At 41.8% G+C, this 143,737-nt stretch overlaps 6 protein-coding genes across 14 annotated transcripts in view; 3 read left to right on the plus strand and 3 right to left on the minus strand.

Annotated features, from left to right (window-relative positions):
• Positions 1-15,737: 15,737 nt before the first annotated feature.
• On the minus strand, positions 15,738-23,541 carry sirt5 (sirtuin 5). Of its 4 annotated transcripts, XM_006797850.3 has the most exons (10): positions 23,131-23,541; positions 22,531-22,621; positions 21,899-22,002; positions 21,665-21,798; positions 21,314-21,539; positions 21,125-21,212; positions 17,923-17,976; positions 17,673-17,796; positions 17,194-17,309; positions 15,738-17,112 (listed from the first exon to the last, which is right to left on the minus strand). In XM_006797850.3, the coding sequence occupies exons 3-10, from the start codon at positions 21,987-21,989 to the stop codon at positions 17,040-17,042; spliced, it is 906 nt and encodes a 301-aa protein (XP_006797913.2). In that variant the 5' UTR covers positions 21,990-22,002; positions 22,531-22,621; positions 23,131-23,541; the 3' UTR covers positions 15,738-17,039. The 4 variants fall into 4 exon arrangements, with proteins under 4 accessions (XP_006797913.2, XP_006797912.2, XP_006797914.2 ...); XM_006797849.3 differs by lacking the exon at positions 22,531-22,621; XM_006797851.2 differs by lacking the exon at positions 22,531-22,621 and having other exon boundaries at positions 23,176-23,183.
• A 1,971-nt stretch (positions 23,542-25,512) lies between these two features.
• LOC148097958 (general transcription factor II-I repeat domain-containing protein 2A-like) lies at positions 25,513-26,994 on the plus strand. Its single transcript, XM_087831087.1, has one exon. The coding sequence runs from the start codon at positions 25,513-25,515 to the stop codon at positions 26,992-26,994; it is 1,482 nt and encodes a 493-aa protein (XP_087687213.1).
• A 2,066-nt stretch (positions 26,995-29,060) lies between these two features.
• phactr1 (phosphatase and actin regulator 1) lies at positions 29,061-74,606 on the plus strand. 4 transcript variants are annotated; one of them, XM_006797847.3, is made up of 13 exons: positions 29,061-29,250; positions 58,133-58,297; positions 61,897-61,977; positions 62,539-62,664; positions 62,750-62,947; positions 63,027-63,288; positions 66,154-66,353; positions 66,586-66,742; positions 68,675-68,730; positions 68,830-68,891; positions 71,246-71,386; positions 71,463-71,539; positions 73,225-74,606. In XM_006797847.3, the coding sequence occupies exons 1-13, from the start codon at positions 29,139-29,141 to the stop codon at positions 73,238-73,240; spliced, it is 1,653 nt and encodes a 550-aa protein (XP_006797910.1). In that variant the 5' UTR covers positions 29,061-29,138; the 3' UTR covers positions 73,241-74,606. The 4 variants fall into 4 exon arrangements, with proteins under 4 accessions (XP_006797910.1, XP_006797908.1, XP_006797909.1 ...); XM_006797845.3 differs by lacking the exon at positions 29,061-29,250 and adding an exon at positions 54,195-54,519; XM_006797846.3 differs by lacking the exon at positions 29,061-29,250 and adding an exon at positions 54,195-54,519 and having other exon boundaries at positions 63,114-63,288.
• tbc1d7 (TBC1 domain family, member 7) lies at positions 74,547-82,647 on the minus strand. 2 transcript variants are annotated; one of them, XM_006797844.2, is made up of 8 exons: positions 82,532-82,647; positions 81,969-82,088; positions 80,712-80,792; positions 80,129-80,319; positions 78,871-79,008; positions 76,868-77,013; positions 75,899-76,028; positions 74,547-75,001 (listed from the first exon to the last, which is right to left on the minus strand). In XM_006797844.2, exons 1-8 carry the CDS (start codon positions 82,545-82,547, stop codon positions 74,915-74,917), a joined length of 909 nt encoding a protein of 302 aa, XP_006797907.1. In that variant the 5' UTR covers positions 82,548-82,647; the 3' UTR covers positions 74,547-74,914. The 2 variants fall into 2 exon arrangements, with proteins under 2 accessions (XP_006797907.1, XP_006797906.2); XM_006797843.3 differs by having other exon boundaries at positions 81,969-82,647.
• Positions 82,648-83,284: 637 nt separating this feature from the next.
• On the minus strand, positions 83,285-107,313 carry dspb (desmoplakin b). Of its 2 annotated transcripts, none has more exons than XM_087830988.1 (24): positions 106,877-107,313; positions 104,617-104,710; positions 103,807-103,928; positions 103,275-103,425; positions 102,005-102,130; positions 101,642-101,701; positions 101,384-101,551; positions 100,957-101,061; positions 100,750-100,845; positions 100,310-100,435; positions 99,209-99,361; positions 98,923-99,077; positions 98,677-98,803; positions 97,793-97,979; positions 96,854-97,287; positions 96,579-96,757; positions 96,229-96,367; positions 95,846-96,039; positions 95,346-95,508; positions 95,165-95,248; positions 94,967-95,074; positions 94,738-94,836; positions 93,305-93,802; positions 83,285-90,944 (listed from the first exon to the last, which is right to left on the minus strand). In XM_087830988.1, exons 1-24 carry the CDS (start codon positions 107,188-107,190, stop codon positions 83,865-83,867), a joined length of 10,962 nt encoding a protein of 3,653 aa, XP_087687114.1. In that variant the 5' UTR covers positions 107,191-107,313; the 3' UTR covers positions 83,285-83,864. The 2 variants fall into 2 exon arrangements, with proteins under 2 accessions (XP_087687114.1, XP_087687113.1); XM_087830987.1 differs by having other exon boundaries at positions 91,976-93,802.
• A 12,046-nt stretch (positions 107,314-119,359) lies between these two features.
• slc22a23b (solute carrier family 22 member 23b) overlaps positions 119,360-143,737 on the plus strand; it is a 28,469-nt gene continuing 4,091 nt past the window's right edge. The window contains exons 1-9 of the mRNA XM_006797840.3: positions 119,360-120,511; positions 122,059-122,162; positions 123,879-124,033; positions 136,356-136,542; positions 136,758-136,885; positions 138,193-138,295; positions 138,505-138,731; positions 139,643-139,675; positions 139,847-139,970. Of these exons, the coding sequence (XP_006797903.1) occupies positions 120,083-120,511; positions 122,059-122,162; positions 123,879-124,033; positions 136,356-136,542; positions 136,758-136,885; positions 138,193-138,295; positions 138,505-138,731; positions 139,643-139,675; positions 139,847-139,970 (1,490 nt within the window). The 5' untranslated portion in view covers positions 119,360-120,082. The remainder of the gene's footprint in view (positions 120,512-122,058; positions 122,163-123,878; positions 124,034-136,355; positions 136,543-136,757; positions 136,886-138,192; positions 138,296-138,504; positions 138,732-139,642; positions 139,676-139,846; positions 139,971-143,737) is intronic.

Genomic DNA, 143,737 nt, shown 5'->3' on the forward strand with positions numbered 1-143,737 from the left:
ACAAATCTAACAGTATTTACTTCATTTATGTGATAGTCTGATTTATTGAGTCTGGCCTCTGACATCTGACTGTGGATCTTTTCAAACATGTCAGATCACAACCATGTTCTGAGACTTGGTCAATAAACAACACCCTACAAGTGTTTTGGGGTTTTTTGCTTTGTTTTGTTGTTTAAGGCACAGAGACCTCACCCAAGGAACTGGTACGAGTGCGGAGGTTGACTGTGTCTTCGCTGGCCTCACCCTGGTAACTGGAATGGGTACTGGAGCAGACCGGGTACCAGTCACTCCTACCCGAGGAATAGGTACAGGTGCAGAAGTTGGCTGAATCACGGTCGGAACAGGTACGTGTGCAGGAACCAACGGAGCTTTAGCTGCCCTGGCAACAGGGACAGGGATGGGCTGACCCCTAGCCACCCTGGAAGCAGGAACAGGCATAGGAGAAGGCTCAGGGGGTAACTTGAGAATAAACTTAAGTGGAGCAGGTGGTGATAAGTGGACAGTCTTGGAGAGGACAGAATGGTGCAAAAACAGTTTCGGAAATCAAATTCCTTGATGCAGTTGATCAAAAGTATACACTTAAAACTGTCTGTCTCAGAAACAAATCACAGCACTTACTCTCTTGAAGAAAAATGGACAGGCTTCCAATAATCATGTCTGGAAACAGAGGACTTTAACTCGTTGCTAGTTAACTTGACAGCAGAATAGAAAACTTGGACCCCTCCTCTAGGGAACAGAAATGTCCAAATCATTACCAGAATTTGCAGATTTACAGATTTCAGAAACAAGCAGAATACTGCCGGACTTGTGAGTGGAGTCTTTAAAGAGGCCACCTGAGAGTAGGTTATGGTTTTGTGGGAAGCACTTGGTGACAGAGGTAGAGAGCTTGTGTAACTGTACATGGAAACCCAATGAACAGGGCGAAGGACTGAAGCAGAGTGAGGTCTCACATGTCCTGTGCATCAGTATCTTCAGACACTTCACCTTTGTTGACATGTCTGGATCTAGATCTTTTTTCCTCTTTCCTTTCACGATGTCACAATCTTCTGTCATGATATGATGCTGTGTGGAGCAGGCAGACTGGGCCCAAATGAAGGACTCAGGCTGGACTGAATTTAACAATAGCTTTATTACATGTATTCAAACACAGAAGGCTTTGAACAAACAGGACACAAGACGGAGATCGCGACACTGGGCGGAGGGAGACACAAACAATATGGAATCAGAGCAGAGAGGAAACACCCAGGGAACACGGCTGTACATAATCTAACTGACAAGACAGGGAAAGCAAAGCTGAACATGATGCACACAGGGCAAGAGATTGTCAGAATAAAACAGGAAACATGAGAAACACACACTGAGATATAGACTGACTAAATACAGGGTACAGAGAGAAGAGACAGAGACTAGGACTAAGACTAGAAAGACACAGAACGAGGGCGCAAAAGCGAGGGACAGAGAGGGCGAGAGAAACCAGACAGACAGACCACTGGGAAGAGCTGAAGGACAAAGACATCAAGCTAGAGCGAGGGACGGAGAGAGAGAGGGTGAAACTGACTTCACAAAGACACACCAATAACTAACACAGGAAACTAGACACAAGAGTATGGGGAACACTGAGGGAGGAATTACTCAATACAAGGAATAACAAGAAGACTAAATCTACCAAAGGAATGACTCAAACTATATAAACATTAACCAACCGCAGAATTAATAATAAACAAAACTAGGACATCTACTGACTCAAAACACTGGGTCACAGCCCCAGGTACCATGACAGATGCGCAGACCAGATAGACTGTGGCTGACACTGTGGCAACTTCAAGCTACAACAGGAAAAATAACCACTGGTCATGGGAAGTGGGTGGGAACCGAGATAGATTTCTCTCAACTTAGAGAGGAGCAACTGAAGCAGCTACCAATAGATTCTCTCCTGTGGGAATATGTTTTATATGTGCAAGTTGTTAACATATACCTTAGTAGAACTACACTGTTTTTGGAATTTTAACTCGGTAAACCACAAACCACAATCAAGACGTGATTTGAGCACCAATTTCGAGTTTTAACTCAAGGGGTTTAAGAAAAATTAGTAGCTTAGGCATTACAGCCATTTTTATAAATAGTTCCCATTTTCAGACATCAGTTACGTCAACTAGTCCTCTATTACTCCATGACATATTAAGGAGAAAAATATCCATGTTGAACATGTATTTGGTAACCTTTTTCTAGAACTCTCAGTATGAGATTCAGAGAGGTCTGGATGAAAGTTAAGAATGCCCTCCTTAGGCTGAAACACCAAAACAAGCCTATTACAGTGACTCCATAGTGTAAAGATATCTGCTTTGCTAGTTGTCACCTCTTCTTTTCACAGCAACAAATTTCACAGCAACAAAGTAGCCTGGTATAGGGAAATTATAAGGCTCCTTTTGTTACATAGCATGGACACCCATTTATATTCACAGCAAGCTCAAATTCACCAAGAGAGGATGATAAGTTGCTTGACGTAATTGGCAGCATTTAAGGAACAGTTTGGTGTCTTTCAACAGGCTCAATATTAATAGCATATTAATAGTGTCCAGCAGCCAGACACGTTCCAGTCATTATTTGTCATCGTATCTGGAGATAATATCAGTAAATCCATGTAAAATGGACTTTGTTCATTCTGTGCAAACATCAAACACAGATGAAGGAGGTGCATTTTTAAATTACATAAAGTCCCCTGGTAATACTAACCCCAAGCAAATAAGGTTTTAAATGTCTCCATGGATAGATGTGCTGAAGGATTTTATAAGAAAATACAGGTCACGACAGCTTGAAAAACCTCTCAGATTCAACCTGATCTCATTGAAATACATGAAATGTACTGTATGGTGATCTTGAGAGGTCAAGATCAACCTCACAAAACACAACAGAAGTGTTTCTGGGGACACAATAACATGATACACCAGTAGTGGAAATGACAGAAACCAAATAATGCTAAGGATGATTGGTATAGCACTATAGCTACATGTTTGCTATTAACCAAACCATTTACTGTTAGCTTGTCACTTCTGCAGCTTTTCCATTTAGTTCAGTTCAGTTCAGTTAAATTTATTTATATTAGTAACAAATTTGCCTCGAGGTACTTTATATTGTAAGGTAAAGACCCTACAATAATACAGAGAAAACCCCAACAATCAGATGAGCCACTATGAGCAAGCTCTTTGGTGACAATAGGAGGGAAAAACTCCCTTTTAACAGGAATAAACCTCCGGCAGAACCAGGCTCAGGGAGGGGCAGCCATCTGCTGCGACTGGTTGGGGGTTGAGTAAAGGAAGACAAGACAAAGACATGGTGTGGAAGAGAGGAAGAGATTAATAATAACTAATGATTAAATGCACAGTGGTGTATAAACACAGAGTGGGTGAACAAAGGTGAGTCAATGCATTATGGGCAGCCCCCCAGCAGTCTAGGCCTCTTGCACCATAACTAAGGTAGGATTCAAGGCCACTGTACCACCTCTAAGTTTCATCAAAAAGGAACATTTGAAGCCTCATCCAGAAAGCAGAGAGTGTAACTGTCTCCTGAATTATTGTGTGTTATCTGGCTTCAAGGATAGATAAAGTTGTGTATCGTCTGCATAGTAGTGAAAATGTATGCCTTCTAATGCTGCTGCCCAAAGGAAGCATCTTGGAGAACAATCACAGAGATGATTCCACTGTCAGAGGCCACCACAAGAAGATCATTTGTAACTTTCACTAACAGTGTTACTGTACTGTGATGAGCTCTGAAACCTGACTAAAATTCTTCAGATAAACCGTTCCTCTGCAGTCAATCACTTAGCTGTTTTATAACGACTCTTTTGAGAATTTTTGAGATAAATGGAAGGTTGGAGTTTGACCTATAATTAGCAAAGACAGCTGGTTTTCAAAGTAATGGTTTAACTACTGCCAGTTTGAAGGCCTGTGGTACATTGCCAATTTACAGAAATAGGAGGATCATATTTAAGACTGAAGCATTACTTTATGGTAGAACCATCTGACAGTTCCTCACTATCAGATGGTTCTTGCTGTTAGTGTCTCCCCAAAAACGTGTTTTCTTTTGTCAGGATTTTCTTTTCTTTTTTTCCTTTTTTAACATAGGTGAAGCCAGTACAGGATGTGGCTTTAAGTGATCATGACTAAAATCTAAAAACTGCATCACAGTAGTGTGTGTGTTGTGAGCTCCGATGGGTAAATTCAGCTTCTGTCTGGGATCAGGTTTCAAACAGATGAAAGCAAGCATAACACATACATACACTGCATTGCTTAAGTGCTGACCAGGTAGTGTGGGTGGGTTTACAACGGCTTGTTTGTTGAAAACAGACGATGGAGAACTGGAGGCTAAACCATGTAGTCAATGTCCTGTAAATCCAAATCAGCTCAGACATTAAAAGGGTAAAACCCTCCAGAAATATTTCTGAATCATGCCCAAAACCTTGAAAGCAGTTAATGTTAGTACTTTGCTGCTCAACATTGCTTCAGGCTTCCTTCTGCTAAGGTACTCCACATATAGCTCATATAGTTCTCACAGCAACACATTAGCAGCAACTCTACCACGGTCCAAATAGTAAACAAAATATCTGTGTGCATGTGTTTTTTTATTTCTATCTCTAAAAGGGACCATTTTAGTCATGTGAATCGGAAACTGTCGGGAATGTGGTTGGAGTGAGTAAATATCTGGAAATATCAACACTAAAAAGTGAAAAGGGTGACATTTCAGCTGAACGATAGACATGTTTGTAAAGTGAAGACATTGTTGTGAAGCAAGGGTGTGTTCGTAAAGTTACAGCTTTAACTTGATGGGAATGTTCCATCTTGAATGACTGTACACTGGCTGTACTGTGTTTCTTTACTGTGATACAGTTGAATAGAAGTTCTTGAAATAGAAAATAGAAATAGAAGACAGAATCTGGTCTGTTTTAATGCAGGGCTGCCCGAGAGCCCGAAAAGACATCTAATATTGATCCTTAGCCTTGTCGCTTGTACACACAGATTTTTCCTCAGATTCTCTGAATTTGTTGATGTTATGTTCTGTTGATCAGGAAATGCTCAAAGTTTTCACAATCTTACATTGAGGAACATTAATATGAAATGGCTGTTTTCTAATAAATGCATTACATGTACAGACATGTTTGCCTATCAACATATCAATGCAGCCATACGCAAGCCGACGCACTCATTTTTAGCTTTGAGGATACATTTTGCATAACACAGCAGCTCTAAAGTTTTTTAAAATGTTAAACAACCACATATCTCTCACACGTTCCTTCCTTTCTGCGCACATCCACCTGAGGTCTTCATGAGGAGAAAACTCTAAGAATAAATCCACGTTCCATACACACTCTGTATATATCCTACTGCAGATCCTCTGGCTGTTTTTTTTCCTCAGAATGAATAAAGTATAAGTTTTTCTGAGTGTGAATTAAAAATCGATGGCTCAGAGAGTTTGCAGGTATGTCAGTGGATAGAGGGCTGGGCATCTGCGGAATCGTGGCTCAAAGTTAATTCACTTTCACAGTTCGCCAAACCAATGAATAAAATATGATGCTCCAGTTTGCGAAGAAGGGGGAAAAAAAGGAAAGATTCTCTAATTGGAATTTCTGTCCGCTGAAAGAGAAGTTGTGGGGAGACAAATTATTCAAACACACACACACTGTACATTTAATCAAGTTGGTCTATTAGGTAAGCCAAGGGGTTGGCATTAAGCTACATCCTTGGGGATGTGGGAATATGAACATCTCCATCAATCAAAACAGGACAAAATTGCCTTGTGCAATCATTTGCTTTTTAAATATTATTTTATATATACAGATTTCCACAGCCTAATCCGTCCTCCACTGTTACTTGGCATCTACTGTTCTCTACTTTTAATGACCCTAGCGGCTACAGAAATACAGAAAGGCAAACACACGGCTGGAGGCGATAATTCTGAACAAATAATCGTTAAATATTTTCAAATGTTTGGACAAAATAAAGTTGAGTTGCTGCACTGTTTCCATCCTTCAGCCACACAGACTAACACAAGCCCCTGTGATTAGAGGTCACATGTGGGCACATAGCTCATAAAACCTGCGTCGAGAGGGGCTGCAGCGGGAAGGAACGAAACCATACTGACGTGGTTGCTGGCGACACGCTGACATTGACGGATATTTACCGTAACCTCGCTCTGACTTTGGCTCAAGAGGAGAGGACAGTGTGATTCGTCTCTTTGTTGTAAAGCTCGCTCTAGTTGAGCAACCTGTGTTATTTGTTGAAGGAAGTCGCTCTGGTGTGTGTGTGTGTGTGTGTGTGTAGGGGGGAGTGTTCAGAGGGTTTAAAGTCCGTAACTCTAGTCTTTTTATAGGATTATAGCATCTTTCAAATTATTCCAGGGGTATAAGTCTTTGTTTGTGGAAAAAAGAGATAATCCTGGTGCAATCTGTGTTTTTATTTCAACTCTTCCATCTCAGGAGCTAGGAGCTCTAGCACTGTGGTAGGAATGCTGTGTTTACTTGTTATATCTGAGAGTCAATAAGCTCAGTCCATTTTCCTACAGATAAGGGTTTTGAGATTAGTACGCACACCGTGGTTTTGAAAAACAACAGAAACAGCAAACATCACAGAATTTAGATTTTGCTTGTAGTACTCTTGGTGATTGAGATCAATGTCCGACCAATAAAGACTATCATACATTTTTAACACTTTATTTTCTTCTGCCTACCTGATATCCTTCCACTGGTTTTTGCTGAAAAGACCACACCAGTGGTACATTCCCGCAGATGCTTTCTTATTAATCAACCCTCAGAACTGCAGCCATGTCCCAGAGTGCCCTGCTGACATCTCCCAGAAGGTGCCGTAACCCTTCGCAGGGCAAAGGTTTATAACATGGAGAAAAGCAAAGAAGATACAAAACAGATGAAAAAATTTGGAACTTAAACTGGATGTTGTACCAGCAGCTACACCTTGGTTCCAGTTACAATCAGAAATGTGTACACAAGAAAGAAAAGTCAGGTCACAAACACTAAATGAAAACGAATGGTTGAGATATTCTACGCAAAGCCATCTGATGCCGAGCCAAACCCATCATGATGAGATTGCTGCTTTGGTGCACTGCTCTGCTCTCTGCTTTTGAGAAGACACGCACATGATAGCAGTGAACCATTGAAGCTGAAAAGAAGCCAAAAGACTCAAAAACTGCCAGTGGCTACTCAAAGTTGGCTCCAACGCGAGCCTCTTCTCATACACTCTCATGTTAAAATGCCAACTTTGTAGCAGAAAGGATCATGTGTATCAAATGGTACAAAAGGGGTCCTTTCCTCTTAAATGCAACTACGGGGGACAATTTTGGGTTTTTTTGTTTCTTTATATAAAAGTGTAAAGTTGGAAAAATTTTGAACATTTCAATGTGATTTTAAATACATGCTCATTTTAAAAAGGTCTGAGTAGGATTGTAAGTTTTCTCTTTCAGGGGCTGAAGGCCTGCTTGGGATGGTTGTGATTCTGGAACTAGGGTGGGTGGTTTCCCAGTCAGGAGGTTGGTGGATTGATTCCCCAGCTACTGCAGTCTGCAAGTATAACATGTATAAATGTTAGACAAAGCACTTGAGTTTAAAAAAACCAACAACTTTGTTTTATTCAGCACAGTCTCCAGACAGTCTGGTCCTGTAGGACAAATTCAAGTTGCACAATGTCAAAAATAAATACCTCAAAAGTTACGCTCATCAGCTGATAAACACTTCCAGTGAGAACAGCTGTTTTTCATCGCCATCGCTGAGCTCCTGGATTGCAAGTTTGAGGGCTACGGTGAAGTTGCAGATGTAGACATGAAACTTGTCAGATCTGAATCTTTTTGATCTCAGGAAACCAGTGTATGATGTAATGGTGCTTTTCTGTTCATCTATTATATACAGTCTTGAAACTGAGTGCAAAGGAAGCTGTAAATCAACAGTAGAGGCTAGGGCTGTCACAATACTAGAATTTCGTAATACTTATAGCATTTTTGATACCATGGGGGCTTCGTGTTACTGTACGGTCTATCTGCCAAAGTTGTGTTAGCTCTATAATGCAGTTGTTTTTGCCCTGGAAGCAGGGCATCACTCTTTCAGATATTTCACTAGCTTTGCTCTGCTACTGTTTAAATTTACTGTTGAGGAACTAGTAAGAGGAGGGGATTTGTGCTTGCCTGTATGCAGCACTGTAGTATGAAGTTGTGTGTAAGCTAGAAGAGGTAAAGACAGCGCTGTAAGTACTTCTGAAAATGAGTGTCTAATCCGATGATTACTTTTAATAGTTAGATTTTTTAACAAACCTGCTCAGTACATATGCTGCTTTCTGTGTCTTTGATACTGAAAAATAACATTCAGAGTTGTTTGTGTTGAAGTGTACCGTAGAGATCTCCACACTGAGCAGCAACAAAATATAAATCCAATCTCGCTTCAAGAGGAAATGCACAGCTATTCATACACAGCTATTATTGTAATTGCTTTTTCATGGGGGCAAAGTAACTCTGTGTACTTCTAGAGCTGTTTTTTATAGAAGTGTAAAGTTGGAAAATGAAGCAACTTCACAGTACAGATGGACATAATAAGTAATTAGGACAATTAGAGTAGAATTATGTTTCTCTGAGGGCTTGAAATTTTATATGTGTGAGTTTGAAAAATTCTGAGTGGGATTTTGAAGTTTTCAGGGGCTCAATGACGCTTGTACAGTATATAAAGGTAGTCATGCTTTTCATGGTACTCTGTCAAGCAGGAGCTCATTCGTAATTATTCATTCGACTCTGGGAATCCATTGAACTAAATGATATTTGATAAAAATGTTTCGAAAGGAAAATATTAATCTACTTAATACACTGATCAAAAAATTTAAAGCAACACTTTGAAAACACATCAGATCAGGAGGAATGTCTCATAATGTCTCCAAATGAGATGACAGATGATGTCCTGGAGGATCTTCTCCCAGATCTAAACCAGGGCATCACTGAGCTCCGGGACAGTTTGAGGAGCATTGGATGGATCAAAACATAAGGCAAGTGTGTGAGCCAGTTAATGGTATCAGTTCCTTCATCCTTCAGGAAATACCTGCACATTACCACATGAGGCCAAGTATTGTCACCCAAGAAGAACCCAGGATCCACTGCAGCAGCGTGGTGCCTGACAACGTGTTTCATCCCAATACCCAATGAAAGTCAGGATGCTGACGCCAAGCCTGACATCTGTGCATCCGTCCACGGATATTCCTCCCCACCATCACTGACCCACCACTGAACCGGACATGCTGAATGATGTTGTCCACGGCTTCTCCAGACCCTTTCACACGTGTCAGTCAGGCTCCACGGTGCCGGGCAGTGAGCACAGGGCCTATTAGAGGACGGATGGCCACTCTTGTGAAGTCTGTTTCTCATTGTTGGTCAGAGACATTCACATCAGTGGCTTTCACACCAGAGGTTACTTTGTCAGGCTGTGGCAGTCCTCATCATGTTCCTTCTTGCACAAAGGGGCAGATTCCAGTAATGCTGATGGCATAAAAGCCTTCAAGGGCCATGTCCAGCTCTCCTAGAGTACCTGCTTTTCTCTTGGACTCTCCTCCATAGTCTTGAGACTGTGCTGGGAGACACAGCAGAACTTCTGTCAAATGGCACATATTGATGTGCCATCCTGGAGGAGTTGGACTACTTGCGATTCTATGGGTATCACTTTGCGCTACCAGCAGTGACACTGACCCCAGCCAAATGCAAAACCAGTGAAAACCTAATCAGAAAAGGCTGGGGGGGTTAAATGTCAGCAGCCTCTACCTATAACATCACTCCTTGGCGACTGATCACTAGGGCGATCGTGGCTCAAGAGTTGGGAGTTCGCCTTGTAATCGGAAGGTTGCTGGTTCGAGCCCTGGCTCGGACAGTCTCGGTCGTTGTGTCCTTGGGCAAGACACTTCACTTACCGCCTACTGGTGTTGGCCAGAAGGGCCGATGGCGCGATATGGCAGCCTCGCTTCTGTCAGTCTGCCCCAGGGCAGCTGTGGCTACAACTGTAGCTTGCCTCCACCAGTGTGTGAATGTGAGAGTGAATGGGTGGATGACTGGACGTGTAAAGTGCTTTGGGGTCCCTAGGCGGGACTAGTAAAAGCGCTATACAAATAAAGGCCATTTACCATTTACCATTTACTATTATACCTCTAGTGCACCTGTTGTTCATTCCATTAACATCAAAGCAGCTGAAACTGATTAACAACCCCTGTGCTACTTAACTGACCAGATCAATATGAATGCTATACTCTGATTAAAAAGTGTTCCTTTGATGTTTTTTTTAATTCAATTCAATTCAATTCAATTCAATTTTATTTATATAGTGCCAAATCACAACAAACGTTGCCTCAAGGCGCTTCATAGATACAGAGAAAAACCCAACAATCATATGACCCCCTATGAGCAAGCACTTTGGCAACAGTGGGAAGGAAAAACTCCCTGTTAACAGGAAGAAACCTCCGGCAGAACCAGGCTCAGGGAGGGGCGGCCATCTGCTGTGACCGGTTGGGGTGAGAGAAGGAAGACAGGATAAAAGACATGCTGTGGAAGAGACACAGAGGTTAATAACATATATGATTCAATGCAGAGAGGTCTATTAATACATAGTGAGTAAGAAAGGTGACTGGAAAGGAAAAACTCAATGCATCATGGGAATCCCCGGCAGCCTACGTCTATTGCAGCATAACTAAGGGAGGATTCAGGGTCACCTGGTCCAGCCCTAACTATATGCTTTAGCAAAAAGGAAAGTTTTAAGCCTAATCTTAAAAGTAGAGATAGTGTCTGTCTCCCGAATCCAAACTGGAAGCTGGTTCCACAGAAGAGGGGCCTGAAAACTGAAGGCTCTCCCTCCCATTCTACTTTTAAATACTCTAGGAACAACAAGTAGGCCTGCAGAGCGAGAGCGAAGTGCTCTAATAGGGTGATATGGTACTACAAGGTCATTAAGATAAGATGGGGCCTGATTATTTAAGACCTTGTATGTGAGGAGCAGGATTTTGAATTCAATTCTGGATTTAACAGGCAGCCAATGAAGGGAAGCCAAAACAGGAGAAATATGCTCTCTCTTTCTAGTCCCTGTCAGTACTCTTGCTGCAGCATTTTGGATTAGCTGAAGGCTTTTCAGTGAGTTTTTTGGACATCCTGATAATAATGAATTGCAAGTAGTCCAGCCTGGAAGTAATAAATGCATGAACTAGTTTTTCAGCGTCACTCTGAGACAGGATATTTCTAATTTTAGAGATGTTGCACAAATGGAAGAAAGCAATGTTACATATTTGTTTAATATGTGCATTGAAGGACATATCCTGGTCAAAAATCACTCCAAGGTTCCTCACAGTGTTACTGGAGGCCAAGGTAATGCCATCCAGAGTAAGAATCTGGTTAGATACCATATTTCTAAGATTTTCAGGGCCGAGTACAATGACCTCAGTTTTATCTGAATTAAGAAGCAGAAAGTTAGCGGCCATCCAGGTCTTAATGTCTTTAAAACATTCCTGCAGTTTAACTAATTGGTGTGTGTTATCTGGCTTCATAGATGGATAGAGCTGGGTGTCATCTGCATAGCAGTGAAAATGTATGCTATGTCTTCTAATGATACTGCCTAAGGGAAGCATGTATAATGTAAACAGAATTGGTCCTAGCACTGAACCCTGTGGAACTCCATAATTAACCTGTGTGAAGAGGACTCTCCATTTACATGTACAAATTGGAGTCTATCAGATAGATATGATAGAAACCACTGCAGCACAGTACCTGTAATACCTACAGCATGTTCTAATCGCTCTAATAGGATATTATGGTCAACAGTATCGAATGCTGCACTAAGGTCTAGCAGGACAAGCACAGAGATGAGTCCACTGTCAGAGGCCATAAGAAGATCATTTGTAACCTTCACTAAAGCTGTTTCTGTGCTGTGATGAGCTCTGAAATCTGACTGAAACTCTTCAAATAAGCCATTCCTCTGCAGATGATCTGTTAGCTGTTTGACAACTACTCTTTCAAGGATATTTGATATGAAAGGTAGGTTGGAGATTGGCCTGTAATTAGCTAAGACTGCTGGGTCTAGAGATGCTTTTCGAGTAAAGGTTTAGCTACAGCCAGCTTGAACGCCTGTGGTACATAGCTGATTATTAGAGATAGGTTGATCATATTTAAGATCGAAGAATTAATTAATGGCAGGACTTCTTTGAGCAGTTTTGTAGGAATGGGGTTGATGGTTTGGAGGAAGTAATTTCTGAAGTTAACTCAGAAAGATCAATTGGAGAAAAAGAGTCTAAATGGCTAAGTGGTACTAAAAGTAGCTGTCGATAATATTACATCTGTGGGATGATTATTGGTAATTTTTTCTCTAATGATAAAAATTTTATTTGCGAAGAAGTTCTTGAAGTCATTACTAGTTAACGTTAAAGGGATGGTTGGCTCAAAAGAGCTCTGACTTTTTGTCAGCCTGGCTACAGTGCTGAAGAGAAACCTGGGGTTGTTCTTATTTTCTTCAATCAGTGACGAATAGTAAGATGTTCTGGCTTTGCGGAGGGCTTTCTTATAAAGCAGCAAACTATTTCTCCTAAATGATGATCCTCTAAATTTGTGACATAAATGTAGCAATGTATATTAGAATTACAACCACGATTATACTGTAAACTGTGCTAAATTAATACTGAAGGACTTTTGTGACACAGGGACTTGAGGAAGGAGAGAGCTGTTCGCTTGGCTCAGTCAAAAGTGAAAAATAAAATGAACACATATTGTACAAAATGTATAAAAACTACATTTTGTTCCAAAAGATGTATCTAAGTTTGTGAAAAAATCTTTTGACTGATGAGGGCAGTATGTTTATACAATATAGAGCTTGTATTTTCAGATACTGTAGGTCTGACCTATATTTTTTCCCATCCTCTTCTATTCCACCTTTTTTCGTCAGCTTTCATTGCCTCTCTTTCTCCTTGACAGGCCTCGCTGGGCAGTACAACTGAGATTGGTGTGAAATCGCCACCTAACAGCCGGGAAATTGGCTCTGTTATTTTTGGAGCAGAGTCATGAGGGACCGTCGGACCATCATCCTCTCTCTAATGAGCAGGTGATGGAGGCGTAGCTGTAGAGGGAGGGAGGGAGGCATGGCGTCTCAAACACCACACACATGGCAGATGTACAATGAGAGGGGAGAGAGAAAACAGCACCGCGAAAGGTACCCGAGTAAAAGCAGAGGAAGATGGAATGAATTGGTGAGATGAGATTTCTTGGAGCTAATATGAAAATCAGATTAGCCAAATATTAATAACGCCTGCTGACAGAGCAGGGATTGGATCGTGCACAGTTTGTGTTTATGCTGAGATAATAGCAGTCTAGGATGTTGGATTCTTTGTGGGCAGGAAAGGGAAATGTCAGGCACATAAACAGCAGGAGGTTCCAGACTTTTCTGGCACCTGAAATCCTGAGATTGTTGAACGAGAAAATGTTTATATTTTTATAGCCTGTCCTAAAATAATAACAGTAGTGCCAATACAGATTGTTCAGTTTCAGAAGTGTTACTGTTTATAGGACTTCATACTCATGTTAATACAGCCTTGACTACTCTTCCTAATAGGAATCCAATGTAAATGATAGGTAGCAAAACCAGTCAAATCTGAGAGAAGTTTCCACTTGATGCTCCCAGAATCACCTGGGTTTGGGAAAAATAACTTTAATATTCATAATTAAGCCATGTAAATTTTTACCTCCCTACTATGAACTGTCTGAGTTACAGTTCTTCTAATATATGGGGTGAGTTGATATTTGGCACTTTTTTAAACTGCAAATTACAAAACTGCAATGTGTATTAATAGTATATGACGGTGTTGAAAGATATCAAATTGAATTTATGTACTTAGATCGCCAACTGTCATATTTTCAAGGGCTGAACTTGGACATTGAAATAGCTGTATGAAATTATTTCACTGGCACCATGTTCCAAGTTTGGGAACTTTGATTTTTGGGGAATTTTGTAACATTATTTGTTGTACATACCTGGTCAGTCTTGAAGTGGCAGAAGTGGTGTTTAATTCATTAGCAGTTTTAGCAGCAAATTGTAGGTGTCACTCTGAATTCTGAAACTGGTTTTGCATAGTCTTCCATCAAGACACTCAAGGATTTTACAATTCTGTGCATGTTCAACTTGCAACAGGGAAAACAAGTATGGCTGGATATTGTATATGGTTGCTCATGCAGATGCTCATGAATTTATTGTCAAAATCCACCATTGTAATGGTAATTAAGAACCACAACTGATAATCTCTGGTTATTACTGGTTATGTGTCGATTGCACAAAAGCTACCTCTGAAATCTGAAAAGACATGCTTGAATTTTAGTTAGTAAGTTAGTAAGTTACAGGAGACGTGAAAACGTGAGAAACTAACTTGAAGCTTCAGCAGAGTTAGAAAAAAACTAGTGAGAGACCAGTGTATTTTTTTTTTTTTGTTATTTCTACTCATGAGGCATTCAGTACATGGAAGCACTCTAAAGGTACTATAACAGTATAAGTATCTTGACCAATAGTACTCCAGGATTTCTGAGAATGTTGTTGTTGAGAATATGCTGAGCTTTACTGTTGATAAGCACTGCTGCTTTTGCTACTGTTAGCGGGCATTAGGGAAACGTTCTTTGAATGGGATCTAACATTGTTGGAGTCACGCATTTAGTGAATAAAATCTCATATGGTGTGACAAAGAAACTAAACTGTTTATCAGAGAGAAAGTGGGATTTTTAAGACACATAAGCCGGAGCTTAGCTTAGCTTATAACCAGTTGTTTATCTGGCTCATTGTCAGAGAGAGATGGTATGGTCGCATGTCTAATATAATGACAGTAAGTACCTGCAAAAACATCAGCAATAAATCATCTTGTTTATGCACAGTTTTGTGTGAAAGCCTTGACTTCAGTTCAGGAGATGAGGCTTGAGGTGAGGAGAAAGACATTTTATCCACATGTCAATCACACTGTCCCTTCCCTCCACATTTTCGCATTTTATTTACACGAGAAACAAATGCTTGTGTGAAGAAGGCTTTTCTATTCTGCTCAACCAGAGTAGAAAGCACCATATAGTTCCATTTATCATTACCTTGTCTAAGAGAGCTCACACTGTGTTTAACCTTCAAAGGTTGTTGGAAATGTACAAGCATATACACTTTATTTTTGTGCACATTTCAATAATTTGCTGCACCCATTTTTCATTTTCCTAGCAAAATATAAAGACATGGCAGATAGCGCAGGACTTTTACACAGAACTGTACATTTTCATACAAACTGGATGTTGATGTTCATTTCCAGTTTGACTGTTTTTGTGTGTGTGTGGTCTACATTTTTCATAATCCACATTAGAGTGGGGTGTATTCTATGGAGTCAGTGTAGCAATTTTGGGAACTTGTGACAAATTTATAATTCAGTTATATATATATATATATATATATATATATATATATATATATATGTATATATGTATATGTATATGTATATGTATATGTATATATATATATATATATATATATATATGTATATGTATATATATATATATATATATATATATATATATATATATATATATATATATATATATATATATATATATATACATATACATATACATATATATATATATATATATATATATACATATACATATACATATACATATATACATATATATATGTATATATGTATATATATATATATATATATATATATATATATATACATATACACACATATATATATATATTCCAATTCGCTGTAATGAGTACATATTATATTATTTTTGTTGATATTTTTGATAATAGAACATAAATATGTACATCAATAATTTCTTGATGTTTATAATTTCACTCCTTTCAAATAATTGCTGATGATCTTCAGATCTTGCAAAGATCAGGTGCGATAAGTAATAATACACAGAAATTCAAACTGGTCTCCACTAGTGTACATTGTGTATTTATGCTTCAGTGATGATAATGGAGAGAGGTTGTGCTAGCTGTGGCCAAGCAGCCAAGTGTCAGGCACAATCTCATCTTTGAGATGTTTTCAGAAAGCAGAACATCACCCATTACACTGCGGTAGTATAAACTCTCTGATCTTTCGCCATTCACACTGCTGCATTACTTGAAACTCGTGCAGTATGTTAGAGCCACACAGGAAGCTTTGGTGAGACACTTCAATATTTGAATCATTCAAATTTCCACAAGCTGTTCTGATAGTGTGAAAATATTAACATACATGCGACAAATCATTCATGAGCACTCGCGTGTGCATTGTGTGTCCCCACGACTGCTTGAGGTAACACACAGTCTCCGTTGTCCCGGCTTTAACAGGAGCACACTCGTAGCCGCTGGAAGGTATTATGCACACCATTCCTCACAGTCTCTAAATTCACACAGCATCAACATACGCAAGCCCCACACATCCCAGGCAAAGCTGAAAAATCCTTTAGGAGTCGTTTTTTTTTGGAGACCAACCACCAGGCTTTAGCTGAGGTAGCTAAACACTGCCCCCTATTGTCAGGCAATCAAAAGCCTTTCATTGCCCAATGAGTGATGACGTTGGTTATGGTATTTAATCATTTATCATTGCTTTCCACTGTCTTCCTTTTCTTTTTCAGCAACTCATTTTTACCCCAAAAAAAAAAAAAACCCCAACAACAAACAAACTCACAAATCATTGCTGACATCAAATAGGGGTGATTTGGCATTACTGCAATATCTGCTACAACCTGATGACAATTAAATCAGTTACTCTCATCACAGCCTAATAATTAGAAACCAGAAGCCACTCAATCACCAAACTCTTACAGCTGTGTGCACATATTGATAATATAGTCAAATTCTTAAACGTGTTATCTGTGTGACAGATAATTTGTTGGCCTCGTCTTCACATCCTTCACGCCTGTTGCTCGTCACACAGAAACCAATTTTCTTGGCACTACCAGTAAACGTTTCTGGTTTAAGACAACCCGGTCTCTGTAAAGCCAACATTCCAGGAGTCGTGTTTTTTTTTTCATTCTTGTTCAGTCTCATGGCGCGCCAGTGCAGGGGGTAAGGTGGTCCCACAGGGGCCGTGGAAGTGGAACCTGGTGAGAAAAAAAAGAATTATCTACAGAGTGCAATGAAATTAAAGAGTGTGTCATTGTGCAAAAGTAAATGACACGTGCTTGAAGCGCATGGTGGCGGGAGTGTTTTCCATGTTGAACTCAGCCACAGGGACGCCTCTGACTGCCACCTGAGGAGCAAACATGGCTGCAGGATACACGACGGATGAAGTACCGACCTGCAAAGCGAGATACCCAGGAAACAGAGAGAAAGGTTCTGCTGATTACTACAAACTGGAGTGCTGTCAATTAAGCAGGCCGCAATTACACGCTGTAATAAAATGTAACTTTTAAAATTTGAATATCCTGCCAACATCGCCAAAAACAAAGCGGCTTTTTGTGTTGCTGAGGTAGGTTGTGAAGCTCTGCTGTACCTGGAAAGATGCAGTGTAGAATCTCTGGTCCTATAGCACCTCTATAAATTCTCTACCTGTCCTGTGACCCCCCCCCCCCCCCCCCCCCCCCCCCCCCCCCCCCCCCACACACACACACACACACACACACACACACACACACACACACAAACAAACAAACACACGTACCACGAGGCAGAGGTCACAGCTGTCCAACACTTTCTCTGCACGGGTGAGGATGTCAGCATCCAGAGTCTCTCCAAACCAAACCACAGCTGGTCTAAGGAGACCGTGACAGCCTGTCTGCTCACACCTGAAATACACACACACACACACACACACACACACACACACACACACACACACACACTTTGTCAAAACAAATAAATTCATTTGAAAAGAATTGTGTGTTAAAAGAGAGAGTGTAAGTGTGTTTTACCTGGGCAAATTCTGGACTTGGATCTCAGCATCTCGCGTGTCTGGGTCCAGAGCTCTGAGGAGACAGTTAGGTTGCCTTTGAGATGTTAGTTTCCACTACCAAGTAAACCACTTCTAAATGCACCTAATATTTCGCAGACATGGTCAGACACAGGGCTACAGGTGTAACTGTTACCCATTCACTTGAAAAAACTCATTCCAGCAAGTTAAAAAAAACAAAACTCTCAACAGACTTTGGAGAAAAAATTGGGGCTATAACCTTTATTTCAAAGAAATAATTTTTTTAGGCACAGATAAAGAAATGAAGAGTCTATGCTCAGTTTTCACTTCATATTCTTACTGAATATTGCTAAAGTAGCTTTGTGTGACCCATAATTTGTCTTTGGTGACCTGTCTTTATCCTGTCTTCTTCCCATCACCCCAACTAGTCAGGGCAGATTCCTGCTCCTCACTGAGTCTGGTTCTGCCAGAAGCTTCTTCCTGTTAAAAGGGAGTTATTTCCTTCCCACTGTTGCCAAGTGAGACAATGGTTATTGTACGTTTGGTGACTGTTGTTGTAATTTAAATGGTAAATGGACTGATTCTTATATACCGATTCTACTCTTCTAGACATCCCACAATTATCCATTTACACCCATTCACATAAGCACTTTCTCCTATGCTTTTAGCGCTTACTAGATAACGTTCACACACATTCACACTCTGATGGATGCATCGGAGAGCAATTTGGGGTTAGTATCTTGCCCAAGGATATTTGACATCATTGAACGACCAACCTTTCAATCAGTAGATGGTCTACTCTACCTCCTGAGCTACAGCCACACCCCCATTTGGCATTATATAAATAAAACTGAACTGAACCTGAGCCTCAGGTACACTGACTTTCAGGTATAGCACTGCCCTCACAGATGTACTGCATTAAAGACTCAAAGACCTACAGTGATTGCACCACTGAGACTGTGGCAATGGAAGTGCTTAAAAAATAATAAATTAAGAAAGAAATAGCTTCATAATCAATAATTGTCTAATAGCTTGTAATTTCTTTGCAAGTTCACATCTGGGCCACAAAACCAACACCAACAGCAGCAAACTCAGAGGCAACTCCTCCACACAAGGAGTCAGCTGGGAAGGACACGGGCAAGACACCTGCACACTATCAAAGAGGAGGTGGCATGTTACAAAAGCAGCGCTGGCACGGTGGAGAAGCAGTACGTGTTAATATCGTCACACTGCCATGATGGCAAGATGCTATCCCACTGTGCCTAGCACCTCACTTCGTAGTAAGAGGGTGTTCTCCACAGCAGGGGACAGTGACATTATGAGCTGTTTACTTTGTTGTGAGTGGTCTTTTTTTACTTGTTTAGAATGCAGACAAAGGTATCATAACTTACTTTGGTTATACTGCATTTCACAAAATCATTTTTTGTTTATGTTATTTCAGTGAAGACCAGGAGCAAAAGCTCTTTAGGGTTTCTGTAAAATCCACGTGCCAACGTGGGACAGTTTCCAATTTCGTTGTACTATTGTACTAGGTATGACTGTGCAATGGTAATAAAGAGTTATATTATCTTATCTTAAATTCATTTGTTTTTATCAAAAGCAAAGTTATATTTCGATGATAAGAAAAAGTGACCTGCTCCATGATTAAAATCCATGATCGGATTAGAAGCAGGAGTTCTGTGATCTGTTACACCCCTGCTTCTAATCCGATCATGGATTTTAATCATGGAATAGGTCACTTTTCCTTTCTGGAGGAGTTGCCTCTGAGTTGGCTGCTTACAACGACTAAGAATCAGGATCTTGGAGAGCTGCATGCGAACCTTTTTGAGGCAAGCGTAAACTGCTCTTCCCCCTTGTCCGAATAGAAACGTATAAGCAGAGAGACAGACAATCGCAGGACCATAAAGTACGCTTTTACTGATATATAATTGACATCCTGGTAAAACTCAACAACCTCCTACACTTGTGCCTTCTTCCATGTGAATCTGTTTGACCATTCTTTGTCTATTTTTTAGGATGCATGCGACCCAAGTGATTGCAGGGCTGTGTCGTTGATGTTGTTGGATGAGTGGTTCTAATATGTTGGCTTAAAGCTGGTTGCTTGTTATGAGCGTTTCCGTGAGCACGAAAGCATTCCACAGCCTCTTAATCTTAGTGGGATTTGTTGTTTATTTGATTTAGATTCAAGTTTTCAGAGATTAGCTTTTTGGGATTTTTATTTTTTTTGCTGTAAAAATACAACTTTTATCCTTGTCAAACTGTGCTCGCATTTCCTTTAGAATCGACTACAGAAATGTGGACAAATGATGTGTTTTTGCAGCAGGCTGCTAGCAACAAAGTGCCCAAAGATACAAATTAAACTTGTTTATGTGTAGACACAACACATGTTCATCCCTTGAGAGAGCCATTTTTTTATGCTCGAATGATTAAAAGGTCAGTGTTAAGTGGCTGAACAAAGAAAACATTCCTCTGAAACTGGTCAAGTACATGAAGTGGACTGACAATGACAGAAAGACCTCCAGAAAGCCCAGAGAAGTATTTCTCAAGAGCAGTTTTTAAAGTTACAAGAAAGTCTGGCTCCTTGGAAACAAAATGTGAAGAAATAAGGGTGGTTCAAGAATTTCTGACAATATTTTTTAAAACAATTTTCATACTTTTAACTAGAAAGACATCTAAACTCAAAATGATATTTTCAGTTCTTTAGTTTTTTGTTTTTTTTCATTACCCATTTGCAGTGCTGTAATAAGGCACACCAGTATGTCTCCACACCTTGAGCAGTAGCAATAGGAAAGAAAATTTAATTAATCTGAATCGCTAACAGCACAGTCAGTACAGATACGTTTCAACATGACATGATCGGTTCTGCTATTCATTCTGAATTTCAGCGCGTGACTTCATCCACTCTGCAGCTGAGACTGAATTCACCACAGGAATATTTGTCAGCTATCAACATCGTCCATTTTAAATGTCAGGTAAGTGGCACGGCGGCTTCTAAAGTGACATTTGATTTGTGTCACATATTTTCCTTTTTCACCGTGTCATCAGGTGTTATTTAGCTCACTGACATTTGACTGACTGAAACAGCCCGCTTTCTCTGGCATTTGGGGCGCAAATGACTGCGATCGATATCTCTTATAACACATTTTCACACTGTTGGGAAAACACAGTCCAATATACCAAACCGCACCGGATGACGCTCTTACCCTTTGCCCTCGAGGGCAGCGCAAATAGGGCTCTTGTAGTTGGCTGCTTCATGGCCACAGGTCATGCAACGTGTTTTAAACAGACTTCCTGTATTTCCACAAAAACAAAGAAAAAAACACATACAAAATATGAACCAACAATTATCATACAGAAAAGTTTGTTTGCCCGCATCAGACATCTTTGCTCACCGTGGATCTCCAGGATGTTTTTGGATCCAGCTCGGTGGTGGAGCTCGTCGATGTTCTGCGTGATGACGGTGACCTTGCGCCCTTGTTTGCTCAGACGCTCCTCACACTCAGCGATGGCCAGGTGAGCGGGATTGGGATCTTTTGTGAGCATGACCTCACGCCGGTAGTGGTAGAACTCCCAAACACGTGAGGGATTTCTGGCAAAGGCTTCAGGCGTGGCCAGTTCCTAACAGTTTTGAATTGTGCAATTAGATTTTTATCATGACCTATGATTCTCTCTGAAATATTTTTAAAAACTCATAACAAAGCACGAGAGTTGGTTGTACTGGACCAACAGCTGTAGGTGCATACCTGTGCTTCCCATTTTCTCCAGTAGCCTCCCGCTCCTCTGAAAGTAGGAACTCCGCTCTCCGCACTCACCCCTGCTCCAGTGATGATGGCGATATTCTTGGCTTTGGAGAAAATCTCCCTGAATGCTGCCAGATCTGCACATAAACACAGTGAGGCAGTGAAATGCTACGACAGTTGTTAGCAACAACTGTCGTAGCAGAGTAGTTGGCAGAGACTGTAAATAATCAATTTTACCTGAGCTTGGTCTAGCCATGGCTTGTCTGCCCCCAGGTTTTCTCAAGTGGGCAAATAAAACAGCTCTGCAGGTAAACTGGCGAACAATCATCAGGTTATTGCAACTGGGGAAGAAAGACAAGACCCTGTCACTATTTATAGCTGACTCTATGGCTTTATATCTGATAGTCCTTCAACTAGCAAACCAAAGTTTAACAAATTGAGTTTGTTAAAACAAACATATGAAAGTTTTGTCTCGCGCAGCAGACGTTATTTTGTGCTCCAGTCTAATGGATTTATTGATGAATCCTGAAATGCCTTTGAAACAAAGGTACTGTTAAAGTGACACTTTGTCTGGGTCAGTCCATAGAAACTATTGACCCTCTTGATTAAAATTGTACTATTTCTCATCAAAGACAAACACGGAAATTTGTATTTCATAGTGTACATGTGTCAAGTCTTACAAAGCTCATTTACCCATACTCATAGCTATCAACATATTTGTTCTGTTCACTGTAATCACTCGATCTACCACACAACCACAGTAACCGTATAATTAAAAAACATGTGTTATTTGACCATCACCCTAAACAGATTATAGAAGGAATATTTAGCAAAAAAGAAAAATGCTGTAAGGCAAAGTGTAAACTCACCACCATCTGTGTACTTCTTCCTCATACCACACTATTTACTCTTAGTGATGTCACTTCAAGAAACATGCGCAGTATTTTTGGTGCAGACGTGCTGTTACCATGGAAGTAATTATGGCCAAATATAAATGATGTTACGTTAACAGAAACATTTTCCTTTATGGACACTATCACTGCATCTTAAGGTAGAATTACCTGTGCTACTAAAAAAAGTGTGACATTGACATAGGATATGAGCGCTAAGAAATGATATCCAAAAATCCACATATTTAGAAGAAACCATGTATTTAATGTTATTTTACTTATAATAATAAACTAAGAAATTTACTTGGTTTTAGTCACTGGAAACTGTATAAAATACACACGCATTATGAATATGTTTATACTGCCCATGCAAACTAAAAAGTTTGTCGTCTGTGGTGTTATACTGTCTCGTTTTTATTGGTTGAGCATTAGTTGTATCTGAACAATTTTTCACTGCTGTCACTTTTGTTAGCTGAAAGGTCATTGTAGCTTTGCTTAAGTCAAAGGTCATGTTTATCACAACACAAACATGCACCTCCTGCTTCCTTAACACTGCTCATTATTCACAATACTACTTACTTAGGTTGCGAAACAAATGATACGGTATTGTTTATCCTAACTAACCGATCAAGGTGTGTACTCGAGCACAGACTGATAGCTGACCATGTATGCTAGGTGGCTAAGCTAACGACATAGAAGCTAGCGCTGGTAACCACGGAAACAACAGCTAGCATAACATTAGCTTGTGAGGCCAGCATAGCATGTCTTTGTCTGTGTTCATCGATGAACTGGGTTTGTCTGTCAGACACACGGTTTCGCAACACTAACTACCTGGCAGACCGGAGCTTGGACAATTAGCTGGGGCTTTAAGGAAGTGGGAAGGCGTCTTTTCCTCTACTTCGGCTCAGCAACTGCACTGGATTGGCTTCGCTGTGGGGACATGAACCTGTCAGGGAACTCAGCGAGGTTAACAGCAACCCATTTAATCCACTTGTCCAGCAGAGGGAGCATTTGTACTACACTTGTTTTTTGCACCGAACGGGTGTTCACACACTGGACAAAGGTATTCAGCTACACTGCCTAATCATTTAATAAAGTTATATGATTATTTCTAGAGTAGTCTCCGGCACCTTATTTGCAGTGAGGGAAATCTCTTGTCTAACCAATACATTTTGTATAATTCCATGCTTCCTATTTTGCAGGGATAAAGGTGACTGTGCCCCAGTGCACAAAGCAAGGTGCATAAAGGATGGGTTTAATGTGGTGGAAGTTGACTGGCCCGCACAGAATCTCAGCTTCAACACCATCAAACACCTTTGGGATGACCTGGAACGGCTCCTGGGAGCCAGCCTCAGAGTTTCATCTCACAAATGTTTTTTCTGGATAAATGGGCAAAAATTCCCACAGACACATTCCAAAATCCTGTAGAAAGCCTTCCAAGAAAAGGGAAAGCTGTTATACATGTGACTGGCTAACTCCATATTAATGCATTCATGCACTTACAATGGGATGTGATGAAATCTAAACACAAAAGTGTAATGTGTACCAATTCGAACCAATATGTTTGCTTGTTTGTTTGTTTGTATTTGGCTTCGAGAGATGTTTTACTGTGGGTAGAACCACAACCTCTGGTGCTGTACTTCAGTTTATAATCTCCACATGATCAAACATTTGATTCTGTTCAGACCTCTGGCATCAAGAAGGAATTTTAACCTAGAGAACTGCTGCTCTCTGGATGTTTTTTCTTTTTTTAAACTGTTTTGTGTAAACACTAGAGATGTTTTTGCAGGAAAATCCCAGCAGATCTGCAGTTTCTGAAACAAACAGACCTGCCTGGTGCCAACAATCATGCTGTGTTCAAAGTCAATTCAATCACATTTCTTCCCTATTCTGAACTGTAACAAGTCATCTTGACCCTGTCTATATGTCTAAATGCATTTAGTTAGTGCCATGTGATTGGCTAAAGAGATATTTGCATTAACAAGCAACTGAACAGGTGAATCTAACAAAGTGGCTGGTGAGTGTGTCCCTCAAAAACTGTGTAGCACGTATAAGTACCACATACTGTAGGCCCTGTCAGCTGTTATCCACACATCAGTATGGCCCTGAAAAAGAGTGGACTAGGTTGCACTCAGTTTGTGCTTTAAAAGAACTACATTTAAACACCTTATTGTTGGTATAGTGCAGGGGTCGGCAACCTGCGGCTCCGGAGCCGCATGCGGCTCTTTAGCCTCCTAGTTGCGGCTCCCTCTGGACTTGACAAAAATCGTAAGAAAAAAAAAGAAAAAAAAAGAAAGGTATTTCAAAACTCATTTTTATTCATACATGATTATTAGTTTACTTTTTTGCCTAGTTATCTTGGAGTTTGAGTTGATACTATCTAATTTTAAAAAAGCAATTTTTAATTTATAATTTTTCAACAAAAATATACGTCACATCAACGTCAACAGACCCCGCCTTTACCTGCTGGTGGATTTTAGAGTATGCTAACCCTGCAAAAGGCTAACCATGAAAAAATCCCAAAAAAGAAAAGTTTTGGAAGAAAATAGAGAGTTTAATTCAGCGTGGACATATTTATTTGCATTCACCGCCAACGACGCTGGCTTACCTGTGTGCTTGATATGTGGCGAGAGAATATCGAACAACAAAAAATGTAACATTGAAAGACATTTTCAAAACAAGCACTTAGCATTCGCTGAAAAATACCCAACCGAAGATGAGCGAAAGAGAGCAATTTCGGAACTGCTGCGAAAAGCTGAAGAGAGCAAACTATCTTTCAAGAAGTGGATCAGCTCTCCACAGCCAACTAGCACTGCTAGTTGTGTGGCAGCTCTGGAGATTGTAAAGAGGGGGAAGCCGTTTACAGACGGAGAATATTTGAAAGAATCGTTCATAAAAATATCAGAGCATCTATTCTCCGACTTTAAAAACAAGGGGGAAATTGTTCAGAAAATTAGAGAAATGCCTCTCTCCGCAAAGACCGTCAGAGACAGGACCATTAAAATGGCGGAAAACATCAGCCGTAAGCAAATTGATGACATCAATTCAGCTCAAGCATTTTCAATTGCCTGCGATGAGTCAAGTGATGTAAACGATGTTGAGCAGACAGCACTGTTATGTAGGTATGTCAACTGTGATGGGCCTCAGGAAGAACTGATTGAACTCATACCGCTAAAGGGCCAAACACGAGGGCAGGACATTTGTGAGGCTGTTGTGAGTTGTCTAGAAGGGAAAGGAATAAACACCACTCACCTGGTGTCAGTGTCTACTGATGGGGCACCCAGTATGAGAGGAGCACAGAAGGGATTTGTGAATTTGCTTCAAAAGTCACTGGATCGAGAGCTGATGGCGTTTCACTGCATCCTCCACCAAGAAGCACTGTGTGCACAAACATTCCCCCCCGAATGTGTCGAAGTGATGAACCTCGTTATCAAGATAGTGAACAAAATAATTGCAAACGGGTTAAGCCACCGACAGTTTTGTTCATTGTTAGAAGAAGTCGACAACGCATATTCAGATCTCCTGCTGCACAACAAAGTCCGGTGGCTGTCCAGGGGAGAGGTGCTGAAACGCTTCGCTACCTGTCTGGAGCATGTGAAAACGTTCTTGGAAAGCAAAGGCCTCCGCTATCCTGAACTGGAAGACCCCGATTGGCTGGGTAAATTTTACTTCATGGTGGATATGACAAGTCACTTGAACACGCTGAATACAAATCTACAAGGAAAGGGAAGCACGGCCCTGCAGATGCTGGAGAATGTTTTGGCATTTGAGCGCAAAATGACAGTGTTCGCAAGAGATGCACAAAAACGTACGCTCTCTCACTTCCCCTCCCTAAGAGAGTTCAAAGAAGCGAACAATGAAATAAATTATGAATATTTCCACCGTGCCATCATTGCAATGCAAGCTGCATTTGGAGAACGATTCAGTGATTTCAGAAAGGAGAAACATACTCTCTCTTTCCCTGTCACACCGCTGGACATCGACCCATCTCTGCTGAACACAGTTGCATTCACCGGAGTATGTAAGTCTGATCTAGAAATTGAACTGGCCGACATAGCGGATAAAGATTTGTGGGTAAATAAGTTCAAAACACTGACGGCGGATCTTGAAGAAGTCGCCCGTCAGAAGGCTACGCTCGCTAAAGAGCACAAATGGAGTGATATGGAAAAACTCCCCCACCCCGACAAACTTGTTTTTGAAACATGGAGTGCCATTCCTGACACGTATATTAACATGAAAAAGTATGCATTTGGAGTATTGTCCATCTTTGGCTCAACATACTTATGTGAGCAAGTTTTCTCAAGCATGAATTTTATAAAGTCCAAACACCGCTCCCGCCTCAAAGATGAGAGCCTACAGTCCTGTATGAAGATCAAAGTCACATCTTACAGCCCCGACATAGGGAAGATCTGCAGCGAACTTCAGACACAGAAGTCACATTAAAATGGTAAGGACAATAATATTTTACAAGCTATTATTTTTCAGAAAAAAAAAATAAAATTTAGACTCCGAGTTGATGTAGATTTTTTGTATGTTCAGGTGCTTCAGTTGATTGCTGGCTGAGCAAAAAAACCCGAAGAGGACGAGAGAACACTGACATGGACTTGTCAAAGACTCTCCTAATTTTGTTTTTCTTAAAAGAAAACTTAGCTGCTAAGTTGCAGCTAAATGTTTTATTTATATTAAAGTGGGCTAGTTTTTATTTTACTTTTACAAAAATATACGGCAGACTTAAATAGGCCTACAGTTAACAGTTTAATTTATTTCAAAGCAGGCCTACAAATGCACATTGCACTTCTGTTTGTTTTATTCAGTGGTTGTAACAGGTAAAATAAAAAAAGATGAAAAGCTATTTTTTGCGGCTCCCTACGATTTTTTTTTTGGCAGAAGAGGGGCAAAATGGCTCTTTTGATGATAAAGGTTGCAGACCCCTGGTATAGTGATTGTGAACTCAGTGAATCTGTTTACAGTCATCTCCACTAGAGGTCACCAATGAATTAGTAGAATTATAAGAATATTAAGCAGAATACCAAAGCAGTGATATACAATAATAGTTAACATTATGAATCCTGTGTGATTATGGATGGATGGATGGATGGAACTGCAGTGTTATAGCAGTCAATTAATATCATTCATAACACAAATAAAAAGAGGCAAAGCAGATCAGTTAAATCCCTTCTGCTGAAGTCTCTCTCCATTGTACTACTACTGGATTTTGTAGAGTTAAAAGATTGGTTTATTGGATAATGATATATTGGTCATATACAGTCCATACATCCCATAATCAAAGCTGATGTAAAGATTTTATTTATTTTGTTTTTGCTTTTAATGCAAATGCAGCACATTTACTTTTTTTTTTTTAACAAACTTGTAGCTTTCATATGTTTAAAAAAGCCAGTCATTTTATTTACCTAATGATCCATTTGAAATTTGACTGCTTTAGCTTATAAAACATAGCAGCCATTATTTAATATTTCATTATTTAGAACTGCAAAAATATATTTATTTTATTTATCAATTGGGTAGCATTTATTTACCAGGGCAACTGATCTATGAATCAAGAATTTATCAAGTGTAGTTAAATCTGATTCCCAAACTATATATTAGCATCTTCAAATGTCTTGTTTTGCCCAAACTTGATTCATTTACAGTTTACAAAAAGCAAAAAAATATACAAACAGCATTTTTTTTTTTAAATTAAAGTGCCTTATTAATATTCTTTTTAAAATTTAGATCAATTATGTTGAATTATTCTTTATGTATTTATTTATAATTATTTATTATTTTCAATTTCTGTATTTTATTAAAAATGTACAAATGGGCTATATGTACATGTATTGCAAATTCTATTTGAAAAGCTGAAACCAGATGGTTTTGCTTTTCTACATCATTGACAATTATTTTTCTATTAAAATTGGTCATTCGAAAAAGCCTGGCTTTGTCAGCATGACAGCAGCCTGTTCAACTTGTCAAACGTGCATAAGGTCTACTGTATGCTTCTTTCCATCCACCTGCCCAGGGTACACCTTGGACAAGTCACCAGGAAGCCCATTTTCATATTATATTACTGGGCCAGCACTGCCTTGTAATAAGGCTCTACCATAAAGAGTGGTTCCATAATTGGTCACAGCAGTATCCAAACATTTCTCAGCACTTTATAATTGATGACACATCAATGAGACACACACGAGGATCGTAACAATGGATTTTTCTATTATGGGAATGTCATTTGCAATCTGTGACCAACGTTTTTGTTGTTGAATTTCTCGTCTTTTATTGTAAGAGTCGATAACTCCAGACAACATGTGACCGTTAAAATTATGTTTGAGGACAGTGAAGTATTGCTTTTCATTGGCCAAGGTGGAGTCGGAACTTGAGCAGGTGGCGCTCACTTACTGGAACAGTAGCTCATCAAGGATCCAATCTTTCTCTCCCTCTCTGTCTCTCCCCCCACCCCCCCTCCAGCACCGTTACAATAGCCCCCCCTCCTACACCGCCTGCCCGCGCGGGTGCACGAGTGGCTGCTGCGGCGCCGAATCTCTCGCAGTCGCGCCGGTCGCCAGTGGACGCTGCCCGGCTGGCGGAACATGGCGGCGGCCCCGGAAGAGGAGGTAGACCGCAGACCGATCCGGAGGGTCCGCTCCAAGAGCGACACGCCTTACATCAACGAGGCGAGGATCTCTCTGCACCTGGAGACAGGTAGGGCTGCTCGCCAGAGCCGCGGATCCTCTACGCTTCGTGTCCGGGTGTATTAGCTGCTCCCACGGGGGGAGGGATAGTGTAGTGTAGTGAATCTGTGAGAGAAACTGCTTCATCGCCCAGTGACAGTTCCCACGCCGCAGCAGCATGACTTTGGGCTTTCATTGTGCAGCCTTCGCGGCACCCACAGTGCTCGGCTTTCACACTGGGTGGCCGGTAACCACACTGTGACTCATGCACCGGGAAATGGGGAGAATTCCCCACCTAAGCATGGGCGATGTACTGTATAGCAGGAGAAAACAATTAGCCCTGTAGAAGGATTGATCGCCGCCTCTCCTGCCGGACTCCGCCTCGATTGTCCGCTGCGGTGAGCTGCTGTGCGAACTTGGGCTGCTCGCTTAAAATGCTATTGTTGTTCACGCTTCTGGTGAAGGGTGAAGGAATGGATAGTTCACCGTGCTGTGCTAAGCGCGGATGCTCAAGCTCAGTTTGTCTGCGAGAGAAAACGGGCGAGATAAGTTGTTTCCCTTGTTGCCATGGTCACGATGATAACGCCGCAACGAAAGCTTGATTAGCAGCATGTCGATGCGAGTATACGGGCAGATATGCGCTCCTTCTCTCGACACTTTCTGCCTTGAGCTCCCCCATGAGAGAGGCTGCTTTAATGACACATCAGTGCGGAGCTGTCCACTGCCCCTCGGTGCTGAAATGCCACCAATGCCAAATGCAAGGAATGTGTAGGTCTCCACTGATGTTAACCCACATAACATTTATAATCGGTCTTTTTTTTTTTAAGTATATCTCTCTCTATATATACAATGGGATATTGCATGCGGATTGCCTGTGGTCGACCCTCCCCCAGAATTTGCCGATGTGACAAATCCCAGTCACATGGTGTGCCTGGTATAGCCTGGTAGACTAGGCTCTAGATTCAACCCTATATTTTCCATTTTGGAGGAAAGAACTGTGGAAAATTACCCTCCTGCTCGGTTGTTGTTCTGCTTTGCCTGAATGATCTTATCAAACATGGAGCTCTTAGTAGGAAGCGCAGCTTTCATCCAAAGGTGTACAGTAACATCTGGTTTTTGCCTGCAGCACGTGTGAGAAATGTATGCGAAGAAGCCAGACTTACATAATAAATCTTAATGAGATCAGGAATTACTCAAAAACTCGCCCTGTAATGTGCCCCCTTTTAGCCTGCTTAGACCTTTATGACTCATGCTGTTCAGACCCACCTACTCATAATCTCTCACAGCTGCCCTCTCTCTGCCCTCAACCATCTTCCTCTCCATTTTGTTTCCTATTAAAAGCAGCACCTCCTCTGAGCCAGATTAACTGACTCTCCAACTTTATAAATAACACAATTTTTCTGTTTTAAATATATCCTGGAGCCTTCTATTGGGCCATGGCTTGAATGTGAAGGAGGAGGGGGGCTGCCATGTCTTGCTAACAGTGCTGCTCCTGGCTGTTAGCTGAAAACAGAGTTGGGCAGGCTGCAGCTGCATGAGACTGGCGTGGCATCATCAACAATCCAGCGGGCACTGCCAGCTACGTCGGGAGAGCACAATTTTTCTTCACCCGTTCTGCTGGAAAATTCCATATCCTCTTCCCCCTTTTCATTGTCTCTTCCCCCATTACTTTGGTTTAATCTCATTTTCTTTTCCTGTCACCACTGAAACCATCTGCCCACTTACTCATTTGATTCCCCCCCAATTTTACTTCATGTTTTTGTGTTTAGGCTGCTGTGTGTTTTGCATAAATCTAACCCACTCATTTTCTTTGATGTGTGCCACCATGCACGTGTGACAAATATTCAAGCCAACTTCAGAGTACACACACACGTCTGCGTGTGCGTGTGTGTGTGTGTGTGTGTGTGTGTGTGTGTGTGTGTTTGCTTTCACGTGCATGCCTGTCTGGTCCACATGCATGTGTGGGAGGCTGTGCTATGTGAGTACCGGGATTAGTAAACAAGAGGTTATCACAGTGGCTGCTGCCAGACAGCTTGCTGTTGTTCTCTGTAGCCTGACCCTCTTCAGCCACATCCATTAAACATCCAGGTTGAGATGCTCATCACTGCAAAACCCATCAATGAGGTCCTGTCCCTTGTAGTACCTAAGGGCATTGTTGATATGGTTTTGTTTGAATCAAAGGCAGTTTTGGGAGAGTATTTTGACCACTTTAAACCACAAACATGTATTCTGAAGTCTTCCTGAACTTTCTCAATCAGTAGCTTTAAAGTTAGAAACAAACAGTTATATGTCATATGAGTGGCATTTTCCACTGACACGGTGTGTTTAGTTTTTCTTTTGCACCACAAAAACTGCCTGACCTTTTACTGCGTGAAGCTGTTTAAATAGGCTGGTTCTCAAAAGACACCAAGACAGAAGTGGCTCGGCATCAGCACCCATGTCTATGGGAAAAGAGATGCCCTTTATCTTTACAGAACAGAGGACAATACATTATGAGGGTAAGTTAGGTATGCTATGAATAGCACAAAACGGAGAAGCTGGGTTCAAGGGGCGTTGCAAAGAAGCTTTCAGAGAACACTGATTATTGGTGTCCACTGTTTCTTGCATCTATCCATACATGCAGGCTGATGGCATTTATAGTGACTTGTTGTGAGTAATCTGATTACTCAGTTACCTCTGTTTTATACATTTAGAGAAAGCATTATCTTCCCTTATTCTGTGCATATTTTCTTAGAATATATGCATTCCATTTTGGTTCATATGTGATAAGATCATTGCACTGATGTATCACTTTAAGGGCTCGCGAGTTATAATCTTCACAGCTGTTGTTCCAAACCTTTATACAATTTTTCTGCTCAAACTAAGCTGTGTTTTGTTCCGGTGCTTCCTAACCCTGATCATATTATTTGTGCCCAAGCCTAATCAAACGTCACCACAGCAGGTCATAACACATTCATATGAATATGAATTTTCTGACGCAGGTGCTTGAAAAGGATTTTTACAATCTAATGACAAACGGTGTCATTCTGCAAATACTGAAGCTGTGCTAGACTGGAAAACACTTGGAGGTAGTGACAAATCATCTGTTTAGTTGCTTTCTCAGGTAGGGAAGTGAAAGCTGTATCAATCTTTGTGGACATAAGAAATCATGGAACTCCAAACCAATTTGGCAGGCAAACAGCTGTGATGAATTATCGCCTTTGGATGTTGTAATGGCTAATGTGTTGGCAAACATTTGTCTTCTTACACTAGCAACCTAAGCACCGAATAGAGCTGTGTTTGTGTCTGCCTGATGAATTTCAATCAAATATTCTCCTTTCTTCTTCTTACACATCTTAAACCGCTAATTGTTTCAATGTCTTTACCAGCTTTGAAGTCGTAATATTAGTCATTCGTAATAAATGAGGTAACCATGGACTGATCTGATCAATTTCAAATTTTAGTTTTTCTTGTGGTTTCCGTTGCCTCGGGCCAGTCGAGATTCTGTTCAGCATCACCTTTCTTCAGCAATTGAAATCCAGGTCAACTCAGTGAGAGCTTAGGATTTCTCACAAAGACCAAGACCAGAGCATTACCATACTGTCTTTCAAGCAGAGAGATGGAGTTCTAATACAGATCTGAATGAATGGCTGAGACAGAGAGGGCTTAAAGGGGGTGCGAGGGGGTGCAGGAGCAGGAAGGATCTGACAAGAGGACAGGCTAGGAGGATGAAGCCTTTCTATTGTGGCACCATAAAGACTGGCACGGTGAGAAAGAACCAAAGTTGGCTGTTGTCCATTGAATATAGTAAGAACAGTGCACAAATAAGCCACCTCCCCTCTATCTGAGTAATACCCTTTTGTTGCTCTTATTCTCTCTGCTTCTGTCTCACACACATACATAAACGCTGCTATCTGCATACATTAAAGAGGCCTTGAGAAGCAGACTGCTGAACCTACCTGGGTAGAATACAAAAGCACAAGGAGGAAGTGGAAGAGCTTTAAATGCAGAGGAGTGCTTCCACCGCCTTGCTGCCTTCCACCCAGTGCACAAAACCTTTCACTCTTCCTCTGCTGGCACGTGGTTCGGTCCATTCAGCTCAGACAAGCTGGTTATTGTGCCGGGAGCGAAATCTTGAGCCAAAGAAGGCGACAGACACAGATCTAAGTTGTTACTCATGATTCGAGCCCAACATATAGAACTTTTTTTTTCGAAATTGATACTCATATCTGTATTTGGTGATTTAAAAAAGTCCAGTACATGAGCCAATATTTTTTTTCTTTCAGACACACAAAACAAACAGATTTCCCTCACATTTATATGTGTAGTTATTTGATAAAAATGCAGCTGTAGCTTGGGATCCAGCAGCTTACAGGACTATAGAAAGAAAGTTAATGACTGATTGTGGAGTACACTGGCATATAAACACTTCACCTGAGCAATGCATAAAGGCAAAATAAAAGGAAAGGTTGCTGGTGCTAGCATTGATAGCATTAGCTACACTTGTTTTGCACAGTGCAAATACCTATACATTTCCTCAACAACCTTTTAGCAAATGTATGATTTGATAATGGAAGTTTGGCATAAAAAGCTTTAAATGTATCTTTAGGCCCCATTCACAAAGGCCTAGAGACCAGTCAGCAACCATCTGGCAACTACTAATCATGTGAAAAAAAAAAACGCAGTTGGCAAGTTGTTGACGGAGGTTGCTTGCTGTCACTAGGCAAAATTAGTTGCAAAGCAGTATATGGTTTTGCACCAAAAAGTGTCTTGTGATTATTAGATTGTCACAGTTTTCTGCAGCACGGAAGGCACTGACTTGACTGCAAACACTAACTATTCTCTCAGTGGTAGGGAAACTGTGAAAAGCACGAAATAACAAGAAATAGAGACCATTTGTCTTTAAAGTAAAAACTGTTTCATTTGAAACGTGTTGGTTGCAGTGCTGAGGCAAGGAGTTTTCCATTATAATTACATGCAACCACAACAATCTGCTAGTGACCAAAGTAATGACAAGCAAGTGTGATTGATTTCAAATTTCAAATTGATCCAGTTTGTATGAGAAACAACTTTCAGAGTGTAAAAAACACTGTCTGTACACCAGCTGGTTTCTGGGCCTGTGTCACTGAGACATTTAACGCACATGCAAGAGTTGTGCATACAAAGCTTAACCTTGCCCATTAGCATCTGTGGCTACAGACAGTGTTTTTTACACTCTGAAAGTTGTTTCTTATACAAATTATAGCAGTCTTATTGCTGACGGCACTCATAGCACACTCGTAAAAATAGTTGAATTTTTAGGCAGGACTCACATATGTTGCTTCAGTGAAGATGGTTATGCCTGCAGTTTGTAGGATATCTTATGCTAGCATAATCATCATTTAAACAACATTCCCAGGGCAAGCTAACATGGCTTTAGTTAGCAGTTAGCATGAACCAAGCTAGCTGCCTTTTATTAGCGTCATTAATGTACAAAAGAGTGATAACTCGCCTCAGTGCTCCACTTGCCCTTCATTTCATTGCCAGACTGGAAAGTAGAGATGGCTCAATCGATCCAACTATCAACAGTTTTGATACCAGTGCTGATATTGGTATTGGATACTAGACACTAGCATGATTGGATCAATGCTTTGATTCAGTTCAGTATGTAGCCCACTGAATTGTGTTAAATTAATTCGTTTTTTTGAAAATTAAAAAAATGTCCTAGCATGCACTATGAAAAATGTTTGAACCTTGTTGGGTTGACTGTCAGGTCTATTTTATTTATAGCCTATAGCACATTTAAACAACAGAAGATGACCCAGAGTCTTTAGAGACAGGCACATTTAGATTGTACAATCTTCCAAAAAAAAAAAAAAAACAGTTTCAAAATACATGAAAAGGTGTTTTGTTGTGTCAACTAATTATTGTGGAAAGTAAAAAAAAAACAGTGTTTTAGTGATCATTAAAATGAATTTGCAAATTGATGATGATTCATCTCATAAGTCATGACACACTGTTCTCCCCTACCTAAGCTGCCTTTATAAGTTGAACGTATCAGCATCAATATTGCTACTAGCAATACTGGCCCTGTATTTACTTAGTATTGGATCATACCAAATATTTGCGGTATTGCACAGCTCTGCTGGACAAGTAGCCACCACCCTCTAATCAGGTAATTTCTGTAATGTGATTTCATTGGCTGACGCCTGGCAGAGGTGAAAGTCATGAAGCCAGAAGTACCACTGCACACATCAGACTGAGCTCGATGTTGACCCTGAGTGTGTTCTCATTTTGCCGTGTGTGTGTGTGTGTGTGTGTGTGTGTGTGTGTGTGTGTGTGTGTGTGTATCTCCTGTTTATTGGCCTGGCATATTAGTTGGCAGGGGAGAATATTTATAGGTAAATGTTTTGTTTTTTTTTAATTTTCTGGGAGGAGGCAATGGTTTTTTGTTTTACATAATTGAAAACAGCGAGAAAAAAAACTTTAAATGGGTAAAAAGCATTCACAGAGATTGTTTATCAGGTGCAACTCGCTGTGTTTCATAAAAAAGTATAGTACAAAAAAAAACAAATTTCCAAGAGCAGTTTAGGTTGCCATGATTTTTTTTAGTTTAAAAAAAGCTTCCTTTCTGCCCAGCTTTAGTTTATGGTATGAATTCCAGATGTAGCTTACTTTTTGATGATTGTTGTTGTGGATGATGCTTTCTGACAACCCATACATGCCTTTTCTGAACTTGTTTCATTCATCACCCACATGTCAGTGATGGTGCCAGTGATACCCGTTGCATTGTACCAAAAGAGGAGCCGACATGAAGCAGAAGTAACTCAAAATATCGTGTAATGTGGCTGCGTTGTGAGCTCATAAAGTAAAGCGTGTACAAAAATGTTTCTCACACTGTTTATATTCTGCAGATGAACCAGGGATCACGACAGTTTGTGGGTTACTGCAACCAGTGACATTCAGTGTGGCCTACAGATTATAATGTGGTGGATGTGGCTTTAATTATAGCCGAGTGCCTTTAGCCTGAGACAGAAATCAGTGCAGCATTTTCAGGCTTTATTTTATTTTCATTATGAAGATATTGTTTGGAAATTGAGTCATAGGGATAAACCCTTAAAGCGGCATCATTTTACAGGATTTTAAACAACAAAATGACTGGTAGTTCGTGTGTTTCGTTGGAATAAACTGCCTTAAACCTACATTCTTCCCAACAGCCAAAGAGGGGGTTGAAGAATACACAGGACTGTTAAGAAGTCTGTGGAAAACAGACGGTAGTTATATCAAAATGTCATTTTCGGGAATAAGTTAACATTTTGTCTTCAAAAGTGGTCCAAGGAAGCAACAGTAATGAACCAAAAACAGGGTGATGGGCGACCGAGGCTTACTGATGCAGGCGGGGAGTGAAGGCTGGCCTGTGTGGTCTGATTCAACAGTCGAGCTGCTGTAGCTCAGTTTAAAAAAAAAAAAACCCAATGTAATGGTTCTGACAGAAAGCAAACAGTGCATCACAGTGCATTTATTTTCTTTACTTAAATTTTGTAATATCCTGTTCCATTTCTTGTAAATGACTGTGACATGTTGTGAATTCATTACTGTGAATTCAGTAATGCCTCAGTGGTTGTCTACCCCGCCTTGTTGTACAGACTGCCTGTAGCTTTCTCTTTGATATTTTTGCCCCCCTGTGGTAGTTTTAAGTGCGGCTCTTTGTGGTTCATCCCTGGGCACTTTAAGGAAAATACACAACCAAATCGCAAAAGGAAACCAGAGCCTCAAGTAGGTGTTTTTTTACCCCTGCAAGTATGTTGTCTGTATGGGTGAAGGCCACCTATTAAAACAGATGAGCAATATACAGGAAGAGAGAGGGGTGACTCATATCCCTGTGATATGCCAAGCCACACATTTACACATTTACAGTGATGTACACACACACACACACACACACACACACACACACACACACACACACACACACACACACACACACAAACAACAGCACACACACTCCTCTTTGGGCTCTGCTGTTCTGTCACTTTGTATTAATACACACACAGTGAGTCCAGTCAAAGGGAAGAGGAAGAGAAGGGGTGTGTGTGGAGGCTTTTGAAGTCAATGGCAGCGAGAAAGAAAATGATTTTTTAAAAAAAGTGTAAGAAGATGGAAAATCCATTGAACTTTGTGTTGACTTTGTACAGGCAGACTTCCTTTGTCCTTCCTCATCATATCTCATGTTATTTAGCACCGTTCCCATCGTTTGGTGCTGTGCTAATGCCAGCACATTTCTAGACAGATGGAGAAAGAAAAACCAGCAGAGACCAAATCAGTAGCTTGTGTTGTCACAAGAAAGCCTTTAACTTTTGGAGTTTCCAAATTTAAACCTTGAGTGAAGGGACAAGGTTATAAGAGGTCTGATTCTACCTTGTGAGCCAAAATGACAAATTTTTCTTTGTTAAAAAAAAAAAAAATTAAATTAACAGTCACACAAATCTTCTCCCTTCTACCCCATTCTCTTGCCTTCATCAACGTTATATGAAAGGTTGTTTGCAGTTTCTTTACATGTATATTCCATCTATTAACCAAGTGTTTTTACACTGATAATAATAATGGATTGGATTTATATAGCGCTTTTCGAGGCACCCAAAGCGCTTTACAATGCCACTATTCATTCACTCTCACATTCACACACTGGTGGAGGCAAGCTACGGTTGTAGCCACAGCTGCCCTGGGGCAGACTGACAGAAGCGAGGCTGCCATATCGCGCGCATCTGTAACCGGCGACCTTCCGGTTACAGATGCGCTTCCCAACCCCCTGAGCCACGGTCGCCCCATAATGATGTACATAAAAAGGGGTGCAAGCAAAAAATCTCGTAGCTTTTAGAAGGCTGAGTCCGATGGTTACATGTGGCAGTTTCCTGCAGCCTGGAAAAAATGTTTTAAACTGTAGACTGTATATAAAGGATGGTTGTAGCCAGTTTGTGTTTGTGACGGTGTGTGTTTTTCTCTTCGATTGCATTGATGTTGGTTTTAGATCACTGCCAGATCTTTAGAGCCAGAAGTTTCCATATTTGGGAGCAGTGCTAAGTTATCAGTTAATGTTAGAAAACTTGGTAAATGATATCACACAAGGCACACATAAATATTAATTAGTGCTAAGTGACAGATGATAGATAGAAGAAGGGGCAGCCTGTATCACAAAGCAAGCCATAAAATTAGTTATCATTTAAATTAGTTTAAATGCTTCAAATGGCTCAAACGGTACCAACAAGGTTGAGTGGTCCAGTTCAGAGAACTGAATTAGTGCAGGTGATGACAGCTAAACATAGTTCCCTTTGTTGAACTGAAGATTTTCACTCCTAACTTGAAGCCTTGGCAAACTGAACTACTTATTTAGTGCTATGAAGTGAAAATCAGTTCTATAGACCAAAACAGAAGTAATAAAATAACACAAAAATAATGTACAAATACAACAAAAAATATCAATCAAATCGAGTTATTTAAAAAAAGAAAGAAAGAAAGGTGTTCCCTGTAATTACTCCTCAGTCACACTAGAGTAAAAAATGACCAGCAGCCACCTTGCATTTATGACAATCTGGCAGTTGCCCATTCGTACCAGTGAATCTTTTCAAATTCTGCAGCTATTTGCAAGCAATCGCAGCGACCACCTGGATGAATTCAGATTGCAAGGTGTTTGCACAGGTCACCTGGTGGGGAGACAACCTGCCTCTAACTCACACTTAGAGTTACTTTCAGACAGATTGGTAAAGGTTTGCAAATAATTGTCGTCTCATTTATAAATGCAGCCAGATTGCTAACATGTCGCAATCAATCTGAGACTGATCTGCACTGATGAGAACGACTCATCTGTAGGGAACTGGTTCTCTACCAGAACCGGTTCCCAGTAGTTCAATTCCTTGGAATTGTTAGTCTGACTGCTTATCCATTCCGCTTATCAGTTCCCTTTGCACTTGCACCACAATCTGCTGATTTCAGTTTGTGTGCCGGAAGAGGAAAATAGTGGTGCAGTCTACAGTGTGGATATGGATATTACTTTTATTTCTATTACACAAAAGGACAAAAGCACTGTGGTGAAGTGTATACTGCATCCCGAACAGAAACAACTGCAATGTGCTGCTAAGAGTACATTGGCTCTTTGCAAGCATAAGCACAAAGAGCATGCTAACGTAAAGCTAGCCAAGGACCCACAGTAATGTTAGAACAGAGTGCATGCTGACCCCGGCCCAGCAGCCAGACCCTGAACTTCAATAGGTAACAAACTGATAAGCATTCAGGCTGCAGCCTCTGTTTATACCTATTAGTGTTTCTAAAGTAGAATCACTGTGGCGATCACTTTAAAGTCTCCGTGGGCTTGTTTTCATTTTTGCTTTGTGTATATGTGTGTCCTCGTCATCATAACAACAGAAGTTTGTGTTGGTGTGTGGGGCTGTGGCCTCATGTTTATATTGTTAACTGATAATTATGAGACAATGTGTTTCAGGTCATTTTACAGAGAAACAAGACAGTAACATAATCAGCTGTGTGACAAATTACTTCTGCTTCATCTAAGCGAGTGAACAAGGAAGGCACTGCATTATTTTAAAGAAGAGTAGCAAGTAAAGTGTGATGCATTACTTTTTTTGAGCAAGGACCCCAACACTGATCACAACAAACACGGGAAATACCTCCAACATGCACAAACATTTGACCACACAGCATGCAATTCATTTCCACGAATGTAATGTCTTTGATATGCTGCTTAGTGATGGTGGTGACTCAAAGCAGAGCCAATGAGAATCCAATGACAATTGATAAGAAAATCAATAATGAATCAACCTGATAAGTCATAATGGAATCAGAATCACGAAATACTCTTCAAGTTCTATCCTTGCTCTTCTGGGATGTGTCTCTTTGCAATCAGGGACTTGACTCATCTGACTGACAACTGGTTACATTCATTTATAAAAGATTGCCAAGCTGTCATTTAGCAGTTAAGTTGTCATTTAGCAGCAACTACTCACTATTTCAGAAGAAGTTTCTGAAATTATCTTCATTTCTGTGTCTGTACACGGACTGGATCTATTGATCACAGACTGATAGCAACCCAATAGCAGACTGACTTCATCTTATTGCTGTTTTATGACAATATGACAATTGTTGCACAAAAGTCACTTTGAAGATGGCAGCCGGCTGTGAGTGGTCACATTGACATCTCTAACCACTGTTTTCCCCAGTGTGACAGACAGCATTATATAGTCTAAGGAGCTTGGAAAGAAAAGCGTCTGGACTTCGCTTTTCTTTCCAAGCTCCTTAGACTACGATGACCTGGATGACTGAGAACCTTTACAGACAGACAGCATTAGATACCACTTGATTTTCATAATTTTGGGCAATATATACCTTATAATCAACCTGAATATGAACTTGACATTGTCAAATCTAAATCTCAGATCATTCAATTGGAGATTTTTTTGTATTAAAGCTGATTTGGGTATCTGCAGAACCTAGAAATTCGTAGAAACACTGAATTGTTTATCATGAAAGGGCTTTAGAATATATTCTGTTTTATTCACTGACTCATCTCAATTTCATATTTATTGACACATTGCAAAAACATCTGTGACTGCAACCACTTTAGCTTAAAAGCATTTTATCTCATAAGGGCAAAGTGTCAAATTCAGCCAAAAACATAAATTAATTAAAATACACTGAATATTATTTTAATTGGTTAAACCATCCATCCATAAATTTTCTTCCACTTATCTGGGTCACTGTAAGCCATTATGTCCCTAATAGCTTTCTATCATTTTTCCATTCGTTTACCCATAAAAAATGCATTAAATTGCATTGTATTAACATTTTGTATAACATTGCCTGGCCAAATGTCGTATCACAGTGTTTTGTTCTGTTGAGTGCTTGCTAATAATTTTGTCAATGTTGTATGGTTTACCCTCTGGAAACTATCTTTGCTCCACCTGACTCACCTGAGGAGCGGCGTTGTGAACCTGTGGAAAGCAGTGAACTGACCAGTGTTCCTGCTGTGCACCTAATTATCTACAAAGCACTATGCATTAAGCCTCCCCCATTCCCTCAGCTTGGAACGCTTATAAAAAAGAGTTCTGTCACCCACAAAAAACCTTAAGCATACTAGAGTTGCAATGCAAAACTATTAAAGAATAGTTATTTTGTGATTGCAGGGTTTCAAAAAGTTTGGAGTAAGTTTTTTGTCTGTCGCCCTCACACTTGACAAGGCGATACCTCTGCTGCGCCGCATCCAGCAGATGTCTTAATCAGAGTGGGTGGACAGATGAGCTACCTGGAAAGTGGAGGTGAATAGATGGGGAGAGAGATGGAGACTAAATGACAAAGAAAGTCTATTTTTGACTATGAAATGGAGGTGTCCACCTTACTGTTTCCGTGGCAGAACAGCACATGAATTTTGCATACTAAATTTCTGTCAGGATCAAATAGCCTCAGTTCGAGGCCCAAATTAGCAGCAGAAGCACCATGGAAGGCCAGAGGATGATGAATACTTTTTTGCCTGATAGAGACAAGAAGCCCAGATGGGATAAGAAGGTGATATCTTGGCTCATCAGGACTAGACAGTGAGGTCAGTAGAGAGAAGGGAAGGTTATTAGTTTTCCAGTATGTCATAAATCATAAAGACTGTATAGAGCACGACTGACTCATTCGGGGTTGGTTCTCCTAGTACTAAAAGTGCTTGAGATGTTTCGGTTCTTAAGCGGTAGCATCAGGGAGGCATCTAATCATCCTAAATTCACAGTGTATCTTGGGAATGGGCCCAAATATTGAGCCAGTAAAGACGAGATAAAGAACTGTTTTTAGTGACCTGAAGAGCAAGAGATCCTGCAATAAATGTTATTGCCCTCCCAATGACTCTGGGAATACCTGAAGACACCGACACATCCCACATGTCATCATCTATACTGTTGTAACCCTGGTTTTTAGTAGCATTTTGAGTATTTTCCTTTTTCGTGTGCTTTCTATGAGTTTACTTCCTACTTTCTTTTTAATGTGAGCTTTTTCGCCCTTTTTACTTCCTCTCTCATTATTGTCCTGTCCATGCCTTGCGGTTGCTGTCAAAGGTGTGTGTATTTAGTCCTGACCCGTTGATTGAACAGGATTGATCCATTCTTTCATGTTGTTTTCACTCAACTCTTTGCGTGAAAACAACTTGGTGTATAGCCTCAGAGTCCACTTCTTAGCTGACAAGGGAAGACGTGGTCTTCTGCCGCTGTAGTCCATCTGTTACAAGGTTTGATGTACTGTGTATTCAGAGGTGCTCTTCTGCATACGTTGTTGTAATGAGCTTTAGGCAGTTCTCCAGACAGCTTAAGACTTTATAAACTGATCGTTTTCATAAACGTAATAACCTGATAATTAACCCAGTATGCATGGCTTTTGATGTGGGAGGACACCTGAGCAGATACACAGAGACAAAGCTCCAAACCGAAAAGGCTTGGCAAGGTTCAAACTCACGAACACTGAAATTAGGCATGCTTAGTGTCATAAGTATAAAAGCTATACGATATAAAAGATATGTTTTGTGGAATTTTGGTGAAGTGAACTCTGAATACTCGACTTGTTAGTAAACAGCAGTAGTTTAAAAGTGTGACCCATGAGCAGCAGGCCAGCAGCAAAAGTGCTGCTATTGATCTTCGCATTGCTGTTTGGCAGTTAGTACAGAGACCCAGACACATGACCTCTGGACATCTGATCAATAATCTTTTTTTTCCAGTGGATGATCTTTCTATTTAGCAAAAAGAAATGAACAGACAAGGACACTTAAACAAATGGTTTTCATGAACATTTTAATGGATTTCGCATCTCTGAGGCTTTGAACAACCAATGTTGGATCTAAAGATAAACACAAAGGTAGAAACAAACCATAGTCAAAAGTATGCCTTGCGCATGGAAAAATCCAGAGCCACAGCGGCACCAATAGTGAAGCTCAGTAAGTCTTTGATTTATTTTTACACCCTTCTAGTGTTTGACAAGCTAGTTACCAAGCTTCAGAGTCTGAGTGTGCTGGAATCTCATTAGAGTTGTCAGGCAAACTCAGCACCAAGGAGATGTGAATCACAGCTCAGGCAGGTCAAGGTGAGACTGATTCAGTAAATGCACACGTGGATCTCCATCACAGCACGAAGGCACAGAGATGAGGAAGCTTCTATGCTGGATGTGGTCTGTTTTGTGCTCCTGTAGTCCTGACTGATGGCTTTATACTGAGCTGAAGAGTGGGGATTCTGGCAGCTCATGAGTAATAATGCTTAGACTGCTATCATCATAACATAGATGCTGTTGGGCATGCTGATTTACAGTAAGACAGATGTAAAGAGCTCAGCGCCTCACTGATGGCCAATGATGTGACAGCTGTGAAGGCCACAGGCTGCCTCCTGTGATGTGACAGCTGTGGTCAAAGTATGTGCTGCCTGTACCACCTCTCATGTACAGCATGTGTGTGAATTCACACAAACACGTACAGGGTGTGGTGGTATGTTTGTGAGCGTTTCCTATAACTGAAAACTCTTGATTCTTGTGACTCGTCAGAGACATTGAGACATGAAGTCTGTTGCTGTCTACAGTGCAGTAAGCCGTAACCTGATAAAACCCTCGTGCCCTCCGCGAGCCCCTTTCTGAGACCTCAAACTAAATTACTGTCCACCCACCCCTTAATCCCTGCTGCAGTTCTGTTACTTGTGTTTCTTTTTTATGCGGTTCAGGGAATTTACATTCTGACAAACAAGGCAGAGTATGGAATGAAATGAGATAAAGGGGTAGGGTTGTGGAGGAAAAGGACATTGCAGGCATAATAATAATAATAAAAAATATTGTATCTAATTAGATGGCTCTGTAAGCATTTTTATTTGGGGATAAGCTGGATGATTAAAGTACTAATGTGCATGTTTTTCCATTTTTCAGCATGCAGATAAACAAAGTTACCCCACACTGCAGTGAGCGTAATTCCACCTCATTTGGAGAGATTAATAATTCTAATAGCCATTTTATAACAGACTATGTTATGAGATAAATAAGGACATGTCTCATGTGTCTTTAAGTCAATTTTTTTTGGTGAAAGAAAAAAAGTTATTTCCAAAAGGTGTATGTTTTCATTTTCTGGTCAACCAGGCTGTTCCAATGATTAGTTACTAACCAATGAAAACTGAAAATGGATGGATCAGTGGATGGGTGATGGATCTATGGCACTCATAGAAACGGCTACTAGGCTATATGTGTTTACTGCTGTAGCTTCAACATTGACACCAATCACACTAGGAGGAAAAAATAAAATTATTTCTAAACCAACTGGAGAAAAATTGTTAGGAGATATATTGCCTCCTACTAGGAGACCTGAGCAATTGACTTGAGACTTAAAGTGGTCGCTCAGAAGCTAAGGTTGCTGTATGGCAGGCCATCTAATCGGTCACCAACAGTAAAAACATTCAATGCAATCACCCAGAAAACACATGCTCTTAGTTCAAAGAGGCTATTCTTATTCAAATGTGACTGAGGCTTTAGCAGCAACTAAATGCAGCATTCAGACTGGACATCATTCTGTTCTAAGCAGATCTTATATTTTATTTTTGCCTTCTCAATAATCATGTAGCATCACACTGCAATCACATGAAATCAGCTGATCTTAGTTCCAGCCTATATCAGTTAATGATTCGGTTGATATTTGTCTGTGAATCCAATTGGCTTGCTAAAATAACGTGTACTGTTTAAATTGGTTGCTGCACCCTGCAGGCTGCTTTGGAACCCATTTCCATCCCAGCTCCCCACTCGTGCCTGTTGTCAATAATATGCGCTCTTTGGGGTGCCGGGGTCTTACTGCTTCTCTCCCCACCTCTGGTTTTAAATTAATTTTCATGGGATGATGGTGCCATCATCCCATGAAAATATAAAATCAGTACAGATGAGAATGATAGTTGTAGTTTCATATAAGTAGTTCTGATTAACTTACTCCAAATTTTTTGAAACCCTGCAATCACAAAATAACTATTCTTTAATAGTTTTGCATTGCAACTCTAGTATGCTTAGATTAGGGAAAAAATATCTTCACTCCATCAGCCAGCTAGCCATATTCTGCAGGGCTAACATGAAGAGACAGGCAACATTCACATATGCAGTGAATTAGAATCACCGATTAACCTAATCTACATCTTTGGACTGCAGGAGAAAGCCAGAGACACAACAAGAACATGCAAACTCCACGCAGAAAGGTCTCAGCCTGTCTGGGGTGGATTGAACAGCGGATTGAACACTACATAAAACGAACACTACTTCATATGCTGGCACTGAATGTTAGGGCTAGATATAATTTGTGGAGCGCATAATCATCTAATATGGTTGAAATTAAATTGGTAGCAATATAGGCTGTTAACTTTGGACACAGAGACAATTACTCACACTTCAGCAAGAGCCACAGCAGTCAGGCTGTTGGCAGGTGTGCATCTAGATTCAAGATTCAAAGTGTTTATTGTCATGTGTCACGACAGAAAAGGCATTTCGTTGTGCAATGAAATTCTTTCTTTGCTGCCCACCCATTAGCATACATAAAGATGCTGAAATTTTTGATGATGAATTCAGTATTAATATCACTATTCATGTCCCTGTATTATGGTAGAAGCTCCATAAATGGTTGATATAATAGTTGTTTGTCACTGATAAATTTAGACTTGAGATGTTGCCATATGCTCAGAAATTTGTGCTTACCATAAAAAAAAGTCACATTTTTTAAGAAAGTGTATGTCTTCTATAGATCAAAAAATCAAAATATAGTGAAGACAAGGATAGAAAGCATTTGAAAAATGTCAGTTTTTGTCAAAGAGCAGGCCATTTGTAGATGGCCACAGTCTTAGAAACCTTTGGCATTCTAGCTGTTATTTCACCCAATGTTTTCTGAAGTGCTTCCCAAATGTTGCATTGTTTTTAGTGGCATTTCCTTTGTATCCACAGACCATAGTGCCCATCCTGTTTAAAACAGAATACTGGATTTTTTTCTGGTGGGACAGCAAGGTAGCATGTACGATCTCCTATACACCAACAAGAAATTCTGGTGAAACTCGAGAACTGATTATAAAATTACTCAAAATCGTGAAATCTGGAGGAGACGCAATGAAGAAAAAGAAAAGAACCTCAAACTCCCAGAGTAAAGTAACAGATAACACAAAGGAACAGAGCAGACCAATGCTAGAAGCTAACATGGCTAACATTGACAGTAGCCTACAGACAAATACACACTACAAAGGGAGATGAAAACAGTCTTAAAAACATTCAAAGATGGCCAAACCACCCAAATAAGCGACAGCCTGCCTGAACTGCCCTGACACGCACCAAGGAAAAAGAGTCATGGAGTTTTGAATTGCAAGAATTAATAAAGGATCAGGAATCAATACTGGACAAACTAGATGATTGGAGTTGAGATGTAGGCAGAGCAACCTACAGATTTACTGAATCCAAGAGGAAACAGAATCAAAGAGTGACTTGGTCACAGTGTTTGTGGATAAATGACTCAAAGAGGAAATTTCAATCGATTCAGATCTCCAGATTCAACGTGCACACTGGACATGTGGAACACAAGAAGCTTAAGAAATTTGGAGAAACACAAACACAAGAAACACTTTTAATAGCTCACATGAGGAGGAAATGAGGAGTGGCAATATTAATAGCCAGTGCAGACAATTTTGAACTGTTAAAAGAAATCCAAGATAAAGAGGGTAGAACTGATGAAAATGTATTGAAACCATAGCAACAGTATATGAAGGAATATTATATGTGGAAGAGATTGTAATATAATAATAGACTACAATTTAGATACGACTAGTCATAAAAAGCATAAGAGATCTATGACTAAACTCTTCAAAAATACATGGAAGGAAATGGGTTTTTTTTATGTGTGGAGTGATCTACACCCTCTGCAGAGAGACTATAGCCACTATTTGGTAACTCATTCAGTTTTCTCTCAAATTGACTTTTTTTTTTTTTACCCAGAAGGAGAAAAGGGATAGAATAAAAGAATGCAATATAGGAGTTGCAGAGGTGTCAGACCAGTGCTGTACACCTTAAGATTAAGCTGAACTCTGTAAGGAGGTTTAGCTCTCTGGGATGAGCAGGCAACCTGCAGCCCTTTGCTGCATGTCTTCCTGCATCAAGGCGATTACTCAGGTCTCCCAGTAGGAGGCAATAAATACTCAAAATAAAATAAAATAAAATAAAAAACAGAATACCAGCTCAGTAGAAAATGAGCAAATCAGCCATGTCACAGAATCCACAGAGTATATGAATGCACTGCAATTCATATACTCTGTGGATGCTGAGCCTTTCTTCAAGATCACTTTTGTTGTGTACAAACCTCCCACTTTACCCCTTTATCAACATTTGGTTCTGACTTAGATGCCTCAGACTTCTTCCTCTGTTCTGTGTCTGTGCTCTTTTGTCCACAGACACTGATTGGTCTTTGCAAGTCTGCCTAGAACACCAACATTATGTAGTCACCTCTTCGCTGTTGACATTGATACTGATGTTTAGGGCTGGACATGTCAAGATTGTAGTCAAACTCACAAACGCTGACATTTTATCAATCAACTAGCCAGATTCATCACTTTGTCAATGAGCAACAGTTTTAGCTGTGCTACCATAAATGGAATTTCTTTTTCCTCTACTGATCAATAAGCTTCTAGCTAAATGTGCTATTGGAATACTGGGCTGATAATGACTCAAAGTGGGGCTCTCTAACCACATTTTCTTTTCAATGTGGTTATCCCAGCTGGACGTTTGTCAAAGCTGGAAAGGGACCTAGAGAAAGCTCCAGCCAATCCAGGAGAGAAGGACAACCGCTGCCCAAGTGAAAACCTGTAGTGATCCCGTATGTGTCAGGAGTATCGGAGCAGTTGAGACGCATTTTTTCTAAACACCAGGTCTCTGTGGCTTATAAACCCCAAAACACGCTGCGCCAAAAACTAGTCCACCCCAAGGATTGGGTCCCTCAACACAAACATAGTAACATAGTGTACGCTGTTAAGTGCCAGGAGGATTGCCAGGATTTATACATCGGGGAAACCAAACAACCTCTGGCGAAGCGGATGGCACAACACAGAAGAGCTACCTCGTCAGGCCAGGACTCTGCAGTCTATTTACACCTACAGACCAGTGGACACTCTTTCAATGATGAGGATGTACACATCCTGGACAGGGAGGAACGCTGGTTTGAGCATGGAGTCAAGGAGGCCACTTACATGAAAAGGCAAAGACCATCTCTGAATCGAGGAGGGGGCCTAAGGGTACATCTTTCGCCATCTTACAATGCTGTGATTGCAGCCATTCCCCAACTCTCTGTGAATGGTACTCATGGCCATTGATCAGTGGTCTTTGATCAATGGTCATGAGAATTTGCATAATTAATGATGAAGCAACTGACCTCCCAGCCCATTGTTCATTCAGTGGGCTGGTTTCAGTCATTATGCAAATGTACTGTTTATAAGATTTATAAGAGTCTGCTGAGACTGAGGAAGTCACTTGGATGAGTGACGAAACGTTTCTCCCAAAAAACGCTACGTCCAGATGAACAGAATCAACTTTTTGGAGATTCTTCCTCCTTCTTGTTGTGTTCTTCCTTTTAGCTCCTGAGTGTGTGTGTGATAAATGTCCACACTAACATTACTGTTGTATTCAATGGGACTAGATGACATTTCTAGGCACTTGAGTGCTCGTAAATATCACAAGTGTGAGTTTTGGAAGCGTCCCAATTTTTTAAAACTTCGATCGTGAAACTTAGAAGATAAAACACATTAAGTTTCTGTTGCTTCGCTGTGACAGTTATTTTTTATTAAATTTTTTTTTTTTTTACAAATGTGTCTATTTTAAGGCCTGCAACTTCATAGTAGTGCATAACTAGCCTTAACATCATACAGTAATGATCGTAGAGTATGTATTTATGTGTCTGCCCTATCTCCTCTTTAGCGGACAGGACAATCTCAAACAAACTTTACAGTGATCATTAACATCTGTGTTTTTTCATATAGATTGTGGTCATTTCATCGTGTTACATTCTCAATTCGCATTTGGTTCATGTGTCACATTCAACATGTGTCACCCATACATAACCAAAATTTGTATCTGCAGGAGAATTGTGTCCGAATCACCACTAGATACGGAATGAAGAATGTAAAAAAGCACCACAGGCCTGGTGATTAAAATAGAAAGTTATGTACAGCTTAAAGTGCTCCACAAGAGTGTTGTTCCACAGTAACTCGCCTTCATGTTGTTGTTTACAGTGGAAACGTTTCAGAAAAGAAGTCCCACATTTTGGTTTTTAATCTATGCACTTAATCATTCGTCTCCTGCCAACAAGTAGACCTTCAAAGTGGAACTGCTGAGCTAAGTTTAAGCTCCATGTATTGTATGCTTGGACTCATATAGCAGTTTATCAATCTGGAGTTTGTTGTAGAGTGTATATATGACAGTAAAAAATAAAATAAATACAAGCATAATAGAACCACTACTACAACATCTGCAAATGTGACAATAAATGGTTTGTAGAGATGACACACTCTACCAAAAGCATGTCATTTATAAGGGAAACTAATGTTGCTGCTTAGACTACTGCATAGAGCAACACTTTTTATGTTTTTTATTTTCTTTTTGAGGGCACTATAAATGATAATATGACTCAATGCATAATGAGTAGTCCCACTGTTGATACATTATATCTGAATACATTAAATGTGCAAGTATAAACCAGTAATGTGAATCATACCTACAGTCTGAGCTCTGCCAGTGCACAGTGAACCCACCTCGTCTTCCAGCCATATTTAGTCTTAGCGTATGTGTAAGTGAGTTGGGGGCATAGATTTATTGATCGTCCTCACCCACCGCTGCTCTAATATCCCATCTCCTCCTCACTGGAGGAAGCAGCAGCACCCGAAGAGAGGTATTAAATCAGGCAAGTCATCAGAATAAGCTTGTGGAGACACCTGTGTGACACTTAAGGAGTCATGGTGGTCCTCACTTGTATCCCTGCTAAATTGAGCCTCATCCACTTCATCCGACCACTTCATTGCTCTAAGTCTTCTTAAAGGACATTTCTTTTATTTTACGCCCTTGTTTTTACTCTCAGCTAAGTGTGAGAGCTGTAGGTCTGATACTGAAGGAGGCGGGATCACTCCAGATGCAAGGCTTGTTCAATTAACAGTGCGCCTTTCATCTTGTAATACACAGCCTTGTACTTTGATTTTGAAATCCTCCATGACTCATCATTTGCAGCAAGGAAAATGGAGCATATGCTTTGTTAATCTTAGTGTTACATAAATACGTAAGCATCCGCACACAATTCACACAATAAATAGCCTGAAATGATTGACTGTATAAATACAGGTCTAGTCAGTCAAACACAAACGCACATCCAAGGCCTACTAGTGTATTCCTGTGCATCACAGATGACTGTTGCAATATGAGGTTGATAGCAGATGATTAGACAGTGACTCCTCCTAACCAGCCAGCACCCTGCAGCTCAGTCTGTCACTGTTTCAGAAAGAGATGGATTCATTTATTTTACCTATTTGTTGTAAATGAGCGCCACCTGCTGGCAGAGAGTCGCAGCTACAGGCTGTGACCCTTGCTTGGCCTCCACAGAGAATATGCAAATTGCTCTCTTCATACTTATTTTTAAAAGGCTTTCTAAATTTAACTTTTGTTTTCATCTTTTAAATCTTAGATCTGTTTTGTGTGTCATTTTTTCTTGTTGTTTTTACTGATCAGCCACCCACACACACACTCACACACAGCTGTGCAGCTGTCAACCTCAAGAACATTTCAAGATTTCAATCTGCAACCTGGAAGGGTTAGTCGCTTCCAGTAAAACTCTGGATTTATTTTTGTTCCATACCACTTCAAATTCAGTGTTATTTACAAATTAACACTGACTAAAGGACCGTTATATTGTAAAGTAACAACCTTACAACATTAGAGAGGGAACCCCAATGATCAGACATGCAATAATCAGGTGATGGTGGGAACGCAGAACTCCATTATAAGTGTACCCTGCACTGGTATGGTGAAATGATCTATTGGGATAATATAGCACTATATTATATCTATATATTAGATTTTGAGGCTACAGTTTGCACTTGTTCACCAAAATTTGAATGTAGCAGGTTGGAAAAATGTTGCCTGGTCTGATGAGTTTCGATTTCTGTTGCAATATTCAGACCTGAGTAACCATCTCCATCACTTTATGACCACAGCTCACTGATGTTCTAATGGCCCCTTCCAGCAGGATAACATGCCATGTGACAAAGCTCAGATCATTTCAAACTGGTTTAAATCAATTGATTGATTGATCTTGACATGACAAATAACAATAAGTTCACTGTACTCCACAGGCACTAGACGCTCAATCCAATATCTTTGGGATGTGGTGAAGCGCAAGATGTGAATCATGGCTTACATGCATAACAGCTGACAAATCTGCAGCAACTGCGTCATTACCATGTTGCAACTGCGTCAACATGGTAATGGCCTGCATTTGTATAGCACTTTTCTAGTCCTTAAGGACCCCAAAGCGCTTTACACTACATTCAGTCATTCACCCATTCACACTGGCGATAGCAAGCTACATTGTAGCCCTGGGGCACACTGACAGAGGCGAGGCTGCCGGACACAGGCGCCACCACCAGTAGGCAAACATGGGGTTAGTATCTTGCCCAAGGATATTTGGCATGCAGCCAGGGGATCGAACCCACCGCACCCACCGACCTTCTGATTAGTGGCTGACCTGCTCTGCCACCTGAGCTACAGCCATCCCATGCTGTATGAACATGAACATGAACATAAATCTCAGATGAATGTTTCCAGCACTTTGTTAAGTCTTTGTCTCAGAGGTCAAACGCGGTCCTGGCAAAGTGTGTCTAATAAAGTGGCCAGTAAGCGTATATTCAAACACATAAAAGGGACAGTTGTTAGTGTCACACTCAGGCAGACTAGTTGGCTTTGCTTCTGAATGTAAAAAAGTCATTCCCTTGGTTTTCCATGTTTTCCTTCTTTGATTTAAAATACTACATTGTTAATGTCCGTGCTTCAACCTCATTGGCTAAAGCGGCGACTCGAATGCGCGTCATTGATCCGCGTGCAGACTGTGATTGGCTGCGGAGATGGAGGCTGGAGCTACTTAAAGCTAAGGCTGGAAAAATAGGTGGAACCCAGAAAGGAAGTGGACCTTCAAAATAAAATAATGGAAAACGAATGATATCCAGACTAACGATGCCCAGAGGATTATAGGCTTTCTTGTTAATAAAGCACATCTAAGCCTACATTGTGGGGTTTTTTTTAAATGCAGAGTACCTTGTCATTTTTCCGCCACCAATCAGTTTTGTTTGAAATTCATTAGCTGCAACAAAAAAAGCAGCTTTAGATGTATTTTGCATTAGGTTTCTCAATATGTAGTAAGCCATTTTTACCTGGATCGTTAATCCTATTTGCTAAAAGTCTGGCTTCATTTATCAGTATTAAACATATTACGTATTAAACATATTACGCTATGTAAGCCAGCAATGGACATTTGCAAGCATGCTGTCAATGCTGTTTCTTTTTTTGTCCACACAAGCTAATCATGTGCTTTAACAATCATCTTGTATTTTGAATTTTCATATAATGGTTGGGTACAGTAAATGGAACACTGAGTATCAGTCAGTGGAGCCACAAACATTTCAGCCTGTAGATATGCATCTTTTCCTCTTCCAAATCTTCTACTCGTCCATTTGACAAATACCATATAGGGAGTGCTATTTAACCAGCTTTAACTTGCAAGCTCCTTTGCAGCTCACCTCCACCTCACCTTCTACTTAACACTCTTTTTTGTTTGCTTGTTTGTATTTTAGTTAATAGGTAAAGGGGGCGATGTGGCTCTGGCTGATTATTTTTCTTGGTCTTTCTAGGTTGAAGTGGAGCAACATTTTTGTCGTCACCAAATACATATTCCACATAAAGATGACAACTTACAGTGACGCCTATTTGATGTCACTATTCAATTTTTCTGCAGATACCTTGAATTGCATTCAGTGATTTATTGCTTTTTGTAGTGTACATGTTGTAAACAGATATTTCTGTAATATTTTGCATGAAAGCTCCGGTTTGGTTAAGATTAGAGAGAGATTATCCTAGGAAGAATAGGAAATGATACAGGTGGGGTGCATGGTCAGGGCATAATGGAGTTTTTTTTTTCTCTGTTAGCCTGACAATAGACAAGACCCAAACTTGTGGCAAAAACAAGTACAAGTTTAGATGCTACAGCTGTTTAAATAAAGTGTAAGAAGTGGCCTGGGCCGGATTATCCAGTAGGCATGTCCAGGGGCCCATGCGCAGTTGGTTCATCTAGGAGTCATTAATTTTTCCTGCCTCTTTCTCACCTACACTGCTGAGGCTAGTGTGGGCTGAGTACTTCCAGTACTTTGCCAGAAAATTGGCATTTTTTTATTCAACAAATTTAGGATGAAAACACTGCAGTTGGTTTTTGATACGTTCAGATGTTCAAGCTAAGTGGGAGGTAAAACATAGTAGCAGCAGCTCACTATCACAGTGGATTTATATCACAAGACTTTGAAGGTGCCAAAAGCTGCCCTCCCTAGAGGACGACCTGCTGCAGCTTCCAGCAGAAGAAGCGAGTGAAGGTGTGTTGTGAGGGTTACTTTTTTCAGTAGGATACAGTCAGTACTCTTCATCCTGTGTACACATTCCTTTATGTGTCTGATTAGAGAGAGAGAGGGAGGGCGGGGGATCGTATAAACTAGCTGGCTGGGGTTCACCGAAAGATTTGTGGCCGGGGACGTGTGTAACTTGGTGACATGGGAGTGGCTTCATGTCTTGTGAAGGTACCAGCTTGGTTGCAGATCTGAAAAAGAAGAGCACAGCTGGTGGGCTTTTATTTTGTAGGAACTGAGGGGAAACAGCGTCGTATGTTGGTTGACTTGCGGGGGGTGGACAGAGCAGCAAACCGTTTGAAATCCCCTCTAGCGGAGCAGAGGGCGAGAGGGTCTATTCCTGCAGTCCAGCTCAAACATGGCGGGCTGTGGAGGAGACGTGATGTGCTCGTGGTCCGGATCTAAGACCCACGGCACATCCTCAACCCCGGCGTCCGAAGAGGGGGAGCTGAGGAAGAGAAGGAGAGCCTTCTGCCTGACCAGGATGAAGTCCCGTAACAGCTCCGAGAAGCGTCAGCTTCAGCATCATCATGAGCCCGCCGCGAACAACAACAATAACACGCCGTTCATGATCCACTGCAAGGAGATCAAACACATCTGCAGCAACTGCCGAGGAGCCGAGCCGCTGGACGGTGAGACGCTTCAGGTTGCTTTGAGAGCAGGAGGAGAAGGAGTACTCCTGCTTTTTAAATGATTGTGCTCATTGCTCCCTGCCTGCTGGTGGGGGTCGGGGTCAGCGCTCAGATCAGATCCCTGTATTGAATCTGTTTTACTTTACAGTGAGGCTAACAATAGCTGATGCTGTTTGAAAGCCTCTGCTGAGTCTTCTTCGCTGTCACGGGGCTGTCGTGTGGCTGGGATCTTCACTGTAAGCGCATGATTTCAAGTCCAGTTTTTGTTTTGCTTCCCTGTTTGCATCGTGAAAGCAGAAGTTCAGGGCATTCCACGCACGGATCGCTATAGTTTCAGTTAATATAGAGAGCTGGGAAATTTTCTGGTTTTGTCTTACTGGATTCCAAAAACCAAACATCATCGTATGGTTTAGTCTTTTCCCTTATTAACTGCTATAACGATCACTTCAAGTTCAGACTGTCGGTGGATTATTATCTGCACTGATGCTGATGAATTTTCTGTCAATACAGAAATCAATTTATGGAGCCATCACTGCAGCAGTTCATCTCAAACACACACAACGTCAATAGTTGCTCTGGCTTAAATAACAGAGATCAATAGCTAATCATAGAATCTGTTCATTTAATCAGCTTGTGGTTTTATTTGAAAACCTTAGCGTGTGGATCAGTGGAGGCTTTGTTCTTTAATAAAACTCTGCCACTTGATTTAAATTGCTTAATCAGCCACCGGGGATTTAGTGAGCAGCCCTTTCAAAACCTGGTTTTACTGGCACGATTTGTTTGAGAAGAGATAACCAGAACTTGTTTGGAGTTTTCTTGACAGAGGATCTTCAACAGATGATCAAAAACGTCATTTTTCAGTAAACTCAGTAATGAAGAAACTGGTTTACAGTGACAGTAACATTTCCTATTCATTTATTGTTTACTTGAAGATGTTTCAGACTGTTAGCGTTCTTGTTTTTCCCCCACAAATCAACACAAGTCAAGTCAATTGACGCAACAGCTGGTGCCAGCATAGACTGTATAAAAAGATGACAGTGGCTACTGCTGGTCAGTGAATTTCATGCCTTGTGATTAACAAGCCGTTAGCCAATGAGCAAATGTTTTTGAAACTAAGTTAGTGATGGTGAAAATGTTAATGCCATCCACTGTCAAGAAACCAGTGGATGGCATCACAACAGCTACTCACATCTTTTATATGGTCTGTGGGACTGACACTCTTTTGGAGCCAGCCTCAAGTGGCCATCAGAGGAACTGCAGTTTGGGGGGGCGAGTCTTATTTTGCTTGATGCCCAGTAACAAGGCCCTTTAAAAAAGAGAGAGAGAGAGAAACAAAAACTAAAACTATGAATCAGCTAAGAAATTCAGTCGTAACACAGGCCTTCCAGCATCGTTGTTTTGGCTGAACCGAGTTGTTTTCGAGCTTGTTGTTCAGTGAGTCAGTGTTTTGAGGCATCAGTGAGATAACAGACCCCAGGTCAGACTGAAGGAATGTCTCCCTGCAGTGTGAGTCTGGGCCCTCTGACTCACTGCTGCTCTCGCTCCACTGCTTGTGGCGAGGGGGGGTTGGACTACACCAGGAGGGAGAGGACACCTTTTGTGTAAGGAGACAAAAGATGAGACAAACACAGTATGTCATCACCTCAAAATCTGCATAGTTTTGCAGTCGAATGATGTCACTGTTGTCCTGGAAACACTAATTTTACTGCTTTAGGTGCTGGAGACGCTTCACTGAGAGAGCCTTTGTGCAAGGGAGGTTTCCGTGAGCTCTGACGTTCACACAGGGATGCTACACAGACTCAGAGTGTCTACTGAGGCGTTAGGGAGGGGAGGATGAGGGGGGGCTGACTGGATGTTGTTGAAGGAACTCTCAATGGCGGGTACAGTGTTGGTGCAGATTTGAACTGACATCTCTCTTCCAACAAGGCCTCCTGAAGGATGTCATCGCCTCCCGTCTGCAGCTGCCTACCAATTTACACATGGCTGGTTTGTCCATCAACTGCTGATAATGTTTCAAATAGAGGAGAAATCACTGGCAAAAACACAGCTTCAAAGATTTTGACTGAAAGGTAGACTGATGGTCAAGTCATACTGTATTTTTGTAATAGAGCTGAAGGCAGTGATAATATACAACAGTCTTTTATCCATCATCCATTGTCTCCTGCTTATCGGGGTCCACATCACAGGGACAGCAATCTAAACACACATGTCCAAACATCTCTCTCCTTAGTCACCTCATTCTGGGGAGCAGTCAGGCTTTCCCAGGCCAGCTGACAGATGTAATCTCTCCTCAGTCTGCCTCCATTTGGCCATGCCTGAAACACCTCACCTAGGAGGCGTCCAGAACCTCCACATCTGTCTGCTTTTGATGTGGAAAACAAGCATCTTTGACTCTGAGCCGCATTTGGATTTCTTCTTCGCAATCTGGATATGAAATATTTACACGATTTTGCAAAACATTCCTATGTTTTACTGCCAGATTTTCCCTGTCATTCCTCAATTACTTGCACAACATTCCCAGTTGAATTAAGTTTACTTCACCCAAATTCAAACATTCCATGTGTTTGGATTCATTTCCATCTTTCCATCTGTCTGACAAGTATCTGTTTGCACTGCATGCTTCTGTCGGCCAGTGTTTGTGTGCAGGTTTACATCCTCTGCTGCCTGCTGAAATGTTGCCTTCCTTCCCCCCCCCTCTATTGCTGCTGGCTTGGCCCTTGTTTTGTAGAGGATGTTGTGTGTGTGTGTGTGTGTGTGTGTGTGTGTGTGTGTGTGTGTGTAATGGGAAAGGTGTAATTTCAAATGGAAAATCGGAGCATGCTGTATAGAGTGGCCTCCAGCATGATTACTTTGAGGAAAGTCCCTGTGGGGTGGGGGGAATTGTATCTCAGAGGAAGAGGGTTAATGGAAAACATGGGAAAGGGAAGGCTCACAGTTGAAGAGGTTATAATTCTATCAGATTTTCACCACTGAACCCCCCTTTTGGTCTGTGTTGTAGCTGGCTAACTCCTCTCTGTCCAAGTTTTTCTCTCCTCCTTGTTACATAAGGTTTCTGCTGCTGTGGCCACCTGACACATTAGCTGTGATTGAAAGCGATCCAAATAAGCTTTACCTGACTTGATTATGCAAAACCCCCCTGGCAGAAAATGTCCTCTGACATTTGAAGCAGAGAGCAGCGATCATCTGTTCTACTTAACTGTGGGTTAAAAGGGGCCCATTATCAGTTAATAAGCTATAGAATAATAGCTCATTTACTTTGTGCCCACCTGGCTGAGGCTTTAATAAAATGGTCATTAATCAGATCATTATCCAGAAGGATTTCTTGAAAAAAAAAATTTTGGGGTCATTACCCGAAGTTCTTCCTTTTATGGCGATGTTTATATGAGAAAAGGCATCAGGTTTTCAAATTTGTGCTACACTCTTCCTAAAAAAGAACTCAGACTATATCAGTCACCCAGATGCCAACTGTCAGTTGTCATAACGCCAAATATCCAAACAAATACATTGTTGTGCTAAGCGTTGGAATAAAAAGCGCATAATTAAGTGAGTCAAAACCACAAAAACAATGTTTTTATGCATTTTGTTTATCTGCTTGTTAATGTTGTCTTTTCAGCTGAGGAAGTGGAGAGGTTGGCAGCGATGCGCTCTGATTCGCTGGTACCGGGTACGCACACGCCCCCCATCCGGCGGCGGAGCAAATTCGCCACCCTGGGTCGTCTGTTCAAACCCTGGAAGTGGAGGAAGAAGAAGAGTGAGAAGTTTAAGCAGACGTCTGCAGGTGAGAACCAAAAATCTGTAAACAGCACATCTGCAGGTCGGCAGCCAGCTCTGCGCCTTTCTGTCCTCTCTGCCTCACTCCCATCTCTGACACCTAGCAACAGCCTTGAGAGACGCTGTCCTTTAAAATGTCAGCATCAAAAGTCTACTGTGCATGGTTGTGGCTGGCTATGCACAGGGAGATTTCATGAGTCCAGTCATTATAGTCTGATACGTCATATAAGCAAAGAATGGCTGTATGTAGATATTAAGCAGGAACAAGTAATATTAACCTTCATTTGTCCACTGAATTCAATTTTGGAAGTATACATAATGTGAATGCAAAGGTTTGTAGCTGGATTGGAATCCTGGACATTTCCATTAGACCATGAATGCAGCATCTTTATTTAGCTCTAAAATCCAAGTGATGAATAATGAATTTTCAAATTGATACCATAGGTGCATCCACTAAAACTCTGGAGTTTGAGGTTCAGTGACCTTGACCTCAAGTCAGAGGTCAAGTTTTTTGAAAATCTTGTGAATGCGATAACCCACGAAGGAAGTCACCTAGGATGTTCAAACTTATAGCTTAGGTCCTTCTACTGGGAAGCTGAGGGGCAGCACTGATGGCCTCCAGTATTTTTAAGTCATGATGATGATTTCATTCATAAAGGGAGAAAAGGTTATCCAAACCTTCCTGGCCCTATGAATTAATTATTCTCATGAATTAACTGTAATTAACCACAGTTAAAGGTGAATTTAATTTCACCCCCAGTCCTGATTGCTGCCAGACCTTTGTGATACCTGCCATATATTTGAGCTTGGTCAGTGCATCTCTGACCACATTATACATGTTTTTATCGATACATTTTTTAGTAGACCTTAGAAAAGAGTTTTTGGAAATTAAACATCCTCACAGCTGTGATGGAGCTCACTGGACCTGTGACTACCTGTGACTACCTGTGACATGGATGGGCTGACCTGTGTGACAGCCCATCCATGTCAAGAAAAGTGCAAAACTCCATTTGATGTTAGGTCCTCAGTAGTGCCATCTCTGTCAGTCATTAATGAGGCTGCTCTTTTACATGTGTATCCACTCAATAGAGGGTCCTGCTGCTTTCTGATTCTGTAGGTATGTAATAAACCTACAGAAAGACTTCTGCTAACAGCTGGAAGCAAGAAGGTAAACGTCACCTCCCACTTGTTTAGTCAAATTCGTGAGCTGTTACAGGCTCCGTCTTCATCATAAAGAGTTTTCTACCAATAAAGAATAGTCAGCACAGCGGAAACATAGTAACTGATTTGTATTCTTTCAGTTTTGGTGCCCTTGTATATTTGGGATGCAGCCTCATAAATCAGAATGAATGAATGTGTGCTTTTTCTCAGGTGGTGTGATGAAATGCATAAATGCAATAAACACTGGGATCAGCCAAACTGCTATTCCAGACGTCAGTGTATTCGTGTTCTTACACAATGAACTTATACTTGACTTTTTTTAAATGCTGTTGCTGAAAGCTGTTAATTCCACTGCTGTTCAGAGATGCCAACACAGCAGCTGTGGAAGAATTGATCATTAATGTTGGCCGTAGCAACAAGTGAGCTTCAAATGGAGTTTGCCAGCCGACGTGTTGTCTCTTTAACAGGGAATTAACACTTCATTCAAAGCAGTGAGCAAATTTGAAAGTAGTTTCATATGTCTGGCTCGGGGCTACAATATTCAGCGAGTACTAAGCTGTGAAGCGAAGGAAAGTGTCGGATTTGGATGCCGAAATAGCCGCTGTTGTTGTTGTTTCTCAGCTGGCTGAATCATTTTACATCCTGTTCTCACTGAGCGACGCAAACACGCAGCAGAGGGGTGAAGAGAGGCTTCCTGCAGCCAAGCTGTTCCCCCAGCTGTCTCAGCAGTTACACGTTTTTTTTACCCTGCTGAAAACCTTCCTCCCTTCTCTGCACCCAGATAATGAACAGTATACGTTTTATAGAATGTGTACGTGCGCACAGGTGCTACACGTTGCGTGTACTGTGTGCTTTTGCTGCACCCTGCTGTCATGCAGTCAAGGTGCATTGGATTATCCAGATTTTCGTGCTTCAAGTAAAAATATAGCTGTGGGGTTGAACAGGGTTTACTGTAGGAAACACAAACAGTTATGACTACAATACATTGACACCGGGGCAACATATACAGAACCAGTTTTACATTGTATCCCTGGGCACTTTTTCTCCACTTTCTTTAGCTGAATCTATGAAACTTATCAAAGATCACACAAAGTTTGACAGACATAAAATAGTATTGTTGCATCAACAAGGTGATTCTCAAAGAAACGTTGGAATGGAGAGCATTTGTTTTGCAACAGCTTCATTTTCAGCATGACCGCGATCCCAAACACACTGCCAATCCAGTAAAAGCATACCTGTATGGAACTGTCCGTCATGGATTGGTCTCCCCACAGTCTGGACTCAAACAACGTGGGAACATCTGGACAGAAACAGAACAGAAGGGGGGGCAACATCCAAAGAAGAGCTTTGAATGTCCTTTAAAAAGCCTGAAGAACTATTCTTGAAGACTACTCGAGGCTTTTTCCCATAAAGACAACATTAGACCAGTGCCTCTGTACCCTTAACAATGAGTGTTGACACGTCAGTGTATACATAAATAAAGATGTGGTTTGACGACCATTAGAATTGTTTTTGGGGGGTTTTCATGGGTAGCTGAATAGGCAGAGACCACGCTCGCTAACTTCTAATGAAAACCCAGTGATTTTGTGATATACAGCCTGAAATATGACAGAAACCACTCAGAAAAGAGCTTCAAGGGTTACTCCTAGAAGAGAAGTCACTAGAACGCTGCCCTAAGAGAGTTCAGCTTTTGTTGAAGAATAAAGGTGGTTTTACCAAATACTGACATTCAAGGGCGTTAGAATTTTACAAACTCTGTTTTTGCCTTAAATACTGTATTTTCATGAGTGTTTGTGCACATTTTAATAAATTGTTGCTTCTCTTTTCCACGGGGTGGTTCAAGACTTTTGCTACATAAAGGCTATATAAGACAAAATGCATCAGTTAGACAATAATCCTGCATTACTATGTGTGTGGGTGATGTGTAGATATCAGTTTAGCAAACTGAGCTGTTAGAAAGCAACACAGAAAAACGCATTACAATGGTGCAGCCATTAAATGACTTCATTAGATATACTGTATGTCGGTTTAAAAAAACAAAAAGACTTGTAGTATTGTAATATTGCTTTTATTAACTCCCCCACCCTAACACTTTACAGATATTGTCTCAAACCCTACCAATCAAAATGGCATTGGAAAAGATACGTTTTCACAGCTCATGCTGGATATGCTAGAAAATGAAAAATTTACGGGAAATGTTTAGGAGTGAGGAGGCGAGTAGGCATCTCTTTCAGAGGATCAGTGAACTGGTAGTGTTGTGTTTGTGCGCACAGCTCAGAGGGTCAGTCACATGATATTTCCTTGGCACACAGCAGCAGCAAGTCCAAAGAAACAGCTGCTGCAGCTGACTCGTTCCTCGATCCTGATAACTCTGTTAGCATCCAGTACAGCAGCTTTCTTCCTGTTCTAGTCGTTTCTGACGTCTCCTCCTCTGTGCTCCCTCAGTGTTGGAGAGGAAGATGTCCACTCGCCAGAGCAGAGAGGAGCTCATCAAGAAGGGGCTCCTAAAGGAGGTCTATGAGAAAGGTGAGGCTCCACACAGCGAAGGTGAGAAAGAAAGTGGCCAGTGTTGTAGTATTAGTCATTCTCTTTGTTTGCAGCCTGATTTTGATTTTAGATTCAAATTCAAATGTAAAGTAAGATTTTTCCAGTTGCAGCTTCTCAGTTGTGATTCATGCCTTTTCTCTTGCACTTTGATTGGTTTGAGTCTCTCACATTGTTCTGTCATCAGTGGGGTGGTGCTGTTTAAGTGCTGCAGCGCACCAAAGACTCACGCAAGCTTGTGCACAGTTGTAACTCATTTTTTAAGTGTCAGTAAATCCAGTGACAAGTTTACTTACAGCACACCATTCAGCTTTATCATGACAAGACTGAGCTTAGGAATATGTGTGTCTGTCTGATCCACCATTCCCTTACATCCAGCTGCTCTACCTGGGTGTATTCTCCCTGTCTATCTTTGAAAACTACACCGTTACGTGATTCATATTTTCTCTAAGTAAAATTTAAAAAAATGCTACATAAGAAGATCCTTTGCTCTGTTTCATTTTTTACCTACTTTTGAACACCAATGTGCATCTTTCTGTGCAGATGGTGCATCTCTGACCATCCGGGAGGAGGTGAAGATAGAGAATGGTCGTTCCTCGGTGCTTGGCTCCAGCCTGTCGGAGTCTGAAGGTAGTGAGCTGATGGAGGGAGCAGCAGGAGCAGCTGTAGGTAGGCAGCACAGCCTCAGAACCACTGAAACCTCTTTAGGTATTTGATTCACAGTGGTCTCTGACTCCTTTGTTGTTTCCCCCAGGCTCCCTGGAGTTTCAAATGCCTAGTGATGCTCAACAGGACCACACCCAGAAATCCAGTCAGGCTCCGCCCACAAAGAAGTCTATCGTATATCAGGCTGATGGTGCTGAATCAACCCTCTGCAGACCTCCAACGCTACACAAACAACCTCCCGCTCTGCCACCCAAGCCTTTCAACAGGCTACCCAATCACATTACAGGTGAGTGTGTCTCCATGCGTGCTCACAACCGCATTAGTGCACGTGTGCCTAATCCTCCCACGTCCACCTCCTCGTGCAGACGGCGCCCCCGTGAAGTTGCCATGCATGTCGGCTAAGTTGTCTCCTCCTCTACCTCCGAAGAAGCTCATGATCTCCGTACCTGCAGGGAGCATGGAGCCCTCTTCTATCGCCTTCCAGAAGTGCCCCGCCCCTCCCAGCCATGCTCCAATGGGTGCACACTCACTGCAGTACGGGACCCTGCCTGTTCCTCTCCACCCGCCCAGCCGAATCATAGAGGAGCTGAACAAAACCCTGGCCCTCACCATGCAGAGGTTTGAGAGGTGAGGATCACACCACAGAGGTCAAAAGGCTCATTAAATTGATCGTTTAGAACGAGCCTGTAACATAAAGAAGCTGGGACAATCATATTTTTGACTAAACAAAAAATTACAAAAATGATTTAAAAAAACATTGTTTGATTATATAGTAGTTTTACAAAACTGAGAAAGCCCAATTGATTAATCAACCAGTCCCCTCTGTACTAAATCCAGCCCTGGGCAACTTTGCTAAGCACCAACTCCGGTGCCACAAAAAGTAGGGAAGAGTGTCGGCCCCCTTATTCCCAAAGCAGATGGCTCTGTATGTTGACTTGGCACCAAGTTGAAAGCTCGGATGCTACTCTGTTCTGAACATGGACATGGACAGCTGTCATTCCTTATATACTTCCTTAAAGTCCGCTGCCTGGGCACACAGGTAGTGTGTTGTAATGTAAAAACAGACAGGCAAGCTGATGTCCACACGGACCCTCGCTCACTGTCTGATGAAGAAATTTACATCACAGAGATCCAAGCAGATCCAACTGTCCCAGAAGCCAGATGACCTCCCATTTATCCAGGCTAGGTTGTGATACTCTGAGACGTGTAAGGTGAATGTTTTAAGAGCTCATACAGTGACTATGATGATCTTTTGCTATAGAATCACGATCTGAGTTGGAATCCTTCACACCAACTCACAAAAGTCATCCACGGAAAGCACAACGCCATTTTAAGATTCACAAATGTGTAATTTATAGGGAAATATTCCTATTTTTTTGACAGTTGTCTAGGAAGAATATGGCTGCGCAGCACATACATGACCATAGGAGCTGTGTTTTGTTTTTGTTTTTTTAGTAAGGCAGAGCTATCCGTTTTACAAGAACAAATTGAAACATCTGTTTGGCTTTCAAAGGTCTTTCTGGATTTGGATGGAGTGTCTGACTCCAGAATAGTGTGTATGATCTGCTCCCACCTGAATGGGCATTTTAAGGATTAACATTCAGAAAAGATTAGATTGAGTTCTGGTCTTTCCATAGTTGCCTGTACTCCACAGTGAAAACTTGTTTTTCTTCAAAGTAGGTGTAGCTCTTTACACCTACACATCACTTTGTTGGTCTTATAACAACACAAAATAAGTTGAAAACTAATCCTTAAGATTTGCTCAGACTTTATTTGGACGCTATAATGCCTCCTGCAGGGAGGTCTTTGGTTTTTTTGGTGTTGTTTTGTATTTTTATCACCTGAATATGAATGTGTACTACACCCCCTTGATTCTTCAGTGGCACAGTATTTCCTCCTGTCACTGAAGCCTTTTTGTGTCTTTTGTCCCTTCTCCCTTCCTGAGTCCTAATCAGTCGCAGAAGATGTCAGCCCTTCACTGAGACTGCTTCTGCCAGATGTTACTTCCTGTTAAAAGGGAGTTTTTCCTTCCTACTGTCGCCAAGTCCTTGCTCAAAGTGGGTTGTATGATTGTTGGGTTTTTCTCTGTATTATTGGGTCTTCACCTTTCAGTATATAATGTAAAGCACCTTGAGGTGACAGTTGTTGTCATTTGGCGCTAAATAGAATAGAATAGAATAGAATAGCCCTTTATTGTATTGTACACGTACAATGAAATTATGGATGCTCTATGCCAACTGTGCAGGAGTGGGAAAAAAACATATCTGAATAGTAAAGACATCAGGAATAAATAGCAAACAGAAGAGATATACAGTCTAGAGGAATATATACAAAACAATAGAGAGGCACACATTGGAGAGCAAAGTGCTTGGAGGTAGTGCAAAGAAAAGACTTGTCTTTGCACTGTCTGTTTAAGTATCACCATTTAGTCTGTCTATTCACAGTCTGAATTAGAGTCGGTGTGTGAGTGGACTGAGTGATGAGGATTACTCAGACCATGCTCAGATTGGGGAGGTGGGTGGGCAGGGGTGGGGTGTCGGGGGAGAATGTTTTTTAACAGGTGCCTCAGGTCAATCAGGTGTGTGACCTGATTGACCTGAGGCACTGACCAGAGGGAAACTGGTTAAACAGGTGGTGAGCAGGGTCCAAGGGGTCTCCCGTGATGGCCCCGGTGATCATATCCCAAGAGACCATCACCCGATCTTCCAGGGGCAGGAGGGAAGGATCGGACGATGGGGGAGGGACAGGGCAGCCAATAATTTTTTTGGGCAGTGTTAATTAACCTCTGCGCAGCCTTTCTGTTCTCAGTAGTGGCTCCTGCGTTCCAAAAATCCAGAGCGCGCCCTCCACTCAGGAGTGGAAGAAGACCAGCACCAGCCTCAGGTTATTCTTTCTCAGATTCCACCCATTCTCCTTTTATAATAAGAGGGGAGTGGACCGGTCTGTGCTTCCTGAAGCCCATTAGGAGTTCTTTTGTTTTAAGGATGTTCAGCTTCAGGTTATTTTCTGAGCACCAGTGGACAGGTTTTCTACCTCCACCCTGTACGCTGTCTCATCTATATCAGAGATGAGCCCAACCATCGTGCAGGTTCCAATAGGGGATCTGATGGTGGTCCAGTTTGGGGATGAAGATGTCTGTCATTATGGTGTTGAATGCTGAGCTGTAGTGCATCTTTGCGTAGCTCTTCCTGTTCTCCAGATGGCTCAGCGCTCTGTGAAGGGTGATGGTGATGACATCCTATGTGGATTTGCTCTGTAAGCAAACTGGTGGGGGTCAAAGCAGGGGGTAGCAGTCTCTGATGTGCTGAGACACTATCTGCTCTACGTACTTCAGGACTACAGAGGGCTACAGGTCTGTAGTCATTGAGGCTGTCTATGCCATAATGGTGGAGACCTTCAGACATAACCATAACCCTCACTTCACACAGCAGTGAACGTGTATGTGTGAATATGTTTGTGTGACACGTTTACCATTTCATTCTAAAACTGCAGCTCCATGATGCACGCCGTTCCCACGGTGATGATCGAGTGCGACGATGACAAAGAGAACCTCCCTAACGAGGCAGACTACGAGGACCTGCCGGGCATGTACAAGGATGAGGAAGAGGAGGAAGAAGAAGACGAGGAGGAAGATGAGGAGGAGGAGGAAGAAGAAGACGAAGAAGAGGATGAGGATGATACACTGTTTACAAGTAAGCATCTTTTTGTCTTTATTCAAATTTGGCTTACACCCACCATGGTCTTCAAGGTCACATTGAAACCCTGAAAAACAATAAAGAGGACAGAGACGTGTACATTAATGAGAATTACAAAAATATTTACTGCAGAAGAAGATCTATACTGTGTGCCTCTTACTGGGAGGCTCCGACAGCCTCAATCTGCTTAACTTTGATACGATTTCCTCTGCCAATATGTTCAATAAAGGCACACTGGCCATGAAGGTCTTACGAAAAGACTCTCTGGCCATCAAGCTGAGCAACCGTCCATCCAAAAGAGAGCTGGAGGAGAAGAACATCCTGCCACTGCATTCAGACCAGGAGCGGCTCGAATCCCGGCAACAGACGGCCACCAAACTGACGAGGTGAGCTCCCGACTTAAGAGCACACATGCTGATGTGGCACCGAGCCACTCGGAGGAGCAGTACACACGCCCACATCGCTTATCACATGCACATCGAGTCACCTGCAAAGTGTTTCAACCCATGCGAGCTGTGATAGAGGCGACCTGGCTGCTGCAAGGAGCAGATGATAGAAGAAGGGCTGACGCAAAGCAGAGAGGGAAAGATTAAAGGTGAAGAGCAGGGGATGTAAAACGAAATAAAACGGAAAAAAGAGAATAGTGTCGTGACTGTAAAGGTGAGTGCAGGCTACATTAGATGTGTACAGACACAAAATGTTGTCAAAATCATCACACAACATTTGAATCATTCTTTCTGTGCCAAGTGGCAACTTAAGCCAGTGCAGAAATGCTAAAGGCTACAGTTCCATGAATGGCCACTTGAGGTCACATGCAGTCCTATTTTAAAGTGCCAAACTTTTAATGAGGTTTCTAATAAAAATGCCCACTGCTCAAGAGTTGTCCATCATATCACATCACACGTGACACAACCACCGTTTTTTGGAAAATGCGTGTATTCCCAGAGTCATTAGTAGTGCTTCCTGTTTCTTCCGGTTGCAAAAACATGTGAGAAAACAGAGTGATTACTTTGGTAGCTAGGAAATATCCAGGGTTGCCTGTAGTTCTTCTTGTTTTTTACCCTGTCCTGTACAACAGCTTTAGCTAGCAGAATCAGGTTGTGCCAAACACTTTGCTTTGCCAAGAGGAGCCCTGTAAATTTTTTAGAACGCTTTAGCTTGTAGCTGAACACGTGCACTGCTGCTGAATATACAAATAGTAAAACAATCCTATTTTACCAGTTTTCATTTCCAGTTTGTGTTTTCACAGCTCCACTACGGCTCAAAGAGCAGCTTGTCAGTCTTTATAGACAAGTCCGTCACTTCCATTCAAACTATGACTGCAGCAATATGCTGGTGACCAAAGTAATCATAAAGAGGCTTTTGCCAGCCGGTTGGGGACTACACTTTTTCCTCTAACAACAGGTGGTGGCCAGGGGCTCACTGATTGGTCTGTATGTGTGTTAGAAGTAATTTTCTCAGTGACTGACATCAACCTCCACCAACCAGTTGGGAACAAGCATTTTTCCTTCACGACCAGAGGTTGCCTCGCTAGCAAAACTAGCCATGTTTACAGCCCGTGTAGCTAATTTCAGTCGCAGAAAGGAGTTCATCTTGGTTATATTTCTATCGCAATCCATGCTGTTGCAAAATTCTACTCTAATATTGTCTGATATCATAGTGGCAAGTCCATATTTTATATACAGAAATGTATGAAATGTACTGAAATTGATCTAAAATCTAAAGCACACACACAGTACTTAGCTACATCATTACTCCAGTAAATATCCATCTTATATAACCACTCGCTGTAATATATGGCCGTGGCCATTACCCTACATATATCTTTGGTCCCACTTAGTAGGTTTTTACAATATTAGGACAACTTGTAGTGGGCAACTGCTTGTATTACTTAATGAACTCCACATCTTGACATTAGTTGGTATTGTTTTGTTAGCCGGCTCTGGAGGAATCATCTTTATCTTTATCTTCCTCTGGCTGATGTTTTGAGCCTCTCTGCACTGTCCACCTCTTTTTTTTTTTTTTTTTGGAGGGTTTTTGGCAACTTTTCTGCTTCTTATCCTCCTGTTCTCAGTCACTATCTGTCATCCTGCTATTCCAGTGCCTCTGAGTCAGTACCTACTCAGTAAATTCACAAAATACTGCTTCATAAGAAAAAAAGACTTCCCGTGCACAGCCAGCTCTTCTGTCCACAAGAGTAAAATCTCTTTTGCATATGTCGAGAGCAATAAGCATGATCTGAAAGCTTGCACGGATAAACATTAAAATCATATAAAAATAGCTTTCCTAAAATAGATGCTTTCCTTCCCTTTATTCAGACGGTTGAGTCAAAGGCCGACAGCAGAGGAGCTAGAACAGAGGAACATTCTGAAACGTAAGTCACTTTGCATAACATGTAGGAAAAACAGAAAAAAACTACAGAGAAAAATGATTTGTGTGTGAGTGTGTGTGCTTTCTGTGCGGTTTCCTGCAGCTCGAAATGATCTGGAGGAGCAGGAGGAGAAGAGGGAGATCAAGAGGCATCTGTCGAGAAAGGTAAAGGCAAAGAAGATGTGGACAGCGTGTCTTTGATCAATCAGTGCTGAGATGGTTCATAACCCCAACTAGAAATATGAACATGGTTGCCTTGGAGACTAACCTACCGCTCTTCAGACTGCAACCCTTTGAGAAGTAGTTTTTGTGTGTGTCTAAGATCGTCTCCATCGCAGTCGCATCTCACAACTCTGTTACTGAATAATAAAGAACACCTGACACAGTAAACGTCAAATTAGAGTATATCTGATGATCCACCACACAGCAACAGTCATTCTGATTATCGAGCACATAAATCTGTGTGTTTGTTTTAGCGTGACCTCCATGGACTGAAGTCCTGGTCTGTTGGTGTGTGCTGATATGTGTTTGCTTTTCTCCAAACATCTCTACTTACATTGTTCCACAAGTTCTTTTAAAGAGAGGAGAGGTTTTATCCCAGCAACCCTTCCAAACAAGCCATACTTGTTCAGGTTTTTTCTTCTGACATACATTTTAGCATTATCATGCTAATTGAGGCCTGTAGAGTCTGAGATGTAGCTCTTGGGTTTTGACAATGTATTTAAGTATTTCACCGTCTGAGCTGGGGGTGAATTTGAATTTGAAAGTTATTAGCTGATGCTAACAATCAGCTGTGTATCCTTTTAAAAACAGCCTACGGTCATTCACTCACTACGTGGTTATAGACCACTCTGTATTTAATCATTTCATCATCTTTGTCATGTCTTCCTCTCCTGACCACAACCTGCTGTGGCAGATGGCCACTCCCTCCCTTAGCCTGTTTCTGCTGGAGATTTCTTCCTCTTAAAAGGGAGTTTTTCCTTCCCACTGTAGCCAAGGCACTTGCTTACAGGGGGCCGCATGATTGTTGGGGTTTTCTGTTTTCTTTGTATTATTGTAGGGTCTTTCCTCGACAATGTAGAGCACCTTGAAGCAACATTTGTTGTGATTTGGTGAATATAAATAAAATTGAACTGAGTTGTAGTTTTCAACAAGTCTCACACATCTTCTGAGCAATCCCAGGTCATTCTTCTTTGGTGAATCTCTCAAGCTTCTCCAGATTTGTTGGTCTTCAGTTCACCACACAGATTTTCAATGAGATTCAAGTCAGGGCTTTGTGCAGGCCGGTCAGTAATTTTTATTTCAGTCTTCTGGAGGTAGATCTTCACAGGAGTGACATGTATTTTGCGTTGTTGTTGTGTTATAATAATAATGGATTGGATTTATATAGCGCTTTTCAAGGCACCCAAAGCGCTTTACAATGCCATTATTCATTCACTCTCACATTCACACACTGGTGGAGGCAAGCTACGGTTGTAGCCACAGCTGCCCTGGGGCAGACTGACAGAAGCGAGGCTGCCATATCGCGCCATCGGCCCCTCTGGCCAACACCAGTAGGCGGTAGGGTAAAGTGTCTTGCCCAAGGACACAACAACCAGGACAGAGAGCCCGGGGATCGAACCGGCGACCTTCCGGTTACAGATACGCTTCCCAACCCCCTGAGCCATGGTCGCGTTGGAAAACAAAGCACTGGTGCAGATCCAGTTTTGCTGCTGTTTGAGGTTTTCTTTGAAAATCTTCATATATCCTTCTTTCCTGATGATTCCTTGACTAGACTCCCAGTTCCAGACGCACTGAAGTATCAACAGTTCCTCACTTGGCTAAGTTGGTCACTTGTTGGCAGTTGTTCTGAGGATCAGGCAGATTTCTCACTAGTTTTCTTTCCAGAGTCTTTAAAGTCATTCACTTCCTACCTCTGCCAGGCTTGCTATGTGCTGTGTGGCTTTGGATTTCAGTAAATTTCTCACTCCAGTTCTTGACACTGTGATAACTTTGTATGTCTATCTGCTCCTTAGTAAGCATAAGCATTTTTTTCTCGTGTAAACTGATTTCTTTTGATGCATGATGCTTTCCCAAGTTACAGCTCAAACTCTGGCTGAAGTTTTTATACTGTGTGTAAATTGGACAGCAACCCGCAGTTTTAATGATTTTATGTGTTTTAAGAATTATAAAGTTAAAGCACATCAAAAAATTGAAATCTGTAAGTTGGGGCTAATCATTTTGTCCTTGTCTGTACACACCTGAAAGTCCAGACCAGCAAACTACGAAAACCTCTGCTTTAGTAGACATTCCTTACTTACTGATAATTAATTAATCGGGTGCATCTGATTAGCAACACCTGGCTGCCACTTACTCTCCTGGTTCGTAAGAATGTAAGGATGTAAGGTCTGGTATTAAAAAAAGGGGACGTTTTTTATAAAATTTTACAAAACTGTACAAAAGACAAAGTTAACTGTACTGAGGAGCACAAGTTACTTAATGCTGATTGGACAGCACCCATCTGTTTATCCACCTTTCAGCTCAGCCAGAGACCCACAGTCGAGGAGCTGAGAGAGGCGAAGATCCTCATCCGCTTCAGTGACTACGTGGAGGTCGCCGAGGCTCAGGACTACGACAGGAGAGCAGACAAGCCGTGGACTCGGCTAACAGCTACAGATAAGGTTCATTTCTCACAAAGACTGGATTCAAGTAATCTGTACTAGTGTGCTTTATCTAAGTGTGTGTTTCTTTGTTCAGGCTGCCATTAGAAAGGAACTAAATGAGTTTAAAAGCACAGAGATGGAGGTGCATGAGTCGAGCCGTCATTTGACCAGGTATGGAAAAGTTGCACAGAACAGCTAATGAGCTGCCTTACGAAACTGCAAAGCACTCTTTGTTTTGCCTTTTTGTTAAATGAGGTGTGTTGGGGAAGGTGCCAAAGTAAAGGTCATGGTGGAGTTCTGCTATGGACAGCAGTAGTTTTAAGAAGTCTGATTACACTTTTATAGCTGCCTCAGCCTTTATCAGCTAAAGCCTCACGTTGTCAGCTGTAGCTGTACCATGCTGCGCTGCCTCCAGATTGTTAAGCCCATAATTATGAGCAGCCAAGTGTGAAATCTTCAAATTACTTTCCTAGTTGTTGTTTTTTTACGCAAATGCAATTTCTCCTACTTTGCAAGTAAACCAGCAGAGGTGTTAACATACTGGTAGAATCATGTTGAAGTCACAGGTGCTAAAATCTGGTGTTGCCATTAAAAATATAGGCTGACTGGAAGTGAAGGTTTTCCTTTCAGGGTATCCTGTCAAATATTTGCTCAGTGAAAAATTCTAATTCATCATTTGTTTTTTTTTGGCTTCTTCTTTTGCCTCCCCTCCTCTCAGTTTTCGAGAGCAATGGCAGAAAAGAGGGGGAGCTGTGCTCTTACACACTGTGAGATCTTCTATGATGTGTGGTTTGGAGATGGTGGCGCTGACAAAAAGACAGGAGGCTGAACTGGAGGTGTCAAAGTTAAATATGTTGAGGTTTTCTTTGGGAGTGGCCAGACTGGGCAGGATTAGAAGCGAGCATATCAGAGGGAAAGCTCAAGCTGAGTTTCTTGGAGACAAAATTGGAGGCAAGGCTTCCCATGGAGCCATGCTTGAAAAAGTTGACAGGGGCCTTCACCATGTTGTCCTTTTCTGTTGCTGGTTTGGCCTGGAGTCTTGCCAAGATGCTAGCTTCTTACAAATTTGAAGAATAACTCCCTAGAACAGGGGACACTGTAGAAACTCTTGGTTTTGGAGTAAAAAGCATCTCATACACCGACCATTCCACACATCTCACAGGTAGCCATTCCAGCCTTTCCATCAGGGTAGGTGTAGACTTGTCCAACGTTCTTGATGGGCGGACTGGCAGGGATGGAGGGTGCCACCTCATCCTCACTGTCATCTGAGCTAGCGCTGCTGGTGGACTCCTCGCTGCAGCTGTCATAGCCATCAAAAACAAACCCCGAATGAGTCTCGTCGCTTACAATCTGAACCCGGGGTACGATCAGCCAAACCCTTGCGTCTTCCTTCAGCCCTTCGTATAAATGCTTTTCTAGTTATCTGCACCTAGGGGTAGAACCTAGCTTTGAATTTTAGTCTACCTAGCAGGATATCGACAAATTACTCTGCAGCCGAGATGATTTTGACATCTTCATAGGAGGGATAGTGGATACGTTGGACAAAGGACGTTGAAGGCTCACGAATGAAGTAGTTTAAGTAACTTTAAATGGTTGGTGCCAGACAGGCTGCTATGAGTAGTTCAGATTTTCAGGGATTTTCCTGCACAATCATCTCTGTAGTTTACACAGAATGGTCTGAGAAAGTGAAAATATCCAGTGAGCAGCAGTGCTCTGGAAGAAAAGGCCTCGATGATGCTGAAGGTCAGATGAGGATGTCCTGACTGCTTTGTCTCCTTTTAGATAATTTCATTGTGTCAGAATAAAGAACATTTCTTCAAACATGCTCATTTTCTCTTCCTGGTTTCTTCCTACAGGTTTCACAGGCCGTAAGTCGGCTCAGAGACCTCAGCCATGTTTTTAAAATCCCTTAGAAGTCTCAAGTGTTCAGACTGCTACAGATTTCCAACATCAACTTCGAACTGATAGGTTGGCTTCATCACACGAGTTTGAGCCATTACAGGAAACGGGAGAAAAACACTGAGATGGACGGATCTATGACTGTCTCCCCTCTGTGGAGATTTTGGTGACTTCTTGATATTCAAAAGCTTTTAATTGTATTTTTTTTATGATGAAGAGGTGGTGATATCTTTACTTTGCAGCACTTCTTTTTCTTTCTTTTTTTTTTTTAAACAAGGCTCCTGGAGGTCCAACACAGAATCTGTGCCAATTTTACAGGATGGGGACAGTAAAAGATGAAACACAGGGTCTTTATTTCACTCTCACTGTTTTCATGCCTGTACCATATTCTCACCAGGCAGAATTTTTCCTTTGAATATGCTTGTGTTAGCTTGATTTTACTCCACGTATGACATCTCAGTAATAATTTCTCTTTGCCAGAGGCATGAAAACATTCCACAAGTGTGTACTATTGCAGGCAGCTGAAGCTTAAGCCAAATTGCCCTAAAATTCTAATCAAAGTCCAAGAGTGCTCTCTACAACAAAAGGAAATTCCTGTCTCCAAACACTTTCACATCAATCCACTGAGCAATAATGTCAGATTCTCTCTTTTACATTAATCTAGTTGTTGGCTGCGTTCGAGTGTTCAAACACTTTTCAAACTTCAGATTCCCATTTTAAACCAAAGCAACTTGACCTGTTGTGAAAGCCGTGACCTTGAATGGAGAATTCTGGAGTGACGAGTATCGAGAGTTCAGTAACCCACTGTGTCGCTGTGCCTACAGGCGTGTTTACAGGGATTTCAAAGTTGCCAAATAACCTTGTTTATTTGATACAGAATATTATCTGTAGACACAGTAAAATGTTACTGAGCTCTCTGCTGAATTACAAGAAGAACTGTGTTTGCATTTCACCTTTTATTGTCTGACATGAGCCTTTTTGGTACGAAACGCGTCAATCCTGCCACCTTACGATTTGCCTTTTTTTCTCTCCCTTTTTAATGGTTTACACTTAAGATTGGGTCCATGAATTGGAGGTTTTTACCATGTTATTGGTGAGAACGAGCTGCGTGGGTTATGATTGTGTATCTGAGTGTGTGCGTATGCAAGAGTCAGTAATATTACTGTCGCTTGTACGTGTTTAAAAAATGTTTTGAGAAAACTCTTCTCAGAATTCTAAGAGGATGTACATAAATTAAAAGGATTTTCAAATGTTCTTTTGTAAAGCAGAAAGACCTGCATGTGGGTATTAATTTATTGTGAGTCTTCTATGATGTATGCAGTTTCTTAAAGAAAGAAACTTATTAAAAAAATAATAAGTTACAGCCTCGTCTGTTTTTTCCCCACCCACTACCAACTCAAGTCTCTTTCACCAGAATGGTTTGCCAGAGTCGCAGGGGAAACCTGGAAAATCAACAGTATGAAAAGGGTCCCCTGGTTTATCAAAAGCAGCCATGATGAGTGTTCAGTTCAGTTCAGTTATGTAGAGACAAAGCCCCGTGGACAGCGAGTGCTGCAGTGTCTTAGTGAAGCATTGGGAGTCCAGGTGGATTTCAGGAAAGAAGATTACTTCTGGTTCCAGATATTTTCCTTGTCTGGCTCAGTGTTGCTATATAGCATGGATCAGGGTGCCGGAGTACTTATGCCACAAATCAATGGCTTTAGTGACAATGGCATCTGTGTTCTCCTGCGGTATCTGGAAGAGAGATTGAAGGGAAAGATCATACAAAGCACATACTAGGAGAGAATATGTGTCTGCACTTGAAAAGCTACAACGTAGGGGTCCAACTGTACATCTATCTGTCCTGTTAGGTCAAGGACGTCCAGTTCACCATGAGACTCGTTCAGTTGAATACACCCAGTGACCCAAACAAGTGCTATCAGTTTAGTTTTACATCTACATTCTGACACTCCAGCAGGTGTTTTGGCAGTGCACCAGTTGATGTCTCTCACCTATCTGAACTACAGCACAAGGAAACAGATTTATTAAAAAATGTGTTCACTCATTCTATACATTCAAAGTGTCATTCAGTCACAACCAGAACCTGCGACGTCTGCTTGAATGGGTCGAATCAGAGCACCCGATTGGTAAGAGTCCGATCATCTCCACTGACTCCAGTGGACAGTTTGCTTGTTTGTTTGTTTTGTTTTAGAGAAATAATGGATCACAGAGCTGGAAGTTAGCAACACACACTAGCAGAACTGCATTTTTATAAAGTAAGATATAAAAAAAAAAAAAAACCTAAATTGTATTAGTGCACATCAATCAAATTCACTTGTGTATTTAAAACTTGTTGGTTAATTATCCAAAAATGAATTTGCAGATTTTGGGCATGTTAATTGAGGCCAAATTAGGCTAGCACAATATTAACTAGGAACAACTAATCACCTGTACATTCTTTTTATCTTAATGTTATTTCATCCAAAATTATATCATCAGAAAAAAGCCTACAAATCCTGCCAACTGTAACTGCTGTATCTGCATCTGATTTACTGTACTAACTCAAAAACCAAGGCTGGAGTGTTTATTGTTTATCAGAATCCAGGTATTGTTGGACCCATACTGTGAGACACAGTCGTCTCTTATACTTACATTGCACAAGAATTTGACCATGCCCTCTGGCCGGTTGATGCCCATCAAGATAATTTTGTAGCTGAGCAGGATCTCCAGGGCCACAAATACCAGGATCTTACACGAGCCACTGATCACCTTGTCCCACACCCTAAAGACAAGGGAAAACCACAATCAGACCAATAAAAGAGCCTGGATTTGAATTTACATTGGTTTGGGGGGTCCCTGGCTGTCACTTCGCATTTACTAATTAAGGCTGTAGGATAGTGGAGATTATTCCCAAGGTGAGCCAAGAGCTATGGAATAACACATAGTGCATTTGATTTTTGAAAAATTTGGAAAGTGGAGCTAATAAAAATACATAAATGACAACGTAACAAGTACTGATTTTGTTCGATGCGTATCATTATTCTCTGGGTCTGTAAATAAATTGTATATAAATGAGAAAGTACCTCCAAAATCTGTGTAATCTGTCCTCAACACAAAAATCCATTTTATGCTGGAAGTAAATTTTGGGTTACACTCCACAAACCCTTGAGAATGTGGAAACCATGAATTGGCCTTCAGGTGACCTCTATGACGCAGTAACTGTGCGCTTTGACAAACAGTTAAGACAATCCGGACAAAGTGCAGCTTTCATGCACCTTTATGCTGACGATGTTTGCTTATTCATTAACACTGAAATCGACAAACTCAACAGTTCCTGTAAATGGACATTTGGGTAGAGTCAGCTGTTGCTACACGGCTTGTTGATCCATGCCATTCTTTGTAAATTGTGACTTTGGTTGATGAAGAAAAGATGCCCGGCAGCCTTCTGAGTAAGACACAATGTGGAACCCTAAATAAAAGTTCTCTGCCATGCTGCCATGACTTCATGCTAAAGAAATGCAAGAATACCCTTTAGCTTATGAGAATTCAGCTATCCTTGTTTTGTTGGCTCAATCCAAAGATGGTGAAATGAGCAGCTTCTGGAGTGAACAGTTAACTGACCTTTGCAGACTGGATTCAGGCAAGCAGCCAGCAAAGCAGCATCTGAACCAGAGGTTGTAGGGTAGCTGATGCAGGGCTCCGCTGTTCTTCAGATGGTTTAGCAGTCGAGGTTCCTCCTGACTCAGATAATGCTCCAGGCTCTTTGGCTACCCCGGGAGGAAAATAACAAAGTCTTTATTTTAAGATCTTTGTGATCCAGATTGATGGATCATGAGAACTTTACCATTATGCATTATACAGATTGTACAAATTGAAGTTACACCAAGATACACTCTCACTCAGTGTCTCAGCGTTCTGTCAAAAATACATCAAAATATGTAGATTCACAAATTTATAAACTTACAAGCAGTGTTGGGAAGGTGTATGTATTCCACTACAGATTACATGATTACAGAATACATGCCCCAAAATGTATTTTGTAACGTATTCCGTTACGTTACTCAATGTGAGGAATGTATTCTGAATACTTTTGATTACTTAATATATTATCATGCTTTTTACAACTACATGAATGTACTATTGCTGTGTGATTTATTACTATTACTGAAGGTTACTCGCCATACCAATATCAACTAGATGTTTAAATCTTAATATAAAATGAGTAACAGTAGGTGGACATTAGGTAAGGCTGCACTTTTTGCAGCGATCTCATATGGAAAACTAATCACGCGGATATAAAACAGATCCGCAGCTCCGAACCGTAGTAATACGTCGGTTCTGTGTCGGGCTCGTAGCCGAAAACTAGCTTTACTTTGTTGTCTGGGTCAACTTTGCTATCGAGAGACAGAGAGAGGCGAGTCTACAGTCGACTCTTAATAGCTTACTTACAACTGGACTACACTGCCCATGAGGCTACATTCTTTAGGCCTATGCCTGTAACACTCTGTCTATTGCCTTCATATTGAATAATTTTTTGAACAATAATTTTTAACAATATTTCATCATGTCATTATGTGGGCTGCAAGTAGAGATGACGTGAGCCGCGAGATTGAGACACAGGCATTAGAGCCTCTTAATGGGTGTTTTGTTTGGGTTTCCACCAGCGTGGAATTACCAAAAAAATAGAGAAGATATAGCCTAACATATGAAACAGGAAAAGACCGCCGTGTAATCCCTTTATTTCAACTGTATTCTGAATACCACCTTTTTAAGCGGTAACTGTAACGGAATACAGTTACTCATATTTTGTATTTTAAATACGTAAAGGCGTTACATGTATTCTGTTACTCCCCAACACTGCATGTAAGTACAGCTGTCACTGCTTTAAAATCCTCAATTGTGTGAAACGGAGCACACGTGCATGGGCCTCAGCTCTACTTTGACAGTTCGCCTTAAATAGAAAGTAAGCAGCCTTTAAAAAAACTCATTAGACTCAGCAGAACAGCTGTCTGTATGCACACAGCTGCGAGGGTACATTATCAACGCAGCATTATCTCCAACATTATTAAACTTCGCAAAGATGAGCAGTCTTTTATTCACACTGTTTATTAAAAACTGACGTACAGGAAAAGAAATTACATAAACACACTTTCATCACCTAGTTCTCATCATTTGTCCTCAATTCTTACTGCAATTTATCCTTTCTGTGACCAAAACTATCCAGAAAATGATTTAGTTTAACTGAAGAAATTTTTCTAACCATTGTCTTTTTTCTTTTTTTCAGTCAACATCTGAGGCCTGTACTATGAAGCAGGATTAGGGATTTCAATTTATTGTATCACCTGCATTGTATATTAAAGCTCTTCATATTTTTCCAATTTAAACTATGTTTTGTAAAATATGCTGCTGTGCTGACAGCACACCTGGCCATATGTTACCAAGACTGTCCCTTTACTTTGAATGGGCTCACTTAGATAGCTAAAGCCCAGGTTACTTCATTTGACTACTGAACACCTTCATGTAACCATTTAATGAGGCTTATGTTGTTAATAGTTTTTGCTTTGTCCTTTTTCAACAATCTTCTTGTGGTGTGAAATGATGAAAACTAAACATTAAACACTTACAAGGTGAGGTACTGAGTCTCCAAACTTTGTATGGTACTGATTGACAAAACACTTTACGAGCCAGTAGCAGTCAACAGGATCATCTACAATCTCTTCCATGGCTCGGCTGATGGAGAGGAAGTCTTCATTCTCTTCATCCTGGTGAAGAAGAAAAAAAGAAAAGAAAACATATCAACAATACAGACCCAGAGAAAAACACTTAAAATAAAATCTGTACTTTTTATGTGGTCATTGTTTCTTAACGATCAAACAGCTATACAACAACACTTTCATTGAATAGAACAGAATCTTTATTGTCACTGTTACAAGAACAATGAAACACAGTTTGGCATCTCTCCGTTGGCAGCATGTAGATTTACATTCAGTTTGTTTAAGGACAGGAGAAGAAGATAAAAATAGGCATAGGTTTTAGGGGTATCTACTCAGGGAATGTGTGTGACACACAATGTGTGTAATACGATTGACAATGCCTTGGTTAGTATCATTATTTTCAATCTCACATGTCTGAATTTACAGCTATTTTTTCATTGACATACTGTATTAACACAACTGATCTAAACATCACACACAAAAAACTCCCCATAAAAACCTAGTAGGAAAAGGTTACCAGAGGGGATAAATTCCGTTTTAGAATTTAGATTCAATGTTAACTGTAGCTAAGTTCAAATTGTTAATGCTAGCTTATTTTAATCAACAGCATTGTCATAAGTAAAACTAGGGTGGCAAAAGATTATTTTAGGGTGGCACATACCACACCATGCCACCCCTGTAGATTGGCCCTGTTCACTGCAAAACCAAGACTTCGCGTGTCAACATCTCCCCACACACCCAAAAAAAAAAAACCAACAACAACAGTTAAATAAACCATCTGTGATACCTGTGACTGTTCTTGGGCAGTTGTTTTAGTCACTATCCAGACTTTTGTTTCTGTAGTTTGATATCATCACATTTTTTTATTTTCCAATTTTTTGATGTTATAAGCATGACATTATAATTTCAATTGTTTATTTTGTCTCGTGAATTCTTGCTTGATGTACTTTTTGTTGCTATGATCTTTTGTTTGATCTTGAACTCTGCCGCTCAACCCACAAATGCATTTTCTTTACAAATGTGGCACCATTTAAGGAGAAACAAACAGGCTTTCGAACAGTGTGAGAATTATTTCTTCTTAAAAAGCACTGTTACAAGAAAGAAATATGTGACAAAACACAAATTTCCATACTTTTTGCTTATTATCGACTGATATACTTTATTTTACCGGAAGTGAAGTCTCAGAGCATCGCGGGAGGGTCTGGCTCTCCAGTTGGAACATGCGCAAGTAAACATGGGTGGAGGGTGTGGAGGAGTTGATGTATCTCATCACTTCCAGAGCTTCCAGGATATCCTGATACTGCTCCTTCCTGTAGCCCCCAACCAGAGCATGAGAGTCACTGTGTGGAGGTAGGATGCCTGCAGGCACAGATGACTTCTAGTTAAGAAATGTATACATACACATTTAACAAAACTGAGTTAATTTTAAAAAGGAGTGCAGTGTTCAGTTGTATTGGTCGGATTAACCTATTTAGCATAAATACGTTCCAAACAAGAGAAATCGAAGTAAACGAAACATGTGTTTACATGCAGCTCTTAGCCTTGCATATGGCTGCATATGTCTATACTGCAAATCACAATTACTGAAAATGAATATTTTAAATATAGTTTTAAAAAAAAAAAAATTAAAGTCTAGTGCAGTACAATAGCTAAGTGATTCTCTCCAGTATTTTTTGTTTCTACCCATCTAGTCATATCTGCACAACTGAAGAGGATGACAGGGTGAACACCTGATCGCATGTGATTCTTACCCAGCAGTACCTTCCACACATGAATCCTGTACATGGAAGGAAGAGGGAACCTCTGACTGAAGGTGCTTAGCTTTTCTAAATCTGTAAGAGAGCAAAACTCTTCAGGTATGAAGTTTAAAAAAGGGAAACATGAAAAAAGCCAGCATAGCATCATAACATCAATAGATTAAGCTTTGGTCACTGAGAAAGTTATTTAAAAAACAAAAAGGTGTCAGCGTACATGCATATGTGTGTGTGTGTGTTCCGTGTTCAGCCAAGACAAAGTGTCCCTTCACTCAGTTACGCAAAAGTCAGCAATCTTCGGTCGACACAGGTGGTCTTGAATGAGGGGGGAGGCAGTCACAACACAGTCTTGTTATCTAAGGGAGAATTTTTTTATTTCCTTCAGCTTTTGCCTTGAGCATCCAGCTGGCATGTTAAGACTGGAATGTTTTTCCTCCTTGGAAACTTGCAACATGACTAAGAAGGTGCCCTTCATTTAAACGTTCCTCAGTTGTTAGTAAGGGACCCAAAGTGTGCAAAGAACATATATCTCAAGCCATTACACACCATCAACACCAGCCTGAGCCACTGACACATGGCAAGATGCATGCTTTCATGTTATGTGCACCATATTTTATCCATCCATCCGTCTACCATTTGAATGCTGCAGCAGAAATCAAGACTTACCAGATCAGACAATGTTTTCTACTGTTCAATTCCAATCAGCCCATGACGATTAGAGTCTCCGTTTTCTGTTATCAATTGACAGGAGTGACACCTTCTGCTGGCACTTCTGCATAACTAGTTCCAATGGGTGGTTCTTTAAGCTACTGTTGCCTCCCTATCAGCTCAAGCAGCCTGGCAATCCTCCTCTGACTTCTGCCATCAACAAGGCATTTTCACCAAGAGAACTGCTGCACAGTGCATATTTTCTCTGCAAACCCCTGAGTGACCTGTGCCACTCCGGTGATGACAAATCAGATGATGCAAACAACCATGCAGCATTCAAAAATCACTTAAACCACCTTTCTTCATTTTGCAAGACTCAGTTTGAACTTCGGCAGGTAATCTTGATTATGTTTACATGCCTAAATGCATTCAGTTGCTAGTAGCTGAACAGGTGTCTTTAATAAACTGTTCGTAAGATTAAATTATAGCATAGCATTGGCTTACAGGTATATTGTTATTGTCATGGTAGTGCGGACGCTTAGCTAGCAAGAGACTTTACACTTATGCTACCTATGCTAGCACGAGCGATAATTTTCCGTTACCCACCCAGAGGATTGTCTTTGAGTAGTATCTCCAGGGACTTCTTCTCCTCCACTCCTCTGAAACCCACTTTCTCGTAGTATGCAGAGCGAAAATTTCTCTGTGGGTCGTCAGCCATGGTGCCGCCTGGACAGTTAAACATGAGCATTTCAAACTAAAGAAAAGCAAACTTCAAGTTTTAGCCTGCATGGACATAAGACAAAGTTTCTCGTCCAGACGTGCAGCTTGGGGGAAAACAGAAAAATGTTTTTAATTTGGCTGACTAAAAAAGTTAATTACGACGCCCTGCAGTTTGCTGGAACACAAACACAGTGAACACAAAGACTCCTGCCTTGACGTTTCAAAGCGTTTCGGGCTCCCGCGACCCTCAGACAGCTGCCCCACAGCTATTTGCTACATAACGTCAGCAAACAAGCTAGTGTTAGCTTAGGAACAGATAACCAGCTAAAAGCATAACTACTCTAAAGTAAAAATTATCTGAGAGACTACTAAATAGTATTAAAGTGGCCATCACAACCAGTGATACGAACAATTTAAACAGATAAAAATTCTACAGATAAATTGACAACCTCCTCCGGATGCCATACAATGTTGTTATGAAAACCTTTCCGGGTGATACTGTCAAAATAAAATCCGTAGCAACGTTCCAAATATGAAAAATAATTTTATTTTGAAAATATAGATTACCATGCTACGCCTCATATACGATTGCACTTTCAACTCTGCTTGCCTTGCATTTCTTGATCTTTATCTTGCAGGTTATTTATACTACATTATTTATAAACAAATAACTAATAAAGAAAAATCAACAAGCTTCTTTCTTTAAGGGAAAGGTATGTCACAGCTTTCATAACCCACTTAGAATACTATTTAGATTTAGATTGCTACTTTTTAGACTTCCTATATTTATTTTATTTTATTGAACTTTTCTGAGACATTTTTTCCTTTTCGAGCTATTTTGTTTTGTCAGATTCTATCATACTATTCTACTTTATGCATCTACCATGTTATTGGCTGTGTTAACTGTTTTGGGTGACCTAACACCAGTTGCTCAGTTTTATTTCTTTCAAATCAAACCTTAATCTGAAAAATGCATTTGATTACTTGTGATAATGCCAAGGCTGAAGCAATAAAATACAAATATCTCTAATTTTTAATCTTTCATTTAGCATTTTATATAGATGAAATTACCACAGCACAAATGTATTGTGCTGCGAGTTGAAAATCAAACAAAAAAAACAAACAAATAAAATGAACAAACATATCTTACATGGCAGCAACAAAGGGTATTTTAGATGAACACAAATAAGAACAGTCAGGAATGAGCAAAAAACTCAAGTTTTTATTTTAAGATACTGAAAAAAAAAAGTGGAAGCACTACAGGGCAAGAAACCAATGAATGAATAAATGATGACTTTATGAAAATGATGAAAAACAGCAGTTAAGCCAATGCAACCCAACTATAAATCCCTCCCTGTAAACCAAACACACAACATGTCAAATAACTGTAAACACTATTCTATCATTTTTCAAATGCAAAGCATACAAAATGACATTTTCATTAATTTTTGAAAAACAAATTAAATGACATGAACTATATTTTTAATCCACACACCTTATTTTAGAAACCATTAATACTTTTGTCCATTAAAAAACAAACAAACAAACAAACATCTTGCAGTTTTTCTGTATAATTTGAACTATAGATTTTTAAGTAAATCAACACCAAAGCTTACTCTAAAAATATGTGAACATTTAACAATTAGACTGCTAAATATAAATTTTCTCCTCACACAGAACACTCATTTTTTCCACAACTTTTTTCCAAAACACTGAAAATAGTTTTGACAAATTCTGATTTGTGTGCAAGAAAAGCACAAACTCTGCTTTTCTTTTATCAATTTAGCTTTTGGTTTGGAAGGATTTGAAGCTGGAATAACTGTAGCAACTGACTGATGAGGATATGGGAGAGCCTAAGTCTAAACTGTTCCTGCGGGAGCTTCGTCGTGACCCACTCCGGGAGCCTGTGGTGGATCCTGGGGCAGAGGCAACATTGTATGGACTACTGATGCCTCTCGAAGACACAGATGATGCCTGGAGCATTTTAACGCCAGTGCTTTCCTCTGTCAGGCAGTTATCCAGAGCCTCTTTGTAAGAGATCTTAAGTTTACTTTTGGGGCATGTTAGGTTCTTTGTGTGGTATTTCGTATCTTGGAGCTTCTGGCCTGCTCTCCCATCCAGCCAACCCATTTTCAAGGCATCTTCTATGGTTCTTCTACCACCCATTTCTGGGTCATACAGACCTCCTGTTACAACTTGGAACTCCATGAATCTCTGTCCTGCTTCATATGGCAGCCACAGCTCCTTAACTGCCTCAGGAACTGACATTTTTCTCTTCATTTTTACATCTTCAAAGCCAATATAGGCTTTTTGAGCAGGCTTAAGTTTAGTGGCCATGTCTTCAGTTATTATGCCCATACGACACGCCTCTTGGATGCTGACCCTTCTGCCACTTGCAGGATCAACAATTCCTCCAGTGCACGCCTGGGCCTCAAGCAGTCTCTGGGCAGTGATGGAATCCACTAGATCACGATTTAACGCCTCTGTGACAGATATCTTCTCTACGTTGTCTGTGTCAAAAATGGCACCAATAGGTTCTTGTTCACCCACTATTTCAACAGGAGAGGACAGAGTGAAAGATACACTGGACATATGTTTATGGAAATCAGGTGAATCTTGCGAAACACTGCTAAGCTTGGCGCTTTGCTCTGTGACAGTGGTCGTCTTTGTTGTGGTCATTTTAGCGAGAGTGGGAGATAAGGGTCTTGACACCAGTGAGGATGAACGTGAGGATGATGTCGACAAAGAGGGAACTGAGCCTTCTGATGTTCTTAAATTAGATGATGAAGATGTTTTTGTAGTTGTTGATGATGATGTTACTGAAGATATTCCCAAAGGTGTTCTTGAAGTTGTTGATGATGATGATGATTTCACTGAAGATGTGCCCAAGGCAGCTGGTTGTCCAAACGATGAGCTATGTTTGGTCTTTCTGGTGATGATATCAGCGAATTCATTAATGGTGATGGCTCGTGCACGATACTGAGCTACAACTGATTCATCAATTAATCGCTTTTCAAGCAGTTCTGTAATGTCATACTGTCTTCCAGTTTTCTTGTCATTAATAAGAAACTTTACAGAACCATCTGGAGCAGTAATAGTGACCTCTTCCCATTCACACTCTTGGTCGGACAGCTCCAGGAAGGTCTCGTAGTCAATAAGCCCTTTGTCATATGCTTCTCGGACTGTCATCTCTTTATTGGTGTCTGGGTCCACGATCAATACTCTCCTCTTCCTCAGAGTGTTCTTCTGTGTTGACTCTGGACTTTTCTTGTCGATTATAGGCAAAAGCATGAGGCCGGTCTTCTTATCTGGGATACAGCGGTTCTTAAGCTCCGTGTAGGTTAGGTTTTCTTCCGTGTTAGGGTCAAAGAAACCTTTAGTATCAGCATTCTGATCAGAGAGGATCTTAATCATTCCATCATCCAGGTAGCCTCTTTTGTAGGCTACATTCACATCAATACGATGACTGTGTTCCGGATCAATGATACCACCACTGGCAATTTGGGCCTCTAGTAGACGAATGCCATGGCCTTTCTCCACTAGACCTTTCTCAATGGCCTGAAAGAGAGAGATAGTCTTGTCTGTACCAGGCAGTCTGTAACCAGTCACAGCCCTTTCTGCCGCTAGCAGGTTATCTTTAAACTCTGGCCCAAACAGTCTTCTATTGTAGGCTTCACTAACAGTTAGATAGAGATTGTTCACAGGATCAACTATAAAACCTGAGGCAGCCTGAGCTTCAAGCAGTTCAAGAGTGGTCCCAGATTTCAACAGTCCATCTTTCATTGCTTGATAAATTGTCAGTACTTTATCACTGGCCTGATCATAAACTCCTGCTATGCAGGTGGAACCTCTCAGATAGGAGCGTAGACACTCTTCAACCTCTTGGCTGGTCAATCTACCTTGATTCAACTTGTCAATATCAGACCGCTGCAGCAAGTTTGCATCCACTAGATCCACAACAGACACCTGGCCCCTAAGCCCCTGGACAGTTGCTGGCTTTTTAGGTTCAGGGAGAATCAAAAGACCTGTGCTTGGATCAGCTTTACATTTTTTCTTCAGGGATATATAAGGAGTTCCTTGCTTGGTGTCTGGGTCCAGATAACAGTCAGGACCCTGACTCAAGGCATGGTATAGATCCTGATCTATGAGATTCCTATTTAGTGCAATGTTTTTGGGTAGGAATATACTGAGGTCAGGGTCCAATATACCCCCTACAGACTCTTGAGCTTGAAGCACACGCAGAGCTGTGTCCTTGTCAATTAATCCCTTCTTCATGGCCTGGCCAGCTGACAGAAGTTTTCCAGTAGTAAGGTCTTTGTAGCCTATAGCAGCAGCTTCCGCTGCAAACAATTTTGATTCATCCTCTTTATCCAATACTCCTCTGGCACATGCTTCTTTGACTGTTAGTTTCTGGTTAGTTCTGGGGTCAATGATGTGACCTGTGGCAGCCTGAGCTTCCAGTAGCATGTCAGCACTATCAGATGACAGAATTTTCATTTTCTTTGCCTCTGTAAAGGACATTTTCCTTGAAGGCCCAACTGCCACACCAGCAATGGATCCAGTCCCTTTTAGAAAGATTTTCTTATCCACAGAGACCTCTGGGACTGTTTTCTTTCCCTTCAGTAGTTGGTCAAACGTTGATTTGTCCAGGACCCCACAATCAAGCAACTGCTGTGCTGAGACTGGTTTGCGAACACCATCAAACATGAGTTTGGAAGGGTCCTTCCTCTCGGTGACTGGTAAAAGTATCAGGCCTGTGTGAGGCTCTGATTTGGATCTTCTCTTTAAAGAACCATAGCTGACATCACGTTCTGTGTCTGGATCAAGGTAACAATCGGGGTTCTGGTTTAATGCACGAAGCAGATCTTGATCCAGAAGATTACGCTTTATAGCTGTGTCTCTAGGTAGAAACACGCTAAGGACTGGATCTAGAATGCCACCTGCAGATTCCTGGGCTTGCAGCAGACGAAGTCCTGTCTTTTTGTCAATTATTCCCTTCTTCATTGCTTCAAACACTGAAAGAGGCTTGGCTGTGTTAGGATCTTGGTAGCCCACGGCAGCAGCTTCTGCTGCTAGGAGTTTCTCTCGATCTTTACTGTCCACTACTCCCCTTGCACATGCCTCCTCTACTGTCAACTTCTGATTTGATGTAGGGTCAATAATGTAACCTGTAGCAGCCTGGGCTTCCAGAAGTAAATCTGCACTATCTGGGGGCATGATCATCTGTTTCTTGGCTTCTGCTAAAGAAATCTTCTCTGAAGGCCCAGCTATTACACCAGCAATTGAACCAGTCCCTTTTAGAAAGATCTTTTTATCCACGGAGACCTCAGGGACAGTCTTCTGCCCTTTTACTAGCTGGTTAAATGTTTCCCTGGCAAGAACCCCACAATCAAGCAACTGCTGTGCTGAGACTGGTTTGCGAACACCATCAAACATGAGTTTGGAAGGGTCCTTCCTCTCGGTGACTGGTAAAAGTATCAGGCCTGTGTGAGGCTCTGATTTGGATCTTCTCTTTAAAGAACCATAGCTGGCATCACGTTCTGTGTCTGGATCAAGGTAACAATCGGGGTTCTGGTTTAATGCACGAAGCAGATCTTGATCCAGAAGATTACGCTTTATAGCTGTGTCTCTAGGTAGAAACACGCTAAGGACTGGATCTAGAATGCCACCTGCAGATTCCTGGGCTTGCAGCAGACGAAGTCCTGTCTTTTTGTCAATTATTCCCTTCTTCATTGCTTCAAACACTGAAAGAGGCTTGGCTGTGTTAGGATCTTGGTAGCCCACGGCAGCAGCTTCTGCTGCTAGGAGTTTCTCTCGATCTTTACTGTCCACTACTCCCCTTGCACATGCCTCCTCTACTGTCAACTTCTGATTTGATGTAGGGTCAATAATGTAACCTGTAGCAGCCTGGGCTTCCAGAAGTAAATCTGCACTATCTGGGGGCATGATCATCTGTTTCTTGGCTTCTGCTAAAGAAATCTTCCCTGAAGGCCCAGCTATTACACCAGCAATTGAACCAGTCCCTTTTAGAAAGATCTTTTTATCCACGGAGACCTCAGGGACAGTCTTCTGCCCTTTTACTAGCTGGTTAAATGTTTCCCTGTCAAGAACCCCACAATCAAGCAACTGCTGTGCTGAGACTGGTTTGCGGACACCATCAAACATGAGTTTGGAAGGGTCCTTCCTCTCAGTGACTGGTAAAAGTATCAGGCCTGTGTGAGGCTCTGATTTGCATCTTCTCTTTAAAGCCCCATAGCTGGCATCACGTTCTGTGTCTGGATCAAGGTAACAATCGGGGTTCTGATTTAATGCACGACAGAGTTCCTGATCCACAAGGTTACGCTTTATAGCTGTGTCTCTCGGAAGGAACACGCTAAGGTTTGGATCTAGAATCCCACCTGCAGATTCCTGGGCCTGCAGCAGACGTAGTCCTGTTTTTTTGTCAATTATTCCCTTCTTCATCGCCTCAAACACTGAAAGAGGCTTGGTTGTGTAAGGGTCTCTGTAACCAACAGCAGCAGCCTCTGCTGCCAAGAGTTTGTCTCGATCACTACTGTCCACCACTCCTCTTGCACATGCCTCCTCTACTGTCAGCTTCTGATTGGATATGGGATCAATGATGTGACCTGTCGCTGCCTGGGCCTCCAGTAGTAAATCTACACTGTCTAAGGGCATGAGCATCTGTTTCTTGGCCTCTGATAAAGACAGTTTCCCTAAAGGTCCAGCCACCACACCAGCAATCACTCCTGTCCCCTTTAGAGAGATCTTCTTGTCTGCAGACACCTCTGGGACAGTCTTCTCCCCCTTCAGTAGTTGGTTAAATGTCGGTTTGTCCAGCACCCCACAATCAAGCAAATCCTTTGCTGTTACTGGTTTACGTACACCATCAAAGACCAGTTTAGTAGGATCTAGTTTCTCTGAGACTGGCAAAAGTAGCAGACCAGTATGAGGTTCTATCTTGCATCTTTTTTTCAAAGTCTCATAGCTGGCATCATGCTCAGTTTCCGGGTCAATGTAACATTCAGGATCTTGTTTCAGAGCATGGCGAAGGTTTTCATCTAAAAGGTTGCGCTTGATAGCTGTGTCTTTAGGCAGGAACACACTGAGATTGGGATCTAGAATTCCTCCCACTGATTCTTGGGCCTGCAGTAGACGCAGTGCAGTCTTATTGTCAATCAATCCTTTCTTCATGGCCTCAAACACTGAGAGAGGTTTGGCAACTTTAGGATCCTTGTAGCCAACAGCAGCAGCCTCAGCTGCCAATAATTTGTCTCTATCTCTTATATCCACTACTCCTCTGGTGCATGCCTCTTCTACAGTCAACTTCTGATTTGTTTGAGGGTCAATTATATGACCAGTTGCAGCCTGCGCTTCCAGTAGCAAATCTGCAGTTTCCTCAGGTAGCAACATTTGTCTCTTGGCGTCTGACAAGGACATTTTGCCTTGCTTCCCAGCTACCACCCCAGCAATTGGCCCAGTCCCCTTCAGATTGACATTTTTATCAACAGACACTTCTGGGATGGTTTTCTTCCCCTTTTCTAGATCTTTAAATGTTGGCTTGTCCAGGACACTGCAATCCAGCAGCTGCTTGGCTGTGACAGGTTTTCGAACACCATCAAAAATAAGTTTGGAGGGATCTATCTTCTCAGTGACAGGAAGAAGAAGAAGGCCCGTGTGTGGTTCTACCTTACATCTTCTCTTCATTGACATATAAGTTACACCGTCCTCGTCTTCTGGGTCCAGGTAGAGCTCAGGTCTTTGACTCAAAGCACGGCATAAGTTGTCATCAATTAGACCACGCTCAATGGCTGTGTCTTTGGGAAGGAACACACTTAGTACTGGATCTAGAATGCCCCCCACAGACTCCTGGGCTTGTAAAAGACGCAGTGTTGTGTTTCTGTCAATTAGTCCCATCTTCATGGCCTGAAATACTGAAAGAGGTTTATTTGTCCCAGGTCCATTATATCCTACAGCTGCAGCTTCTGCTGCTAGCAACCTCTCTCTGTCCTTATCATCAATCACACCATGATTACATGCTTCTTCAACTGTCAACTTCTGATTAGTTCTGGGGTCAATGATGTGTCCTGTAGCGGCTTGAGCATCCAGAAGCAAATTGACGGCATCTGCTGGGAGGAGATTTTCATTCTTGGCTTCAGTGAAAGTCAGTTTTGCAAACTGAGGTCCAGAAATGGAGCCTGGACCTTTTGGACCTTCAACTACCACCCCGGCTATTGGGCCTGTACCTTTTAAATTGACTTTTTTGTCAACAGACACTTCAGGGACAGTCCTATGTCCCTTCACCAGCTGGTTACATGTTTGTTTATCCAAAACACCACAATTGAGCAACTGGTCTGCTGTCACTGTCTTACGGACTCCATCAAAAATCAGAGTGGAAGGATCCAAGGTTGGGGGTTCTCTGGCAGTCTTCAGTTCAGTTTCTATGTTCTTTCTGACAATGGTGACCTCATGTAATTCTTTCTGGGTGGCTGACAGTTTAATTTTATATGATTCTTCAAGCTCACGTAACTCTCTCATCAGCCTTTCTATCTCAGTTTTCAAAGATTTCTTTTCCCTCTCCGAAATATCCTTGTCTGTCTCATACTGCCTAATCAGGCCATGTTTGCTATCGCACTGGTCCTTCCAGTGACTTAAATCCCTCTTCACTCTTTCGTTCTCCTCCTGTAGACGCTGCTTATTGCGATACTCAGATTCCAAGGACAGTTTAATGCGGCTGAGTTCCTCCTCTAGTCTTGAGAGGTGGTCTTTGTCCTTTTCTGACAACTGTAATTTCAGCAACAGAGTGTCTCTCTCGGTTACAATTTCATTATACTGGGACTGAAGGGATTGCATGGTGGCTCTTATCTGCAGGAAATAAAGAGAGAGAAAAGAGACAAGAAGTTACTCAACTCAAAAATACTCATATATTAACAGTATAGATGAGGAACCTCATTTATTTCTTTTTCAATTTTTGTATACAACCAGTGGTTATTGAGGACAGCGCACATTCTTGCTCTTTTCAATCTTTCACAGTGCAAGAATTCTTTCTGTGGAAAGAATATTTGGTTGCACAGCTTATTTAGAAACAATAAAAGCATTTTCTCAAAAAGAGTTTTTTGTTGTCGTTACAACTCAAGCCTTTTAAAATGTTTGTAAAAGAAAAACAGCTGGCAATAGTGTTAAAAGTTGAAATATAAAAAGCAAGTCTGTGCCTGTTCTGCCAAATTGTCATTTGGTTTGCTATACTAGTGATATAACAAAAAATGGCTAATTCTATTTAACAACCAGAAAGAAAGACTAATTTGCAAAACAGCACAGATACATAAAACCAATAGATGTGGGCCAATTGTGATCACCTGATTTTAGTTTGCAAGAGGAGTTGTCATAAGCATTTTTAGAAACTGTAAATTTCTGAAGTCATGCCAGTGCTGTTTTACAAGATTGCAAAAGGTGTCTTTAAGCCCATTAAGATGTACTAAAAATATAAGAAACAATGATCAGAATCTAGTAGACCAGGAAACCAGCGGCAGTGATGGTGCTGATCATTCTGGGCAAATAAAGTGACCCCAAAAAAGCAAGCGAACTGCATTAACTCTAACCCTTAACTCCCCATCTTTCCGCAGTGTGTACAGGGAGACAGTGGAATAGGAAGGCTGTCAGGTAGAGAGGCGCAGATTATGTTTGCATGCGAGTTTACACACATGCAAGTTTATTCAAACACATACAGACGGTATGTGTTCAAATCAGAGTTGCATCTACAAGAGGCACTCCAGCATGCAAGGAAAGGGTTCGCTTCAGACTAGCTAGAGCTACAGTTGCTACTTGAATGCTTCAAGTGAAGACTCTGATTTGGAAAGACGGGAACAGTCCAGGACTAAGCACCAACTTCCATGTACCTCGGTGGCCTGCGTTTGAATTTTCTCAGTCTCCACTTTGAGTTTCTCCCTCTCAGAGGAGAGCTCGGAGACCAGGTTGCGGTAGTCTAAATTACTGCGCTCACTGGCCTGTAGCTGCAGCTCCAGCGCAGTAATCTGCGAGGAGAGCTCATCATCACTTCCCTGTTTGGCCCTCAAGAGTTCATCTTTCTCATGTCGTGTTGTCCTTAGCTCCTCATCCAGGCTCAGCCTCTCTTTGGTCTGAGCTTCTGTCAGCTCCTTCAGCCTTTGAAGCTCAACTGAGTTTGCATTCAGTATCTTGCTCTTCTCCTCTATAGATTTATAAAGACCTTCATTCCTGAGGTTTGCCTCTTTGACTTTGAGCTGCTCCTCAAGCAGCTGCTGCTGAAGGGCTTTCAGGTCAGAGCTCAGCTGTGTGATGTGCTCTGCAGAGGTCTTCTTCTGTCTCAAGCTTTTCTCTAGCTCCTCCTGCAACTGAAGACGCTCTTCTTCACCTCTCTTTTCGGAATTGCTGGCTTGTTCTTGGCTTTGGCGTAGTGCAACGATAGTGCTGCTGTGTTCTGCCAGGGTCATATTGGTCTTCTCTAGCTCTGACTCGATCTGCCTTTTTCTGGCTACTTCTTCTTGGTTAGCTTGCCGCAAATTTTCCACCTGGCTCTCAAGTCCATCTCTTACAGCTTGGAGGTCCTTGATGCGTCCCTGTAAGCTTTTCATATTTTGCTCAACTCTGCTTCGCTCCCTGCTTTCTCTCTCCAGCTCCAATCGCAGTTTCTGAAGCTCCTCCTTGTACTCCCGCCCCTGGGTTACAGCCACTGATGAATTAGTTAGCTTCACTTGCAGCTGGGACAGAGTCTGTTCAAGCACACCCTGACCTTCTTCTGCAGTTTGTCTTCTGCGGGTCTCCTCCTCTAGACTGTGTGTGACATAAGCCAGTCGGTCACTCGTCTCCTGCAGGTCCTTCCTAACCTCAGCCAGCTCTGCTCTATACTGGCTACTTTGCTCGTCTCTCTGCCTCATCAACAGTTCCACCTGACTTTCCAATTCTCTTCTCTTGCGGCCTTCCTCGATGATTACAGCCCGCTGAGTGTGAGCTTCCTCATCTGCTGCCTTCCTTTGTTCCTCAACCTGGCTGATAGATATTCGGATTCTCCGTAGCTCCTCCTCAAGATTCCTCCTCTCTGCCTCCATCCTGTCATACTGCAGCTGGAGCTCCACTGTATCCTCGTCCCTCTCAGCTGCCAGCCTTTGCATGTCTGCATGGCTGACGTGGATCTGAGATTCGTAGCTGAGCTTTAAGTTATTGATCTCCGTACTGTATTGGCTCCTTACCTTTGATATCTCCTTCTGCAGCTCCATGAACCTTGCTGTCTCGTCAGCAAGCTGTCGCCGGAGCTGTTCAATCTCAAGCTCTTTATTTGACAAAGTCTTCTCCACCTCCACCTTGGACCAACTGACTGTCTCCAGCTCGTTCTGCCTCTTTCTCAGCACCGCTTCATACTCTTCTTGCTGCTGAGTGTAGCGCTCTTCCGCTAGCTTCCTCTTCCTCTTTTCTTCATCCAGCAAGTAGTTGAGACGTTCCACCTGATCTCTGAGGCCTGCCAGCTGGCTCTGTGTGTTATCTAGGTTCTCCTTGGTGGCACTACACTGCAACGATGCAGTTTGTTTCACCTCCTCCATTGACAGCAACTGTTCTTTTGACTGGTTCAGCTCTCGTTGGTACTGAGCAAGAGCATCTTCCAGTGATTTGTTCTTGGCGTTGCGGTCTCTCATATCGTCTCTCAGAAGGCGAAGTTCTTCTTCTAACAGGTCAATCCTGGTGTTACGAATCTGAAGGAAAGACAAAGAAAAGATGAATACAAATGTGTTTTTAAAAATGATAAATTAAGCTTTCATTATTATTTTTTACCCATTTGTGTTGTGGTTAACAAGTATCCAGCATAACATTTGCTTAGCACAACCCTATTAACAGCACATTCATAACGTGTTGCCATGAAGAAACATTCCATTCAGTTTGAGGCAAATCCAAAACCCCCAACCAGTTCTGACAGATACCTATGCCTTCCTGTTAAAAGGGAGTTTTTCCTTCCCACTCTCCAAATGCTTGTTTATGAGGAGTGGGGGAGGGGGGCGAGATGTTGTCATCTCATTGGATTGTTGGGTTGTTCTGTGTTATTGTAGAGTTTCATTTGCCATTATAATTAATTGAATTTAAAAAAAAAACTATAGTTATCTCATGTCTCTTGCGTTCTCCACCAACTTTTCTGTCTTTTAGGTCTTATTGAACAAAAAACTGCTTTTTCAAAATCTTGATCATACTATAGAAGGTTATCCATATGAAACCACACACTTGGCTAACAGGTTATCAATCATAAGACGTGTGGTTGTGTGGTTTCACAGTAAGACCCAACCCTCCTTGTGGATAGTTAGTTGCTCATTGCATTGCATGCAATGTGTGTCTTAATACTCTTTTAGCTGATGGATATTAATACACAGAGTTCATGAGCAAAAGACGCATGTAAATGGAAGCAACACAATGCTCACTGCAGGTGATGTTATTAACAACAATGGTGGAAGGTATAAAGGAGTTCCTTTAACTTTAACATTATATCAAAGATTAGGCGACAGATTTACCCCAAATTCTCATTCATAATCCCTGGGCAGTTTGATGATAAGATGTCATAAACAGAAAGAAGAAAAAAGAAAGAAAACCATGATTACATCCAACAAGATATTTTTGGATGTTCAGCATTGGAGATCCGTACCTTGAGCTCCTCCATGTTTCTGAGCAAATCTCCTAGGAATCTGTAGTAGTCGTCAGAAAGGGTAAGCAACTCCATATAACGAGTCTGCAGTTGGGTAGCCTGGAACAGAGACAAATTTAAATTTAATTTTAAAAAAACATCAGAAAAATCAACTCTAACCTACAAGAAAAAACATGTCATGTATTAATGGTTTACTACATGTCTAATGTTTTTACTACAGTTGCATTACTTCATGATTGAGATCCACTGACGGCGACTTCAGCATTGTCCTCTTCACTGGGATGTTGAGCAAAGTTTCTAAACCAGAGGTGTAAGCTGCAAGGTCTGTTTCATAGTCCTGTTAAAAATAAAAATGAATAAATAAATAGAGGAAGTTGATCTTTTAATTAATCTGAGGCCAAATGCACTTGATTATTGACCTACTTACCTTGATAGCGTTCACACAGGCCTCATTGTCCTTCAGCACACTATCTACTGTCTCCCTTCTCACCTTGATTTCTGCATTCAGAGCCTAGAGAAACCCACAAAGTACAGATGTCAGGTATCTGATGCCTTCACAGAAAATTATTGGAAGTAGCTCTAATAATAGAAAAAGTTCAGCATATTACCTTCTGGTTATTAATGAGGTCTTCCAGTGCTTGAACATTTTCTATCTTGGTGGCCTGTAGAGCCACCTGTTTTCTCCGAGTGGCTTCAATCCATTCGAGAATGGAAGTGCTGGTTTGCTTGTAGTGTTGCAGCTGAGGCAGATATGATCGAAGGTCCTGCATTCTGAGCAAGTGGAAGAGGCCACCAGCATAAGTGAGTTTTACTCAAATGCTCTCATGCCCAAGTTTACAGATTAATATTGTTTTTTATTATATTATTTATTATAACATTTAAAATACTGAAGCAACAAATGTTTTGTGCTTTGCTCGATCATTTTCTGCCAATCACAAATTGACATATGTGTATGTGAATAAGATGTTTTAAAAATAGATTCACATGTGTACAAGCAGCCTCATATACATATGGTTGAATATGGAATGAGTTATATACTGCATGACTGTAAAGTCTTCAATTTGACATTAACAGTCAGTTATTATTAAAAACTGACAGAGCAGCATACCTCGTATCGAGTTGTAATTGGATTCGTCTCCAGCGGTCTGACAGCATGTTCACATCTTCTGTGTATTTTGTTAGCATCAGGTCACACCTGTGGGAGGATCCGCCCACCTGGCCGTTCCAGTGGCTCGCCTTGGACAACTCTGCCTCCATAGCATTTAGAATATCTTTCTTCTGATCCAGCTCTGCTTTGATGTTCTGCGCATCGACACACGACACAACATCAATCATACGACTGCATCCACCGTATAATAAAAATCAGCCTGATAAGTGGAATTAAAGCATATGTCACAGCACAAAGGATATAATAAAAACAGGGCAGTATTCACAAATGATTTGTCTACTATTATCAAAGAGTAGGAAAACACCATTATCTTGCAAACATACCTTCAGAGTCGACATATATTCCTCCACTTCCTCAGGAGACAGAGAAGTAGTCTCCTTTTCTGTCATTCTTGCTTCATAAACTTTCACAATGTCCTCGGCTCGTGCCACACTCTCCAGCATGTCCCTTAGAGCTCGTAGCCTAAAACCAGCATATGGAATAATCAAATATGCAAATATGCAAGGCATATGTGTGTTTGTCATAATGTAGATTATCTGTATGTAAAAGTATCTTTTTTTGCAGATAATAATTGATCTTATAGTGCACAGTTATTAACTGTGCTTTTAAATTAATCAGAAGAACACACTAAGCTTTACACCATCGTTTTGAGGTTTTGCCTTGTGTTACGTACCGCTGAACATAAGCTGATGAGCTGCTCTCCAGGCTGCCCAGTCTTTGGTTAATCACTCCAATCTCGCTGCGGAGGAACTGAGCTTTATCTGAATCATTCACGCTTTCCAGCTCGTTTAGAATGCGCTCCTTCAAAAGTAAGTACTCAGCACGCATCGAGTCCACATCACTCTGCACAGTCTGAAAGATGCACATATATGTGTCACGATAAATACAGGGTCATTTTTGTTTTCATTCTACATGCATTTCTGTTATTCTTATATTTTATGCTTTCACCTCTAACTGAGAGATCTTGAGGCTACAGTCCTGCACGCCATTGTCTCTGAAGCAGACATGGATGTGCTGACTCAGCATGTCTTCAGCGGCCTCCAGCCTCAATCTGAGCGAGTGCAGCTCTAATAAGCTATGAGATGATGACGATGATGATGATGCGGATACCTTCCTCTTTCCTGGGTCTGTCTTGGTCACTTTTATCACTTCCTTCTTCACCACCTCTTTCTTTGCCTCCGCTTTCTTCTCTGCCTGTCTTCTGAGCTCTGCTCTCCGTCTTTCTTCTTCAAGCCTCCAGGCCTCCTCTTGGCGCATCCTGGTCTCTTCTTCAAGCCTCCTTGCGTCTTCTGCAGCAGCAGCAGCTTGTACTTGCTGCTGCTGTAATATAATCAGCTGGTGTTGTTGCCCAGCTGTTTGCTGTGCTTGTTCCTGCTGGACAACTGTGGACAAAACGATTTTTAAAAAACAGATAAAAGTTTTTTCAAAAGTTCACTAGATTCACTTATTCAATTCAATTATTCCATTATCAAGCACACAGACTCAAATGCATACTGTATACTGTACTTTACTGTAATATACTGAAATTTGTACTAAAAATATTGAATTTGAGCAATGTTTATATTGCTCAAACACTATAATTGGTCAAATGTAGCATTTAAATCTTTATACAGTACTATACAAATACAGTAATTGGGAAATTTTATCTTTTCTTTCATGCTCCCATAAATTTATTCTCTGGATGGACATTTTACAACCCTGTTTATCAAAGTGATAGACAAGTCTAAGAGACATCCGGCTAAAAAAACAAAAGCCAAGAAGTGCAAGAATAAACATATGGAGCTGAAAATGAGCGCAAGAGGTCCATCTGATATATGAGACAGAATAGAAATGTACAGAATAAACAGAACATGTATTTGCAAGGTGATCATTACTACAAACACTTACCGTAAGTAGGTATCTGCACCACTAGCTGTTCATAGTGGGTCTGGGCATCATTGACCTGGTTCTCTATGCTCCTCTTGTCCTCATCAGCAAACATCTGGGAATTTACACTGTTCAATACAAACTCATCATAGTGAGTCTCCATGCTCTTGATCATTTTCCGGTATTCCTCTGGGCGCATCTTGGCCAACTGAACAGACACAGAAACATTAAGTTTAGTTTGGACCCAAACAGATCTTTTCACCGAGAAGGAGAGGTCAGAGGTCAAATGTGACATGATATTTTAAATCTTTGGTACCTTCTTTATGTTGACGATACTCACCACACTTGTAAGAACCATAGTTTCTAAGTTCTAAGGCTATTTCTATAAATTAATTTTCCACCAATAAATCATCAAGTGTTATAAGAATAACAGTGCAGTAAAATGATTGTAGATAGCTGTTGCATGTGTTTTTTTTTTAATGCAAAGTACAAACTGGAGCAGTAAAAAGTTGCAAAAGGGACTTTGGTTTGGAGCAGTGGGTTTCGAGAGATGCTTAAATGTCTGTTTGAATGCCGCAGAGTTATGCAGCACTCCAAAGTGTGCAATTATGGGAGCTGTTTCCCAGCATCTGGAGGTGGCTCAGGATGAGAGACGTTTACACACTTTTTAAGCTCATGTTAAATGGAAGACTACAGCTGTTGGCTTAGAACAAACTGTAAAAGCAAAAACCCACCTTTAAAACCAAATAATTAAACGTTAATTAACACTATGTCACAACTTTTATTATGACCATTCGTTTTGTCCTTTTACCTTGCAAGAGAGCAAAAGTTTGACTTTGACGTATGACTAAATATTTTTTTTACAGACAGCAGAGGCCGACTTCCAAGACCTCGTCGGTGCTTACCATGGAGATGGTGAGGGAGTTGATGCGTTGGATATCCATGATGCAGTACTGCCAGGAGATGAGACTCTTGACGTTGATATAAATCTGGCTCCAGATTGACAGGATTGCTTCGTAGTACTGCTCGTTTCTTTGCGCGACACAGAGGTGAAATTTAAAGGTTTCAGGATTATCTTTCCAGCCAGAGCAAGAGTTATACAATCACCTTTAACAGTAAATGTCCAAATCAAAGCATTTTTTGTTTCTTACTTGTTGGCGAGACTGATGCTGATTGGATTAGGTGGCGGTACAATCAGGCACACAGAGGGCACCAACATATCCAGACCCCCCGGGCCAGTCACCAGCCACTTACTGCGCTGGTTGTTGTCCTTTAGGATAGCTTCATTGCCCTTAAGGATCACCTTCTGTGAGCCCAAAGGTCACATAAAACACATAAAACACAAGTTAGAATAAAAGGAGGAGAGAATGTCGGTGCAACGTAAAGTAAAAAATAAAAATACTATTATGTGTTTAACTTTGACATCTGAAAACTGACCTGATCCTGCTTGAAGTCACACAGAGCCTTGACAATGACGCCGCTGGTGTTCTTCTCTTCAGGGTTTCTGGGTTTCAGTCTCACGATCTCCTTGGACTTGCTGACCAGGTGTTTAACCTGCCTCCTATTTTCCACAATCTTCTCCTTTTCCCTCTGAAGACAAAAAAGTTTCAGTCAACCTGCCACTGTTTAGCCATTAACAACTGCTTTACTTTTCTAATTTGCCAACATTTTTGTCTCTCTGTAAATAATGAAGTCACACAGAATGGCCTGTCCTGTATGAAACATATGACCTGCAATCCAGAACTGGTTTGGTTACAATAACAATAACATTATTATACAAGAGTGGAAGATATTTCTAGACCAAGATTAGTTGATTTAATGATGCCAACGTTACAAAACTTTAGTTTTGAGAGTTCTGTTTCCATTTTTGTAACTAACGCCATAACTACTAGGCATGCAGTCTGCCTTTACAGTACAAATAATGTTTATTTTAAAAGAATGGGCTGAATTTGAGCATGTCTGTAACAAGTTGCCACCAACAAAATAGTACTTTCTATTGTTTGGCAAAAGTTTGAGGGCTAAGATGCGTGTTTCTTCTGGACTGTAAAAACTGGGGGTCTGGTCCAGAATGAGTAAAAGAAACATTTGGATGGTCATTCGAAGGTATTATCCAATGGTATTGGAGTTGCTTCACTATTAGGCTGTACACTCAAAAATAATTTGTCCAAAATCCTGCCCATTTTTTAATTACATGTAAATATTATATGTGATTTTTTAATAAGTAAGTAAAGTAAATAAGTATAATAAGTACAATAAGTAAAACGTTAAATTCAAAGAAAACTTGTTTTACATTGAGTTTATTCCGAGCACACTCTCCTGATGAATTATCTGGCTAAATAATCCACTGACTTTATATATTTCAGGCTTTGTATTGTTGTTTACTGTAGTGCCTGAGACATGAAATTTTCAAAAGCTTTCAAAGATCTATTCTATGTTCAGTCTAATCAGTTTTATCTCGCTATGTTAAACGTCTAAACACACGTGATCAAGCTCCTGATGCCCAGCTGATGTGTTACTGCTGTAATGACGCTGTCGTACCTCCAGGTTTCTGAGGAGCTCCTGCAGGGTCTCCAGAGAAGTGTTCTTGTCGCAGATGAAATTCTTACGAACCATCTCGTGTTCCTTCTGCAGAGCACTGTAGGTCTCGTTGGCCTCCTTGAAAAACTAAATGCACACATGTGTAAGCATATGTGATATGAGTTTCAGGAGAAAACACACACAATTTGTGAAATACTGAGTGAAATCTAGCATGAAGTTAAGTGTAGTTTCCCAGCCTCATTATGATAAGTAAACAAGCATTTTTTTATGTGTACATAAACACTGAAAAGCTGAAAGCGAATCAAAATGCTAATGTAGCAACAAGAAATCAGAGGAACAGAGGTGTCATGGTGGATCTTTTCCATGCACTCTTATTCACAGTGTCCGTCAGTGTGACTGACTCCTGCAGGTTCATGTTTATTAGAGTAGCTTTAAGTTACCTGGCTGTACGCTAAATTCTCCTTCAGGTGAGTGTCGATGCATTTTGTTATTTGAAGGAGCCAGCTCCACTGAGTCTGCAGGGTGTCACTATAAGCCTGAAGAGAATGCACAAGCACACAAAGACTGGAAAAAAGTCAAGCTTTACATTTGCAGGTTTATAACTAGTTGTTTTTGGACTGAGATTTCTACTTCTGATTGCTCCAGACCTCGATCTTGTCCGATGCAGGGTGGTCATTCTTCAGGAGGTTGTCCACTTTGGCCTTCAGCCTATTCAGATCCTTTTCTTTTACTTCCAGGGCACTCATCAGTTTCTGTTATATAAGAAGAGGTGGATAATCACAGGGGACACAGAAAAAACATCAGGATGCAGCAAGAGGGAAGTTCTGTGGCTTCGCTGTAAGTGGATGACTAATTGCAGCTGCCAAAATCCAATCTACCACAGATGATTGCTCCCTTATGAGATGCAGATTACTACATAAAAGACATCAGCGCCATTTAGGCTCAAGGGATTGCCAAGAATGTTTATTGCCTAAAAGGAAGCTCGTAAAATTGGAAATTAAAAAGTGGATTTTTTGCAGCATCTACTGAATCCAGCTCTATTCATGTTCCCTTGTGATCTGATGTTTGACTAACCGAGTAGCTCTCCTGCTTTCTGGGGATATACTGGTCGATGTTCTTGTCTCCCCAGTCAAACATCAGTTCCTCTTCCTCCTTCTCATTCACCCACATGATCTCATTGGATATTTCCTGAATGATCTGCTGGAACTCTCGCAGCTGCTGGGTCCGACCATGGGACTTTTTCTAGCAGGGTTAAAGTGAATCAATTTAATACAAATCTCTAGCGATTAACAGGAAAATACACTACACAGAGATAATATTTAGTTTCTTCACCTGGAGATTGTCCCATTCCTGCTCCAGAGCCTTAAGATTGGCTTTGTCTCCTGCCTTCATCTGGGGGAAGAGAATGAGTCAAATTATGTGTTTCAAAATAAAGTGATGTGTCAATATTTGCAAATGCTAATAATTAAAACAGATACCAATAATAACAAATCGCTATTTGACCAATAGCGGATCATTTTTATTTGTTTAGGTTATTTATCTCTTTACCCTGTGATCTTCTTTAACACTGGTTTAGTTTTGTGACTTTATATATCCCAAACAATAGATCAACGGAGCTTCTGTTTGAAGCAACAGTGAATCTCAGCATCGTCTCATCATCACAGCATTGATACTGAACCTGCTGACTGAACCCACCAGGTCATCTCTGGCTCGATCGAACTCGACGCTCCTCTGGATGGAGCTGTGAAACCTCTGGTGGCTCATGAGCTGCTGCTCGATGGCTGCAGGATCGTCTCCCCATGAAGCTGTTTCAATCAGGCGCTGCGTGGAGTAGATCGAGTTTTAGAGAGGACTTCAGACACAGGTACTTCATGTCACCAGTAGGTGGCGGCAGAGATACAAGTTAAACCAGCAATTTGCTGGTAAATTCATGCACCACTTGGGGTCAAAGATCAGCAATCCACTCAGAAAGAAATGATTTAGCACTGAGTGTAAAACAATAGCTCCTTTTAGCTTCTATTTGTACTTAACCACAATGACCACATGATCCCTTAATACTGTGTCTACACCAACATAGCAGAGCATTCTTTTCTATGCTCTGCGTTAAATGCTGTGAATGTTGTGTTATCATAGCGATCCTGGTTCGGCGAGATCTGTCATTTGGTTTACTGGCACCTTTTATTACACTGTCATAAAGTGACACAGCACTCAACCATCCAGTTAGTGGGTATTAATGTCACTTTTGTTGTTGAAGAAGTAGGTCTTTCTTTCACTTTTGGTTTATTTCACAAAGATTTCTTTTGTGTAAAGTGTCTGTTTCTCCAGTTAAACATAAAAAAATACTTTTTCTTGAACTGTTTAACAATTTTAATTATTTTAATGTAGTTGTTCACATTTTTAGTGTGTTTAAAGAACTATAATATATTAAATATACTGTGGAGCAGTAACTTCTGTTGTGTTTAAATGTGCTATGATATGAAATGAGCTGATTATCTGACAAACGTCTTTGACTCACTAATGTGACAAATTACATCAACTTCTCTTAATCTGAAAAAATGAAGGCTGGTGTTAACCGAAATCGGGTGATCAAAATGCAACAATTTTAGGGTATTTAAGACTGAAATAAATGCGCAAAAAACCCTGTAAAAAATGTAAAAGAAAAAAAAACAAGCCTCCAACAAATCTTTTAAAATGTAAATGTTGCCTAAATTTCACCGAATATTGATTTTTAGATTTCTTAGCCTTTAAGTATATTCTTCTCGACTCCCCCAAGCTGGCGTTGTGCTTGACCACCATCTACTGCAGGTAACGCACAGTTTAATGCACACTGTCGTAATCCCCCTCAAGCTTTACCAAGACACATTAACACAGGATTCCTTAAAGGGCTCATGAATGTCAGAAGACTGATCTTCAAAAGCAGCTGCAGGTGCACGTTAGGTATTAAGTTGGGTGTGTCTATACACGCCTTTTGCTGTGCAATCCAGCCCATAGCATCATGATAGCTCCTTCCAGGTTCCTCCCAGCCAACAGAGCCCCCCCTGGTGCTCTTCCTTCTCTGCGTGGTGCCTGAGATGGCCATGTGGACCCCCTTCAGCTGGCTATTGTACATCTCCACACTATGGATCAGAAAACAGAAAAAGATGAGACTTGGAATGAACAGCATATGCTATACAAAGAATATATTTTTATAATAATTCATGAAATCTCTGTTTGTCCATCCATCTGTCCGGTCAACAAACATTCTTCCCATCTGCTTTAAAAATGGGAGATTAATTACTGACTGCCTGAGGAAATTTGGACTAAGTTTAAAGCTTGAGATACATTCACTATCCTTTTGAAAACCACAACTAAATTACTTAATTACCTGCATGTGATGCATTTAAGAGACAGTTACATTTCAGCGTCAAAATCATGGTTAACACTGACCTCGGATGGGCACTGTTCTAGTGAAAGAAATATCAGATGATTAAGACAGAGAGAAATCTGGCCTTCCTTACCTTCTCATTACGTTCTCATTAGGCTGTCCCATCTGTCTCAGGTCGGCCCCGCAGCTCTTCAGATTTTGAATGGCCTCTTTGGCCTTCCCCATGAAGTACTCGGCCTCACTCGGGTTTCCACCCTGCAATACACAGACACAACCCCGAGGGAGGTGTATAAATCCAGAAAACTGAATGGGCACATTTGGAGTATAGATGTCTTTTGTCCTTGTTGTGCTTTAGATTGAATTATTTCCATTTAGAAGTGCCAAAAAATGTTAAAACTTCAGAAAAACAACTTTTACAACCCACGGAAGAAGATGATTTATGACAAGGACAAAGCGGTTGTGATAGTCTGCCAATATAAGTAGTCAACAAGACAATAAATCACACGCCCACACCTTTTAAGCTGAGTTTTGCACTTGCGATGAACTTCACAGTAACATAAATAATTCATGATAGGTTGCTTAACAGCTAAACTAAGGAAGGGTGTAAATTTAAAGTGGACTGACAGTTGCAATACTGCTCAAGGGGCCAGTTCTAAAAATCACATCCAACAGGGAGCTAAACAAAAATTAAACATTGTCTATCTGGTGTCTGTCACAGATTCTGACCGCACACCAAAAGCCTACACATCCAGCTACTCCAACTACAGCCGCACAACATTTCTGTCATTCTTTCTGTTTCTTTTTGCCTCAGAGGACAGCCTACAACACTACACTCTTCGTGTGAAATAAAAACCCTCCTGACTCAGCTAACTGACTTTTATCTGCACTTCTAGCAGTAAAAGCGCAATAAGTAACACAAAAAAGAAAAGAAAACATGACTCACAGCTTGAATGTAGTACTCGGCTTTCTGCAGGTATTCGTTGCACTGGCTCTGCAGGATAGCGGCCTTCTGGTTGATAGAAGTAAGTGTAGAGCCACTGTGGAGGGCAGTGAAGTAAACTCATTAACATTAAGATCTTCAGCTTTAACTATTACCAAAATATTCCCAGATACCGCAGAGGTTCCCAGTTTTTTTCACCGTGTGTTCCCCTAAAACAAAGCAGTGTCTCCTTTTGCCCTTTTTGTCAAAGAGTGAATTTCCCTTCTCAGATTGTTTCATTTGAATGTAGCTGTTTTTAGGAAAAGATAAAACTGTACATTAGTTATTTAAATAAATGTTAAAGTTTTTCATGGATAAGTCCTAACCCCAGTCTAAGTAGGGGCAAAGACTTCCGCCTCTCTTTCCACCTGTTTTAATTCGGAAAACTGAAAAAAAAAAGACAAGACGAGGAATTCTGTTAACCTTTAACTTCATTTCTGTTGCAAGTTTGCAGACATGCATTTCATTTACAAGCAATCTGGGAATTTTGATTGTATCATCATGCAGGTGTGGAACCTTGTATGTGTATATCATCATAATCCACAAACTGAAAAGATATGGTTATGGCTAGATTATTCAAATACATTAGCTAAAAAAAATACACTGCAACGGATTACATCAGTACGGGCTCAACAGCTGGTATGTATAGTCAACATTCATACACAATGTGCCAAAGAAACTCTTTTCACTGCTATTATAAACAAACAATTTTCTTTTAATATTATTTTAGGCTTAATTTGATAGGAAAACACTGCAGGCACACAGGAAAGTGAGGGGAAAAGTCTGGAGCAGACTTGAACACAGATCTTTAGTGGGGCCTTTGGTATATGGGCCATGCGCTCAAACACATGAGCTGTGGCAGCAGCCACAAATCTAAAAATTTAGAAAAATAAGTGTTTTTATAATAGAGATCTCTCTGTTTTGTAGAAACAAGAGCTGGAACAAGGAGATATAAAGACAGAAAAAAAGCTATCACCCCAGATAACCAGCTATCACTGCTGCTTATCGTATGCGTTTTCAATTCTGAGGTACTAAACTATTTATGCTGGCTGTATATGGGCAAAATGTTTTGTACAGTCTGAGCTGAAACTCAGATAAACATCCAAATTTCTACAAAAGACACTTTTCCTGAAACCTGCTGAAACACACATACAAACTAAAATGTTGACCTCATTCTAAAATATGCATAAAGACCCACTCTATGTATCTCTATTATCAATTTTATTGACCAGTTTTGATATACTTGTGTTATCACATATATCATAACTATTGCCCTAAAAATCTATGCTGACACTGGCTTATTTAACTAGCTATGAATGAGAGCACTGTTTCCAAATAACACCTGTAATATCTCTGTCATCTCTACACTTGTATTTCTTTTTTTACTTACCATCCAGAAAAAAGTGCTACCAGCTATAATAAACAATGTAATAAATGTACTTATATTTGCCATAAGCTGCCCCAGGTACTTTTCCCTTAATCATAGGGGTTACATAAGTACCTTATCTCAAACATCACTCCCTGATATAAAACTATCAAAGCCATAAACGAAGTTGCTCCGACTCACAACTTATGTTTGCGAATTAAATAAATATGCACGTTCCTCAAAGTGCAGGGTCAGAAACACAATCCTTGTGCTGCTGATAGAGTTGCATGTGTTAAAGCGACACGCGTGTCCGTGGGTTTATGAAGCAGCAGAGGGAAGGCGGCAATTTAACGCGGACTGTAAATCTCGTTTCTCCCCGGGGAGGTTTGCTCCTGTGCAGAGCAGAAGCTGAGGAACAATTGAAAAGATGTGCCAAAGACAACAGCTGTATGTCAGCATCACGACGTGTATCACTGCGCATTATCAGTGTGTATGATCAGTTATGTCACTGATGCGACTCTGCAAACCAATCTGAATTAAACATCACTTTATTTTTTATACACAATTACCACCAGCTTTGCTTCAGTGTTACAAAACAAGTGGAAATGCTGTTACTTTGCAGAACAAGAACATTTCCCTGTAATTATACTCTTGCGGGCTGATGTGCATTTAATTGCTTTGTTCACTTTTTTAAAGCCCAGTGAGTATCGGGTGTTTTTAGTGTTTGCAGGGCCCAAAAAACCAACACAGGCTGTCACGGTTAATATTTAATAATCTATCGTGCCCTGCAGTTCACACATTGGCCACAGGTGCAAAAAGAAACCCAAAACTTGTGGAAGAAAGAGTTTAAATTCATACCCCATTCCGCCGATCGTCCCCCCGCCGGCGCCGCTCATCGCCCCCCCTCCCATGCTGGCCCCACGCCACGTCGTTCCTCTCGTGGTTCCGGCTCTCATGCTGCTCGCCATTCCGCTCGCCATCCCACCTCCCTTCACGGTCTTTGAATAGGTGAAGGTTTTCTGTCCGTCGTATCCGTACTGGTCGTATCCGTTACCCCCTCCATGGAAGCCGTCGCTCCGTGCGTACTGGTAGGTGGTTTCTCCAGTCAACTCTCCCCTGGAGCTGGCCCTGCGGAGCATGTTCAGGGCCTGCTGAGACCCGTACGCTGACATGGTGATCAGAGAACTGCAGCCTCGGCGGCTGCACAGAAGTTACTGGACGAAACTAAGTGGACGGAAACAACCTGACAGGTTGCCGCCCTCTCTCTCTCTCGCCACCCTGTCCGCCCTGGTCCCTCCGGTGCAGACTGCAAACCGAGAGCAGGACGGGACCGTTTTTGGAGCCTTGTGACCACACCTCTCTGTCTGTCAGCCAAAAACTTTTTTCTTTCTCTATCTCTCTCTCTCTGCCACTCCCCTGTCTACTCAGCTGGAGACAGTGTGTGTGTGTGTGTGTGTGTGTGCGTGCGTGCGTGCGTGTGCGTGTGTGTCTGTGACCCTAAGGTCCACAGGTTTGAACACCTCGCAAATGCAGGACGTTTTGAAACATTATGACATTTTTACATGATGAGGAGGCTTCAATAAAGACAGCTCGTTTTTGGAAAGCATGGGTAGGTTATGGAAATCAGAGTCTGAGAGGAGCATTTGGCAAACAGAGACAGTTTTAAAAGCACAGTTTGAGAAAGCGGATCAGATAGCATTTGAACAGAAGGCGATCAGCATTTGGAAAGTGATGCAGTTCTTTCTTTTTTACAATAACGATGTTTCTGAAAAGTCAGGTTCTGTGTGTGCTTTAGTAAAGTGGGGTTATTTTAAAGTGACTGATTATGAGAGCGAGTTAGAGATCATCCCAAATTGGAAGCTTGAAACTTACAACTTGTTAGTTAGTGTCAAGTTGATGGATTACTCATGGTGGCAGTTCTAGTTAAGGAATGAAGTCGATTGCATCCTCACAATTATAAAGCAGAAGAGGGAAATACTTGTATTTGCCAGGATAGCTCAAATGTACACACTGATTATTTGAAGAAGAAGAAAAGTATTGTATATACAATATGTTCAACATACAATACATGATTCAGTAAAAGGACTAGATTATATACTAATGCCATCAGTGCTTAGATTTTTTTAAGTATGGTTTTCCCTTGACAGATGTGCCTAGGATATAAAAACAACTGCTTTTAGTTACATTCCTAGTTTAACAACATCTGTAGTGTTAAGCAGAAACTAATAAAGTAATGGCTGTAATAATCAAAGGCCTTAAAGGCAAACTGCTTAAAGTACAGATAATACATCCAGTACACCAGGTGATGCATCTTTTGAAATTTAAATTAAAACAGCTGCCGGGGTATCGCTCACTCGTCTTCTCCACAGGTGTCTTTAAGTCTTTACATGCCCCTCCCATCTGCTTTCAGTCTGCGTCCTCAACTGAGAAGAAACTCTCTCTTTCTCACACACACTTTAACGTTGCTCACACAACTGCCTGCAGGCAATGGGTGGGACTCCCTGGAAAAACAGGTTTAGCAGCCACTCAGTAACGACAGTAACACTAAATGTTATTATCAGTGTTTGGGATGTCCAGTCGGACCACCTTCCAATTAATGTACTTCTTTTCCCAACAAGTCACTTATTTGCTGTTATTGGTAATATACTAATATATAATTTTTTTTCAAGCAATACCCACATTTCCGCATTTTAAAGATGCATTCACAGTGAATTACAGGTCACTTTGAGTCCCAGTCTATCTGCACAATCGCCAGTGCTCCACAAAGCTGCTTACTTTGGTTTTGTAAGTTTCTTTGCTTTCAAAATGACTCACCAGCTCAGCTTAAAGCCTTTTGAACTCTTTGCTGTGGAGTTTCAGCAGAGATACAAATTGCTATCATTGCACACTTTTGTTTTCTTTACTAATGTACAGTCTTTGTTCAAAAGTAGGCGGTGTGACCTACCTTGGCTTTAAATGTGTTAGCAAAGTGGAAAATTGTGAATAACTGCAAAGAAATTTCTTAAATCATAGACTTTAATTTATAAACTAATCAAGAGTGTTAAAGCATTCCTCTCCCTTTTTATTTTTATAGAATAAACACTAAAATATGTTTTTGTAGCTCTGCAGATGCCTATTTTGTTTTTTGAGACTTTTTGCATATATTTCTTAGTTTATATACTTATCTAATTTTTACATAGAATTTGTGTAAAGTTACTGTGTGTTTTAATACAATCAAGTGTAGCACGCCTGATTTAATTGTTTTCTGTGTAATATAATAGCAGCGAAGGCTTTCTATTCTATTATCTATTCATCTGGCTAAACTGCTTTACTTTAAAATCATTATTTTGGAAATTGTATTTAATAATTTTATACCTGACACATGAAGCAGGCTTAACAACTGTCCTGGGTCACCACAGGTTTTGTGTTACCTTGAAACATTTAAATTTCCATTTAAAGATGTTTTACATACTGAATGCTCTTGTTTTTCTTAATGCCTTTGCATTGCTTTTGTTCTAATGTAACGACACAGTGTCACTTTATAGACTTCATATATATGTGTGTGTTTCTGTAATCTAGTCACATGACACTAAAATAAAAGTGCTCTTTCCTCAGATTCAGTTTCCCCTGATTAAATTAAGGTTGTCCAGATCACAGTCTTTTAAAGGGAGGCCTTCTCTTAATCTTATGCATTAAGGAAAATTTAGTAGATAGAAATGATGACCAAAAAACTCTCTTCAAAACCAGAAATACCAACAATGAAGAGAGAGACACTTAGTGGGTTTGCAGTTTTTGAGCCACGACAATCATGTTTCAGAAATATGTCTTTGTGCATAAGGAGCTCAATCATAGGAAAGAACATCCTAATGACTTTGACCTAAGGCTGTCTGCAAGCATAAATACTGATGATATGGATCGGCACCCTACAGCCTGAGGAGAGTCTCCCTACACTAACTTATAAACTCAGCAACTTTTGCAGAATGTAGCATGTATGTGTTTGGAAATGTGTGGGATTGTGAGTTATGTACGAGCAAACAGGAGGGAAAGTGCAAGCGAGAGTTTGCTGGTATGATTTATTACAAAGACTTGTTTTCCATTAGCTCAAGTCTAATTGCAGACTTGGTGCTGATGATAGAGTGGAAAAGAATTTTTGGGAACCAATGACACACCAGGATGGTCGTACAACTCCCAGAGCTTATGTGTGCTTGCCTTTCTGTGAGTGACTCAAAGGTAATGAACTGGTCTAACATTTTCTTTGGGAAAAAAAAAAGAAAGAAAGAAGTCCCACCTTAACTTCATCTTATTACCTTTAGCGAAGGACATTCAAGAGCACGCCTTTGCCTGCACATAAACACAGATTTGCCAAAAAGACATTCCTGCACTACCCTTCCCCTATCTTTAAAGCTAACCCTTTTCAGCCCTGAAAGCTCATTTGTCACTTATTTAGTGTGAATTAACTTTATTTGTGCAGGTCTAATTCACAAGAACAGTAATCTCAAGATTCCCTACAATATTATAGAGAGAAACTAGATTTTCTTTGGTGACAATATTTAAAAAAAGAACACCATCTACAGAACCAGGCTCAGGAAACACTGTCCTCAGCCTCACCTCTGTGGTTGAGGATAAAGGAAAAGAGAGAAAAGAAGTCCTGAGTGATAGTGATAAATCATAGAACCCCAGGTGTGCGTAACCATGGTAATTTTCTTAAAAAAGAAAGGCATGTAAGATTCTGTAAGTCAGCCACTAAATTCTCCACATTTGTTTTGTGTGAGCGTTTGATCCTTTTTTGTCCTCTGGGTGAATCAGTGAAATCATTTTAGGGCATGTTTCTGAGGCGTGGTGAGAATTTCCACCCTCTCCTATCTCCTTTCATTCCATATTTCTGGAGACAGGACAAGGCTTGTATATAAAGTTTCTACGGTAGCCAAAATATGTAGAAGCATGCTAAAAAAAAAAAGGTGTAATCCTAGAAAACGAGTCAGTACAGCTCAAACATTAAAAAAAGAATAAAGATGCTTAGATCTGAATAAGTTCAAAGAGCAGACACTTCGTTTTCAGTAATTAGTCTGACCTGAGAAACTTATTCATGTTGTCATTTTTAAAACCATAACAACTCCACTGATCTTTATTCTCCTGGTGGGACCTCATCTAGTTCAGGACATTCAAGCTGAAAAAAATCCCGACTCTCACTTCATAAACTTCATATTTCAACCTTCCAATTTCTCAGAGTTTCCTATCTGTCCCTTTCACTGTCAGTGTTGCTCTTTTAACCTCTCCACAACCCAACATTCACCTTTAGGTCCTGGGGCAATGCAACATGTATTTTCCACAGTATGATGAGCCTAAACATCAGCTGTATTTTGCTGCTGAATTTCATTATTTAAAATGTTGTTTTTTTTTAACTAAAACATTGAAATATTTGAGATATTTACGGCATGGTTAATTTTACAGAAAACAATCTCTCGTAAACATAAAGGGCCACAAATGCCAAAGTTAGAAATTTGAAAGCGAGTAAGGGGGGCCATCTAACAGGAAAGGAGACAGATGCTCTTCTGTGTTTCCATTCATCTTTATGTAAGTGATGAGTCTGCTTTGAGTTTAAGGGTGGGGCACACGTGTGCCCCACCCTTAAACTCAAAGCAGCTGCCTATTGCATAAAATTATCAAATAAAATAAGGGCTGGGCGGCCCAACCCTTATTATTTTTTTAATATAATTTTATAGAATTTAATTTCAGTGGAAATTGGTGGATTTGTTTGTGGAAGACACATTTCGTGTGCGCATGCTGAGCTATTAAATATGCATTTGCAGTGCACCAACAGCAAACTTGTTTTCTTTTGGAAGCAGGTCGTCTACCAGTGTTGATGATTCTAATACATAAATACTTTCTGCGTCTTGAGTGAATTAACTAACAGAGTTTATCCACTTTTAGTAACAATCAGTTAAAAGAAATGCTTGAAAAAATATATTCTACACACAAAAGTCTTTCTGGGAGTCAACAGACCTCTTTAAAATGCCTCCAGACACATATGTGAGCATTTATTCTGAGGACACTGTTTTAATTGACTTTATTTCCAGTGATCACCAGGACATAACAATCGTAAAGCTACATCCATTTTTATATGCAGTCTGTATATCTGTTTAGTTTACACTTGATTGGTGACAGAAGGATAACAGCTAGAGTGAAAGGGAAGGTTTACAAGGTGTTAGTGAGACCTGCTATGGTGGTCTCTACTGACAAAAAGACAGGAGGCTGAGCTCAATGGTTTGGACTTGTACAGAGAAGACAGACAGAGACGATTCATGGATGCAATGAAGGAGGACATGCAGAGGGTTGGTGTGAAAGAAGAGGATGCTAGGGGTATGGTGAAATGGAGGGAGACGGTCCAGTGAGCCAACCCGTAAGGACAGCAGCCAAGAGAAGGTGACGATTTTAGTTTTACACTTAATGCATTATTTCAAATGCAACTACTTGGTGTTAAATGCAGTGCAGAGCTCATATAAACTGGCTTTATCAGATCAGTGATTGCTATTTTTTTTTTTTAGATAACTCAAAAGAAGAGGGTATTTCAAGTAACAAAAGTTAACTGAGTAAAGCTTGACTCATCCTTGAGCCGTTGCAACTTTTCAGATTAATATTAATATATTCAACGCCCTGTAACACCTTCGGGCTCTGGGAAGCGCCCAGGGGAGGACATACTCCACACCCAGGACCACACCAAGGTATGGTTGGTTTCAAGGGTTTTACAGACACAACCATCTCTGCTTGTCATGCCAACACAGCATGTACAAACAGCTCATACCTTCTGACTGACACACTCTAACAGGAGAATGTTAATTGTTTTTGTTTTGTTTTTGTTTTGCTGTCTGGGGGGCTGTCTCATCTTGTCCCATCTTCAGTGTTCCATGTCCTCATCTGTGTATGTGAGTGAGTGTGCATCCCTGTGTGTGCCAAGGGAAAGTTTTCAGTCAACACGATAAAGGATTAAAAGTGGCGATGAGCAATGTTGATAATTGTCAGAGTTCAGGGTGTGTCTGATGGCTGACTATTGTTCTCAGCTCTCCGAGTTATTACTAGAAATGATGAACATGAAGAAAATTGTCTTTGTGACTAGATTTCATTTTCTAGTTAGAACCTGCATCACACTGAAATAGTGTTATATAAGTACACAAGTACAATGTTTGGAGCAACGATTAGGATATGCAATTAGGAAATCAGTGTAATTTAATCTGATCTGAATTTCGTTTGATCTGCATTTCACAAATCAGTGCTTTCCATGGTAGGTTAAAGTGCAGATTAAAAGTAAGACGTATGAAGTTTGATTACGTTTAAATTAACTGACACCAAATGTTGTTGCAGTTCACACGCTTGATGTCAAGTATGTGTCAAGCTGCGCTGTCGATATAAGACTTCACAGAATAAACAAAGACAAGAGTGCAGAGCCGATCATGGACTCAAGCACGGGCGTGGCCCTGCAACACCTCCTCTGCTTTGCACCCTGCAGGCTACAGGCATGTCATGTGACATGTTAAAGCCTGCACTTGTGCAAGTTGGTGCAAAGTGGACTTATGCAAAAGTGAAAGCAATAATTTCCATAAATAAAAAATACATTTAAAAAATGAGAAAAGAAACTACCAAATGCTGACACCACCACCTTAAAAAAAAAATGAATAACTCAGTATTTGTGTGGTCAAACGTGCTGTGAGGAGAAACTAAGTTCAACTAAATGAGCTGAAAATGGAAGTAATGGTTTGGCATTTTGAATAAACTCTCCCATGAGAATGAAAGTTTTCTTAGGATTCTATGCATTCATGTGAGACGGTAAGTGCATGCTATGACGGAGTAGCTTGTAGAACCGCTTTTCTCGACAATAACTTGAAACAACTTGAAACAAGTGGTTCCTGTCTCTCACTTCACTGTGGATGATATTTTCCTGCTCTTTTTTCTGTTGCTACAGTTCATTTAAGTCTGGCATTCGTTTGTGCACAACTCTCTTAAAGTCTTGCCACAGCAACAATTAGGCTGAGGTCTGGAATGTGCCTGGATCAATGTGCCACCTTGATTCTTTTCTATTTCAACCATTCTGTTGAAGATTTGTTGATGTGCTTGGGATCATTGTCCCGTCACCGACCTTTAGACAAAGCTTTAGCTGTCAGATATATGTCTCACATTTGTCTTTAGAGTACTTTGGTATACAGAAGAGTTCATGGTCAACTCAGTGACTGCAAGGTGCCCAGGTCCTGTGCCTGCAAAACAAGTGCAAATCATTATAGAGGGGACTACAAATGGAATCTATATACTGAATCACATGTTTGAAACACACTGTTTGATACTTGCTGGGAAACTTTGTTGCATGTCAGGTCACCTTGTTCTTACCGAAGCTTTCTGCAAAAATACTTCTAAAAATAGTTTTGCTGGAACCAAGTCCAAAAGTGAAAATCTGCTTTTGTAATAGAAAAGTAGTGACAGATGGGTTTGAGACCCAAGCAGACTTGCTTTTGCAGCTCTCAGAAACTCACTTCATTTTGAGAACATTTTCACACCCAGGCTGTAAAAATCCTAAATGCCTAGTCTAGTTCATGCCAAGTAAAGCCAAAAGAAGAGCCAGGCAAGCCTCACAGCAACAAACACATACAATAGAGAGACATTAGTGAGCAGCTGAATTGAAATGTCTTTAGTGCATGGCTCATTTATGTGTTTTTGCTCGTTTGAATTCGCTTTGTGTGCAGACTCTGTTTGCACACACTTTGAATTTCCTGATACAAGTGCTGGTGCAGAGTTATGGGTGCAGCTGGATATTTGGCAACCACACACACACATGGGCGTGCACACACACCACATACACACACAAACTGACACTCAAAGAGAAGAATTAGGTTTTATTCTTAAGGCTTTGGCAGCCATAAATTTTTAATGAAGGGCATTGAATCGATGTTAAAAAGAGACTTGGAAGCAAGGAAGTGAAAGAAAGCTCTCGTGTTCTTCTGTTTGCACCTCTGCAGATGTGTGTGAATAAAATGGAGAATATATAAGGAAGGAAAAAATAAAAGCACAACTGACTGCCTGAGGCAGTTTGCATCAACCTGTTGTTCAGGTTGATGCAAGGTTGCAGGTTGATGTATAAACATTCAGATTGCACATAAACAGTCAAATCTAAGCTGGTATAAACCTGCAGCTTTGAATAATATTATGTAGTACATTGTGTAGCTTGCTGTCTACCTTAAGGAAGGACAGAGCAGGAGAGCAGTCTGCTGCAGCTCAGTCATCCTGTGACAGTGGTGTACCTGTGCAGCAGGCTGACATGGATATGCCTCCTGGGGGGGTGCATGGAGACAGGGCTGGGGAAGGGAGAGATGAATGAGAGGGAGGAGCCGGTGATCAATGCCACCTGACACCTGAGCCAGTGTGGGTCACTGGTTTCTGGGGACTTATGAAAGGCAGCACAGACCTGACTGGAACTTGTGAGTTGAGTCATTAGCTTTACCTCATAAACATGCGGCTGTGATAGACTGTTGGACTTTTTAACAACAAACATAAGCAGTCACACCAGTTGCCAACCTTCATTAATTAATGAAGAAGGGGTTCAAGAAATACTTAAACATCAGTGTAAACATCATTTTGCTTTCTTCACTTCTCTCACAAGCAGAAAGGGATGAGACACTGCAGCCACCCTTATTTAAAATGACCAATTAGCCTTAATTTCAAATATTTCTGCAACTTGGTCTATTAAAATTACCTCTAGGTGGCACTAAGCATCACACAACTCAGCAATTACATAACATATAACCTACTGAACAGCCTGCATTCATGTGTGACGTGAGGGAGCATGAAAAGTACTCTCTGAAGTTCCCCGAGTCTCACGGTCAATGTGTGAGAACCGCCAGCTCAAATACGCTCCGATTCAGCTCCTCCACAAAATCCAAACAGTTAACCTTTTCTCCCACCTCAGCAAGCTGATGTTAGGTGGGAAGCCTCACAAAGCAAGCTGTGGTTGATTCACAATCATTTTTACATTTTTTTACATTTCTATTTTGAGGCAAGCTACAGTTTTGCTGGAGTCAGTGGGCCATAAGTGTTTCCCTGTGTTTTAATTTAAGTGATCACGATTGTGCTGATTGCATCTTTCTTACCTGTGTAAAGAGTCAGCCTAATGAGATGACAGATTATGACTAACTGTCTGTTAATGGTGGATTTGATGGGAAAATCACCAACAGGTTTTCTGTTAACTGGCTATGAAAGTGTTGCTGATATTGTTTTCGCCTTGTGAGTCTTTCTGTATCTCTCCTTGTGTTTGGGAAATGTCCTTTGGCAGGACTACAACAGAGGGAGTTTTGAGCACTTTGGCAGGCATTTAAATGTCACCTTGGATTGTTATGAAAATGTGCAGGTGTGGTCCAATCCCCGGGTTGGCACCTGAAGAAGAGGGCACACCAGTGCCACATCCTTTTAACCTCGAATCTAAATCATCATTAGTGACCCTAACCCTGACTTTACTTGATGTCTGTCACTTAAAATGATGACTGACTACCATGAACTTAGGGTCAGGGTCATCATGACATTGGCTTAGATCTCACAGTTTTACATTTATTAATGGAATTGTAGCTTTTCATTGGAAGTATTGTCATCTAGGGTGAGAAGGTGTAATATTTACCTAACACAGTGTAGCGAGTAATGTTTCCACTCTGTGGTTGTGTCTGTCCACGTGTCCATTTCATTATGGCAAAAAGTGGCGCTGGAGAAAGAAAACCACTACAGCAGGAACAATCACAAAGGTGACTCTGACTGCTTTGGCAGGTATGTCTGTCTGTAGTGGAGAGATTTTACAACAATCCAAGTTCCATGCAATAAAACTGCAAGCCTGCTATTAACATAAAATGAAGATTAGCTTTGAAGAAGTGTGTGGTCCTAGAACTAAAAGCTGGTAATCCCACCACATGATGCTTTATCAGCTGCTAAAAATACCAAAATGATCTTGGTTACAGTCTGCTTAATCACCCGACTGCTGAGACTGTTTTGATACTTGATAAATTTAAGAAGTACTTTAGAAATCACCAGATTTACTGCACTTGTACCATTCCTATGCTCCAACGGGAGATTGAGAGACCAGCGTCAGAGTGTTAAAGAACAGCTTTAAATTCTCCTGTGCTGCTTGCATAAAAGAAAAATCAACGAATTCAACATGCGGAAACCAAGGCGCCAGCTGCGGGCCCAAGGCTGGTGCCGAACAACAACAACTCCCTGATAACGACTGTGTGATGACTATTCTTCCCATCCCATGCAACGCCACCTGGGTTGGCTAGCAGACTGTTTACCTAGCCTGATAGGGCGAAGGACACTCCTAGGACACTCCTATTCCTCTGAGGGGCAACCTGCATATGGCCAATAAAGCATTCATTCATTCTGTTAGATCAATATATCTCATCATTTAACTCTGAAATTGTTTATGGTGAATGATTCCTATGGAGTAGATGTGCCCACAGGCTGAACAATAGGAAATCATTAAATGCTTATTTTGGATATATTAATAATAATGTGTAAAATCTCTCTATTTTCATCTCTCTGTCTGTACATCACCTGTCTCAACAGTTTTTTATCTGCACCACTTCAGAGTTGGAGAGTGTTTTGCTGGAGACCATCTCGATGAGCGGATCTCATGTAATGGAGTGAAGTGACTGCTGCCTGCGCCACTCTGTGTGTATTTGGCGAGAGGGATACAGACAAACTTTCTCTCTGTTCATGAGAACACTCTCTAACAGTTATGTTCTCATGACTTACTCTAAGTTTAAATGTCTCAATAAAGCACCGTCTATCCATTGATTTTCTTCTGCTTATCCAGTTCAGGGCTGCAGGGTTGATGGAGCTTATCTCAGCTGCCACAGGGCGAGAGGCGGCGTACATCCTGGGCAGACAACCATTTACACTCACATTTACACCTTTGAGTAAAGCTGGAATACCTGGAGAGAACCCACACAGATGTGAGGAGAACATGCAAACTCCTTCAGTTTTTACTGATTTTTTAAAAAAATCTCTTTATTCTTTATTCTCTTCTTTAATTTAACAAATGTGTCACAATGTGACTTCAGTCACTCACTCGGGTGGTTTGGATCAGCACTCCTTGAGAAAACTGCAAGCCGCACGTTTTACACAGGCACAGTTACATACCAGCGAGCCACAGAAACCTGGCAATTCCCTGTGCACCGCACATCTGCCAGCTGTAGCTGTGACAAAATAACAAAGGTTATCCTCTATAGATGGGGTTCTGCATTACTTTAAATGAAATGACCATAAGTTCAACTCACTAAGCCACACGGTGTAGTTTTGCAAAATCAAACTCAATAATTATTGTTGTTGTTGTTTTTGGATGTACTGATGGGGTTGCATTCTAATAAGGGCAGAGCACAAGTCAGCTCTGGTATGTGGTACAACATGGGTGTGGTTGGAACACACACACGCACACACACACGACAAAACAGCCTCCTGGGTTCTTTTTAAGCTTCTTCCTTCTCCTCAGCGTCGAGCCGTAACAAAGTGCTCTGGGGATAAAGAAGGAGGGGAGAAATGAGTTGGGGCTGAGCACAAGTTGTCACCTCTTTGTCACCTCAGTGAGCCGCAGCCTGAACACCAGCTTCATGTCACTCAAAATCATTCAGGAGTACACTGCTCACAGCTTCACGCAAGTCACACTAGTTTTCACACATTACACTTTTTTCCCAGTCCTGAGACAAAATCTGTCACTCGCTGGAATCTCAAGGTCACTCACATGTGCGACAGACGCTGGCACATCACCATATCGGCAGCCACATCTGAAGACCAAAGAGCTTTGGCCCTCATTTATGTCCCAACGTGCACCATTCTTATGAAATACGGGCTATTTTTTTATTTCCCTTTCTTGGATTTTTGCCGATTGTCTGATCTAGAGCTGATATAACCGACCTGCGGTCGTTTAACGCCCCCTCGCGTCTGAGGTGCAGCACATCACTCCTCCAATCCCCTGCCATCTTCTTCTATTGTCTCCCCAAACCAGTAAGTAACGTTGCCTATTTATATGACGGTTATGAAAAAGATTGTATGACGCAAAACTGCCTGAGTGGGCTGTTCGGCGGACACTTCGGCACAAATCGACTAAAAAAACACAAGACACAAACTTGAGCCCTCTACTTGATCCCTTCACCGTGAATCATGTGGAATCAGCGGAAAACATGATGAGTGCGTAATCTTGACACGCTTTCTGCTCAGTGCAGAGGGCACAGGCTGCACAAAGGGGATCATTGTTGCCTGCAGATGCCCGTCAGTGGTGCAGTCGCTCTTTGAAGGCTCTCCAATCGCAGCGCATAGCGCGACGAAGGAGGGCGGGGTTTGTCTTCCGTCCCCCATTACTGCTCCAAGCCCCTCTCTGGCACAGCGTCCCATTGACTAGACTGTGACAAACCGAGCAGCGTGCTTCACTGCGTCTCTGAACTCAGCGCTCTCAAAAGTGGACTCGCGATGTCTGCGAGGACGCGCATTCTGGGCTCGAGGAGATAAATGACGCGCACCTGAAGAGGGTCGCGTTTTGGACAGGTATGAGACCTGTGGCACTCGCGGATGAGGAACCGGCAGATCTTGCGAAGATCTGAATGCAGCTCAGTATCACACTTCCATTCAACCACCGGGCCTGGCGCATGGAGGGATCCGGCTGCACTCATGGAATACAAAGCCCGTGCCCGTGAGCATGCCCGTCCGAGCCCACCGCTCTCCGGGAGCCTCTCCACAGCGTCATCCTCCTCCTGACACAGCCGCTCCACTCGGACACCCATCGGTCACTTCAAGTCCCGTCGCCATGAGGACGACTGCTCGGTGATTCGGTGCATCTGCGCGCCCGCACGGATCGGAGACCTCCCTCCCCTCTCTCTCTCTGTGTGTCTCTCTTTCTCTGTCTGTGTGTGTTTTGGGGTTTGTGCTTTTGTTGGCCGTACACCGGATTTATCTGTGCGGCGAGCTTCCTTTGTGTCAAAGGGCTTAACGCAGAGTGCGCGGAGGGCGACAGAGCGGGGGCTTCGCTTCGCCCGCTGTTGCGCACAGCTGCTCTCTTTGTGCCGGGTCGTAATGGCAGCGGGACGGCCGGAGGCGCAGGACCACACGCCTGAGAACGGCTTCACCCCGGTGGAGCGCCCGGCGCCCCGGCTGCTGCCGCACATCGACGGCTCCGTTCTGCCGTCTCTCGGGGGCTTTGGGAAACACCAGAAGCAGCTCGTGGTCCTGACCTGGATACCGGCGTTGTTCATCGGCTTTAGTCAGTTTTCGGATTACTTCCTCCTGGCGCAGCCCAATGGCACTTGCGTGCAGCCACTGGCAAACGAAAGTGACTGGACCGCGGCGTCCCCGCCGGTCAGCGTCACCAGCATCGCGCCCTCGTTGATGCCCACAGGCAACGGCACCGGGCACGAATACGGCGACGGCGTCGGAATGTTGTGCGCTTGTAAGGAGTGGAGGCTGGAGCTGCAGACGGGACTTAGTCAGAATGTGGTTACCAAGGTAACGAGTGAGCGCCATAAACCCATAGTGTTATTCAGGGGTGGGGGGGGGATTGCCGTCATCATCACTACTGCCAGCCTCAGACAGTTGATTGACACGTTACCCACTGACCCGCGTACTGTTTATTTATTTATTTATTTATTGTGCTTTGGAGTGAGCTGGTGCTGCCTGGTACATCAGTTCAAAGAGAATAATGAGACTCTTTACATCTTACACTTAAGCGCCTGAATTCCAGAGTGTATGAGTGGAGTGTGCAGAGAGAGAAAGAGAAAATAGGAGCCCGGAGAGCCTAACACATACACAAACTACAGGACAGAGCTGAAAAAGAGTTAATGACATGCAGAAGTTGTGTATAAACAGATGGCGAGTCAAAAGAGGCCAATGAAGGAGAAGTGCTCAGTGCATCATGGGAGGTTTTCCCACATACATTAAGACTAGTATTCCTACCCAGAGCTCTGCTGGTGCTAGTGTCAACTGGTTTATGGCAATAAACTAATACTGAAGCCATATCTTGTGTCACAATAGCTGAAAACTTTGGTTGACTCATTTATATCGCACAGCGCACAGATAATACATTAATGATCACATTAGCATACTATTCTACAGGTAGTGGGACGAGGCAGTATTCAAGAACAATAAACACAGAAGCATAATGAGACTCTGTTTGACATATTTGCCCCGGGGTCCTCAAGCAGGATAATTCTGACATGTGCTTATGTTCAAACCTTAGTTTATTTATTTTTTCTTGGAATCCAGAGACAGAATTCAGAAAAAAAAACCACCAAACTGAATCCTTGTGACAAAAAGAGGCTGAACGTTAATAAGCAACAATGCTGATCGTTGCTTCTGCATTTGTGCATTAATGACACCTGCTTTCTCAGATAAAAGCGGTGCTAAAAGCCCAGACTTAATAAACTCACAGTGGCTGTGTTGTCCAGCCATCATAGAGCATAACCTCTAACTGTCTCTTTCTACTCACTCTTCGTGGTGCAGTTGGATGCTCAGCAGGGAGATGTGTAAAATGTGTAAATCCACTGGGCTCTCTTGCAGATGCTGTCAAGGCTATGCACAAGTACGGTGCACACGTAATGCTTCTGCATGTGTCCTTGGCTAAACTTCAGATGCTGAGTGCTGCAGCGGTGTGTGCACTGACCCACTGGCTTAGAGGAATGAGTGGGAAACTATTGATTGTTGTTATAACAGACATACAGCTGCTTTCCCACATGCACTGTGTCTGCTGTCTCTCAGAAACACACATAAATATAGATGTGGGATGAACGCTTGAATATTTCAGAAGTGTTTGTGGCATGTTTGCAGATGCGTCCGACTTCATGAATTATCAACACAGTGAGTCAGAGAGTGAAAAGAGTTTGACAGGATTCTGATGAGAGAAGCCCACGTTTCTTTTTTGGCTTCTGTGCAGCGCTCATATTATAAGTGTCTCAGCTCCTCCTGATGTCTTATTCCCTTTTAACATGTTGGGAGTGCCTTTCTCTAAAAACAATATCTGACTTATGTTTCTCTCATTCTTTTTGTTTCTGTTCCAGTGGAACCTAGTGTGTGACTCGGCCTGGAAGGTTCACATTGCCAAGTTCTCTTTGCTTGTGGGCTCCATATTTGGATACCTAGTGATGGGTGTCATGGCTGACTGGTACGCTGCCTCCTTCTTTGTCTGTTTTGTTAGACTGTAAGGATAATTCCAGGTGTCACAACTAAGATCTGCATTTGGTGGTAATAGTATGGTAACAGTGTTCTCAGCACTGCTTGAACTGCTTGAATTAGAAAAACATGGTCAGGCAGGCTGAAAAAAAGATTCCCAAAGAAAAGCCAAACATATCTAGAAGAAGGGGAAAAAAAGTGTAAGTAACAATTAATCAAACTTGCCCATTCTTTTAAAACCTTGTTTCTTTCCCTTTAACACACTGCAGTATGTCTTTGTGCTGCATTATTGTTTCAATAAACTCAAAGAATATAGACTCATCGGTCACTCATTAGGCACCACTGTTTAACCGTTAGCTGAAATATCTAATCAACCAATCACATGGCAGGAACTCAGTGCATTTAGACATGAACTAGATGACCTGCTGAAGTTCAAATTGAGAAAGAAAGGTGATTTAAGTGACTTTGAATGTTGGCTATTAGTAGCAGATGGGTTTATCTTGTCAGAACTGCTCATCTGCTGGGCTTTTCCCACACAGCTTGTAGAGTTTAAAGAAAATGGTCAGTTACCTGGGTGCAAATATCTTCCTAATGTCAGAGGTCAGAGGTGAATGCCCAGAGTGCTTAGAGCTATTATTAGGCAACTGTAACTCAAATCACCACTCGTTCCAACCAAGGCATGCAGAGGAGCATCTCTGAACAACACGTTGAACCTCGAGGCAGATGGACTGTACGGGCAGAAGACCACGCTGAATACTGCTGCTGTCAGCAAAGGACAGGAAAATGAGGCTACAGTTTGCATGGATTTTCCAAAATTAAACAATAGAACATGGAAACATCTGTTTCTGCTGCTACATTCAAATCTTGTCAGAATTTCCCATAGGCAGCATGAAAGCAAAGATCCATCCTGCATGTAATGGCTCAGGTTGGTGGTGGTGTAAGGGTCCAACCTGGTACTAGCGAGGAGACAAAAAAAAGGCCAGTGAATGTATTATCGAAGGACGGACCAGTTGATTGGGTGAAGATCAGCATCAGCTGTTGACTGTCGTGTGACATCAATCTTTAGCTGGCTAGATATTTAAAAATGTCTAAAATTGTGTGAGGAGGATTTTAAAGCCATTCAAAAATCAATAACAACAAAATCAAACTAAAAATACAAACAGTGGAATTGGCATTAACCAGATTGTAAAAGTGGTTTATCCAGAGTTATCGAGAATAAGAAAAAAGAAATGTCTGACAGCTTCTCTAGGAGTGGTTGGAAGCTTAAAGAACAGTATCGCAGAGCCTTAATGGTTAAACATCGAACTATCTGCAAAGCTAAATGCTACAATATCTTTTGTAACTGAGCAAAATGCCACTGTCACCAAGTTAATTACGGTCACTTTTGCCGTCTGCAAGCCGCCCGAGTGGCATCGTGGGAAAATAAGCACCTGCATTGTGTTAGGGATCAGCAACTATGCACAACAATGTAAAGAAAACAATGTAAAGAAGCACGCGGGCCATGAGGCCTCAGTTGGGACCTGACCCAGTGACCTCCTAACCCTCCCCCGCCCCTCCAGACCAGGACGTGCTTAGAGTCTGAAGGAAACGATGAATGCAATGTTCTCTTTCTCCAGACTTTACATGAAAAGTTTCTTTCTCAGTTTGACTGGGTTTTTAAGCTCTTTGCTACGTCTTTATCTCCCTGTCTTTCTCTCTTGTTTCTAAGGTTTGGTCGACACCCAGTGTTGATCCTTTCGGTGCTTTTCATGCTGGTGTTTGGTCTGAGTGTTGCCTTCTCTGTAAATGTCACCATGTTCAGCACCTTGCGCTTCTTTGAGGGTTTCTGCTTGGCGGGCCTTGCTCTCTCCCTCTACGTGCTCAGTAAGTACAAGCCTTCACCTTCTCATGCCTGTTTGCTTGCTCTTTTTCTTCTCTCCTTTTTCTGTTCTGTTCTCTTTCCTGGTGTATCCTTTGCTGTGTTTGGCAATGGCAGTAATGCTATTATGAAAGCCTAGAATAATGTGCTAAAGCCGAAATGAATTTGATCATAACTCAGCAACAGTTAAATGTATCGACTGATATCTTGGGTGGAAGTTTAAATACTCCAGCATAACTGATCATTTCTAAACACTCCACCTTGACCTCTTTGGAAAACATCACACAGTCAAGGGAATCATATAACTCAACTTTGATGCTTAGAAAAACTAACTGCACTTAAACTCGGCTACTTAGCTCTCTGAGGTGTAAGTCATCATAGGTAGTAACACTAACCCTGGCCCTGAATCTCTATTAGGAGCTTCCATTAGTGGATCTGGTGAATCTGAAGTATGATATGCTTTTATTGTTAAAGTTAGCTGCTACAGCACACCATGATACTCTGTTGCTCAATGTTAAAGTGGAATATGTTTTACAGTAAGGTTGTTTTTTCACTCCAAACATATTCTCCTTGTGTCACGTTCTGCAGAAGAGTCAGAGGTTTTTAAAACCGACACCAGATACTTTCAATTTGACCCCTTTGCATTCTTCACCGCTTCGCTCACTCTTTCTCATTGCTCTGTTGGCCCCCTCTTTCTCAGGCCACAGTGAGATTAGTCATACGTTATGAAGATAAGGCTTTGGGGTGGGTTTTGTCCCTCTCTGCAGGGGTCCTGGATAAATCTCATCTGAACTGCTTTTGAAAACAAACAAGCAAAATAGATTCCCCTGAGCTGTCTGCCAAGAGCCTTGTGAGGAATCAGATTTAATCTGTGATGGATATGAAAATATTTGTTTTTATGGCTTTTAAATCCAAGACACTGGGAGTCGTGAGGGAGACATGGAAATGGGAAAACTGCACTCATTGGGATTCCCTATTGTGCTTCTTCTTATTTGCACGAATATACTGTTCCAATGGGGGATGATCATATTGTAAATATGACTAAAGTTTTAAATAGCGAGATCAGTCCCTATGCTATTAATCCCTGTAAAACAACAGCTCGGGCTTCAGGCTGCTCTAAAATGCTGTTTTCGGGTAGTTTTTTGTACTCTTGGCTCTGCTGTCAGCACAGAAGCCCCTCACGATCAGGAAACAAAGTCTTAAAGGGAGGGGAAGGGAGCTAAAAGATGAAATGTGTGGCTGCATGAAGGCCCAGTATAAGATGAATTAGGGTTGTTTTGAACTATGAATCATGAGTGAATCAACAAGTCCAAGAATAAAAATGTGTAAATGGAAATGAACATAATAGGTTTCGCTTTGATATTACTGATAACCACTTGGAGTTTGGGTCGTTACAAAGAAGATGATATAATAGAAAATGTACGAAAGGCCACAGAATATGATCTCCTCACTCCTTCAGTACTGTACTCGACTGTTAGTATGAGGTGTTTGTGGTGATGTGCTGTGCACTGTGGCCAAATCTCCAATGTGGTCTTGTTTGTCCAAAGGACGTTGTTTCACAAGTTTTGTGGTTTGTTCATCTGCAGCTTTACAAACCTAAGCTATGCTGCCAAGATCTTGTTCCAGAGAAGAGGAAACATCTGTGTGGTCACAGAAAATAGGCAGGTGTACAGACCTTCACACGAACCCCTGCACTAACAGTCTGATGACTAAATGTACGTCACTGGGACCCAAGCAGACCCTAGTGGACTCGCAGCCATGGAAAGTATGATCCCCGCTTTAATACTTGTATTTCCTATGGAAGCAGTAAGGATGTGCTTAGCTTTTTCTCGGGGCGTCGTGTTCGTGGGCTGTCAAATTTTTTAAAAATGTCATTAAAAAAAAAGACGTTGTTTCCCACCTTGTTCCTAAAAAGTCAGAAGCCTGTTTTTGTTTCATTATCATTTTTGCACTTTTTTCTCACATACTTAACATTGTGAATGTCACACAGCGTACATTTGATCCTCTGTTTCTATACTTGGCTAATGAATTGCTTCACCCCTTTCGCTGCTGTTTTCACAGTCTGCTCACTAAAGAAAAATGTCTGTAGCGTGGGGCAGTTTTTCTGTGTTTCACTTGTTTGTGTTTTCCAAGCTAACAATGATGGGATAAGTAACTGTGTGTGTGGGATTATTTTTTTTGTGTGTGTGAGACAACAGATTGTCTGTATGCACTTTGAAGTGCAACAAAAAAGGTGTTTGTGTGAGGTGTGGATGCATGCAGTAGGAGGAACAGTCGGCTCCCCGCCACAGATTGGTGCTCTTTGAAGTGAACTCAGACTATGACAGTGAAAATAGATGCTGGCATCCCATTAACAGTAAAGACTACATACTGTACTTACACCTGACAACAGAACAGTGGAACACAGTTTGCAGTTGTCTTCACTGCAAGCTAAAAACACACACATGCAGGTGGAACTGTTAATAGAAAAATTCTTCATACTCTACTGGTATCACTATCTGTTGTTTGCCAAGAGAGGTAGAGTAGGACAGAAATAGTGAAGCCAGTCAACGACATATTGTTTTGTTCGTTTGCCTGTAATCGCTACCTTGGATTTAATTTTAAGTGGTCGTTTCCTTTTGTTTCATCATCGAAGCACCTGGTATTCCCCAGGCAGCTTAATGATGCCGTGACTGTGCTATCTTCTCTGAGATCTAGGAAAGACGTCCTGCAGGGCAAGAGAAACACAGCAAGCCAGGCGATCGGACAAGCTGGGAATCTTTCTAAGTTTGCATCTTATCTTATGTGGAAAGCAGTCAAAGCAAACCGATTATCCAAACTGTCTCCACACAGCTTTCAGGCTGAGCTCCTGCTTTTTTAACAACTTTTATTGCGTAGGATGCTTTAGAAAATGGTTTAGTCTCAGTCAACTGCTGACAATTAGAGGCTCAATAAACACGTCCATTTTCCAAGTTTACAAATCATTTCGTTTTGTTTGAACTTTTCAAAAGGCTAGTTTTAACTCGCTCACTTAAACAGTCATCAGTTATGGCTGCAGACGGAAACTATAACAGCAATTTCTGTGGAGTACCCTGATACTCCCACAGTCCAAAGATATGCATGTTATTCTAACTGGTGATTCTACACTGCCCTTAGCTGTGAATGTGAGTGTGAGTAATTGTGCCTATGTTCACTGCTCACTGATTGGCTGGGGGCAGGTGAAACTAAATTAAGGTCATGTGATTGAACTAACCAGTCAAGAACGCTCCTTTTCTATCATAACCCCCCTATGGCTGGCTATTCTGTAATGTTCAGTATTATTATCCAGCTGCACTGCGCCATAACAGGGGAACCGTGTGCATAAAGGGGCCAGATGTTTACAGCCATCACTGATGTAAACATTCTCAAATTAAAGCTCAGAGACAATATTTTAATCCCAAAGTCATGTTACATTTCAAACCCAATGAGCTGTAGTAGGGAAGCAAAATAATAAAGAGTGTCTCAGTGTTCTGAACGTGCTGTTAAAAACAGATGCTGAGGAACAACAGAGGCACATAATTGCAGTGTCTGATGGACTGCTGAGTTGGAAATAGCATGCAGCAGGAAGAAGAAATGCAGAAATAAGCATGTAGCACGCGTGCTCTGTATTATAGATGATTTTGTCCATGCTGTGGATGCACTGCTATGTCTGCATTATCGTGTCTAAAAACACTCTTCTCTGCCTGCCTCATCCTCCACCTCCTTTCACCCTCTGCTGCTGTGAATGCAGCGCTGACTTCCAATTTCTAAATCCAGCAGCTCTCCAGCCTTTTCCATTTCCCCCCTCTTTGCTTACCTCAACTTCCCCATTCACACCATCCTCTTCCTCCTCCCTCTCTCCCTCTCTCCCTCTCTCCCTCACCCTTTCACCCCATCATCCTTATTACTACCAGCGCTCACACAATCGCGCGCTCATTTTCTGGAGGCTCATTTAAAATCTCTCATCTTTTAGTTATCTCTCTGTAGCACACAGCACATAATAAAATCCACTGAGCTGCCATGAAGCTTGCCTAATATAAATGTGTTCACGTGCACGTTGTAGTGTGTTGTAGTGCATTTTTGGTTGTTTCACAATTTCTGCACGGGCTTATTAGTTTGTAATATGGCACCTTCCTCTGAGTTGTCCTCTGGGAACTGCAGGGGATAGCGTTTCCTTTTCCTCGTGTTTTTTTCCTTCTTATTCTGTCCGTTTCAGAAGAGAACGCTGAGCCTCGTCATGAAAACATGGCTGACCATTATGCACGCTCTGGACAAAGTATTTAAAATAGACCTCTGTTCCTCTGTTGTTTTTAAACTTTTGAGTTGTGGGCCATGGATTTTATTCAGGAGATGGTTATATTTACATTAGCTGCTATACTTCCAATGAGAAACAGTCTTTTTAAAACCAACAAAATCTAATGAAGCATGTCAACTCACTGCCAGAGAGGCATTCAGTCAGACACCAGGCGCTTTGTTACCTTTGCGTTTTGCACTTTGCTTTTCCTTTTTTCTTATGACTTTTTTTCACTCGCTGCTTAGGTTTACACGCTGAGAACAACACTGACGCCATAACTTGATGTGTCCACTTTTGTGTAACGAGCTACACTAACACCCTGGCATTAACTGACCTGCTGGGAATAAGAGCCTGCAAACCATTTATGCAGTTACTGATTTGTAAGCCACCCAAAACTGAGAAACTGGGTGTTTGAATCAAAGACCTGGTGGACTTGGTTCCAACTCATGCTTACATACAATAAGTCTCTAATAGTTATAATAACCAGCCTACTGGAGTGGGATCCTTCCTCCAGTCTTGCGTAACATCATGATGTATTTCCATTTGAAATTTGGATTTTCTGGTTAGCAGGTTAACCCACCAAGCATCCAACATCCACAGATGTTACATTTTGGACTTACAATTCAGGCATTATTTTCTTTTTGCTCAAACATTGAAAACAATCCTGGAGACATAGTCTTCTTGAAAAAGTGTACAAAAATATGCTTTTTTACAGCAGTAATTATTGACAAAATTCACTGGTTCATAGACCCCATTTGGACATTCCATGTAGTTCTCATATAGCCCTGAATATATCCAAATATAGAGCACCTTCAGTGCACGTAGGGGGATGTTATATTTTTGTCAAATACAAAACGCACGGTGCCTCATGGTGTCTTGTACTTACATGTACTTTTTTGATATTTCGTATAGCCCAATGGTACTTCAGTACAGTACTGAAAAAAGTATTTTCACCTTGTTTTCAGGCTACATTTTCTTGTGTGGGTTTTAGCTCAGTATCAAAGTGCAAATTCTAGCCACAGCTGGCAGGTTTTTTTCAACAAAAGCTTGGCACACTCTGTGTGAACACACTGCACCATTTAACAGCTAAAGAGCCACATAGTTCCCCAAGGACTCTTTGGACACAGACACAGTTTTAAAATGTATCTACTGGATGTGTAAATAAGCAAATGTTCGCTAACAAGCTTACGAGAGTTTTATTTAGTTTAGTTTTATTTCTCATCATTGATTCGCTCTTCGTGTTCTTCCTTTTAACACCTGCTTTATTTCCTGATTAAGTTTGCCCGATGACTCCATTTCACCTTTAATAGATGTAAGTTCTGATCAAACAGCCGTTGTATATCTTGTTTCACATACTGTTCCTTCCTGCATTGCAATTAAGCTTGGAGAAATACATTTATGTTCAGTAGTACCAATGATGACTGATAGTCAGCTCTATTTATAACTTGTTTACCCTCCCCAAAGTGTCCGAATGTCTATTCCACATTCAAGTAAAAATAAGGACTCCAGACTTGATTCAGACTCGACACGAAAGAGTTTCTCTTGTACTGACGAACCTTCGACTTGACTTGAATGTTCTGGTTTGCAGCATGCTGCGGCAGAAAAGTGGATTTTATGCTGCAGGAGTAATTTGAAAAGTTTATACAGACACATTTGGTAAGTTTCTTTTTCTCCGTAAACTGGGTCAACATGTGAATCTAACATATGAATCCCAGCAGATTCGCTGGAGCAACTGTAGAAAGCTGCAGAATTTTTAGTACCACTACTGAATACTAGAGGGGGATTGGTATTCGCTTCTCAAAAGATTTTCAGTGAATGTAATTTGCATGGGCTCAGAAGAATTAGGCTGCAGTTGCGTTAGAGTAGTGGAACAAGGTTAATGCCTTTGCCTTTTCCTTTCTGTCTCTGCCCCTTGATTTCCTTGTAGGAAATGACAAAGACAAGCACTATGCAGGTGTGTGCAGTTTTGAGCTCATGGTGAGGACTTCTGCTGACTCAGATGCTGTGCCCTTGTCATGCTGTCTATGAAGTCACCCCCTTAGGCTGAAACAGATTTGTGCCATGACTGATTAATATTGTTTAGTCTATAAAATGCCACAAAAATGCCTAGCGGGGTTTCAGGAGCCCCATATGGTGTCTACATAGTGCTTGTTTGGTCTGTCCAAATTCCAATTGGTATTTTATTTTAAGTTAAATCCTCACATGCTAACAGCATGACTGTTTTCTGATTTCTTTTTATTGTTGTAGGGTCTTTACCTTACAGTATAAAGGGCCTTGAGGCAACTGCTATGATTTGGTGCCATATAAATAAAACTGAATTGAACTGAACTGAATTGAATTGAAATTCAGGTGGAAGATTGATGGTATGAGCCTCAGCTCCACCAGTCTCGTGTTGAAGTGTCCTTGCACAAGATACTGAACCCTACATTTCCCCCAAAACATTCATTATTGTGAGAGAGGCTGTATGTATTAGTTAAAAAGAAATAGAAAGTGCTGAATGAATGTGTGTGTGAATAGGTGAACAGTGTTATAAAAGTACCAGTCCATTTACAAGAAAAACAGCATATAAAGCAGAGTCACAAATCTTCACACTGGAGAGTAAAAGCTACTTTCAGCTGCTTCTATTCACAAAGGGTTAAAACAGTGGGTAGCTCTGCATGTTTGACTCGGCAAATTCCTTACTGCAGATGTCCTTCCTGACGCAGCCCAAAGGGATTTGTGCTTCCTCCCAGGATCGAACTAGGGCTCGTGATGATAGAGACACCAGCAACCATAGTCAGTTGTCTTGTAGGGGCCAGAGCAGGCGACGTTGAGGGAAATTTAAAACTGCTGGCTAAGGGTAAACGTAAATTCAATAAATTATAACATTATATTTCACATCGGTAGTAATGACACCGGGTTACGTCAGTTGGAGGTCACTAAAACCAATATTGAATTGTTTGTTACTTTGCCAAAACAATGTTGGACTCTGTAGTTTACTGTAGTTGGTCCCCTCCCTGATTGGACAGGAGTGACATGTTTAGCTGTATGTTCTCCTTTAATTGCTGGCTGTCTGAGTGGTGTCCAAAAAAATGATGTGGGCTTTATAAATAATTGGGATGCTTTCTGGAGGAAACCTGGTCAGTTTAGGAGAGACGGCATCCATCCCACTTTGGATGGAGCAGTTCTCATTTCTAGAAATTTGGCCAAATTTATTAAAACACCCAAAACGTGACTATCCAGAGTTGGGACCAGGAAGCAGAATTGCAGTCTTACACGCCTTTCCTCTTGCTTCTCCCCTCCTGTTACCCCCCCAAACCCCATCCCCACAGAGTCCCCACTGTGTCAGCTCCCAAACAGACAAAAAATAAACTAAAAACTAAGTGTGAATTTATAATTGATCAACAAATCAATTTACTCTGCCTGTTAGAAACCTGGTTGCAACAGGATGATTATGTTAGTTTAAATTAATCAACAGGCCGAGCGGGTTGGGGGGTTTGTCCAACCTTCTTTTTATCTAACAAATTCTTGAAGTAGTTCTAAAACAGCTAATTAATCATCTGCAGAGGAATAGACTATTTGAAGAGTTTCAGTCAGGTTTCAGAGCTCATCACAGCAAAGAAACAGCTTTAGTCCATCCATCCATTTGCTTCCGCTTATCCTTTTCAGGGTCACGGGGGGCGCTGGAGCCTATCTCAGCTGTCGTAGGGTGAGAGGCGGGGTACACCCTGGACAGGTTGCCAGTCTGTTGCAGGGCCAACACACAGAGACAGACAACCATTCGCACTCACTTTCACTCGCACATTCACACCTAGTGGCAATTTGGATTATCCAATTAACCTATCCCCACAAGTTGCATGTCTTTGGACAGTGGGAGGAAGCCGGAGTACCCGGAGTGAACCCATGCAAACACGGGGAGAACATGCAAACTCCACACAGAAAGACCCCGGCCTGATGGTGGAATTGAACTCAGGACCTTCTTGCTGTGCACCGTGCTGCCAGAAACAGCTTTAGTGAAAGTTACAAATGATCTTCTTATGGCCTCTGACAGTGGACTCATCTCTGTGGTTGTTCTGCTAGACCTTAGTGCAGCGTTCGATACTGTTGACCATAATATTCTATTAGAGCGATTAGAGCATGCTGTAGACATTAAAGGTACTGCATCACAGTGGGTTAAATCATATCTATCTAATAGACTCCAATTTGTTAATGTAAACTGAGGGTCCTCTTCACACACCAAAGTTAATTATGGAGTTCCACAGGGTTCAGTGCTAAGACCAATTCTGTTTACATTATACATGCTTCCCTTAGGCAGTATCATCAGAAGGCATAGCATACATTTTCACTGCATGGTCGTCTCATGTCAATTTGTAATGTTTGTTGCGATTCTTAGTGTTCAATTACAACCTAACAAATCCCATCTCTCTTGGTTCTATTTCATGCTTAGCACTAATTAGCATCTTAGCTTGCAGTATTGTGAGCAAGCTAGCATACTGACAGTGGCATTTAACTTATAGCAACTCTGTAAGTTAAACAATTAAGAACAGTTAATGAAAGCTTGTTATAATCGTTTTGGGTGTTGTTGGTTTTTTTTTTGTTTTTTTTGCTCCAGTATAGCTTATTGTTTCAGGAACACGACACTCCCTTTTTCCAAAATTTCAACAATATCTTTTCCCATCACCAGCTGAGCTATAAATCTTCGTCATAATCGCAAACACAGATTGTGGTTCTCACTCTGAGCTCATGCTGTTAGGAAGCTAATTGTCTCTCCATGCTGTTCTCATGCCGGAGGCAAGGTTAGCCAGGGAGCAGCAGACAACATAAAAGTGTGTGTATGTGTGTGTGTGGTAGTTCTGTCAACCATTCATCATTGAAAATTAGTTTGACCATTCTATCAGCTTCTTTTTATTCAGACCCTTTTTCTTTCTGTATAACTGTTCACTTTTAGATGCAAAGTATGAGAAGCTGTGGGGGGATAAAAAAAAAAATCTGTGGTGGTGCTGGGGGTGGAGGTGCTTTTATGGAGGGTGTGAGAGCTACTTCAACCACACTGATGAGCTAGAGGGAATGGGGTGGGGGGGTTGCACACAGGAGGGAGGGTGGCAGTGGGCAGTGAGATAATCAGCACAAGGAGAGCCATTCACCCACTCAGCTGGAACAAAAGGTCCTTGCCAGCATGCCTGTTTGTGTGTGCGTATTGATATCCCAGTAGAGTCAGCAGGATCAGGCACCTCCCCAGAGAGTTGGGTAGGTTGGTTTTTCCTTTTTTTTTTGTGAGGTTACTTTAGGGATACATTGCCTTTGCCAAAGTACAGTTGATTTTCTCTTTTTGATTGTGATTCAGTCTTATTGACAGAGGTAATATTGAGTGACTGCAGCTCAAACTGACTACATGTGCATACTAGCTGAGTAAAAATGCAATGATAATTTTATGTTTCCAGATGATAAAGTTTGGTGTTTAGTGTTGTCTGTAAGTAAAGCAAATTAAGGTTTAACAAACAAAACTTTTTAACCTTACAAAAGCGAATTTTTGTATTTCGACACACCTGTAGAATACAAAATGCGAAGGGTTTGATTTGACAGAAGAGGATGCAAAGAACAAGATAAGATGGAGTCAGATGATCTGTTTGTTTGTGCTTAGCTAAAGACAAAATTTATATTATAGTAGGTAGCATGTCTAGAACAGTGGCATACCCCTAGAATCATGTCTAGGTGTATGCTTCTCGCTTCAGGTACAAGAGATCCTGGGTTCAAATCCTGGACGAGCCTCCATTTGTGTTGCGTCCCCCCTGACCAATTAACTTTGAATTGGCCAATAGGTGGAGGCTTGACACCTGCAAGATAGGAGCAACAGAAAAACAGAGCAATGTACTCTGGCATGTAACAACTCTTTACCATGTTCTCAGATCACTCCGATGTAAATTAATGAAGAAATCAGTCCAGTTTTTACTGCAATCTTGCCAAATAATTTCACATGGATGGTCCTTTTATAGCCAAGCATTCTGCATGATTGCTTAAAGCCAGTTTTTTTAAACATGATTTTTTTTTAAAGAAATCTAGTAATTAGGTGTATCATGAAAAATGTATATTGTAAATAAAAATCACAATGAAATTAAAGTGAAAATGTGGTAAAAACACACTGGACCTGAACTGTAATACCATCACTGTCGTTCCAATTGTGAATTATCGCACTGCGTCCTCCCGTCCTTGGGAAGTCTGGACTCCCGAATGAACTTCCCAGGTACAAACTAGCATGTAAACAAGTAAAAACTTGCATACTTGGATATTAAGAAACAGTCAAGGAGAAGAAGAAGCTAATACATATTAGACACATTTAGCACTGATGGCTTGACATGGGTTAAGGCAAATGCTTAAAGCTGAAGTTGCATTCACTGTTGTTTTGGGTAATGAGTTATCGTACAGTATACATATCCTGCTGAAACAAAGCTTGTTTATTTAAAGTCAGCGACTTGTATTTTTAGCTGCATCATCCTTGTCATTTGGTCTTGTTTCCTATGAAGTGCACAGAGCTTAACTGAAGCTTAATAATGGCCACCTGTTGCTGCCTTGTTGAGTTTTCTGGGATAAACAATGCTAAATTGCTCAGCAGGGTGGATATAAAAAGCAGAGTTGGGTGATTTTCTCAGTCTGTTTGTCACCATTAGCGACCTCTTTCACATTAGACTCAGTCGTTCGATCTGCTGTTGAGTAAATTATTGATTTGTGCAGTTTTAATTGTACAGACTGACCGAGATCTGGGAACAGCGTGTGGTTACTAAACACACAGGACAAGAAACCGATATGAAAATAAAGCCGATCAGCAGAAGTGTAACTAAGCATCCATCACATTCACATCCTGGGTCAACGCTGGCTCGTGGTTTGACTTCTCAGTTTCCTTTTTGTGATTTGAGACAAAGTTATTATTATTATTATGTTACATTGGAAACATTTGGATTTGATAATTTACATTTAATGCTATATTTTTAGACCACTACGTTAAAAAATAGTGAAAAGCTGTATACTGCTCCCATCACTGGGCCAGAGACAGGCTCACACTGTCTTTTTGGCTAGAAAAAGTAGAAGCAGACGGCCAGGTTAAGGATTATGGGTCAGTGCAGTTTCCTTCATCTGTCTTGGTCCTTTTGTGGGAAGATTTTTGACTCAGGTCTAAGGAAGAAAAACAGTTCAAGGGAATTTCAGTAATACCTTTAACCTCTAGCTGAATCATTTTCCTTTCATTCTTTTATCTGAAAATCTTAGTCATCTTTCCATCCCGCCTCCTTCTTCCTCATTGTGTTTTTCTCTGTATTTCCTCTCTCTCTCTCTCTCTCTCTCTCTCTCTCTCTCTCTCACTCTCTCTCTCTCTCTCTCTCTCTCACACCAGTCTTTATTATCATTCCTCTGGTGATTCCACTGATGAATGGAGGGACTTTTGAAGGGTTAGGTAATTTGTATTCAGTCCCTACTCTACTTTCTTTACTCTGTCAACCCCCCAGCCCAGCTTTCTCTCTCTGCCTCACAATAACAAGTGACAGTACAGGTTAGTGAGTATAGTGAGTATCCCCCCCTTCCTCTCTTCTCATCCACCAACAATGGTCACCTTCAAAAGGCCCTTGCCATATGGGCCAGGCCATCTGGACTGTTCCATGTTACAGGCAGTAGGGGAAAGGATAGGAGCCCAGTCACGTGGGAAGGACTTAAAAGACGGTTCCAGCGAAAAGCTCACCGAGCAGCTGAACTCACTCACACGCTTCCACATGCAGTCCATCCTAACTTAATGAAGAGGCCTGGTGTTAAACTAGTGCGCTCTCAGGGGAAGGATCAGCAATAAGTGTTCAATAATTCATGACAGGAAATTCAGTGCCTACCTCACCATTAAACAAACACATGCTCTTTCAGGCCATTAAGACAGCTGCAAGTTTATAATGGTAATCACATCCAAACACATGGAGCGCATACATAATTTACTCGCCTCTCGTGGTGCACTGACACCACAGGAAGCCATGTTTTCTGTAAAATGAAGTCTTTTTGTTCTCGTGCTTGTCTTTTTATTTTAGGGATTGAGCTGTGTTTGCCAGGTTGGCGTTTCTCCATGACTATGGTGGCCAGTTTTCTTATGGTGGGCGGGCAGCTATTGATGCCAGGGGTGGCCGCTCTGTGTCGCCATTGGCCAAACCGGGATGACTGGCAGGTCCTGCAGATCGTCATAATCAGTCCTTTCGTTCTGATGCTGCCGTACGTCTGGTGAGTCGCGCCCTCTGAAGAAAAGCTCTGAGCCAGGCGATGGCTTGTACAGTACACACGGCACCACACAAGCTCGCTCTGATTTTACAAACAATGGTCTCTTTCTCCTCTTGTTTTCTTCTGCCCCTCACTTGTTTCTTTCTTGCGTTTACAAATCTTCTGCTCATCCTTTGTCTGCTTCTCCTCGCCATTCCCCTCTTTCACTCCCTCTACAGGATTTTTCCTGAATCCCTGCGCTGGTTGCTGGCCACCCAGCATTACCGGCGGTCCAAAGCCATGATGCTGCGGATCGCCAGGAAGAACCAAGTTGACATGACAACTGAGCCAAGCGGAGTTCTTACAGGTGAGGATGAATTCAAGAGGGAGCGAGAAGATGAAAGATCCCACAACCACTGGGCCACGAATTCTATTCTTTCTGTTGGTTTCCTTCATTTCTCTTTCTTTGCAATATATTTAAAATTGTCTACAGCATGTTACATTACAGCTGCTGCTCGGTGTGATGAAATGAGCAAGCAACGAATACAAAGACACTGACATGCATATAAAACTGCTCAGACCATTGATATGATGAAATGCAAACGCAATAAGGTGAAGATCCATAGTCCTTTAGGTTGTTAATGGTTTTTTATATATAGTATACACAAAGTCTGACTTCCAAATAGTGCTGAGAGCATGTGCACTGTCAATTAACAACAACATTATTATCCTGTAAATCTCAGTTGAGTACAAAGCACCTGGGGTCTCATTTAAAAAGAATGTGTAGGATCCATACTATACCTGAGCAGAGAAGCTGAGATGGTGTGGACAAAAAATAACAATAATAATTATAGAGCATGCCTATGCTCACCAGCTCAGAAGCTTCCCTTTATAAATCACAGTCAGTGTAGAAATGTGTGCACTTCAGTCAGTCTTCTACTCTGCCCTCAAAAAGCTGTTTTGCTGTGGTGAACTTGGCCCACTTTATAATAACTTGTGATGATATTTAGTGTAATGGATGATGAAAAATATGATGTTGAGTTGGAGAAATATTTGATTCTGCTCATCTCAGTGCTGCCATGGCTCACTGGCATTTCAATATTTATGATAAAGTAGATCCATAAGTCCTACATTATAGGAAATCATACTTAACGTATGAGGAAGTATTATGTATTGGTTTTTACATCATGCCTTTAATTTAGCACCTCACAATGTGCATTGCTAATTTCTGTCTGTCTCCAAAATGTTCATAAGCGTGGGTCGGACTCTCTGTACCAGTGTGCACATTCTCCCGTCAAGATTGCCTTTGAAAACTCCCAACTTGTGCGTGGGAAGTTGCACAGGCCTTTTTCAGACTTCATTTTCGGCATGTGCCGTGTTTATAAATGAGATCCCTGGCTATTAATTGTCTTGCGACAGATTTAACATGTCTCACCTTTATCTGCCACGACACTTCTTGTTCCCCCGAGTTGGTGTTTGATTCATTGTCGCTGCTTCTCCCAGTAGCCAAGCAGTCAGAGGGATGATGAGAGTGGGCACAGGGATGTCCTACATCTATCTAAAGCCCCCTCAAAGCTCTTTAGCTTCTCCGTGCTAGAGATCCCTTATGGCCGGGTGCTCATTACCACCTGAAAAGGAAAGGTCTCAAGGTGTGCGTTTCATGTTTCCTACCAGAGCTGGAGCAGGAGCTGCACAAGAAACCCCAGAGGAGCTGCATTGTCAAGATGATGAGCACCAGGAACCTGTGGAAAAACATTGTGGTGCTGTGTGTCAACTCGTAAGTGTGTTGCGTTTGTCGTCCCGGCTTGTACAGTTCCTTTGCTAATAACAGCCAACATCCGTTGTGTTGAGAGCATGAATTACACATGAGCTGGTCTCCAGAGAATGAAGACATACTCAAACCTCACGTGCCCTGTGGCGGACGCATGTTTTAGGTGGCACCTCATTGGCCACTCTCTTATTCTGTGGTTTTGTCTTGATGTACAGTCTGACAGGTTATGGAATTCACCACTGCTTCGCTCGCAGTATGATGGACCCCGAGGCTCAGCCCACGGCTTTGTGCCATGCTGACTATTACACCATGGCTGGCATCGCCGTGGCAACCTGTCTAGCACTATGCCCTGCGGTCGGGCTGATGGGTCGGCGTGGAGGGCTGCTCACATTCATGATCATAACAGCCCTGGCATCACTGCTGCAGCTGGGTTTGCTTAACTGTGAGTAATAAAAAAATGCACAAGTAGACCATTCAAATCAACTTTATTTATATAGCTCCAAACCACAATCACCTTTGTTACACAATCACATTTTGTTACATAGACGCACTGTAATGCATCTACGGCCATGTTTTTTGGGGGAGACCACTACCATCACGACAGAAGGGTTTTATCACAGGATAAAAGTGATTACTCAGAATTTTTCTATAGCTACTAAAGTTACTGTAAAGTTTGACTCAAACAAAACTTTGGTGTAAAGGTCTAAAATACTAACAGCTTTGTACAGACACCATGACTGTAATGTTATACTATCCTGTTGCCTTCAAAGTAAAACTATATTTCAAATAAGTAGCAAACTATTAGCTAGGCATGCTAACTTTAGCCTCTCTTCTCAAAACTAATAGAAACATTGTTAATCCAGTCTTTACACTTTTCACCTCTTGTTTTTACTGGTGAAAATACTATGAATATATCCTTGAAACTCTTTGGATGTCCTCTTTGGATCGGCTTTAATCCTGAAATTAGTTGTGCCCTTCTCCTGTTGGTTATTTGACAGTTTGACGACTTTGAAGCTTGTCAGACATGCTGTGTGTGCAGTTAGGTTGAGAACTGTAACTGAAAAGGTTTAGCCATACTAGCCAGACTTTTGCTGAAATTCTCAAACACGTCGGTTTCCTTCCCTTAGTCATTAAAACAGTACCAACTGCAGCTCAACCTTGATTCTAATAGGAGCTTCCCCTCATTCTTCCTCTTTGACCTACATCTGCAGCATGTAGTCATTATTTCAGGCTTTGGCGGTAAACTGTTCTCCTGAAGGCTTTTATTCTGCTTGTTTTGAGTCAGTGCTATGCTGCTCTTCGTGCTTACTAATGACATCTCTCTTTCCTCCAATGCTCACTAATGGAATCCAGTGATTGGGAAGTACAGCCTTCGCCATGACACAGGTACATTTGCAGTTACGAGATTTATCATCTAAAACAATTAAAATGATAAACCTTTCCCCTGGTTTGAGGATAACTTAGTGATACACAGTAAACAATGTAATTTATGTCCCTGGAATCATGTTACATTTGTTGTTGCTGATTTTTATTGCTTATTTTCTCTCTTTTGAACAGTTTTGCGAGACACTCTTAACAGGAAATTCTCTGTGGCCTTCTCCATAATTGGGATGTTCTCTTCTCATGCTGTCAGCACACTCAGCATTTTCTTTTGTGCTGAAATCACTCCTACTGTCATCAGGTGAGCCTGCATAGTCATAAACACAACACACATCTTATGAAAGCAAACAGTCTTATTATCCATCCATCCATCCATCTTCATCCGCTTTATCCGGGGCCGGGTCGCGGGGGCAGCAGCCTAAGCAAAGAGGCCCAGACCGCCCTCTCCCCAGCCACCTCCTCCAGCTCATCCGGGGGAACACCAAGGCGTTCCCAGGCCAGCCGAGAGATATAATCTCTCCAGCGTGTCCTGGGTCTGCCCCGGGGCCTCCTCCCGGTGGGACATGCCTGGAACACCTCACCCAGGAGGCGCCCAGGGGGCATCCTTACCAGATGCCCAAACCACCTCAGCTGGCTCCTTTCGATGTGGAGAAGCAGCGGCTCTACTCTGAGCCCCTCCCGGATGGCCGAACTTCTCACCCTATCTCTAAGGGAGATGCCAGCCACCCTTCGGAGGAAGCTCATTTCCGCCGCTTGTATCCGCGATCTCGTCCTTTCGGTCACTACCCACAGCTCGTGGCCATAGGTGAGGGTAGGGACGTAGATCGACCGGTAAATTGAGAGCTTCGCTTTTACACTCAGCTCCCTCTTCACCACGACGGACCGGTGCAGCGTCTGCATTACTGCAGCTGCAGCCCCAATCCATCTGTCGATCTCCGGCTCCCTTCTCCCATCACTCGCGAACAAGACCCCGAGATACTTGAACTCCTCCACTTGGGGCAGGACCTCATCCCCGACCCGGAGTGGGCACTCCACCCTTTTCCGGCTGAGAACCATGGCCTCAGATTTGGAGGTGCTGATCCTCATTCCCGCTGCTTCACACTCGGCTGCGAACCGCTCCAGTGCGAGCTGGAGGCCCTCACCCGATGAAGCCAACAGAACCACATCATCCGCAAAAATCAGAGATGAGATCCTGAGGCCACCAAAGCGAAAGCCCTCCGCCACTTGGCTGCGCCTAGAAATCCTGTCCATAAAAATTATGAACAGAACCGGTGACAAAGGGCAGCCCTGGCGGAGCCCATCACCCACCGGGAACGAGTCCGACTTATTGCCGGCAATGCGAACCAAGCTCTTGCAACGGTTGTATAGGGATCGAATGGCCCGTAGCAATGGGCCAGACACCCCATACTCCCGCAACACCTCCCACAGGACACCCCGAGGGACACGGTCGAATGCCTTCTCCAAGTCCACAAAACACATGTAGACTGGTTGGGCAAACTCCCATGCACCCTCAAGTATCCTCGAGAGGATGAAGAGCTGGTCCAGTGTTCCGCGACCAGGACGAAAACCGCATTGTTCCTCCTGCATCAGAGGTTCGACTAGCGGACGAACTCTCCTTTCCAGCACCCTGGCATAGACTTTCCCGGGGAGGCTGAGGAGTGTGATCCCCCTGTACTTGGAACACACCCTCCGGTCCCCCTTCTTAAAGATGGGGACCACCACCCCGGTCTGCCAATCCACGGGTACTGCCCCTGATCTCCACGCAACATTGCAGAGGCGTGTCAGCCAGGACAGCCCTACAACGTCCAGAGCCTTCAGGAACTCGGGGCGGACCTCATCAACACCAGGGGCTCTGCCACCAAGGAGTTGTTTAACTGCCTCAGTGACCTCGCCCCCAGAAATTGGCGGGTCATTCCCCTCATCCCCAGACTCTGCTTCCTCCTTGGAAGACGCGTCAGTGGGATTAAGGAGGTCCTCGAAGTATTCCTTCCACCGCCTGACAATTTTCTCAGTCGACGTCAGCAGCGCTCCGCCAGCACTATACACAGTGCAGGTAGAGCACCGCTTTCCCCTCCTGAGACGCCTGACGGTTTGCCAGAACCTCTTCGAGGCAGTCCGAAAGTCTTTTTCCATGGCCTCTCCGAACTCCTCCCACACCCGAGTTTTTGCTTCAGCCACTGCCCGAGCCGCATTCCGCTTGGCCTGTCGATACCTGTCGGCTGCCTCCGGAGTCCCACAGGCTAACCAAGCCCGATAGGACTCCTTCTTCAGCCTGGTGGCTCCCTTCACCTCTGGTGTCCACCATTTGGTTCGGGGATTACCACCACGGCAGGCACCAACCACCTTGCGGCCGCAGCTCAATGCAGCAGCTTCGGCAATGGAGGCGCTGAACATGGTCCATTCGGACTCAATGTCCCCCGCCTCCCTCGGAATGCTGTTGAAGCTCTGCCGGAGGTGTGCGTTGAAGATCTCGCGGACTGGGGCCTCTGCTAGTCGTTCCCAGCACACCCTCACTACGCGTTTAGGTGCACCAGGTCTGTCCAGCGTCCTCCCCCGCCACCTGATCCAACTCACCACCAGGTGGTGATCAGTTGACAGCTCAGCCCCTCTCTTTACCCGAGTGTCCAGAACATATGGTCGCAGGTCTGGTGATACGATTACAAAATCGATCATCGACCTACGGCCTAGAGCGTCCTGGTGCCACGTGCACTTATGGACACTCTTATGTTCGAACAAGGTGTTCGTTATGGCCAAACTGTGATTAGCACAGAAGTCCAATAACAAAGCACCGCTCGGGTTCAGATCAGGGAGGCCGTTCCTCCCAATCACGCCCCTCCAGGTCTCGCTGTCGTTACCCACGTGAGCATTGAAGTCTCCCAGCAGGACAACAGAGTCTCCAGGTGGAGCACCTTCCAGCACCCCCCCCCCCCAGGGACTCTAAGAAGGCTGGGTACTCCGAACTGCCACTCGGCGCATAAGCGCAGATGACAGTCAGGACCCGTTCCCCGACCCTAAGGCGCAGGGAACAAACCCTCTCGTCCACCGGGAAAAACCCCAACGTACCGGCAGCAAGCCGAGGGGATATTAGAATACCCACCCCAGCCCGCCGCCTCTCACCAGGGGCAACTCCAGACTGAGACAGAGTCCAGCCCCTCTCCAGGAGACTGGTTCCAGAGCCCAAGCCGTGCGTAGAGGTGAGCCCGACTATATCTAGCCGGTACCTCTCAACCTCACGCACTAACTCAGGCTCCTTCCCCACCAGAGAGGTGACATTCCATGTCCCTATTGCCAGTCTTGGCAGCCGGGGGTCAGTCCGCCAGGGCCTCCGCTCCTGGCCGCCACCCGGCACACAATGCACCTGACCCCTATGGCGCCTCCTGCGGGTGGTGGGCCTGCGGGAGGATGGGCCCATGTCTCCTCTTCGGGCTGTGCCCGGCCGGGCCCCATGGACTAAGGCCCGGCCACCAGACGCTCGCCCTCGGGCACCCTCCCCGGGCCTGGCTCCAGGGCGGGGCCCCGGTAACCCTATCCCGGGCAGGGTAAACTGTTCCCTCTGTGTTTTTTTCATAGGGGTCTTCTGAATCGCTCTTTGTCTGGTCCCTCACCCAGGACCAATTTGCCATGGGAGGCCCTACCAGGGGGCAAAAGCCCCCAGACAACATAGCCCCTGGGATCCCTGGGACACACAAACCCCTCCACCACGATAAGGTTGCGATTCACGGAGGAGCAGTCTTATTACTTAAAAAAAAAAAAAAAATTGTCTATTATGACAGTGTCTGCACACAGCTTTTGTTCTCAATTTGCATATTTGCTCCCTCTTGTGGTGTGTTTATGACTGACAAGTGTTTGGTGTTTGGAAAGAAAAATGTGTGCCACATTATTGATTACAATGGCGCCACAGAAAACCGGTGAAAATGTGGCTTTATGGAAAAAGGGCTGTAAGAGGTTATGAAGGAGGTTCAGATCAACAGATCTGACCAGATGCTGAGTGAAGACCGATGTCAGCTTAAGAAAGTGATAAAAGTGGCTGAATAAAGCATGCCATTTTTAATACTCTTAAGTGGGATG

Source organism: Neolamprologus brichardi, chromosome 17, assembly GCF_056152115.1.
Source record: "Neolamprologus brichardi isolate AB-2024 chromosome 17, ASM5615211v1, whole genome shotgun sequence".
NCBI lineage: Eukaryota > Metazoa > Chordata > Actinopteri > Cichliformes > Cichlidae > Neolamprologus > Neolamprologus brichardi.

Excerpts from the sequence above, each read along its gene's own strand:
- sirt5 (XM_006797849.3), bottom strand. The coding sequence starts at position 21,989 with ATGATTGTTCGCCAGTTTACCTGCAGAGCTGTTTTATTTGCCCACTTG. Across the intron at positions 21,540-21,664 it reads GGAGAAAATGGGAAGCACAG|GAACTGGCCACGCCTGAAGC; the intron begins GTATGCACCTAC and ends CAAAACTGTTAG. Across the intron at positions 17,797-17,922 it reads CAAGTCCAGAATTTGCCCAG|GTGTGAGCAGACAGGCTGTC; the intron begins GTAAAACACACT and ends TGTGTATTTCAG.
- LOC148097958 (XM_087831087.1), top strand. The coding sequence starts at position 25,513 with ATGCCTCTCTCCGCAAAGACCGTCAGAGACAGGACCATTAAAATGGCG.
- phactr1 (XM_087830392.1), top strand. The coding sequence starts at position 54,246 with ATGGCGGGCTGTGGAGGAGACGTGATGTGCTCGTGGTCCGGATCTAAG. Across the intron at positions 54,520-58,132 it reads AGGAGCCGAGCCGCTGGACG|CTGAGGAAGTGGAGAGGTTG; the intron begins GTGAGACGCTTC and ends TTGTCTTTTCAG. Across the intron at positions 68,731-68,829 it reads ACAGAGGAACATTCTGAAAC|CTCGAAATGATCTGGAGGAG; the intron begins GTAAGTCACTTT and ends GGTTTCCTGCAG.
- tbc1d7 (XM_006797843.3), bottom strand. The coding sequence starts at position 82,110 with ATGCTCATGTTTAACTGTCCAGGCGGCACCATGGCTGACGACCCACAG. Across the intron at positions 80,320-80,711 it reads TGTGTGGAAGGTACTGCTGG|GCATCCTACCTCCACACAGT; the intron begins GTAAGAATCACA and ends CTGTGCCTGCAG. Across the intron at positions 75,002-75,898 it reads TGGTCAAATTCTTGTGCAAT|ATACCGCAGGAGAACACAGA; the intron begins GTAAGTATAAGA and ends TCTCTCTTCCAG.
- dspb (XM_087830987.1), bottom strand. The coding sequence starts at position 107,190 with ATGTCAGCGTACGGGTCTCAGCAGGCCCTGAACATGCTCCGCAGGGCC. Across the intron at positions 103,929-104,616 it reads CCGAGTACTACATTCAAGCT|GGTGGAAACCCGAGTGAGGC; the intron begins GTGAGTCATGTT and ends TGTGTATTGCAG. Across the intron at positions 95,249-95,345 it reads ACCTCATTAATAACCAGAAG|GCTCTGAATGCAGAAATCAA; the intron begins GTAATATGCTGA and ends GGGTTTCTCTAG.